Below are 122,129 nucleotides of genomic sequence, written 5' to 3' on the forward strand. Positions count from 1 at the left end.
AGTTTACTCACCTCCCCCCGCTGAGCTTCTGGAGATGGGCAGCCAATCCTGCAGACTGTCCGACGACCTCTCCACGTCACTAGTGATCTGGACAACACAGCCATCCCTGTCCTTCAAGAACTTCCCCCAGTCTACGTTACTCTACGAAACACTGCAGATTCCTCGGAAAGTCAAACTCTGTGTCCGTTGCCCTATACTCTGGTGAGTAAAATCAACTGCCGACAATTCATCTCTTTACCACCGCATTGCAAGAGATTTTTTTTGCCAAACCAATTAGTTATTAGTTTAGACTGATACAGCAATTTAATAATCAAAAAAATTATTCTACCATACCATAAGTGCTGATCCTATTCATTTTGCTTCCCCAGTATAAAATGGTTAGAAATAAGTCCTTGTTTTTATTTTGAATTCACGTCACCAGAGTTAATTTCCTTAACGTGATCAATATTCATTTCCACCACTGGATCCCTGGATTACAGAAGGGCTGAAATTAGACCCAAACAACACGGGACCCCTGTGGCTTTTCTCTGATGACACTCTCACCCAGATTCCAGCACTAAAACTCGCAGGTGACCTGCGGTGAGACCAGGTCAGCCAATCTGACGTCAGGAAAGTTACCATGGTGATCTGGACAATGAGTCGTGACGGAAAGGCCATGTTAAATAAAATAAAGATAAGAAGGCAGGCAGAAGTAGAAGTTTTTATTAGACATTTCTCCTCAGCGGATTGTTTTTCTTTTCTCTTCATAGATGAAAAAAAATGTATGAGTCATCACAGCTTTCTACAGCTTAGAGGCCGGACTCGCTGACCAAGCTCGCTAGACTGGTCCAAGCACCACAGACCAGGCTCCCGCAACACGTTCGGTCCCAGCACACCGTCCACAGGAATGACAAAGTAAACAAAAGCAGATAAAGCGGTCTTTCAACGCTCACAGCTCCTCAAGGTGAGTTACCTGTAACTTCACACCCCTCCCTCACCCCCTCAAATTTGAAGAAGTCTTTTTGCATCAACCGAACCACAGGTGTCACCAAAAAGCCTAACGTGGATGGCACCGTGCTCGAGATGAGAGAACGACAAAAATGTGAAAATCTACGGGCTTCCACCCAACTCCTTTTTTTTTCTTTTCTCCCCAAGAGGAGTGGATTTGAGGCTTCAGGACTGCAGGTGTTCTGCACTCAAACGGCTCTGACAGATTTAGCCAACTACACCAAACGCTACAGCTCTTCACTCCTGAGAGGGCCAGGGCACACCACTGCTGTCACTGTTCAGTCAGAGCGTGGCAGAGAAATCCAGCCGTTAGTTCAGGTTTCCCCGACATGCCGAAACCACACAGCCGGCGCAGCCACACCTGCCTGAAGCTCCAGAGGACTCTGAATGGCATTTCACGCTGTGCCGTGAAGTTCAGGAGCTATCAACACGTGCAGTAAAAAAAACACTCATACTAAAAGTAATACTAATGGTGGCGGAGAGCGCACTGATCATACTGTACACGCTTTTACCAGGAACAGAATCTGCTCCCTGCTTTTCTGCTCCCTGCTTTCAAAAATGAAAAGCGGAAAAAATAGTAAGTCAGAAAGAAGACAGTACAATTTCAACATAACTCACTCGTCTGAACAAACGAGGTTCAGATGCACATCCTGTCCTTCCCACCAAACGCCCAGCCTGTGCCAAGCCTGCCCACAATATAATCTCACAAACCACACGTACGCTGGGTCCCAACCTGCCTGCCAATCAACACTCACAACACAAGGATAAGGCAGAAATGATACTCAAATCGTACAGAACGACCTCCCCCAGCAACCTGCTGCAAACGACATGGCAAACCAAAAAGGAAGTGTTTAAAAATAAGAATGCTTCAGCAACGGCAAATGCGGAATATTATTATCAACCCCCCTGCACTCCTGTCATTGCATTTCACTCCGATGCCGCTCAAATGTGCGACGAGAAACGTCTGTCCCCTATCGCCAAAACCAACCCTTCTCAGCCGAACGCCGTGGTGCCACCCACCCGCGGGGGAGGGGGGGAGGGGGGGCGGCAGACTGAAGTACCACTGTACTCTGCAGACCCCATGGAATTATAAACACTAGACAAAAAAAGCAACCATGAACATGTAGCCAAACATACCGCGTGTTTATGGGAAAGGAGGAACAGAGTGATACGCATTGGAGCTTCAACAATGTTTTTCTTTTTAAATTCTTTTTTCCATTATATCCCCCCATTTTTAATTTTTTATTATTATTTAAACTGTAGTTTCAGTGCAATGCGTGGAACGATAAACTGGTCGCCCGGGTTTTTTTTCTCTTTTTTAGGATTATTGACGTTTGTTTGGAAGCGGTGGAGGCGGCGCCGTTTTAGCTGGTGTCCATGGACTCCATGTTGGCGGAGGTGGAGTCCTTCTGGATGCTGTCGAAGATGGCGGCCAGCTCGGGGTTGGAGCTGATCTGGGACTGGAACTCGCTCATCAGGGGCGACTTCTCTGCCTCGGGGATGGTGAGCAGCGCCACCACCGCACGCATGGCTGATCGCTTCAGCTCATCCTGCTTCTCAAACTCCTGCTTCACCGAGTTTGCCTTTACCTACGCGCGCACAGAGATACACACACACGCACGCACAGAGAAACACACACGCACAGAGATACACACACAGATACGCACAGAGATACACACACGCACAGAGATACACACACAGGCACGCACAGAGATACAGGCACGCACAGAGATACAGGCACGCACAGAGATACAGGCACGCACAGAGATACACACACGCACAGAGATACACACACAGGCACGCACAGAGATACACACACGCACAGAGATACAGGCACGCACAGAGATACACACACGCACAGAGATACAGGCACGCACAGAGATACACACACGCACAGAGATACACACACAGGCACGCACAGAGATACACACACGCACAGAGATACACACACAGGCACGCACAGAGATACAGGCACGCACAGAGATACAGGCACGCACAGAGATACACACACGCACAGAGATACACACACATGCACAGAGATACACACACAGGCACGCACAGAGATACACACACGCACAGAGATACACACACAGGCACGCACAGAGATACACACACAGGCACGCACAGAGATACACACACAGACACGCACAGAGATACAGACATGCACAGAGATACACACACAGGCACGCACAGAGATACAGGCACGCACAGAGATACACACACAGGCACGCACAGAGATACACACATGCACAGAGATACACACACAGGCACGCACAGAGATACAGACACGCACAGAGATACACACACGCACAGAGATACACACACAGGCACGCACAGAGATACACACACAGACACGCACAGAGATACAGGCACGCACAGAGATACACACACAGGCACGCACAGAGATACAGACACGCACAGAGATACACACACAGACACGCACAGAGATACAGGCACGCACAGAGATACACACACAGGCACGCACAGAGATACACACACGCACAGAGATACACACACAGGCACGCACAGAGATACAGGCACGCACAGAGATACACACACAGGCACGCACAGAGATACACACATGCACAGAGATACACACACAGGCACGCACAGAGATACAGACACGCACAGAGATACACACACGCACAGAGATACACACACAGACACGCACAGAGATACAGGCACGCACAGAGATACAGACACGCACAGAGATACACACACAGGCACGCACAGAGATACACACACAGACACGCACAGAGATACACATGCACAGAGAAACACACACACACACACACAAATACAAAAAAACACACACCATTCATTAAGTTAGTAACTTGTGTAAGCTTTAAACACAGGCAGGTCTCTTTTACACTGATGGCCTGGGGAGGAAGTCAATGTGGGCAGAGAATTCAAAAGGACTGGGCAGCCAATCAGGTGTACGTTGGCAATTACATAAAAGGTAAAGCAGGAAGTTAAAGGTATGGCAGCAGGTACAGGCAGGTTAAAGGTACAGGCGCAGGTGAGGGCAGGTTAAAGGTATAGGCCGCAGGTGAGGGCAGGTTAAAGGTATAGGCCGCAGGTGAGGGCAGGTTAAAGGTATAGGCCGCAGGTGAGGGCAGGTTAAAGGTATAGGCTGCAGGTACAGACAGGTTAAAGGTATAGGCTGCAGGTACAGGCAGGTTAAAGGTATAGGCCGCAGGTGAGGGCAGGTTAAAGGTATAGGCCGCAGGTGAGGGCAGGTTAAAGGTATAGGCCACAGGTGAGGGCAGGTTAAAGGTATAGGCTACAGGTACAGGCAGGTTAAAGGTATAGGCCGCAGGTGAGGGCAGGTTAAAGGTATAGGCCGCAGGTGAGGGCAGGTTAAAGGTATAGGCTGCAGGTACAGACAGGTTAAAGGTATAGGCTGCAGGTACAGGCAGGTTAAAGGTATAGGCTGCAGGTGAGGGCAGGTTAAAGGTATAGGCCGCAGGTGAGGGCAGGTTAAAGGTATAGACCGCAGGTGAGGGCAGGTTAAAGGTATAGGCCACAGGTGAGGGCAGGTACAGGCAGGTTAAAGGTACAGGCGCAGGTGAGGGCAGGTTAAAGGTATAGGCCGCAGGTGAGGGCAGGTTAAAGGTATAGGCCGCAGGTGAGGGCAGGTTAAAGGTATAGGCCGCAGGTGAGGGCAGGTTAAAGGTACAGGCCGCAGGTGAGGGCAGGTTAAAGGTATAGGCTGCAGGTACAGACAGGTTAAAGGTATAGGCTGCAGGTACAGGCAGGTTAAAGGTATAGGCTGCAGGTACAGGCAGGTTAAAGGTATAGGCCGCAGGTGAGGGCAGGTTAAAGGTATAGGCCGCAGGTGAGGGCAGGTTAAAGGTATAGGCTGCAGGTACAGACAGGTTAAAGGTATAGGCTGCAGGTACAGGCAGGTTAAAGGTATAGGCCGCAGGTGAGGGCAGGTTAAAGGTATAGGCCGCAGGTGAGGGCAGGTTAAAGGTATAGGCCGCAGGTGAGGGCAGGTACAGGCAGGTTAAAGGTATAGGCCGCAGGTGAGGGCAGGTTAAAGGTATAGGCTGCAGGTACAGACAGGTTAAAGGTATAGGCTGCAGGTACAGGCAGGTTAAAGGTATAGGCTGCAGGTACAGGCAGGTTAAAGGTATAGGCCGCAGGTGAGGGCAGGTTAAAGGTATAGGCCGCAGGTGAGGGCAGGTTAAAGGTATAGGCCGCAGGTGAGGGCAGGTTAAAGGTATAGGCCGCAGGTGAGGGCAGGTTAAAGGTATAGGCCACAGGTGAGGGCAGGTTAAAGGTATAGGCCGCAGGTGAGGGCAGGTTAAAGGTATAGGCTGCAGGTGAGGGCAGGTTAAAGGTATAGGCCACAGGTGAGGGCTGGTACCTTTGTGGTACAGGTGGCTCGTAGTGGCTCCACTAGCCGGTCCAGCCTCTGCAGCACAGCACTGGGGCACAGTGTGGACAACCGGGCCAGCATCAGGAACGTCAGCATCTGAGGGAAAACAGCACTGCTCAGTGTGTTCAGATCTCCTGATTAACACTGCTCAGTGTGTTCAGATCTCCTGATTAACACTGCTCAGTGTGTTCAGATCTCCTGATTAACACTGCTCAGTGTGTTCAGATCTGATTCTGTAGCAGCTGTAATGTGTACCTTGATGTCGTAATGGTCCTTCAGCCCGTCCTCCACATGGTTGAGGAACTCGAAGATGTCTAGTCTGTCCAAGCAGCTGTCCAGCAGTGTGTACATGCACTCGAACGCAGCCTTGCGAATGTCCAGCCCGTCGTCCACCGTGTGTTTGAATGGCCCCATCTCCACCTGCAGCACCAGGGCCCAGGACACACAACTGTCACCAAACACTACACATCACCAAACACAACCGTCACCAAACACTACATACATAACCAAACACACCCTGTGTTCAGGCAGTGTGTGTGTTCAGGCTGTGGTGTGTTCAGGCTGTGGTGTGTCCAGGCAGTGGGGTGTTCAGGCTGTGGTGTGTTCAGGCTGTGGTGTGTCCAGGCTGTGGTGTGTTCAGGCAGTGTGTGTGTTCAGGCTGTGGTGTGTCCAGGCAGTGGTGTGTCCAGGCAGTGGTGTGTTCAGGCTGTGGGGTGTTCAGGCTGTGGGGTGTTCAGGCTGTGGTGTGTTCAGGCAGTGTGTGTTCAGGCTGTGGTGTGTTCAGGCAGTGTGTGTGTTCAGGCTGTGGGGTGTTCAGGCAGTGTGCTGTGTTCAGGCTGTGGTGTGTTCAGGCAGTGTGTGTGTTCAGGCTGTGGGGTGTTCAGGCAGTGTGTGTGTTCAGGCTGTGGTGTGTTCAGGCAGTGTGTGTGTTCAGGCTGTGGTGTGTTCAGGCAGTGTGTGTGTTCAGGCTGTGGTGTGTTCAGGCTGTGGTGTGTTCAGGCAGTGTGTGTTCAGGCAGGGGTCTGTGGTGCTGGGGTCTGCGTGGTAAAGCCAGGTCACCCTGCGTTTAGCGCCATCATGGGACGGCATGCCGGCTGGAGTGACCCGTAAGAGGAAGAGGAGGATGAGGAAGACTCGCCTCGCGGATGAGCTCCTTGCGCACTTTGGTCTCGTTGTAAAGGTGCGGCAGAACGGTGTCCAGCAGGTCCCGGATCAGCGAAGGCTTATTGTGCGCTGCCGAATTGAACGTAACCAGGGCAACCCGTCGCACGTTGAGGTCTGGGTCTTCCAGCGTCTTCAGGAAGTCACCTAGAATGAACGACAGCTCATTGGTGGATTGGTGGATTACACCCAGTAGATTCTCTCCTGTGTGCATTAGCTGGATTACCCCAGTAGATTATCTCCTGTGTGCATTAGCTGGATTACCCCAGTAGATTCTCTCCTGTGTGTATTAGCTGGATTACCCCAGTAGATTCTCTCCTGTGTGCATTAGCTGGATTACCCCAGTAGATTCTCTCCTGTGTGCATTAGCTGGATTACCCCAGTAGATTCTCTCCTGTGTGTATTAGCTGGATTACCCCAGTAGATTCTCTCCTGTGTGTATTAGCTGGATTACCCCAGTAGATTCTCTCCTGTGTGATTAGCTGGATTACCCCAGTAGATTTCTCTCTGTGTGTATTAGCTGGATTACTCACAGTAGATTCTTTTGGCATTAGCTGATTACCCAGTAGTCTCCTGTGTGCATTAGCTGGATTACCCCAGTAGATTCTCTCGGTGGATTACTCAGTCTGTAAAGGGGCTCACCTATGCAGTTCTTGAGCAGAGGATCGATGGTCTGTGGATGGTCAGAAATGGTGAACTTTACTGCAGTCACTACTGAGCTTCTGGCATAGGAGGATCCTATAGGACAGAAACACTTTTGATTGAGCCAATGGCATTTAAGCACGTGATTAATCTCATTTTCAACAATACCTGCTAAAAATACCTCACACTGTTAATAGCCTAGCATACACAGAGCAGGAGGGGGGACGGGGACGGGGACGGGGACGGGGACGGGGGACGGGGAGGGGGGGGGGGAAACCCCAGGCCCTGTGTAAATCACTCACTGCAGTTAATATGCCTTCATTAATCTCCGGAGCGGAATGAATAGATACTATCTACACTCCCCATCCCGCTCTCCACGCTCTTTATCTGTGCTTCAATTAACTGCAGATATGCTGACTATGTCGACAGCGGTGACATCACTTCCTGTTTGACTGAAGTGCCCTTGGTCCTTTTTCCTGTTGCACCGCGGCTCTCGCCGAACCCGTCTCTCTGGCTAAGAGCTCCGCCAACATTTACACCATTTAAACCATCAGAGCTCAGCGTCACAGGCCTGCAGACGGCAACACAGCTTCAGACAGCTGGGGCTCAGAGACGAGGGCTGGCAGGAGAGCGGACACAGGGACGGACAGACGGACGGACACAGGGACGGGACGGACAGACGGACACAGGGACGGACAGACGGACGGACACAGGGACGGGACGGACAGACGCACACAGAGGGGGGACAGACGGACGGACGGATGCACACAGAGGGGGGACGGACGGACAGACGGACACAGAGCCGGACAGACGGACGGACACAGGGACGGGACGGACAGACACACAGAGAGGGGAGACAGACGGACGGACGGATGCACACAGAGGGGGGACGGACGGACGCACACAGAGGGGGGACAGACGGACGGACGGACGCACCTGACAGGAGGTAGCCTTTGAGGCGGGGCAGCAGCGTTTCGGGGTCGATGAGGGTCAGCTTGCCCAGGCACTCGGCCACCACGTTTCGGGTGCCCTCCTCGGTGCACTCGCAGTGCTTCAGCAGCAGCGTCCACACGCTCTCCACGTAGGGGCGGAGCCCCGTGACGGACGCCGAGCCGATGATCTCCTTCAGCGAGTGCAGCAGCAGGTACTGGCGCTTGGGCTGGCTCGAGATCTCCTGCAGCACGAAGGGCAGGTACTCCGGAAGGTTCCCCACGCTGATGCTGCCCAGCGCGTAGGACGCCGCCGACTTCACCTCCTCGCTGGCGGAGGAGAAGGCGTCCAGGATGACGGCCTGCAGCTCGGGCTGGCCGCTCAGGTCCACGTGGTGGCCCACCTCCCCCAGCGACAGCAGCGCCAGCAGCCGGATGGAGTCGGTGGAGCGCGAGTTCTTCACGTCCTGGATGAACTGGCCCACCACGGCCGGGCCCTCCTTGGGGCAGGCGCGGGTGAGCGCGGCCACGCACTTGGCGATGGAGGAGTAGGACTGCTTGTGCGCCAGCGTGGCGCTCTGGGCGTACACGGGCCCCGTCAGCATGCGCAGCAGGTCCATGTACCCCAGCCCCGCCGTCCCCGTGGAGACCAGCGCCTGGAAGAAGTCCAGCATGGCGCAGAGAGCGCCGCCCTGCAGGAGAGGGGAGCGCACCAGCGCCATGAGCTCGGGCAGGATGGCGGCGCTGATCTTGGACAGCGAGTCGGGGTGGGCGCTGGCCAGCGTGGTGAGGAAGCCGATGGCCATCTGGGACACGTGCATGTCGCTCTCGCTGATGAGCGGCGGCAGCTCCGCCAGCACGGCGTCGATCATGGCGGGCGTGGCCGCGTCGCCGTAGCTCTTCACCAGGATGTCCAGCGCCGCCAGCGTGCTCAGCTTCAGCGCCCGCTGGTTCTTGCGCAGGAAGGACGCCAGGATGGGCACGGCCTCGCCCAGGACGGGCCGCAGGTCGATGCCCAGCGGCGAGCCCGCGATCAGCGTCAGCGCCTTGACCGTGGTCAGCCGCGTGATCTCGTTCCGCAGACGCTCCAGGAAGATCTGCAGCGTGGGCGGGAGGTCCGCCCCCAGGCTGTCGCCCAGGTTACAGATCACCTGACCCATGCAGGAAATGGCGCGCTCCTTCACTTCCTGGTCGATGTCGGCGGCTTTGAGGCGGCGGGCGGTGCAGGAGAACAGGTCCTGGATGTAGGGCGTGGCGTCGAAGGCGTCGGGCTGGTCCAGCGGCCGGATCACCCGCACCAGCTGCTGCGTGACCAGCAGAGCCTCCGACGTGATCTTGTAGAAGGGGTCTCCCACGCAGGACACCACGGGCGGCACCAGCGCCTGCACGTGCGGGTGGAAGACCTGCGGCTGGTGGTTGCACAGGATGACGTACAGGCAGGACAGCGCGTCGATCTTCAGGTTGGACGAGCTGGACTTATCGTTCAGAGAGAAGATGATGCCTACAAACAGAGCAACAGACCAGAGAGAAGAATCGTTTTTTAAAATGTGTTTTGTGTTTACTCAGGTTCCCCAGCCCAGCCCAGCTCAGCCCAGCCCAGCCCAGCCCACGATGGTGGAATGACCTCCCCGTGGAGGTCAGAACAGCTGAGACACTGACCCATTTCAAACGACGACTGAAGACTCACCTCTTCAGGCTGCACCTCTCCCCATCCCTCCCTACCCCCCTGTAAATGACTGTAAGCTTAGGGTTGTAACTAGGCAGCTGTTTCGTAGGTGACTTAGGTGCATTAACTGTCTTAACTACTGCTTGTATTTTTTCCATAGACTGCGTTGTTGCCGTTCTCGTTGTGTTAATCAGTTTAACCTATAGGGTCCAAGTTGAACTATGCGGTTGTTCCCTGCACTTGGAGCGGTACTTCTCTCTAGGGTTTTCGTCATACCTGTTCCTGGTTATGGTTATACACTTTGTTGTACGTCGCTCTGGATAAGAGCGTCTGCCAAATGCCTGTAATGTAATGTAATGGAGCAGAACGCACAGCCCTGCTGGAGCAGATCGCACGTTTGGCCTGTGAGTCCTGCTCTGCTCAGCCTGAAGCACTTCTGTAATGCACCACAACGACTTCAGTTAAAAATGTTTTCAAAAAAAAAAAGAAAATACGGAAAGCCTCCCTTTGCTGAGTCTGCAGAGATGAATACATCTTAAATCATGCAAACAACCATCCCACAATTCCATCTGCCTTTCGTAGCAGGAGAGGTCCACTGGCCCGGGCCAGTCTTAGTGAAAGGAGGGGAGCTGTAAGAGTGTGAGGAGCGATGTGGGGGGGGGGGGGGCTCGTACCCGGGACCAGCACGGGGATGTGCTGAGTCAGCGCTCCAGGCAGCACGTTCACCAGCTCCGTCAGCATGTTGAAGCAGCACTGGCGGGTCTTCACACTCTTCTCCTTCATCTGCTTGTGCAGGGCCTTCACAGTCATGGGCACCTGCACAGACACCTCACCTGTCAATCACCGAGCCTTCTGAAGCTCTCCACAGCAAAGCACTGCTACTGTGTGTGCAGTACCTGGCTCTGCAGCATGGTCAGCAGTGTGTGTGTGTGTGCATGTGTGTGTGCAGTACCTGGCTCTGCAGCATGGTGTGTGTGCGTGTGTGCAGTACCTGGCTCTGCAGCATGGTGTGTGTGTGTGCAGTACCTGGCTCTACAGCATGGTGTGTGTGTGTGCAGTACCTGGCTCTGCAGCATGGTGAGTGTGTGTGTGTGTGCATGTGTGTGTGCAGTACCTGGCTCTGCAGCATGGTGTGTGTGCATGTGTGTGTGCAGTACCTGGCTCTGCAGCATGGTCAGCAGTGTGTGTGTGTGTGCATGTGTGTGGGCAGTACCTGGCTCTGCAACATGGTCAGCAGTGTGTGTGTGTGTGTGCATGTGTGTGTGCAGTACCTGGCTCTGCAGCATGGTCAGCAGTGTGTGTGTGTGTGCATGTGTGTGTGCAGTACCTGGCTCTGCAGCATGGTCAGCAGTGTGTGTGTGCATGTGTGTGTGCAGTACCTGGCTCTGCAGCATGGTCAGCAGTGTGTGTGTGTGTGCATGTGTGTGTGCAGTACCTGGCTCTGCAGCATGGTGTGTGTGTGTGCGTGTGCAGTACCTGGCTCTGCAGCATGGTGAGTGGCGTGTCCCCCTGCTCCATGGCGTCAGGGTCACACAGCCAGCTCTGGGCGGGGCGTGTCTGTTTGAGCAGGGACAGGTAGGCGTGGAACACGTCGGCCTTCACGTTCTCCTCGCGCTCTTTGAAGCGGCCAATCAGCGCGGGGGACACTGTGCGGTAGAACTCCGGCAGCATCTCGTGCCGCGTGCTCACCACCGCGTCCAGACACTTGGCCGCCGCGCGCCGCACCTTCCAGCTCATATCGTCATCGTCGCTGTACTCGTCATCACTCCCTGCGGCCAATCAGAACGGAGAGGGGCTTTTAATGATGGAACAGTGGTCATGTGGCAAAATATATTTAGCAAAATACAGCTTCAAAAAGAGGAAACTGTGTTAGACTGCTCCTAACGCAGTATCTACTGAAACTGTGTTAGACTGCTCCTAACGCAGTATCTACTGAAACTGTGTTAGAGTGCCCCTAACGCAGTATCTACTGGAACTGTGTTGGACTGCCCCTAACGCAGTATCTACTGAAACTGTGTTAGAGTGCCCCTAACACCGTATCTAAAGCAGACTCAGTTTTTAATATGAGAAAGCAGCAGTTTGCTTGGCTGGCAGATCGGTTTTCTGATATGAGCTCAGGTGTGTTTTAATGAGATTCGGGGGGGGGGGTTCCGTACCCTGGTAGTCCTCGTCCGCCCCGTCGGCGTCCATGGCGTTCTCGTCCTCGTCCTCGTCGTCGTAGTTGTAGTTGGGGTCGTAGGTCAGGTAGGTCAGGCAGATGCTGATGACTGTGGGGACGTGGGGGTACACCTCCTTGGGACACCTGTGGGTGGAGCGCAGGGGGGAGCTCACACAGGGGAGGGGCTTGGGCTGAGTTTAGGTCACCGAGGCGTCCCCAAACTCCCTCCCTCGCCCTCTTTACGTCTTTCACACTGATCGGAGTGCAGTCAGATCCGCTTACACAGCTCCACAGAGCAGAGTGTGCGTTCCGTTCACTGAACTGAGATCAGCGTACAGGACACTGAGACGAACCTTCGGACGAACGACTCAAAGGCCTGGATGCAGTACTCCCTCAGCTCATCGTCATCGATGTTGCAGAACTTCACCACCAGGGGGATGATCTTCTCCAAGTATTCACCTGGAGCAGGCAAGAAAATACATTTCAAATAATCTTCACACTGCACAAAGATGTGCGGCTCCCGGGTTCGAGGCCCTGGGCCCGGGTTCGAGGCCGTGGGCCTGGGTTCGAGGCCCTGGGCCCGAGGCTCTGGGCCCGGGTTCAAGGCTCTGGGCTCGGGTCCGAGGCCCTGGGCCCAGCTTCGAGGCTCTGGGCCTGGGTTCGAGGGCATGCTGGGCCTCACCGATGCGGTGGCCGGCCTGGCGGCTGATGGCGGCGATGCACTGGATGTAGGTGCGTGTGGTGGACATGGAGTCGTTCTTGGACAGCTCGGACAGCAGGTGCTCGATCAAGTCCACGAACACCAGGTTCCCGCAGCTCATGACTAGGTGGCCCAGCGCGATGATGGTCCTCTTCCTCACGGCCAGGCGCGGGCTGGTCAGCTGGGGCAGCAGGCAGCTCAGGATGGAGGGGTGGAAGTTCACCAGCAGGCCCCCCTGTCTGAGGAGGTGGGGCAGGGACACAGCACTGAGAGCAGCCCAGAAAATAATCTAATAATAACAAGCCTCTGCTACAGTCGGAGGCTGTGTTACAGTCAGAGCCTGTGCTAGGTAGCAGCCTGTGTTATAGTCAGTGCCTGCGTTACAGTAGCAGCCTGTGTTACAGTCAGAGCCTGCTTTACAGTAGCAGCCTGTGTGACAGTCAGAGCCTGTGCTACAGTAGCAGCCTGTGTTACAGTCAGAGCCTGTGCTACAGTAGCAGCCTGTGTTACAGTCAGAGCCTGTGCTACAGTAGCAGCCTGTGTTACAGTCAGAGCCTGTGCTACAGTAGCAGCCTGTGTTACAGTCAGAGCCTGTGCTACAGTAGCAGCCTGTGTTACAGTGAGAGCCTGTGCTACAGTAGCAGCCTGTGTTACAGTCAGAGCCTGTGCTACAGTAGCAGCCTGTGTTACAGTGAGAGCCTGTGCTACAGTAGCAGCCTGTGTTACAGTCAGAGCCTGTGCTACAGTAGCAGCCTGTGTTACAGTCAGAGCCTGTGCTACAGTAGCAGCCTGTGTTACAGTCAGAGCCTGCTTTACAGTAGCAGCCTGTGTTACAGTCAGAGCCTGTGCTACAGTAGCAGCCTGTGTTACAGTCAGAGCCTGTGCTACAGTAGCAGCCTGTGTTACAGTGAGAGCCTGTGCTACAGTAGCAGCCTGTGTTACAGTCAGAGCCTGTGCTACAGTAGCAGCCTGTGTTACAGTGAGAGCCTGTGCTACAGTAGCAGCCTGTGTTACAGTCAGAGCCTGTGCTACAGTAGCAGCCTGTGTTACAGTCAGAGCCTGTGCTACAGTAGCAGCCTGTGTTACAGTCAGAGCCTGTGCTACAGTAGCAGCCTGTGTTACAGTCAGAGCCTGTGCTACAGTAGCAGCCTGTGTTACAGTCAGAGCCTGTGCTACAGTAGCAGCCTGTGTTACAGTCAGAGCCTGTGCTACAGTAGCAGCCTGTGTTACAAATGGTCTTTCCCCACCTGCACAGCATGTCAGCCATGATGTCTAAGGCCTCGAGCTGCACAGACACGTCCTCTTGCTTGGCAATGGCACTGGTCAGGCGGCCCGTGATCTTTTTGCACACGCTGGCGGCGAGGGCGGAGCCTGGGAGAGGGGGGCGGGGACAGAACCAGATCAGCACGGACCACGCTGCAGAGTGCGTGTGATCATCATCATCATCATCCTCGTCAGAGTCTGGCATGCTCCAGAACGTAAGGAGAGGATGCGCAAGGTGGGAATTTGCTACACTGCTTTACTGTGAGCGCATAGCATTAGTAAAATCAGACAGAGAAACCTGAAACTCGCTGGTGGCACATACAGGAAGCTTCTACACCTTCCCCTAAGCTAGCTGATACGTCCATCACAGGACTAAATGCTAAAGAACCTAAAACTGTAGCGGTTGACTGCTGCTTCCATGATAACCACATAATGAATATTCATGTAATATTAATTAAACTCCAGAAGCGCTCTGTCTCTGTCTGGCTGGGTGCCAGGCCCATTCCCAGCGCTGAACCCAAACGCTCCTCGTTCCGCAGGCAGGGCTAACCGGCTCATCATAAGGGTCACTCAGCAGTCACTACGCACTCCGTTAATTACCTTATCCCGCTGATCTCAACCGCTAAACCTGCCCCCTGGTTCGGGGTGACTCGGTACCACCTTAAATACATTCCCAAAACTACAAAACTACATTTCACTAAACATTAGAACAGACTCCGTTACCCATGAGAGCTGTGGGTTGCTCGCACTCGGGTCCGCGGCAGGAGAGGGGCGGGACTCACCGCTGGAGGGAGCTCTCCAATCACAGTCAGGGGGGCGGGACTTACCGCTGGAGGGAGCTCTCCAATCACAGTCGGGGGGCGGGACTTACCGCTGGACGCTGGAGGAAGCTCTCCGATCACAGTCTTGAGGCCGATGCTGGAAATGTCGCGCAGCTGCTCCTTATCGGACAGCATGTTGGTGCAGAGCGTGTCCACGATGGTCTCCACCTGGTACTCCTTTACTTTACTGACCAGGGGGCCCAGACTGCAAAACACCACCACAGCACAGCCAGTGACCACACAGACCATCACTCACCATGGCAACAAAAACACCACCACAGCACAGCCAGTGACCACACAGACCACACAGAGCAAAGGAGTGGTGTGGGGGTGAGGAGGGGAGCGGGGGTGTGGGGGGAATATTAAAGTCACTCTGGGAAAGCGTCTGAATACAAGCCCACGGTGTCACAGGAATCTACAGAATCTACTGACTCATCACAATTTTACACTCCTAGCGTAACTCCTTTCAACAGAATGGATCAGTTAGTGAAATAAAAACATGGAAAAGCTTCAGAGTGGATTTGGCAGCAAGGTGTAGCTTCAATCACGTGTACACACACCCACAACCCAACACAGCAAAGACAGCTCCACTTCAATTCAGTTACATCAGGAAACTAATTCACTTCACTGACTGACACATTTTCATTTACTGAAGAGAATTTTGGGGGACGCACCATTTGACAGCCAGGTTCTGCACCTCCCCGTTCTTGTCCTCCAGCAGTTTGAGGATCATCTTCACCACCTTGCGCTCGCTGTCGTCGTCCAGCTTGATGGAGTCCTTCTGCAGCTCGGACATCAGGTCATTTGTGGCCATGAACCTGGAGGCAACAGAGCTTCCTGTCACTCAGAAGTGGGGAAACCCAATCACAGCGTGTTTTATTGGACTGCTCCAGCTGCACACGGTCAAGGTCAGAGGACAGCCATAAAAAGCACAGAGGAAAGGGCTGGATATCTGAAATAAGGGCCACAAAGCACTGGAGTAACACTGCCCTGCTCCCAGAGACCAGAGCTCCCCAAACTCAGCCCAGGGGGACCCCTGAGTACGCTTGTCATCCTTCCCACAAGAACCACAATCCCACTATTTTAACAAGCTCTTCCTTTTCCTAAAAAGACACCTACATGTTTTCAGGGAATATTTACCCTTTTAAGCCACATTATGTCAGAAATAGCTAGGCATGCCCAGAAGACTGAGTTTGAGGAGCACTTTAGGCCAGCGCGGTCTGCTTAGACCAGTGGTGGGCGAAGAGCACAGTGTCTGTTTCTAGCTTTCATGCCAACTTCTGGCCTCAATTGCTTAATTCACCCTAACATTTATGCCATCTGACATTTTAAGTACGTTTCTTGATAAGCGCGAGAATGACAGCCAAAGGCTGTTCCCATGCCCTTACATGAAACATTTTTCTGTGATCTAAGCTAAGAGTCCCACACCAGTGCTGGTGCACACAGCCAGTTAGCTCATTCAGCCTGGGTCACTGGGGGAATCAGAAACCTGCACAACACACCAGCCCTCCAGGACCGGGACTGCCCCTCTGGCCTGACACTGCTCAAGGGGAGCCCTAAAGGGTTAGGGTTCCCTCCACACTGGCACAGGGGGAATGAAGTGAAGAGGGTTAGGGTTCCCTCCACACTGGCACAGGGGGAATGGAGCTAAGAGGGTTAGGGTTCCCTCCACACTGGCACAGGGGGAATGGAGCTAAGAGGGTTAGGGTTCCCTCCACACTGGCACAGGGGGAATGGAGCTAAGAGGGTTAGGGTTCCCTCCACACTGGCACAGGGGGAATGGAGCTAAGAGGGTTAGGGTTCCCTCCACACTGTCATAGGGGGAATGGAGCTAAGAGGGTTAGGGTTCCCTCCACACTGTCACAGGGGGAATGGAGCTAAGAGGGTTAGGGTTCCCTCCACACTGGCACAGGGGGAATGGAGCTAAGAGGGTTAGGGTTCCCTCCACACTGTCACAGGGGGAATGGAGCTAAGAGGGTTAGGGTTCCCTCCCACACTGGCAAGGGGAATGGAGCTAAGAGGGTTAGGGTTCCCTCCACACTGGCACAGGGGGAATGGAGCTAAGAGGGTTAGGGTTCCCTCCACACTGTCACAGGGGGAATGGAGCTAAGAGGGTTAGGGTTCCCTCCACACTGTCACAGGGGGAATGGAGCTAAGAGGGTTAGGGTTCCCTCCACACTGTCACAGGGGGAATGGAGCTTTCCGGAAGAATATGGACCTGGCTACAGGTGGTGAGAGGGCTGGAGTAAGGGAATGGGAGGAACAAGGTTTCATCTGAATGAGCATTACTGGGTAACAGAGCATTCTAATGCACTAGTGAGAATGAGTTAGAATGTGCCTTAATATCCCATTAAAATAAAATTCACATGCCACTACCAAATTAAGCATCTGCAAAGATGAAGACTACGCCATGGTATCAGACGTGGCTGACAGCGCTGCGGTCCTAAGATCAGAGGCACTGTGCAGGTGAAGCCTCCTCAGGTGAAACTCACCGTAAGAAACGGCTACACCTCCAATATGCCACTTTAAAAATGTTCAACTATAAAATTTGGGGCATGGTGTAACTGTGTTTTGATATTAAATTTGGACTTCACATGTCTAATTAATTAAGCTAACTTCATTAACTTTAATATCTAATGCAATCACATTTCTTAACAGTTTACTTAATTTTTTTAAAAATGCACCACGTATTCAATATTCAAATGCAGCTAAAAAATGCAATGCATTCTTTTTTGTTTAACTTTTGACCTTTTGTGTATTATAGCAGCAAAAATTGTATGTGTATGACTGTACAAATATTGAACTGATTAAAATGTAAAATGTTATAGTTATTGCACAGTCATAAAACTAAAGTCATTACTCTGAATGACGTTCATTAAACCTATGCTGGAAGGAACAACATTGAACTTGAAGACAAGCAGCAGTTCAGTCAAAAACATGTGGCATTTGGCCCTTACAATATGCTGCAAAAAGCAATAGTGAAATAGATAACTTATGCTATTTCAAAATGTACTGTCTAAAATACTTTGACAGGTGCAGACAACCCTGGTCATGGACAGCCACAGTCTGCTGCGTTCCACTGCTGATCAGCATTAATTGATCAGTGAAAGCAACTGATTACAGTTAACTCTCTTCACCTGGTTTCTTGAGGCTGAACTGGTTCCTGATACAAAACTGAAAGAAAACACTAGCAGCATAGACTTACAGAACCACCTTTAATCACTCCACCAAAAAGATCCAGCATGCACACTAAAAACTGCATGGTGCCACATGGTAAAGCCCACATAACTGCATTACGCATGCAGTCTCATATCTACATTTGAATACAATATGTTCAGTCAATTTAAACATATGCTTCTGCAGTATGAAGCTGTAAGCCTTCATACCAACAATAAATTCATCAACCATTGACACATTTTTGAGTTGCCAAGTTTACAGTCCGTCCCAAAGCAGTGATTACTCACGCTTCACAACTTCTGACCAACAAGAGTGAATTAATGTTCAGTGATAATTCATAAACGCATTCACATACTCTACTGCTGACACTGCAAATAAGCAATGTCATAAACAATTACGGTATTAACTCGCATTGATCAGAGATGCCGGTTATTAATACGAAAGCATTGCAAAATTGATTTAAAGGACACTACAATAACGTGGAATCAGTATGATGCGAGTGTCACAATCACGACAGCCCAGAACTCCCGAAATCAAACGCCAACTTTAACAGTGCTAAGTAACGATACAAATTCAAGTTCAACCGACAGCTAACTCGCTAGCTATTCACATTCATTCTTTAATAGCCTTTTAAACTGGTTAGCTTGGCGGCTAGTAAAATAAAAATGAATAAACAAATAACTAGCTATTTAACTAAGTGAACATCACAGTACAGTTCCTATTTGGCCACTTCAACACAACTTTCTTTAATCTCATTCTTCATGGAAGCATACAATTTGGTTAGCCGGCTAACTGCAGTGCTACCGATGACTAGCCATGACTGTGACTTTAGGAAATGCCTGTTTATGTTTATCCTGCTGTCAGTAACAAAGCAGTCGTAAACATATACATCGCAACTAATGTGGAACTCACTATTAACAAACCGGAGAAAGATAGTTTAGCAATGTTACGAATGTTGTGTTTGAGAGTCAATATATAAACGGAGGAATGAGGCCTACTTATTCGGGCTTCCAGTGCTAGCCTGCTAACTGGCTACATAGTTAATCGTACTCAGTCGCGGCATAGCCCAACAATATAGGTCGAATAAACAACAACATTTACGAGAACACGGGTCTTCTGTTCAATGAACGCATTTCCCAAACCTCGTTCACCTGAAATCCTTGTCGCTGGACGTCATTTTCTCCAGCAGATTAGAGATGTGGTAGGAGGCGCTCGCCATGTTTGCAGTCTGTTGTAACTCAGCTAATAAGCTTGAAGTACAGTCAGTATTTGTGGGACAGTATTATTTCCACCCCACTCTCTCGCTCTGGGTTAAGTGTGCCTTCAATCTCCGCAGCCAGTTTTATTCTTCGGGGGAGAAACTCAGTTCAGATGCTGAATGGCGGAGACTTGAGTGTCATCACTCGGTACACAGCCGTGTTTGAATGGAGATCTGGGCGGTCTGCAGAGGGGCGCACGGGCAGTAATGTGGAGCTGCGCTGCGCTTCCGGGCAGGGGCGGGGGCCTACGCCTATACAAAGGGATGCGGTTCCGCTACTGGTTTCTGGCATTGTCAATCAGAAATCGCTGAAAACCAGCTTCCTGTTCTGTTGAATTTGAGGATAAAATTCTGAAACCTCCTGCTGATGACATTACTCGCCTTTGACTGATTTACCGATGAACTCGATGAGACTTCTGCATAGATCGATTTATTTCAAAAGAGGCTGGAAACGGAAAGTACAGTACCTCAATTGTTCTCAGACTGGATAGCAACAGGTACCAAAGAGGTGTTTTGTCTGTGAATTCTAGATTTTTCTGTATGTTCAGAAAAAATAGGCTGGTGGCCAAAGTGAAATAAACAAAAACTTGAGCCTTGATTTTGGACAAAGTGTTAAGAGAATAGCTTCAATAAAAGTTATCTCACTAGTCATCTATCTTGATATGTAAGGGTATGGGTGCACCTAAATCATGCCAGGAGAATGCAATGCACACTGATACAGAACCACCACCACAACCCTCCACCATTGAGAGTTAAATCCTCTGAGAACAGTTTTAAGGATGATTCAGCTGATCGTATCAGGTTTAACCACTGCTCTGTGGTCCAGAGGATGCCCTCTTTGCACCACTAGGTGTGAAGCCATGCATTGGCCAGTGTGAAGTGGGGTTTGCTTGCTGCAACCCCTCCACTGTACCCGACTTTCTGCAGTTCTGTGAAGTTCTTGGTTCTTAATTAGCTCTCACCACAGGTTTGACGTGCAGTGAAATTATCTGCATTTGCTCACTTTGCTTTTCAGTGATCCGAACCCTGGAGCATGCGCTCCTACTCGCTGTAGCCATTAGAGGATGATCCGTTCCCCCTGCGTATCCATGCTTAATCACCTTAGACACCACAGCCCATGGAAACAGAAAGTTTACCTGTCTCTGTCAATAAAGCCCCCCACCCCCATCCCCACCCCCACCACCAAAACAAACCCGAACAACCAGCCTTCTGTCAAAGTCACAGAGGACTCTCTCAGCCATGGCAGTGTAATAATTAGCTTTTACTGCCTGTTATACATGACCCATTTACATATCCACTGTCTTTACATAATATCATCACTCTTTCATGTTATTAATATTCCACACATGTTTAATCAAGATAATAATTCTGAGATCTAATTCACAGCAATGGAAATTAATTGGGGAGTGGGGAGATTGAGTAGCAAACGTATTTTCAGCTTTAATGGGAAATCAGGTTCTCTTAAAATCCATGGATAATCCCTGAATGTGGTGAATGTTCTGGAGCATAGTGATAAGCACTGTCTATATGATGCATTGAACATTGTTCATTTTGCTTCAGAATTACTAATGGGACTAACATGTGTGACAATTAGCAATGGATATAGCATCCGTTTGCTATTTATACAACAAGGATAAGATTCTAACAATGCCTACATGCTGAATAGTGAGTGTGGGTCCACACCCTGGAGCTTATGAAATCCAATTTCAGTCCGCTTTCTCAAAGCCTGTTAAGAAAGAAATTTCAGAAAACGGTGCTTCTTGCACAACATTCTTAAACTGAGAGTAGCTGTGCAGAACAACATGAGTTACACAAGAAATTGTAACACAAAAAAACACCCCCCCCCCTATAATATGACAATTATGAGCTCATATTCAGTGGAGACCGTGTACTGCCAGCACACACAAACCATAGTCAAAATCATCCCTAAAGACTAATGGGGAGATCAGTGAAATGGCGAGATCAGTGCTTGTCATATATTTTAGTTGCACAGTTTATGTTGTTGTCTGAGCGGTATTGTTGGAAAACTGTTTAATAGAATTGATTTACTTGGCCTGCTCTAACTAGTCCCTTCACTAGTCCCTGTTCTGCATCTTCCACAAGCACCATTTGGAGTTCCAGTACTGCAACACAATCAGGTAACCTGCAGGTGTGTCTTATGACTGCAGTACCACAGCCTGCCACAAGGTGTCAGGAGAGAAATGGCTTCCCAACCTTCTGGGGTCCTGGAGCAGTGCTGTGTCCAGCGAAACAGGTCTGGGCTGCAGCTGAAGTGCTTCGACTGGAGCGCAGTAACAAAATAAACAGGAACCTCATTGCACTGTGTTACCGGCCACAGCCCTTCTTGTCAGCCAATCATGCGTAAGATGCCCCAATTATGTTATCTGGAGAAGGTAGCCGTGTGTGACGGAATGGGACATAGCAATAGGAGCCCCTGGATGGTGCCAGTTGGATATCAAATCCACATTAATGATCACTTATTAAATAACTGCTGTTTTTGTGTGTGCATTCTACTGTAATTCATACCAGTCGCATGAAACTAAAACTTGTTTTGGTAGAAGCAATGTGTACAACAACAGAAACCAAGATGTCATCAGCTAGCTGAGTAACTCTACAGCTAGTAAAACAGCAAGACTCTCTACAGCAAGCCCCTAAAACAGCAACTGTGTTTTGTACTTCAGCGATGCTCAATTTGACCAATTCTGTGATTTCTTTTATGACCTTTCCAGTGTCTTAGGTATTGCAGTATTTTTTGGTGACACTGTGCTGTGTATATGATGAGTGTTATTGTTGTACACCCACCAAGGGACCTTTTTTTTGCTTTATCTGCAATGATGCATGAGATTTCAGCTGTAGAAATGTATGCTGTAATTGCACATGGTCCCTTACAGATAAATAAAAAGGGTAAATAAAGGAACGCATTCAGCTGCTCTCAGAGATGTGCATGAATTTGAATGCCTTGTAAATCATGATTACATGAAACCATCAGATTGATATCTCAGATTATCAGAGCACAGAGAAAATTTCAGTTCTAAAATTGTTAAGAACAAATGGGTCTTGGGTACTGTTCTTTAAAGGTGGTTTTACAAGGGCAGAGCCAATGGGAGCTCCCCAGTTTGAAGAGCCTAATTAGCAATACTTAGGATGCAGGTACCTATGATGCAAGATTTACATGGAAAAGCCTCTGTCTAAGGTTAATCCAGGGCTGATGAGCCCTTCAGACCCAGCTATAAATGCTACATTTAAACAGGATTCCTACTATCATAGGGCATAGACACAGGTCCATCAGATGCATTTGGACTGAATAGTTTGGCTTTTTTAGTTGGCAAAGATTTTGCAGCAGTTGACATACTGGCATCATCACCTTAATAATCCATTTTACTCACAAGCATAATAAAGACCAGCCTCTATAAGTGGATGTTTGATTGAAGTGCTTTACAGGATTTGCCTTTGGCTTCTGTAGCTCACAGCCCATGTCCGTTAACCTCGGATTTTCAACTTAGGAAACAAGGAAACCCTTATGCACACCGGGTCTAAAAGAAAAGTTAAGCATTTTTTACTATTTTATACAAATCAAATTAAAATATGCTACAAAGAATCCTTTACTTTGTATATAACTAGCTGACCACAGTGTTGGTATGGAATGGTTTTTATTTGTAAACTGTTAAAAAAGCTATTTCAAAGTGATGTGGCACATTTGAAATGGTCAGATTTAGTGAATATAAACGGCCAATACACCGTACACCCATTTATAAAATACACCACTGAGAGAAATAAAAACCCAGCTTCCACTGGGTACAGATATGCACCCCTTCCCCACTTATCTCTGCGATAAACGGGCACACTGGATCATACACACATTACACACCTGCACACAGACCCACACAGGACCACATTACACACCTGCACACATTACACACCTACACACAGACGCACATCATACACACATTACACACCTGCACACAGACACACAGTAGCGGATCATACACACATTACACACCTGGGAAAGACTGCATATTACATACAGTATCATGCGCATTACATATACAAACTGTACCACGCACAAACACACACACACACACAGGTTTCTTTGTATACAGACAGCAGATTCCAGTGTGTTTGATGTTTCCCACCTTTTTTCAGCACACAGAGAGCCAGGGGAATGTGGCCCTTCAGAGAGTCCTCCAGTCCCACCACCGCACAGTCCCCGACTGCAGGGTGCTGCAGGATGGCCTGCAACACAAATCACACCTGAAACACCTGCAGCACAAATCACATGTGTAACACCTGCAGCACAAATCACACCTGATATCACACCTGCAGCACAAATCACACCTGATATCACACCTGTAACACAAACATACACATGAGTATCACACTTGACATCACACCTGTAGCACAAACACACACCTGATTATCACACATGCAGCACAACTACACACCTGATATCACACCTGTACAAGCCCACAGCTAGCACACCCAGCCATTTAACCTCCACCCTCAGGTTTGGGGTGAGTTCAGAAGCGCACTTACTCTTCTCTGAATTGACACACGTCAAATAAAAATGACACATTTAAAATTTGAACAGGCACCTCCTCCAGAGCCCCTGCCGACAGCCTGTGGCCAGCCACGTTGATGACATCATCAGATCTGGACATAACATACAAATAACCTTCCTCATCCACAAAGCCCGCATCCATAGTGTCATAATATCCCTACGGAGAGATGACAAAGTGTGGATGTGGATTAAAACCAAACATACACTCCACTGAGTTCAGATAATACTGCGCACTGCATAAATACAACACATCAGTAACGTTCATGTTTCAAACAATGAATCGATAGCTTCTTTACTAACACCACTAGTGGACGCAGTATTACCACAAAACAGTTACTTCACAAACTTACTGTACTGACGTAAAAATACGGTTTAGGAAAAACCGTTGTAAATTTAAGCAATTACATTTTTATAACAAAAAAAAGAATAATCTCCTGACACAAAAAAACAAAACACTTTAACGCCCATACTTCCGAAATTAAATTTAGATTAGGAACAGAAAAGTGTTTTTCCATGAATAGACCGTAATAGTGTATTCTCACAACCATCCACAGGAGGGCGCTCATACAACTTGGCTAGAACTTGGTTATAATCGTGTCGCGTAAAACTTCATTTTACTGATGTTTATTCTTGTATGTATTATGGGTATAACTGGGTTAACAATATGACTGTTAACCCCTTAGTTTAGCCGATGGGGAAACTGACGTTCGGGGCACTGGACGCCATTTGGTCGCTGAAACTTCGGCAAGAGAAGCAAGCGGTTACGTCCGTTTCATATCATTCAGTTGCGTTCACCACCTATTCGCCTTTATAGTGTATTCTCACAATCCCCCACAGGAGGGCGCTCATATACCTAGTCACCATGTTTATAATGTATTCTCACAATCGCCCACAGGAGGGCGCAAATAGACTTGGTCACCGTGTTTATGGTGTATTCTCACAATCTCCCACAGGAGGGCGCAAATAGACTTAGTCGCCGCGTTTATTGTGTATTCTCACAATCTCCCACAGGAGGGCGCTCATACACCTAGTCACCATGTTTATAGTGTATTCTCACAATCGCCCACAGGAGGGCGCAAATAGACTTGGTCACCGTGTTTATGGTGTATTCTCACAATCTCCCACAGGAGGGCGCAAATAGACTTAGTCGCCGCGTTTATTTTGTATTCTCATAATCTCCCACAGGAGGGCGCAAATAGACTTGGTCACCGTGTTTATAGTGTATTCTCACAATCGTCCACAGGAGGGCGCAAATAGACTTAGTCGCCGCGTTTATTGTGTATTCTCACAATCGCCCACAGGAGGGCGTTAATAGAGTGTTACAGTGATTACGTATTTTTGTAGGCCAACTCGGGAGTTACTTCCGCTATGGGTTCCCTCGGCAAATTTCCAATTCATTTCTCATAAGCATTTCATTTTCTGTCGAAAATAAGGTCTGTGGTTAAAGTATGTCGCAGAAGGTTTCTCTATAAATAAAGTAGATATATTACACCCATTAACATCTCAACCGTGAATTTAGGCGTTAATAGCTTAGAACTACAGAAGCGGGAGGAGTTGCAGAAACCAATATGGCGTCCCATCAGTACAACTGGGCTAGAACTTGGTTATAAATCGTGCCGAGTAAAATCACACATTGATTTTTATTCGTATATGTATTATGGGTATAACTGGGTTAACAATATGACTGTTAACCCCTTAGTTTAGCCGATGGGGAAACTGACGTTCGGGCACTGGACGCCATTTAGTCGCTGAAACTTCGCAAGAGAAGCAGCGGTTACGTCCGTTTCATATCATCAGTGCGTCACCACCTATTCGCTTATAGTGTATTCTCCAATATCCACAGGAGGGCGCAAATAGACTTGGTCACCGTTTTATGGTGTATTCTCACAATCTCCCACAGGAGGGGCCATAACTGTCACCGTTTATGTGTATTCTCACAATCCCACAGGAGGCGCAAATAGACTTGGTCACCGGTTTATGTGTATTCTCACAATCTCCCACAGGAGGGCGCAAAAACTTAGTCCCCGTTTATTTGTATTCTCAAATCCCCACAGGAGGGCGCAAATAGACTTGGTCACCGTGTTTATGTGTATTCTCACAATCTCCACAGGAGGGCGCAAATAGACTTAGTCGCCGCGTTTATTGTGTATTCTCACATCGCCCACAGGAGGGCGTTAATAGAGGTTACAGGATTACGTATTTTGTAGGCCAACTCGGGAGTACTTCCGCTATGGGTTCCCTCGGCAAATTTCCATTCATTCTCATAGCATTTCATTTTCTGTCGAAATAGGTCTGTGGTTAAAGTATGTCGCAGAGGTTCTCTATAAATAAGTAGATATATACACCCATTAACATCTCAACCGTGAATTTAGGCGTTAATAGCTTAGAACTACAGAAGCGGGAGGAGTTGCAGAAACCAATATGGCGTCCCATCAGTACAACTGGGCTAGAACTTGGTTATAAATCGTGCCGAGTAAAATCACACATTGATTTTTATTCGTATATGTATTATGGGTATAACTGGGTTAACAAATGACTGTTAACCCTTAGTTAGCCGATGGGGAAATGACGTTCGGGCACGACGCCATTTAGTCGCTGAAACTTCGGCAAGAGAAGCAAGCGGTTACGTCCGTTTCATATCATTCAGTTGCGTTCACCACCTATCGCCTTATAGTGTATTCTCACAATATCCCACAGAGGCGCAAATAGACTTGGTCACCGTGTTTATGGTGTATTCTCACAATCTCCACAGGAGGGCGCAATAACTGGTCACCTGTTATGGTGTATTCTCACAATCCCCACAGGAGGGCGCAAATAGACTTGTCCCGTGTTTATGGTGTATTCTCACAATCTCCCACAGGAGGGCGCAATAACTAGTCCCGTTTATTTTGTATTCTCACAATCTCCCACAGGAGGGCGCAAATAGACTTGGTCACCGTGTTTATGGTGTATTCTCACAATCTCCCACAGGAGGGCGCAAATAGACTTAGTCGCCGCGTTTATTGTGTATTCTCACAATCGCCCACAGGAGGGCGTTAATAGAGTGTTACAGTGATTACGTATTTTTGTAGGCCAACTCGGGAGTTACTTCCGCTATGGGTTCCCTCGGCAAATTTCCAATTCATTTCTCATAAGCATTTCATTTTCTGTCGAAAATAAGGTCTGTGGTTAAAGTATGTCGCAGAAGGTTTCTCTATAAATAAAGTAGATATATTACACCCATTAACATCTCAACCGTGAATTTAGGCGTTAATAGCTTAGAACTACAGAAGCGGGAGGAGTTGCAGAAACCAATATGGCGTCCCATCAGTACAACTGGGCTAGAACTTGGTTATAAATCGTGCCGAGTAAAATCACACATTGATTTTTATTCGTATATGTATTATGGGTATAACTGGGTTAACAATATGACTGTTAACCCCTTAGTTTAGCCGATGGGGAAACTGACGTTCGGGGCACTGGACGCCATTTAGTCGCTGAAACTTCGGCAAGAGAAGCAAGCGGTTACGTCCGTTTCATATCATTCAGTTGCGTTCACCACCTATTCGCCTTTATAGTGTATTCTCACAATATCCCACAGGAGGGCGCAAATAGACTTGGTCACCGTGTTTATGGTGTATTCTCACAATCTCCCACAGGAGGGCGCTCATATACCTAGTCACCATGTTCATAATGTATTCTTACAATCGCCCACAGGAGGGCGTTAATAGAGTGTTACAGTGATTACGTATTTTTGTAGGCCAACTCGGGAGTTACTTCCGCTATGGGTTCCCTCGGCAAATTTCCAATTCATTCTTCTCATAGACATTTAGTTTTCTGTCGAAAATAAGGTCTGTGGTTAACGTATGCCAAAGACAGTTTCACGTTTTGTTCTACTAGATAAATTACATTCTTAAATATCTCAGACGTAAATTTCGAAGTCGTTATGTGCTTAAAAAAAAATAAGTTGCTAACAAATTGCTCTGTTGAAACTACAACGGTTGTCGCGTGCAGACGGGCTAGTATGGAAACTAGAGTGGCGGTTGCCAGATAGCGACTGTTGTTGTAGTTTCAATATAGCAGCTTATTTTTAAAAGCACATACCTGCTTCGAAATTCGCGGCGGTGGTAGTAATGGGTGCAATTTATCTCGTAGAAGCTCTCTTAGGCGTACGTTCACCACAGACCTCATTTTCGGCGAAATGTCAGGGGAAAATGCATTGGAAATCTGACAAGGGAACCCATTGCACAAAAATGCGAACTTACTTCCGGGTTTCAGGACTACAAACTGTAACACTCTTTGAGCTGCTTTCTCTGAAAACTCTGTGGCAGAACACATGAAAGTGGACTGGGCAGAATGGAGGGATGTACATACAGGGAACTTGGTGAAGTAGTTTCTCAAACAGCTGATGGTTCTGCTAGAGAAACAGAGCTGACCCCGGAGGCAGGGGGAGCCTGGTGAATCATGGGAAATAAAGAGAGAGATGATGATGAACTGTCCTCTTTCTGATGGCAAAGGTGCGCAGTCTCCCAGCAGTTTTCAAAATCTCCAGGATAACTCAATGGTTTGAAGACAGTTTATATATATATCATAGGTGGGGGCATGAAAATCACACATGCACACACACACACACACACACACACCATGATATTGTACCTTATGACAATATTTCCGAGTCCTCTAAAATTGTTAAGAACAAATGGGTCTTGGGTACTGTTCTTTAAAGGTGGTTTTACAAGGGCAGAGCCAATGGGAGCTCCCCAGTTTGAAGAGCCTAATTAGCAATACTTAGGATGCAGGTACCTATGATGCAAGATTTACATGGAAAAGCCTCTTTCTAAGGTTAATCCAGGGCTGATGAGCCCTTCAGACCCAGCTATAAATGCTACATTTAAACAGGATTCCTACTATCATAGGGCATAGACACAGGTCCATCAGATGCATTTGGACTGAATAGTTTGGCTTTTTTAGTTGGCACAGATTTTGCAGCAGTTGACGTACTGGCATCATCACCTTAATAATCCTTTTTAAGTTTAACATAAATGCACATTTTACTCACAAGCATAATAAAGACCAGCCTCTATAAGTGGATGTTTGATTGAAGTGCTTTAGAGGATTTGCCTTTGGCTTCTGTAGCTCACAGCCCATGTCCGTTAACCTGGGATTCTCAACTTAGGAAACAAGGAAACCCTTATGCACACCGGGTCTAAAAGAAAAGTTAAGCATTTTTTACTATTTTATACAAATCAAATTAAAATATGCTACAAAGAATCCTTTACTTTGTATATAACTAGCTGACCACAGTGTTGGTATGGAATGGTTTTTATTTGTAAACTGTTAAAAAAGCTATTTCAAAGTGATGTGGCACATTTGAAATGGTCAGATTTAGTGAATATAAACGGCCAATACACCGTACACCCATTTATAAAATACACCACTGAGAGAAATAAAAACCCAGCTTCCACTGGGTACAGATATGCACCCCTTCCCCACTTATCTCTGCGATAAACGGGCACACTGGATCTGAAAAAGTATCAGTAAGAGGCTTCAATGTCCAAAAATTCCAATACTAACAGGAAGTGTTTGGACACACACACACAATATAGCAGGGCTCACATTGGTCTTAATGAGGATTTCAGACTCAAGTGCTCTTCTTTCATTTATCATCATATTGCTTTTCATTCATCATCATATTGCTTTTCATTCATTGATATGATCGATAGTAAGCGATCATGCAAATTTAGTGTAATCGTACTGTAACCCACATCCCTTGCTGCACATTAGAGGCACACGGCTTCTGTGCCTTTACACGCCTCAGTCACGCCAGTCCAGTTTCACAGTCTGTAAAACCATGCCTTTCCCAATAAGATGTACTCCGTGTTTTGAATTTGATGCTTTCCCTCCACATTTCTGAATACACGTTCGGCCCTCTCGGTGGTGGGGCTAACCCTAACCCTCTCTGCAGATCTGGTCTCTCCGGGGGGGCTTGGGCTGGGCCAATCACAGCCTCTCCCTCACAGTCTTCTCGATGGCCTTGAACACCTCTGCATCCTCGATGGTGGGAGTGATCTGGGCGATCAGAGAGAGATGGAGAAGAAGTGCGTCAGCTTTAGCGCTAAAGGGAGCACACATTGCTTTCGGGGGGGGGGGTGATTGTGCTCTCCCCAGCTCCCCTGTACACCCCACCCTCATCTCAGGTCCCCCTTAGAAAAGAGATTTCCATCTCAGAGGGTTGTTCCTGGTTAAATGAAGGTTAAATAAAATAAAAGGATTCAGTAGGTGACTGTGACTCATCCTAAAGGTCAGTTGTTGCTTGGATACGAGCAGGAAGTTAACCTTATAGGGCTTCCTGTTCACCAGGTCGGAGAGGGTAGAACGGGGGATTTTTCCAGAGCGAGTTTTGGGGAGGCTCCCAATGAACAGCACCCTCCGGAACGCTGCCACCGGCCCGATGCTGTCTCTGACCAGCCTGACAACGCCCGCCACAATGTCCTCAGGGTCCTGCTGCACACCTGCACACAGACGCACATCATACACACATTACACACCTGCACACAGACGCACATCATACACACATTACACACCTACACACAGACGCACATCATACACACATTACACACCTACACACAGACGCACATCATACACACATTACACACCTACACACAGACACTCTACCATCACACCTCACACAACACACAGACATCTGCACACAGACCACACATGGACCACTCACACTGCACCACATTACACACATTGCACACCTGCACACAGACGCACATCATACACACATTACACACCTGCACACAGACGCACATCATACACACATTACACATTGCACACCTGCACACAGACACACAGTAGCGGATCATACACACATTACACACCTGGGAAACACTGCATATTACATACAGTATCATGCGCATTACATATACAAACTGTACCACGCACAAACACACACACACAGGTTTCTTTGTATACAGACAGCAGATTCCAGTGTGTTTGATGTTTCCCACCTTTTTTCAGCACACAGAGAGCCAGGGGAATGTGGCCCTTCAGAGAGTCCTCCAGTCCCACCACCGCACAGTCCCCGACTGCAGGGTGCTGCAGGATGGCCTGCAACACAAATCACACCTGAAACACCTGCAGCACAAATCACACGTGTAACACCTGCAGCACAAATCACACCTGATATCACACCTGCAGCACAAATCACACCTGATATCACACCTGTAACACAAACATACACATGAGTATCACACTTGACATCACACCTGTAGCACAAACACACACCTGATTATCACACATGCAGCACAACTACACACCTGATATCACACCTGTACAAGCCCACAGCTAGCACACCCAGCCATTTAACCTCCACCCTCAGGTTTGGGGTGAGTTCAGAAGCGCACTTACTCTTCTCTGAATTGACACACGTCAAATAAAAATGACACATTTAAAATTTGAACAGGCACCTCCTCCAGAGCCCCTGCCGACAGCCTGTGGCCAGCCACGTTGATGACATCATCAGATCTGGACATAACATACAAATAACCTTCCTCATCCACAAAGCCCGCATCCATAGTGTCATAATATCCCTACGGAGAGATGACAAAGTGTGGATGTGGATTAAAACCAAACATACACTCCACTGAGTTCAGATAATACTGCGCACTGCATAAATACAACACATCAGTAACGTTCATGTTTCAAACAATGAATCGATAGCTTCTTTACTAACACCACTAGTGGACGCAGTATTACCACAAAACAGTTACTTCACAAACTTACTGTACTGACGTAAAAATACGGTTTAGGAAAAACCATTGTAAATTTAAGCAATTACTTGTATATTTTTATAACAAAAAAAAGAATAATCTCCTGACACAAAAAAACAGAACATTTTAACGCCCATAATTCCGAAATTAAATTTAGATTAGGAACAGAAAAATGTTTTTTCCATGAATAGACCGTAATAGTGTATTCTCACAATCTCCCACAGGAGGGCGCTAATACACCTAGTCACCATGTTTATTGTGTATTCTCACAACCATCCACAGGAGGGCGCTCATACAACTGGGCTAGAACTTGGTTATAATCGTGTCGAGTAAAACTTCATTTTACTGATGTTTATTCTTATGTGTATTATGGGTATAACTGGGTTAACATAATGACTGTTAACCCCTTAGTTTAGCCGATGGGGAAACTGACGTTCGGGGCACTGGACGCCATTTGGTCGCTGAAACTTCGGCAAGAGAAGCAAGCGGTTACGTCCGTTTCATATCATTCAGTTGCGTTCACCACCTATTCGCCTGTATAGTGTATTCTCACAATCTCCCACAGGAGGGCGCAAATAGACTTGGTCACCGTGTTTATAGTGTATTCTCACAATCTCCCACAGGAGGGCGCTCATATACCTAGTCACCATGTTAATAATGTATTCTCACAATCGCCCACAGGAGGGCGTTAATAGAGTGTTACAGTGATTACGTATTTTTGTAGGCCAACTTGGGAGTTACTTCCGCTATGGGTTCCCTCGGCAAATTTCCAATTCATTTCTCATAAGCATTTCGTTTTCTGTCGAAAATAAGGTCTGTGGTTAAAGTATGTCGCAGAAGGTTTCTCTATAATAAAGTAGATATATTACACCTATTAAATCTCAACCCTGAATTTAGGCGTTATAGCTTAGAACTACAGAAGCGGAGAGTTGCAGAAACCCAAATGGCTCCTTCATACAACTGGCTATAACTTGGTTATAAACGTTCGAGTAAAATCACACGTGATTTTTTCTTATATGTATTATGGGATAAGGTAACAATGACTGTTAACCTAGTTAGCCGATGGGAATCTGAATGTTTCGGGGCACTGGACGCATTGGTCGCTGAAACTTCGGCAAGAGAAGCAAGCGGTTACGTCCGTTTCATATCATTCAGTTGCGTTCACCACCTATTCGCCTTTATAGTGTATTCTCACAATCGCCCACAGGAGGGCGTTAATAGAGTGTTACAGTGATTACGTATTTTTGTAGGCCAACTCGGGAGTTACTTCCGCTATGGGATCCCTCGGCAAATTTCCAATTCATTCTTCTCATAGACATTTAGTTTTCTGTCGAAAATAAGATCTGTGGTTAACGTATGCCAAAGACAGTTTCACGTTTTGTTCTACTAGATAAATTACATTCTTAAATATCTCAGACGTAAATTTCGAAGTCGTTATGTGCTTAAAAAAAGTAAGTTGCTAACAAATTGCTCTGTTGAAACTACAACGGTTGTCGCGTGCAGACGGGCTAGTATGGAAACTAGAGTGGCGGTTGCCAGAAAGCGACTGTTGTTGTAGTTTCAATATAGCAGCTTACTTTTAAAAGCACATACCTGCTTCGAAATTCGCGGCGGTGGTAGTAATGGGTGCAATTTATCTCGTAGAAGCTCTCTTAGGCGTACGTTCACCACAGACCTCATTTTCGGCGAAATGTCAGGGGAAAATGCATTGGAAATCTGACAAGGGACCCCATTGCACAAAAATGCGAACTTACTTCCGGGTTTCAGGACTACAAACTGTAACACTCTTTGAGCTGCTTTCTCTGAAAACTCTGTGGCAGAACACATGAAAGTGGACTGGGCAGAATGGAGGGATGTACATACAGGGAACTTGGTGAAGTAGAGTTTCTCAAACAGCTGATGGTTCTGCCAGAGAGACAGAGCTGACCCCGGAGGCAGGGGGAGCCTGGTGAATCATGGGAAATAAAGAGAGAGATGATGATGATCTGTCCTCTTTCTGATGGAAAAGGTGCGCAGTCTCCCAGCAGTTCAAAATCTCCAGGATAACTCAATGGTTTGAAGACAGTTTATATATATATCATAGGTGGGGGCATGAAAATCACACATGCACACACACACACACACACCATGATATTGTACCTTATGACAATATTTCCCAGAGTCCTCGGTTTCACTTCCTGCATGTCATCGTCGATCACAGTGACTGAAAGAGCAGGAGCAGCTCTGTAGGTTAACAGGTTCATAGAAGGCAGCGCGTCTGGCTGCAGCTCTTTTACGAGTGATGTCACCTTCCATAACACCATATGGCACCGGGATTTGCAACATTATAAAAACTATTCTTACACCAATGCCAAGTGACAAAAGGTAGACTGCAATGAATAATCATAAGTGAATAGTCATTAAAATGACTGATGACTGAATGCTTTTGTTTTTGCAGTGCTATAATCGTTGATTTGTAAGTCACTCCTGTATGTCATTCAGAGCTCACAGCTATAGCTCTGTTTTATCTACCTGCACTCACATACTGCTGACATACTCAGCTCCAACAGTCATTCCTTATGCAATAAACTGTTCCTGCAGATTAAGCTCTGTGCATTTTATGCAACCCTTTTAAAGTTCAACCCATCCTTGTTGTGTATTTGGATAAAAAAGATTATTCAAAATAAAAGATAATGTAAGTTGGATGTGGTTGCTTGCTAATTGTTTGTGGCAGGAAATGGCTGCCATAGTTCCTGTGAAGCACTGCACTCACCATTGTACCCTGGTACAGGCTTGCCTGCTTGCCCAGGAGGGGGCGACAGAGAGTTCCCAAGGCCAATACAGGTGGCCGTAATGGCAGATCCGGACTCTGTCAGCAGAGAACAGGAGAAACATGCAATGAGAAATACAGCCAGTCCCAGCCTGGGGAAGGTTAAAAACCCTAACCCTAATCCTGACTCGCTCACCAGTCTGCCACCAGTGGTCCAGCACAGGCACCCCAAAGCTCCTCTTAGCCCAGTCCAGAGTTTCCACGTCACAACGCTCGCCTGCCAGGAACAGGGTTCGCATCCTGGAGGACAGACCAATCAGAAACCAGAGGCTAAGTCACCTCTCAACCACACACCAATAAGCAGCCGGAGGCTTAGTCACCTGACAACCACACACCAGCAGCTGGTTGTGGGAGGCATTCAGGGACAGGTGTATCTGGGTTGTACGTGGGGGTTTAGGGGCAGGTGTATCTGGGTTGTAGGTGGGGGTTCAGGGTCAGGTGTACCTGGGGCGTGGATAGCGGGTCTGAGCGGAGGCCTGGGGGTCTATTTGGCGGATGGCCCGTATGGCAGTGGGAGCGGTGAACATGGCGGTCACGGCGTGCTCCGACAGCACGCGGAAAAACGCACCGGCATCGGGGGTGCCCACGGGCTTACCCTGTGGAGAATCACACAATGACTCACTGTCACTGAGCGAGAGACCGCCACAAGAGAAACCACACAACGACTCACTGTCACTGAGCGAGAGACCGCCACACCAGAAACCACACAACGACCCACTGTCACTGAGCGAGAGACCGCCACAAGAGAAACCACACAACGACTCACTGTCACTGAGCGAGAGACCGCCACAAGAGAAACCACACAACGACTCACTGTCACTGAGCGAGAGACCGCCACAAGAAAACCACACAATGACTCACTGTGACTGAGCGAGAGACCGCCTCAAGAGAAACCACACAACGACTCACTGTCACTGAGCGAGAGACCGCCACAAGAGAAACCACACAACGACTCACTGTCACTGAGCGAGAGACCGCCACAAGAGAAACCACACAATGACTCACTGTCACTGAGCGAGAGACCGCCACAAGAGAAACCACACAACGACTCACTGTCACTGAGCGAGAGACCGCCACAACAGAAACCACACAACGACTCACTGTCACTGAGCGAGAGACTGCCACAAGAGAAACCAGCGTAGGAAACACCTTCCTTCAGATGAGACACTGAACCAACCAGACCCCCCACACACACACACACACACACACACACACACACACCAGATCAGACCACATCACACCACAGAGTTAGGAGACTGGATCTTGGTGAGAAGACTATAAAAAACTAGAGCTGAGAAGGCAAGGCAAGACCAGACCACAGAATCATGACCAGAAAGATGACACCATGTAAATCCATACAGGAAATGAGGAGACGTGCTTACCTCATACAGAACTGTGGTGTTGCCATGGAGAAGGGGGGCGTAACAGATGTAAGAGTGACCAACCACCCAGCCCAGGTCTGATGCCGCCCACCACACCTGAGAAAGAGGGCGGGGGGGTGGGGGCAGGGGCCCAATAGGCAGTGTGTGAGCTAATGTCACCGCTCCTCACCGTACCAACCATGTGCTCAAACAGGAAGCTTAATGGCCCACCTCCCCAGGCCTCAGTCCATACACCCCCGACATGGTCCAGTTCAGCATCACTGTGTAGCCACCCGTGTCCCGCACAATGCCCTGGGGAGAACACACACACCAGAACACACACACTCACCCTGAGCTCACACTGCCCTGGAGAGAACACACACACCAGAACACACACACTCATCCTGAGCTCACACTGCCCTGGGGAGAACACACACACTTAACCTGAGCTCACACTGCCCTGGGGAGAACACACACACACACCAGAACACACACACTCACCCTGAGCTCACACTGCCCTGGGGGGAACACACACACTCACCCTGAGCTCACACTGCCCTGGGGAGAACACACTTAACCATGTTCTCTTTAACAGCTCAACCGCAACCCCACAGTGCAGTACAGAAGCACCCTGTGTTTTTCATAGGGGGGGCAGGGCTATCACCTTTGGGGTACCTGTGCTTTTCATAGGGGGGACAGGGCTATCACCTTTGGGGTACCTGTGCTTTTCATAGGGGTGACAGGGCTATCACCTTTGGGGTACCTGTGCTTTTCATAGGGGGGAGAGGGCTATCACCTTTGGGGTACCTGTGCTTTTCATAGGGGGGACAGGGCTATCACCTTTGGGGTACCTGTGCTTTTCATAGGGGGGAGAGGGCTATCACCTTTGGGGTACCTGTGCTTTTCATAGGGGGGAGAGGGCTATCACCTTTGGGGTACCTGTGCTTTTCATAGGGGGGACAGGGCTATCACCTTTGGGGTCCCCGTGGTGCCGGAGGTGTACAGGACATAAAGTGGGTGATCAACAGGAACAGGCACACAGTCATGAGGATGAGCACAGGCCAGCTCTTCCTCCCAGTCCAAAGTGAAGCCAGGATGCCTCCTCACCTTCTCCTGTTCAAAATGAGCCAATCAGCCGGTGCGTACTGAGCACAGGTCAACACTGTTCAAAATGAGCCAATCAGCCGGTGCGTACTGAGCACAGGTCAACACTGTTCAAAATGAGCCAATCAGCCGGTGCGTACCGAGCACAGGTCAACACTGATAAGAGTCTTACTGTGTTGGTGTGGTTATAGATTAGTCTTACTGTGTCGGTGTGGTTATAGCTTAGTCTTACTGTGTCGGTGTGGTTATAGATTAGTTTTACTGTGTCGGTGTGGTTATAGCTTAGTCTTACTGTGTCGGTGTGGTTATAGATTAGTCTTACTGTGTCGGTGTGGTTATAGATTAGTCTTACTGTGTCGGTGTGGTTATAGATTAGTCTTACTGTGTTGGTGTGGTTATAGATTAGTCTTACTGTGTCGGTGTGGTTATAGCTTAGTCTTACTGTGTCGGTGTGGTTATAGATTAGTCTTACTGTGTTGGTGTGGTTATAGATTAGTCTTACTGTGTTGGTGTGGTTATAGATTAGTCTTACTGTGTTGGTGTGGTTATAGATTAGTCTTACTGTGTTGGTGTGGTTATAGATTAGTCTTACTGTGTCGGTGTGGTTATAGATTAGTCTTACTGTGTTGGTGTGGTTATAGATTAGTCTTACTGTGTTGGTGTGGTTATAGATTAGTCTTACTGTGTTGGTGTGGTTATAGATTAGTCTTACTGTGTTGGTGTGGTTATAGATTAGTCTTACTGTGTTGGTGTGGTTATAGATTAGTCCTACCGTGTTGGTGTGGTTATAGATTAGTCTTACCGTGTTGTCGCGGTTATAGATGAGTACGTTTTGGGGTTTGTGTGTGCTGAGCTCCAGGGCTTTCTCCACCAGAGGGATGTACTCCACTCTTCTGCCTGGTTCGATGCCGAAGGTAGCAGTCACCAATATTTTAGGCTGAGAGGCAAAATGGCATTTACAACACCCTGCAAGGCTATGCCAACTCCACACCTCAACATGTACACAAACAGCACTATGCACAGCTTCATTACATGACCAATCAGCAGCAAGGCCTCACTACTCCATGTGTTTGACAAAAACACATCACATGATTACATGGTAGTACGACCTTGGTGCTGATTGGTGTCTTATCAACAACCAACAGATAACGGCGGTTACATTTTTCCCCTCAGAAGCATTTCATGCAGCCTCTTTAATTTTGCTGGTTACTAAACGCTTAGGTGTAATTAAAAAGAAAAAGATGAAAGGAAATATAGGAAATAGGAAATATAATGCACCATATGGTGGCCATGACTGTTATTGCATTCGATTATTATATTTGCGGTATTTCCCATTGCTGGTCTGTACACTGAGCACGGTAGGGGGCGCTGCAGACCGCACCTTGGCATGGTCGATGCGGACGGACAGCTCTTTCGAGGCGAAGCCTCCGAAGATGAGGCTGTGGGTCGCTCCTATCCTGGCACAGGCCAGCATGGCGAACATGGCCTGGGGCACCATGGGCATGTAGATCACCACCAGGTCTCCCTTCCTCACCCCCTGCCTGACCAAGACCCCTGCCAGCCGCGACACCTGTGGGCAGGGGCCAGGGGCATGGGGGCATTATCCTCTCATAAATAAACACATTAATCTCACTGTGAATCAGCTGCATTTATTTGTGCATCAGTAACATTTACTTATCTATTTATTTTCATGACTATAATACAGATGAAGGGAGGGGTGGGGGGGGGGTCCTCCCTGCTCCTCCCCGCTCCCCCCTCAGCCCAGCACCATTAACCAGGCCACCATCAGCATGCGGGACTGCAGACCCAACATCATCTTCATCATCACAGACCCTACACGCTCACCTGCTCCAGCGCTCCTCCCTCCCCTCTGCTTCTCAGGTACAGGGCAACTTTGTGCTCCACTACAGGAGAGAGCGCCCATTGCCACAGCGTTTTACTCAGTCACACCTTTAAATGAACAGAAGATGCATCCATTTGGGATGCCTAAGCTTCCGCAGTAGGGAGACTGGAAGAACATGGCGACTGGAATCCAGCGAGTCTAATGAATTTATGGTTGTGTTACTTGTGCACTGTGGACTGCAGAGGTCAAAGGTTAAAGGTGATTCTGCAGAATGTGATAGTCAGCACAGAACAACATTAACACTTTAAACAGACTCAGTTTCTCAGCCTGTACTCAGCTTTAGGCACAATTATATGTTTTCAGAAAAACTAAGTTGCAATATCAAAAAAAAACATTTTGACCGTTTTACAAAAAAGCTATATATATACAGTGGGGTCCAAAAGTCTGAGACCACATTGAAAATCTATAATATTTTCACGTAAACCTGGAAATAATCAGAAAGTTTGAGGATTCAGAAACATTTAAAATCACAAGAAGTTATTACATGTAAAATGAAGAAGAAATATTTAAGATTATGCACTATTTCTAGGTCAGCAATCAAATTTAAGCAAATTTATACTTATACTATTATACTACTATTTATACAAATACTTGTATAAAGTACAAAAGGTCAGATTTCCTTGAGTTGTATCCCTTCCATTGAAGCATGCCTTCAGATGACAGGTGGATTTGATCTACTCATCAGAGGCTCGTTCAAGTAACTCAACTTGCAGCCAGTGTTCACCTGTTATAAATATGGCTGTGCCTCAAGTTTCCAGCAAATCATTGCTTACACTAAGCAGCATTGTGATAGTGGGAAACATGGCATCAGAACTAAGTGAAAGTGTCAGAAGTCAAATTGTTATTCTAAGCAAAGAGGGGCTTTCTCAGCGTCAAATCATGGCTAGACTAAAGGTTTCTAAGAGGGCAGTGCATGGAACTCTAAAACGCTTTGCAGAAACTGGATCAGTTGTATCCAAAAAACGATCAGGAAGACCAAAAATGACCACACCATCAGAAGATCAATACATCAAGCTTAGTTCCCTGAGAGATAGAAAAGCAACTTCATCACAGATACAAAATTTGCTAAATAAAGAACGCAAGACTCCAATCAGCAAAAGTACTGTCAAAAGAAGGCTGTCTTGTAGTGGTCTCAGAGGACGAGTAGCAGTTTCTAAACCACTTCTCAGGAGGGGAAACAGGGCCAAACGCTTGGGGTGGGCTAATAAATACCAGCATTTCACAGTGGATGACTGGAAAAAAGTCCTATTTACTGATGAATCCAAGTTTGAGATTTATGGCAATAACAGAAGGGTGTATGTAAGGAGACGAACAGGAGAGAGAATGATACCGCAGTGTATCAAACTCACAGTGAAACATGGTGGTGGGAATATTCAAGTCTGGGGGTGTTTTGCCTACTCTGGAGTTGGACACCTGCACCAAATTGACTACACCCTGACCAAGGAGAAGTACCACTCCATTCTTCAGAGACATGCTATACCCTCTGGTTTGCATCTTTGTGGAGAAGGATTCATACTGCAGCAGGATAATGACCCCAAACACACCTCAAAGCTTTGCAAGAACTACTTGAAGACCAAAGAAGTCCAAGGAGTCCTGACTGTCATGGACTTTCCTCCACAGTCACCTGACCTCAACCCCATTGAACATTTATGGGGGCACTTAGAAAAGACTGAGAAAGCCATGCATTCTGTAACATCACAAGAAGCTCTTTGGAACATTGTCAAATCATGCTGGGATAACATGTGTCATCAGGTTATGCACAAACGTGTGGAGTCCATGCCAGCTCGAGTGCATGCTGTCATTAAAGCAAAAGGGGGACATACCAAATACGAAGATATTCTGAAGTTCATGTACATTTTTCAAAAAACCCTCAAATTGTTAAGCTGATATTATCATTTGTAATGAAAGAATTAGTATTACATTCAAAACAAATGCAAAATAGAAATATCTTGACTAGTGGTCTCAGACTTTTGGACCCCACTGTATATATATATATATATATATATATATATATATATATTATATATATATATATAGACAGGTGAATTGGTGTAGAATCTGCTGTAAATAAACTTGCTCAAGACAGGCCAAGGGGGAAAACAGGAGAAGAGTCTCTACCCTGGTGCTCTATCGCACAGAGCACTCAGGAGATTTAACGACCGGTTCCAGCAGCCCGCACTTTGTACCGCAGGCACCACCGCCTTTGTGTGCAGCACGGCTGGGCAATACAATCAGGCCTTGTGCTGGACTGCTGATTAAAATGCACAGCCTGTTTCCTACCAACTCACAGTTAATCAACACATTTGTGATTCGCTAAAAAAGGGTGAATTTAGACCCGTTCGTTTGTTTTCCCAAATGTACTTTTTACAATAAATCTATTTCTTAGGACAATAAATCTTTACCTTGAACAATAAATTTACCTTGAACAATTTACCTTGAACAACAGGTCTATTTCTTAGGAACTGATGGAGGAAGTATTGCGTTCTCTCACAGACAGAGAATAAACAAACATTCACATTAGGCCTCTTCCATACGGACACATTGGACGCCGGACACACAGCTAAACTACACGTCATTACCTGTTCCTTCAGCTTATTATACGAGATGAAGCACTTTGTCTCAGTAACTGGACTATCGTGAATAATAGCGGTCTGGTCCCCAAGTCCGTTCGCAACATGCCGGTCCACAGCATTGTAGCAAACATTTAGTTTTGCTCCGACAAACCTAGAGCACAAAAAATATAAGCCACATCACTTTCGCATCACGCTTGTGGTATATTAATTATGACAAATGTGTGAAAACCAGTTCCCTGTGACACTGTGTGTTTATCATATTTCTTTTAATTTACCTTATTGATAATCCTAGCAGTTTTTACTCACCAGCTTTAATTTAAAGAAGATTCTCTTTGTAAAACACGACCATCAAACACATAGGACAAACAGTTCAACCCTGTAGATTATAAACAAGACATGCATTTTCACCAATATTCATGCAGTGTTTGCACACCTGGTATCTATAGCAAGTGTGTTTTGGAGAGAAAATATAGCGCAAAGTTGACCCCGCGTCCATTGCCAACCCTCAATTTTATTCCGTTTAAGTTTTGGTCCAATCTTAGGGATCTGGATGAGTATTTAACATTTGAACTGCATCAGAACAGTTAGGGCATTAGACCAGCCGTCAATGTGACCTAAACCTAACGTGCCGTAATCTGCCAAAGAAGCCAAAACTTTGACACCTTTCAAAATTGCTTACGAATTACCGAAAAACTATTCGACGAGATAAAGGGGAAAATGAAAAGACGAAACTGCAAATCGGCAAAGGACCAAATAGACACAATTTCATTTTGGGAAAGAATAAAATTAATAAAATAGTATTTTATAGTTTTTTTTCCATAAAGCTGGAATTAAAGTTCGAAATAAGCGACTTAAATGTGCGGCATATTAGTGCATCTTATATTTTTGTCTCACCATTTCGGTGATACTGGATTACCGATATCCAGAGTTTGTCTCCAGGTCTCAAACCAGCTGATGTTTTCTGCGGCTTTGCTCCAGAAGACTTCAGGAGTGTCTCGTGCGCTACGGAAAGCCTGCTCATAGGCGTCCGCTACCGCAGCTGGTTTACGGCTTTGCGAAGAGACCTGCACACATCGACTGCTGACGGCAAATCCACTCTGCACCCCAAACACGCTCCTGCAATCTTTCCAGGAACCTACTAAGACTTTTGCCGTTCCCAGATCCCGACTTTTCCCGCAACAGTACCGCATGCTAACGATCAGTTTTGCATCCCTGATGGTAGCAATGTACTTTCCACGGCCGATAGTATTATTAAAAAATAAACTGTTTAACATCATTGGTTTAAAAACTTGCATGTCGATAGCGTGTTTTATTGTAAATAAAATAAAATAAAATAAAATAAAAAATCTTATTTAAAAAATCGCCCGTTCAGGGGGCGGTTAAAAAAAATCAGCACTGCTAAAAACGGACCCCAAGTTTCTCCATGTCTTTTACACGTTGGGAAAAGGAAACGAGGCTGCGAAAGACAGCGAAGCGAGCTGGCAATGAGTTACAATGAGGAAATTGTGCATGAAAGGCGAACTATGAACTGGATGTGAATGATGTAATGAGTTGGGTTGCACAAGACTGTCAGCAAGTGGCCGTTCTGACAGGAGTTATGTTAATCTACAAAGGGCTTTTTCAGAGTTAAACCGTGCCGAGAGATAAATTAGGACTCAAACACAAGATGCAAAATATTTTTCTATGTAGAGTGTAGTAGACTATAATGTAGATTTTTGTATTATGTATTTCTGTAATATTTGTATTTGGGAGTGCAGTAACTTCACATGACACCGAAGTTCTATTTCTGAAGGGTTTCTTTTATTTTCAAGTGTTTCAAGTGACATTTAGCACAACTTCTCTTGACAAGCCTTTCTCAACAATCACATACTGCCCTCTACTGGTTAGAACAATTATACCTCTTCAGCCTTTCTCTATTACGGGGGAAGTATTGTGGATGCATTTCGGGCATATTTTTTAATAATGTAATTTTAAATCATATGTTAGTCACATAACCGGGCAAGGCCGGTCAGTGTTTTCAGTTTAGCGCGATAACATTACATTTATTTATTACATTACATGTACATTACATAACATTCTGTTATCAAATTGTAAATGATTTAAAATAGCTGCCTTAAAGTTACTGTAACAAAGTGATACCTGCACAGCCCCTCCCTAACCCATACCTGCCCACCTGCACAGTCCCTCCCTAAACTGCTCACCAACCTGCTTGGCCTGCATCCAATAACAAGGTGAAAAATGCTTTCTTTAATTATTATTGTTATTCAAGATTTATCACTTAAGAAAAATATAGTTGGTTGCTAATTGTAAGGCGGCAAAAATAAAAAAATAATATAAAAGGCTCCGAACAGAGTTAAATCATCTTGTATCCATGTGCTTTGGCTGTAGGCTACATGTTGGAATACGGAACGTGAGTCAGTGAACGGACAAACTGAAGGGAAGACGAAGTCGATTCGCGATAAGAGCTTTTGATTTGTACTTAGGCGTTTAGTGAAAGATTGAGCCTCATTAAAGACACAATTTGCGATAGTGTTATACATGAATTCATCTGCCAATAATGATGCCAGAACAAAGCAGTCACCAGTGACAGACACATTGGTCACAAAACCATGAGCGGTCGATCTGAAATGGCTAATGGGTACCCTCTAGTGGTTGGAAAGTGTTACTGCGATATGACTTAATATAGTGGATAAAATGCTGAACTTTTTCCCCAAAACCAGAAAAGAATATTGTTGTAAAATGGCCAAGCGCTCATTTGAATTAATATTAACTGTGCCACTAATTGTAGAAAGTCTGAGTTTTAAGCTAAAATAAAAAAATTCACATTTGATAACTTATTTTGGCTATTAAACCACATTTACACAGGTTTCTTTAATGGTGTGAGTATTTCTAAATCAGACTACAGAAAGCACTGGATTATTGGATGTAAATTCCATATTGTTCATGGGTTGCCAAAGATAGATTTGAATTTTAAAATGTAGAGCAGATGATCTCTTCAAGATCATGATATCCTATATTACATTAATATGTAAAATTACCCATTCTTTGCCATTTTTAAATATAGAATTACAATTAAATCATGCGCCTTCATTTTTAGGACAGAAAGTAGTTAAGTGTCATTCTGGCTTCTTCTGGAAATGTTGACATTTAGCTGTCATCTGAATCTGTTCCTGCTTTTGTGTGGACTTGTCCTAAAAAAAAAATGACCTGAGACCATCAAATATCTTTATGGACTGAACAAAGCCTAAACTTATCTTTTATGCCTTTGGACATATGTATCAGGCAGTTCTATGAAAACATTCATATTGATTTTGTATTTCTTTATGGTCTCCGTTTTAATGCTGGAAAAAAAACATTCCCAAAATAGTCAAGTCGTTCAGCCCAAAAGTCACATTATAGATAGGCCTACAATTATTTTCCATGACACATGCATAAGTGATTTATGAACCTCATTTCCCAGGAGGCCATGGAAAATGAGCCTGCTTGGCTGCACAGTGAATTTCACAGGCAGTAGTTCGCTGTGGGCGGTATTAGTTACTGATATCCAAACCTTACACTCAGGTATGGCAGTTATTTTGCGTTACATTGTTGCAAATCGCCAATTGCAATCCCAGAATTCTTATAAGCTGTTTTTCATTTTTAAAAAATTATTAATCATGTTTAGAGGATTCTCAAACCTGTCCCACAACACCAGTAGTAGGCTAATGCTAGTTTTCATTTTTCCTCTCTAATCAGGGCAGATTTATATCCGGAAAAAGGTATTAAAGTATTTTTAAACTGGTTAGGCGAAGTAAAATGTAATATCTTTAATTCCTATGACATTCGATATTTCCATTAAAATGTAATTCTGCTGCATTTACAAACCCGATATGTAATTAAGGTTATGACTATGATGAAGGTCAAGACTTTGGGGAAAGAAACTGTTCTTGTTATATACTATTACCAAGTAAGTAAATACACAAACTGCATCTCAATTTCCATTCATGATTGAATTTATTGGAGAATTTGCGATTGACCTTACACAGTCTCTAAGAATGGAATAATATTCGTTAGCTTTAAAGGTCATATCAGTTTTTTTTATCAGTTTCAATGCCTATGTTGACTTGAGGTTTAGAGTCAGGTAAAGATTATCAAAAACAAACACTGGAGCCGGAAAACTGCTTGCATTCTCAAACTTGATCAGAAACCACTCATTTGAATCTCATTAAACACAACACTATGCTGCATTATATGAAGTATCAATCTAATTATATGAGTGCTGATGTAGCGGCCTGGAAATGAGATGGAGGAATAAGGTTGGTTTACAAAGCACAGTTAACAACAGGAATTAATTTAACAGACATCTCTTAAAGCCTATAAACCCTCTCAATATCCAGAGGATTAGGCTTGTGAGTCACTGTGATAATGTAATAATGTAGTGTGTGTCTGAGAATGCACACATGCGTGTGCACGCACGCACGCACGCACGCACACACACACACACATTTCAGGTTAATTTTGTGACATTGTGAGTAACTGTATTAATACCCACTTGTAGCTTGGCTTGTGGATGTGTGGAGGGGATGAGTGCAGTAATGGGTTTTTTTTTTTTTTTGGGGGGTGGGGGGGGGGGTGGTCGGGCTGGCAGAACAGGTTTGGCTGTAATCTAAGACCAGTTTACTCTCCCAGTATAGGGATCACACAACCACAATGCATTCTGGGAACCACAGAGTCACAGTGCTCTCCAAATGAACAGGGATGCATACATGTTCAAAACAAAGCCCAAAACACACCGCTAACATTCCAAACGAAATTACTACAGTATAACTACTCTAATGGAGGCACTGAAATTACTACAGTATATCTACTCTAATGGAGGCACTGAAATTACTACAGTATAACTACTCTAATGGAGGCACTGAAATTACTACAGTATATCTACTCTAATGGAGGCACTGAAATTACTACAGTATATCTACTCAAATGGAGGCACTTAAATTACTACAGTATAACTACTCTAATGGAGGCACTGAAATTACTACAGTATATCTACTGTAATGGAGGCACTTAAATTACTACAGTATAACTACTCTAATGGAGGCACTGAAATTACTACAGTATATCTACTGTAATGGAGGCACTGACTAGCTTATTGTCAGCTGGGGCAAAGAAACAGCCAAGGCTATTTTGGACTCAGTGTCATTTTACATCCTTTAAATAGCCAAAAAAACGAAGAGAAGGCCAGTCACTGCCAACCTTTTGGCCGACCTCAGCAGTTACGAGTCCCCTCAAAGCAGGATAACACAGAAAGCTGTGAATGGGGACAACAGCGGTCACCAAAGTCATCATGAAACACAAAATGGATACGAATGGCTTGGGGGTAGAAGCTCAAGGACAGCTTCTACCCCCAAACCATTCATATGCTGAGCTGAGACCCCTAACCACTGCCCAGCTCCACCAACAACTGAACTTCCCCCTCCCACCCCTTTCCCTCCTACCTCCTCCCACCCCACTGCCTCACTGAGCCACTTCAGCACTGTCAGGTGATCACTTTATACTGCCAATCCAAGTGTGATGTGCAATACTTTAGTTACTTCTATCTTTACTTATTACATTCTACTATTTATTACTAGCATTATCACTTAATTGTAAATACCTGCTAAAATATTATTGTTTTTATTTTATTTTATTGTGTTTACTGTGTTGTGAATTGAGAGAGATGCATATGAGAACAATGAATCTCACTGCCATGTACACCATGTGTATGTGATCAATAAAAAACAATTGTGATCAATTGATGTGAAAAACTGTAGATGTGCCTGAACTGTCCCAATAGCAGAGGAGCAATTGATTTTAGTAATCAGTTCAAGTAAATGTACAGTATAGTTTTCAGCAAAACATTACAGAGGTCTGAAAGATAAAGAAAGCTGGCAAGTTATCAATTGAGAGCTCACCATGAAGGTCAGACTTGGATGTATTTATGTAGAATACGTTATTCATCAAGCTTTATACCTTACATGATTGGACAGCACTGAGTTTTCAACAGCCATTGGTTTGTCCAAATGGTGCCAGAGGCAACAACTATTTTTTAGCTTCTTCCAAAGTAAGTATACCTTGCAGAAATTAAGCTTGTTTAATTTTTCTATTTAGCATTTTTCACTTTTACAATATTAATATAGCTTAGGTATGTCTTTGATGTATAATCAAGAGACAAAACAGAAAAATAAAATACATATATTAATATTTGGAATTTTTATTTAAAACTGTAAAATACAAAATAATTTAACTCAATTTAATTCATTATAAAATATTTACAACATTTCTATTTCTGGAAAATGTACATATATATCTTTTGTTTAAAAAAAGACAGTTGTACTTCGAGTCATTTGTGTCCTTTAGAAAATAAAAAGGTATGTAGAAAATCCAAACCACTTTGGAAAATAATTAATTTGGAAATTAGTAATTATATTGCTAATTGAAAAAATGATGCCCACGTCAATCACAGTGTCGGTTAATTAAATAAGACACAACTAAAACAGTCCTAAACAAGATACAACTACTGTAATACATTCCTAAAATAAAGAAATAGTTTGAAATGACATGGCGGAAATGTGAATGTTTTTGTGCTGCGTGTATAAAATTCTAGATTTAGCCAATTAATTTCATGTTTCTGACACTTCCTCACTGAAATTAGCTTTCTGTTCTTCACTCGAAATACTGTCCACAATGGAGGACAGCCGTCGAAGGCTGGAGGAGCCGGAGGACTCAACGGCAGTTCCTAAAAAAAGAACAACACATCTTCCAAGGCTCCTGGTTTCAACACGGCACACTTTTCAATGTAATTTCATTGGTTTAAATCAACTTGAGAAAAACAGAATTATTCAGGAAACTTTCTTGTAAGAAATTGAACCAACCCTCTCTTTGAATTGTCATCGGCACATTGGAATGATCAGCAATGTTTTGCCAGTTATGGCAAGACTTTCTCCCCTGGTACTCGGTATTGGAAACCTACAGCAAAAGCATAAATCGTTATCAAGACATGAATCAATAATATTTAAACATTACAGCAACAGTAATATAGATTAGGAATAGCTAATTTTCCAGACACTATGTAGCTGGACTGAACAGCAATAGCTTCTTTTTAAGAGAAAGAATAAGAGAAATTTAATTAGACATCTAGCTGCCTCCCAAATATGTTTTTTTCAGCCAATCATTAAATTTTAACATTCAGGAATTATACATTTTCCTCATTGTTACTATAGTTTTACTGCAGTTTGTGAACAGACCTATGTTACTGAGTGTCAGCGCTTTAGTACGGATGTGTAAATGCTTACATGGTGCTCTTTCATGCTATAGTGAAAGGAGTCTTTATCCGGAAGGCTCTCCTGCTGGTCGAGCGTGTGCAGCAGGTCCTGCAGCTTCTCGATGTAGCTGATGGCGCTGCGCAGGATCTCCACCTTGGGCAGCCGCTGGCTGGGGTTGGGCACGGTCTTCCTCTTCAGAGCCTCGAAGGCCTCGTTGATCTTCTTCAGGCGGCGCCGCTCGCGCAGGGTGGCGGCTTTGCGCCGGTCGGTGGGGGCTGACTTGCGCTTGCAGGTCTTGCAGGCCCAGATGAGGCACTGCCCCGGGCCGTGGGACTGCAGGCCGGGGGGGGGCAGCACGTGCTCCTCCCCGCTGCTGTCGCACCCCGTCTCGGACGGGGCGAGCTCGCGGCCCGGCGACAGGGGCCCGTCGCTCCCGTGGTATAGCGGGGAAACCCCCGCCATCTCCAGGTGCGGCAGCACCCCATTATCCCCGTCCAGGCAGCGCAGGTCGCTGAAGAAATAGGCGCTGGGCTCGAAAAGGTCCATCATGGTGCTGTGCCCCGAGCAGCCCGACTCTGCCAGTCCAGCAGTGCAGCTGCCTGGATGCCATTTAAATAGCCCAGTGACACAGGCCATGCCGCTTATATATAGCAGCTGAAACTCAATCCAACGGTTAGCTGTCGCAGTGCATCAAACTCCTGATTTCAATGGGCCTGCGCTGGTACTACTGCGCGTGCCAAACACAGGCATTATCATCTCCTCCTTCAAACGCACGACTGGTGCCTTAAATGCGTCCATTATCACCTTTCACCATATATACATGATATTAATAAAAACTGTCTTTAGTACTTATTTTGCAGCCAAACGATTACATGCTGTACATGACGGGATATCACGTTTTAATGTGTTACAGTCTGCTAGATAGACATGAACATTGAAACATTACCTACTGAGCAATTTCATGCTAATGGTTTAACCTGGTACTTCAATTGATCCATTTCAGTGTTGACAAAATAGCACACTTGAATAACACAAATTCATGTGCAGAGTTGCAACCAACAAACTCAATTGAGGTTCTGGGACTGGCTAAACACTGATTCATAAATAGCTTGGAATGTGCGTACTGAAAATGGCTTTCATAAACTCACGCATGTGCGGTAAAAATAGATTAAAGGCAAATTCCACATTTAATCCAAATAGATGAAAGACCGTTCTGTGGAAAGCTATACAGCCTTTGGCCTTTTTTATGTGACCTGCGGGAAGATTTACTGAGGTGCGATGTGTTGATGGGTCCTGTTCCTCACATCTCTAACTCAAAAAACCTTTGAAGGACAAACTTTAGTTGGCTTTTGCCTCAGCCTACAGTTGATAGTACAAACAGTAAAAACTTGCTATGAACCTGAAAGTTAAACTACAAGTGTAAATAAAATGACACGCAGCGAGTTGGTGAACATTGGCAGCTGGCTGGCTCAGTTAAATGTGGACCCTTGATCATACACTGTCCCCAGTGGTGTTTGTTTAGCCCTGAAGGACACTATATTTAAGGGGTTTTATACCTAAAGATGCTGCAAAAACCCCAAAAAACTGAAACATCTTTTCACCTAGAGAGGCCTGTTCTGCCACTAACCTGCAGGGCCCTTCCACACAGCTGAGCTCTCATAGCACAACCATGCATGTGGTCCACATGCCACCTCACTGCTTGATACTCAACACAGGAACTCTGCATTCACTCAACACAGGAACTCTCTACTCAACACAGGAACTCTGCATTCACTCAACACAGGAACTCTTTACTCAACACAGGAACTCTGTCTTTACTCAACACAGGAACTCTGTCTTTACTCACAGGAAGTGGACACTCATCCCAAATACACACACAGGAGAGAACAATAACACAGCACATATATAATAACGCAGAGACATTCTGACACATAGACTTCTTTGGCTTCATTTATCTTACAAAAACACAAGACATCAACAGCAACAAATCCAATAAGAATAATAATAATAATAATTATTATTAATAATAATAATAATAATAATAATAATAATAATAATAATATCAGAATTTTTTACAGGAAATACAAAGAGCTGAAGTTGTCATATTGTGTGCATATTTCACTGCTTTATATACGCCAAAGATTATGTACAAAACAGTTTATTTTTTGTTTGCAGCGTTGACAGGGCAGAGTACCATAAGCAAGCTTTTTAATAAAATCATATTTACAGTCTTTTTGGCCCCAAAGTCCAGGTGCATAGAATCTGTCCAGCGAACAGAAACAGAGTCTGTCCAGTTCAGCCAGAGAAACTGAAGCAAACAGAAACAGAGTCTGTCCAGTTCAGCCAGAGAAACTGAAGCAAACAGAAACAGTCTGTCCAGTTCAGCCAGAGAAATTGAAGCAAACAGAAACAGTCTGTCCAGTTCAGCCAGAGAAACTGAAGCAAACAGAAACAGTCTCACATGGTCGTTTCCTCCCATTCAAGCTCAACATCGCCTGGAAAAAAGAAAAACAGCGCAACATGAATAAGAGTAAGACTTCAGACTTCAGATTTAAACCCTCACAGAGTCTATGCTGCTTACATTTTACAACAGTCTGAAGATGGATTTTGCAATAATCTTTTCAACATGCTTAATAAATTACAAAGACAAAGTTTAAATACAGGCTTGCAGGGTAACTGGCAAATCAATAACTGGAACATGTGTAATGATAAAATTATATGAATGGCATTAAATGCTTTGTCTGAGGTAGACATTAATTTTATCAACCAGCCTAATTAAATTTTTAAGGATTTGATTTTTGCTGATGAATCAGGAAATGCTGAATTCCAGGCCGCTAAATATCTCAAACAGACGCAGGGGACTTGGGCACGTGAGAAGCACACACGTCAAGAGCTTCTGCACTCTCAGACATCCAAGAGCAGGACAGAATGTGCACCAATAAAGCAAGAATAACTGTGGCTCCCACAAACATCCACAAAATCTGTTATTTCCTGATTAATCAGTAAAAACCACATCTCTGTATTTACCATGCTTATGACATTCATTTTACTTATCAGGCACACGTGATCAGATTTAAACACGTTTATTGTGTCGATGCTCCTGCCATCCCATGTGCCGATGGGGACACATTTTCTCTGCACACGTGACCCACGCACGCACGCACGCACGCACGGACTGGAAGCAGCGATGGCAGGCCTGATTTAGGGGCTGGGTGCGTGCTGTAAGGAACCCGCACGCACGGACTGGAAGCAGCGATGGCAGGGGGATTTAGGGGCTTGGTGCGTGCTGTAAGGAACCCGCGGCCGCCCGGTTATTTTGGAAAGAGCACGCTCACCTTCCATGGCATCCAGGGAGTCCATCTTCTCCAGAGCGGAGTAGCTGACGAACCACACAGACTGGCTGTTGCCCTTGCTGTTCAGCAGGTCCAGAGTGCTCTGGTGCAGGAACATGTACTGCGCCTGAGGAGCAATGAGACAGAACAGGGCAGTCCAGAGACACGCTGCACACAGACTCCTCCTCCTGCTATCAGAGAAAAGCCTGGGGATCAGCTCCATCAAAGTGCATAGGCTTGCACAGGTTCGCTGTTCAAGTTTCATCAGCTGATGTTCCTTTAAGGTTTTAGTGAAATTATTTGTGGATTCTACATTCTTATTTTATATCCAAATCAGAGCAAAAAAACCAGAAAGGTGCTCAGTGCTTCTTGTGAAAACTTATTTGAATTTTGAATAGGAGTTCACCTTTCATCTCCTCTGTGAAGAGTTCCTTTGTTTTTGTGTGTTTCAGTGAGTTTGATTTTTCCCTCCTAGGGAATGCCAAGCAGGGTGAGAGTTGCACCTGACCTGACAGTACGACTGTGAGAACACACACATTTAACCCTTTAAGGTGTAAGACCACAAAAATGTGATTAGAGTTTTCTTACCTGAACATTCTAATGCTGATGTCACAGTCGCTATGGGTAATTGAAAGCAGTGGAGTTCTAGAACATTGACTTAGAATGTTGAAAATGCATTTGGAAAGCCCCTGCTCTTCAGAGTGTTAAAGGCTAGCGTTGCTGATGAATACAGAGCGTTGTGAGGGTGTTGCCACAGCGTTCTCACCAGGTTCTGCACCATGCACATCCTCTCGCTTCGAAGCTCTGCCACCAGGCCGTAAATGTCCACAAAGTCATGGTCGCTCACGTGCTGGACGAGGTGGTCCAGTGCAATGAACACGCCCGTCCGGCCCACACCCGCACTGCCACAAAACCACAGGAGAACCGCACGTCAGGAGAACCATAGATTGAGAGCAGGTCTGTGCTTTTTTAGTTCCTGAGACTGGTCACTTGGACAGACTGACCCGAAGAATCAAGGAAAAAAATATACAGATCATAGTAAAAAAAACACATCTCAGCATTTTCAAATCAGCTTTTGAGAAGATTTGGATGTGACTTTTTCAAAACTTGTCCCCTAATTGTGTGCAAATGGAATTATATGAAACATAAACTGATAATATAAAAAGCAATGGTGAGTTGCTGAATGTGACAAACTAGTGTGCAAACCCCCCTAACTGATGGAGAACACTGCAGTCATGAGACAGGTGCACAATCAATACTGACCCTCCCAAAGAAAGTAGAGTACGGAATTAAGGTAACAAGAGCTAGGCTACACATGCCAGCCAGCCTGGGCACCTGTTCTCAGCCCGATCCGCCATTTGGAGCCTGTTACAGAGGGCGGAGGCACAGGTAAGCTCACCTGCAGTGCACCACCATGGTGGTGTTGTCATGTCCCCTGTGGGCTCGGATGGTCCTGACGAACTGGATGAGGGTGGTGCTGGACTCCGGGACCCCGTGCTCCGGCCAGGATGTGAAGTTAAAGTGGTTCACTACCATGTAGTCGCCATGCTATGGAGAGAAGCCCAAATGCTGCGGTTAGTGTAATCACCCCCCCCCCAGGTCTTAGGGGCTAGGCCCCATCCTGCAGAAACAGACCCCCCCCACCTCCTGCCTCAGTAACACAACGCAGTTTTACCCTCTCCACTTTGAGGACCCGAACGGTCCAATCAGGAAACACATCCTCGCTCAGCTTGGTGATGACGATATCTCCAAACACGGTCACTGGTTTGTTGTCCTCGGGCCAGTACTGGTGACATCGAATCTGAGGGGGAAATAAGGAAAAGAGAGATGGAAGGAGATAGAGAGGTTTCAAGAGGTATGTTCGATGTTTAAGGTTACGTGTTACTGTTGGTAATATATACAATCTTTGTTACATGCCAATAAAGCATACTGAATTGAGAGAGGAGATAACCCTAACCCTAACCCTACCGAAAAAGACAGAGAGAGGGAGAGAGAGAAGGACAGACAGAGGGACAGAAAGAGGGAGAGAGAGGACAGACAGAGGGACAGACAGAGGGAGAGAGAGACAGACAGGGAGAGAGAGGGAGAGAGAGAAGGACAGACAGAGGGATAGGCATGAGGGAGAGAGAGGGAGAGAGAGAAGGACAGACAGAGGGATAGACATGAGGGAGAGAGAGGGAGAGAAAGAGGGAGAGAGGCACAGACAGACAGAGGGAGAGAGAGGGAGAGAAAGAGGGAGAGAGGCACAGACAGACAGAGGGAGAGAGAAGGACAGACAGAGGGACAGAGAGAGGGACAGACAGAGGGAGAGAGAGGGACAGACAGAGAGAGAGTGAGACAGAGCCAGGGTCTAGGAGGAGGTGGATCCGCTCGCTGGAACTCACCCTGCCTTTCTCGAAGCACTGTGTGAGCATGGCGATGGTGCGCGAGCGCGTTTCCCAGATCATCCGCCAGAAGTCCGCCACCGTACCTGGCAGCGGGCCCTGGGTGGCGATGAACTCATTTGGGCAAAGGTACCCCTGCAGCAGAGAGAGAGGGGTGAGGACAGGTACCCCTGCAGTACAGAGAGAGGAATTCACATCTGGAACCACACTGTGACTCAGGCTCAAATTAAGTACATTGCTCAAAATTATAAGAGCTACATCCCTCATGGATTTGAACCTGCGACCCCTCCAGTCCTTAGAGGGCAGTACAGGTATTGGCCTACCGAGACAAAGCTGGCGTTTATGTAGTCCGATCCAGGGACCCCAGGTTCCGACAGCAGCTTCACTCTGTTGTTGTTGTCTAGGAAACAAGCATGTGGCATTTCAGTGCATTTAGACATGAACATATCAGGTCATCTCAAACTTTAAAGCTGTGGCTGCCTGAATAAAATAATGAATTTCCTGTCTAGGTTTCCTATTTTCAGACACCCACTGGAATAAATATACTGGAAGACGTATGTATTGTACACAGTAAATATAACTACAGTGCATTTCTATGAATATGTATTTCATTCTAAATTGCTGAATATAGTTAGCTTTGCCCGGGGGGCTGGGGGCCATAGACAAGGCAGAGATCTCATTGGCTGCAGCTGATATCTAAACAAGGGGGAGAGTCTATACCCCCCACAATAATGTTAAAGTCAGACACGCATTCTAATGCGCCTTTGACTTACAAAAGCTGGGGTACTGTTTATAAAGCAACTGATACGCACAGGGATCGATGTTGCTTTAGCCCTGTGCTGATACGCACAGGGCTCGATGTTGCTTTAGCTCTGTGCTGATACGCACAGGGCTCGATGTTGCTTTAGCTCTGTGCTGATACGCACAGGGCTCGATGTTGCTTTAGCTCTGTGCTGATACGCACAGGGCTCGATGTTGCTTTAGCTCTCTGCTGATACGCACAGGGCTCGATGTTGCTTTAGCTCTGTGCTGATACGCACAGGGCTCGATGTTGCTTTAGCTGTGCTGATACGCACAGGGCTCGATTGCAGCTCGTGCTGTACCAGGCTGATGTTGCTTTAGCTCTGTGCTGATACGCACAGGGCTCGATGTTGCTTTAGCTGTGCTGATACGCACAGGGCTCGATGTTGCTTTAGCTCTGTGCTGATACGCACAGGGCTCGATGTTGCTTTAGCTCTGTGCTGATACGTACAGGGCTTGATGTTGGTGAAGCGGTTCTTCGAACGGTTCCAGGGCAGGTCGGCGTCTGAGGTGGCCAGGTCGTGCAGCAGCTTGGGAAGTTCCTGGCAGAAAGACAGAAGGATCTGCTGAAAAACCTTCAAGCTCACAGCAAGCTGCAAGGTCCTAAGGCCTGAAACTCAAACACGGTAACAGCTGCTCACACGGGAGAAGCACTGGGATGGCTGCAGCTAAGCAAACAGAACAAACGCAATTACAGATAAAAGCCACAGTGGCAGCAAACAGCCTCAAAACATGAGCTTTTCTTTAACCAATGGCATTCAATACAGAGCTTCTTCTGTAATCTGCAGTAGCCCAATGACTGAAAAACACCAAACATGATTTTAAATACCCACTAATAAGTTCCAAAAGAATATTGCTAGAAGGGGACACAGGCAGGGTTGTGGCATTAGCCCAGATTTGTGGATTGTCCGAGCACCTCTTTGTTTTTAAATTCAGTTATTATTTTTATGAATCCTTCTCAGCATTTTCAGTGGTAATAATGATGTATGGTGATATGCAGCAGCCAGGACTGTTAGGTATGTGGTCTCCTTGTGGTAACAGTATCCTAGGATACCAGGTCCTGACACCCGAGTGAATTATACTCAACAGGTTGCAGGCCTCAGAGGTGAATACAGCCTGGTGTTACTTTACTATCCAAACACTGCGCATGGTGACTGGGCACTGATGACCAGGGAGGGGCTGTGTTCTCACCTGGGGGGCTGGTGTGTGTGTGTGTGTGTGTGAGTGAGAGAGAGAGTATGTGTGTGAGAGAGAGAGTGTGTGTGTGTGTGTGAGAGTGTGTGTGTGCGCGTGTGTGTCTGTTTGTGTGTGTGAGAGAAAGAGTGTGTGCGTGTCACGTACAGAGAATTCCTCCTGGAACTTGATGTTGTCGTTGGCACACAGGTCCTCCACGTGCTGCAGAAACGACTTCTTATTAACAGGCCTGAGAACACAAAGGAAGAGAACAATCAGCCAGGCCTCCCAGTGCAGCACACACACACACACACACACACAAACACACACACACACACACACATACACATACACATACACACACACATCTCCTCCCTAGCCCCAGGCACTGTTCTCTGATTGGTGGAAGGGGCAGTGTGCTGACCTCACGGTGTAATTATGAGGATTTCCAGGCCCTGGGGGAGCAGGGGCTCCAGGTCTGTTACTGAGGTGTTAGTCACGCCTGTCCCATTTATAAGTCCAGGAATCAGCACTCCCCGACTCATCACACACACGCGAACACAAACGCATCACGCAACAGTCCAGACACTTACTTGAGAGATTTTCTATAACTGAGAAGCCTGGAATAGAATTCACAGAAAAACATGGAGTTTAAAAAACAGGAGCTGCATTATGACAATCAAACATGCATTTGTGGCCAAGCTGTCTGTCTGCTACCACTGCATGCACCTGAGAGCATGCGCCTGAACACTGCATGCACCTGAGAGCATGCGCCTGAACACTGCAGGACAGGAACAGAGGGCCTGGGCGTTACCCGTCACACCATCATCTTCACCTGTTCTACAGGAAGTTACCTCCATCACCTCCACCTGTTCTACAGGAAGTTACCTCCATCTTCACCTGTTCTACAGGAAGTTACATCCATCTTCACGTGTTCTACAGGATGTGTTTGACAATCATCTCAGTAAAGGCACGCTTATGTACTGATGGGCAGAAAAATAGATCCTAAAAAAGATATCTATAAACCAAAGAGGCAAGCAGCCTTTCTGAAATACAAAAATCATATTTCACATGCATGTGCAATACTGCCTATCCCTTCTAATGAGGATTGGACCAAGAGTGTCAGAACGCAGAAAGTCTGCACTACAAACAGAAGATCAAACTGCGCACATGACAATGCTGAAAAAGTACACCACAGATATGAGAGAGAGAGATAGTGAGAGAAATAGACACCGATATCACCAAGCAGAACCCGTGAACAATCAAAGCACTGCACAAGACACGCTGGGACAGCAGGTTGCACGTGGAGAAACTTACTGGATGACAAATATTTCCTTCCGTCTAAAGAAAAAGGAGGAGTACCTGGAAACACAAAGCCAAGGCCAGGTTAGTGAGCAGTGCCAGTTAATTAAGCAGGGTAGAGCAAGACAAAACCCCACCAGCACCCTAACAGAACCCAAACAGGCCCCAAACAGAACCCAAACAGAAACCTAACAGAGCCCAAGCAGAACCCAACAGAAACCAAACGGTGCCCAAACTAAAACCCAAAAGAACACAGAACCCAACAGAACTGAAACAGAGCCAACTGGAACCCAAACAGAACACAAGCAGAGCCCAACAGAACCCTCAGAAAGCCAGGATAAGAGAGGTCGGTGCTCAGTGTCAGTTCTGTAGCGTGCGGTTGAGTTATGAGAGTAAGCTCTGAAGCTAAGCGGTGAGTCACACACAGACACTCCAAATAATAATGTGGAAGAATGAGTTAAATACACTTTCTCATGCAGTAGCAGCTTCTCCACACCCAGCCCTCAAACCCCCAAATGACCCGCTGTCCTGCCAGGGCCAGCCCCCTCTGTGCCACCCACAGATCAACGCAGCATGGCTGCTGCAGTAAGGAGCACACTGACTGAGATTTTTACAGTGTCATTAACCTAGCCTAGCTTCACTGTGCATGGGTAATCCAGAACCGTTAGCCTAGCCTCGTGTGCGTGGGTAAACCAGGACTGTAAGCCTAGCCTCACTGTGTGTGGGTAAACCAAGACAGTTAGCCTAGCTTCACTGTGTGTAGTGTGTGTGGGTAAACCAGGACTGTTAGCCTAGCTTCACTGTGTGTGGTGTGTGTGGGTAAACCAGGACCATTTGCCTAGTTTCCCTGTGAGTAAATCAGAACCGTTAGCCTAGCCCCACTATGCGCATTCATTCTGGATAAGACAGTAACAGTTACTAACACACAGACTGCCAAGTGGAGGTAAGGAAATAAAAAAGGCCCTCAAACGCTAAACCAATCAGTGCAATCATCTTCTCTGAATTCCCAGGGAGACCCCCAGGGTGGACTCCAATGAGACGCAAACAAAAAACAGCGCAAACAGATTAGCCTGAACCCGAATCCCAGGGGGCCTTGGGAAGGGGCAGGGGTCACGGTGGGATCACGGTGGGGTCATGCCAGGGTCAAGAGACCCTCTCACCGGTTCAGCTTCTCCTCTTTGAGCTCCAGGTCGGCCACGGCGATCAGCTGGTCCAGCTTGAACTTGGTTTCGATGATCTCAGCCTCTCGAGGAGAGTAGGTGCCTCCTTCCTTCTGCTTCTGATGGATCCTGAGACAGGAGGAGAGCGGAGCACTTCAGCGCAACAACAGCTTTTTAAAATAATGCCCGATGATACAGCTGCGCATGATCACTGTGTCCTTACTGTACAGCTGCGCATGATCACTGTGTCCTTACTGTACAGCTGCGCATGATCACTGTGTCCTTACTGTACAGCTGTGCATGATCACTGTGTCCTTACTGTACAGCTGCGCATAATAACTGTGTCCTTACTGTAGAGCTGCGTATAATAACTGTGTCCTTACCTTACAGATGCGTAGATGATCAGGATGAGCAGCACAGCGAGGAAGAAGGACAGCAGCACACCCAGGATAATCTCCTCATCCCGAGTCAAATTCCGGCTGTCTGCAATACAAGAGCAAAAACACCTCTAATGCAGCTGTCTCTCTCTCTCACACACACACACACTCACACACACACACCTCTAATGCAGCCGTCTCTCACACACACATACACACACTCACACACACACACACACACACACACACAGACACACACACACCTCTAATGCAGCTGCCTCTCTCTCACACACACACACCTCTAATGCAGCTGTCTCTCTCTCTCACACGCGCACACACACACACCTCTAATGCAGCTGTCTCTCTCTCACACACACACCTCTAATGCAGCTGTCTCTCTCTCACACGCGCACACACACACACCTCTAATGCAGCTGTCTCTCTCTCACACGCGCACACACACACACCTCTAATGCAGCTGTCTCTCTCTCACACACACACACACACCTCTAATGCAGCTGTCTCTCTCACACACACACACCTCTAATGCAGCTGCCTCTCTCTCTCACACACACACACACACACCTCTAATGCAGCTGCCTCTCTCACACACACACACCTCTAATGCAGCTGTCTCTCTCTCTCTCTCTCACACACACACACACACACACCTCTAACGCAGCTGTCTCTCTCACACACACACCTCTAATGCAGCTGTCTCTCTCACACACACACACACACCTCTAATGCAGCTGTCTCTCTCTCTCACACACACACACACACACACACCTCTAACGCAGCTGTCTCTCTCACACACACACCTCTAATGCAGCTGTCTCTCTCACACACACACACACACCTCTAATGCAGCTGCCTCTCTCTCACACACACACACCTCTAATGCAGCTGTCTCTCTCTCTCACACGCGCACACACACACACACACCTCTAATGCAGCTGTCTCTCTCTCACACACAAACACACACCTCTAATGCAGCTGTCTCTCTCACACACACACACCTCTAATGCAGCTGCCTCTCTCTCTCACACACACACACACACACACACCTCTAATGCAGCTGCCTCTCTCACACACACACACCTCTAATGCAGCTGTCTCTCTCACACACACACCTCTAATGCAGCTGTCTCTCTCTCACACACACACACACCTCTAATGCAGCTGTCTCTCTCTCACACACACACACACACACACACACACACACCTCCAATGCAGCTGTCTCTCCCTCTCTCACACACAGACGCACACACACACACCTCTAATGCAGCTCAAACATAGTATGTCCTGCTGCACTAAAATCTCTTGCTGCTGCACAGTGAGCTCTACTGCCTGCTTATTAAAGACGAATATGGCATGTATCACAGACGGGCGCCTGTGCCTGTCATCAGAAAAGAGATGCCACTTTACCTGATGTTCTGATGCGCTCTGAGAAGTCCGAATCCGTGTACTGACCCTGGACGTTTACGGCTCGAAATTTGAATCTAGAAAATAAACAATCAATAATCAACTCAAAAGATGGTTCAATGTTAGGTAACTAATTATCTGTCCAACAATACCTGCTCTAGTTGAGGGAACCATATATTGACACGCCTTTCACTGCTTTTGAGATCAGACAGCAATAGACACACTGTCAGGTGACCCCAATACGTTATCAATTAGCTGCAAGTGCTCAAGTGAGCTAATTATTACATTTAGAGTTTAATTTACCAGGAAAATCCAACTGAGATTGACAACTCTTTTTACAGGGGGATCTGTCACATATACACAGGTATAATCACAATAAGAGCCAGAGCTGGGTGATGATATGTTGGCAGCTGATTATGTTAATGAGCTGGAATGTGATGAGAGGAGCAGAATGCACAGGGAGGGGAAGGCGGCAGCGCGCTACGCACACGTAGTGTGTTCTGGGCTTCAGGGGCCCGTTGCACAGCGCGCCGTCCTTCTCCTGTGCCATGCAGCTGTCGTCCTCTCCGATGACGTACGTGTCCACGTTAGGAACTCTGCGCGCCCCGCTCTCAAAGCACACAGGATTGGGGAAACCCTCGTCTGTGAAATAGGGTGCTGGTCTGTGGTTGAAGGCGTTTTTCCAGTTGGTCAAGTTCCCGTCATCCATGACTGAAAAATGAAGCAGTGCACTGAGAACAGGACAAGTTGAGCTCCCAGTCCAAACCAGCTCTCCCACTCTGTTTCTGGTGCGACTGCACATACCGATTTAGGATCAGCCTGGAGCCATGCAGTAGAGCTAAATAGCTCATCCCTACATCCTGCTTCACTGATCAGAGGTCAGGGTCACTGAGAAGACCCGTGAGTGTGAGAATGGTTTGGTATTCAAACACTGTTTAAAAACACATTTCTGTTCCCCAATTATGTTCCGAGAACAAATTTAAACAAATAAGAAGAAAACACTTTCATGCATTTAACACCACATATTGCAGCTAGGTATCTGTTCAATCCAACCACACTGCAGTTTGTCTGTATCAGGAGAAACAGGGTTGGGATGGCAGGTGAGTGTGCTTTACCCCATTCCTCTGCCACGATCACCTGCACCTTCTGGATGGGTCCGTTGGCATCGGAGAAGAAGCACATGGGCATCAGGATGGTGATGGTTCTGGAGGTTGCCATGACGACTCCATGCTTGTCTGTGGCGGCCTCCGGCGTTTGCGTGGGCTTTGGGGGTGCTGAAATGCCCAAACATGGCTGAGGTCATCGTAAAAAACGCAGATTTGTTCAAACAGAACAGAGAAAAAGAAAAATAAATAATCGACAGAAGGCAAACCTTTAATTCCCGTGGTGATGTGAACCTCTGAACTGGGGCCAGATCCAGCTCCATTTACAGCAGAAATCTGGGGACGGAGGGGTGAAATTTACAGGGTGAGCAGACGCTGTTCCACAGGGCATCCCCATACCTGCCCCAGCAGCAAAGTTTAAAAAATATATGTAAATAAACATGTAAATGACAGATAAATGGTCTGAGGGCCCCATACCAGTATTCTGTAGTTATAGCCCCCTTTCAGGCCCTTAATGATGCCGGTCATGGTCTGGTTCTGGGTGTGCACGATGGGCAGGTTGTGGATCTGGAAGTCCAGCTGGTCGTCTCTGTAGATCCTCACTTGGTAGCCGCTGATGTTCCCGTTGGGTTTGGTGGGGGGGGAGAAGGTTACGTACACCCTCGTCACCTCCTCAGGAATCACCTGCAGGGTCACGTTTTTGGGGGGGTCTCTCGGTTCTGGAGAAATAGAAAGACTTACTGCAGATGAGGGACAACAAATGTATCACACAAAATCCTTTCAGTCACAGTGCATACATGGTCACTGCTGAGGTGTGGAGCACGCTCAGTACTGAGATGTGTGTGGAGCACGCTCAGCGCTGAGATGTGTGGAGCACGCTCAGTGCTGAAATGTGTGTGGAGCACGCTCAGTACTGAGATGTGTGCGGAGCATGCTCAGTACTGAGATGTGTGTGGAGCACGCTCAGCGCTGAGATGTGTGGAGCACGCTCAGTGCTTACGTTCCTCCAGGGTTCTGATGAACACAGGTTCGCTGGCCTTGCCTCTCTGCCAGGCTGTGTCCTCAGGGCCTCGGAAGGCGACCACGGTCACCTGGTACAGGGTGTAGGCAGTGAGGTTGGACATCACCACCACCCGCTTCTCCTCAGGGGCTGTCACCAGGGTCTGGTTAAAGTCTGGACCATCCACCTAGATCACCAATCAGACATGGACATACAAAAGTGTGAGTATGACCTTCAGCTGTGTGAGTATGACCTTCAGGGGTGTGAGTATGACCTTCAGCTGTGTGAGTATGACCTTCAGGGGTGTGAGTGTGACCTTCAGGGCTGTGAGTATGACCTTCAGCTGTGTGAGTATGACCTTCAGCTGTGTGAGTATGACCTTCAGGGGTGTGAGTGTGACCTTCAGGTGTGTGAGTGTGACCTTCAGGTGTGAGTGACCTTCAGGCTGTGGTATGACCTTCAGCTGTGTGAGTATGACCTTCAGCTGTGTGAGTATGACCTTCAGGGGTGTGAGTGTGACCTTCAGGTGTGTGAGTGTGACCTTCAGGTGTGTGAGTATGATCTTCAGGGAGCAGGGGAGAGAGGGGGAAGGGGAGAGAGAGAACAGAAGAGAGAGGGAGCGGGGGAGAGAGAACAGAAGAGAGAGGGAGCGAGGGACTCACAGAGACAATGTAGATGAGATAAGAGGTGGGGCCTGCAAGCTGCTCAGGCTCCTCCCACTCAATCTTCATCCCGCTGGATGAGGTCATCACCGAGACGGAGCGAGGAGGGTCATCAGGATCTGGGAATGCATACATGTGCATGCACTTTAAGAAGTTTTAGTCTGTCATATTTCTTAGCGTGAGCTCTGCTGATGTGCGGCCCACAGACTGTCAGGAGGGATTGGCCAGGGGCCTAATGAATCGGGGCAGTTTACAGGGCAGGCCATGAAGGCCCCTGGTTACACACCACTCACACATCACACACACATCACTCACACACCACAGACATCACTCACACATCACTCACACATCACACACACCACTCACACACCACTCACACACACACCACTCACACACCACTCACATCACAGACATCACTCACACATCACACACACATCACTCACACATCACACACACATCACTCACACATCACTCACACACACACTCACACACCACCACTCACACACACATCACTCACACATCACTCACACATCACTCACACATCACTCACACATCACACACACATCACACACACACACACACACCACTCACACACACACCACTCACATCACAGACATCACTCACACATCACTCACACACCACTCACACATCACTCACACACCACTCACACATCACACACACACCACTCACACATCACTCATCACTCACACATCACTCACACACCACTCAAACATCACTCACACACCACTCACACATCACTCATCACTCACACACCACTCAAACATCACTCACACATCACACACACATCACTCATCACTCACACATCACTCACACACCACTCAAACATCACTCACACAGCACTCACACACCACTCACACATCACTCACACATCACTCATCACACACACACCACTCACACACCACTCACACACCACTCACACACCACTCACACACCACTCACACACCACTCACACACCACTCAGACAGTTTGGTGGTTCCGGAGCGCTCTTACCGCCAGGCAGGGTGCGGGTGGTGACCCAGCGGGAGGCGTTGCCGTACCCAGCGTTGGTGCGAGCCGAAATGCTGAAGCGGTATTGGCGGTATTTGCGCAGAGGCTCCAGGGTGATCTCTGTCTCCGTGGACGTGTTGGCGTACACCAGCACCTCCATCTCCACACAGGCCGGGAGCCCCCAGGCCCCACAGCGCAATGACAGGAGCTGCACCCGGATTCGGTACCCCTGCAGCTGGCCCGGGACGCTCTCCGGGGGGTCCCAGCTCAGGCTCACGCTGGTGGGCTGCACCTGGGTCACGTTAAAGTAGCCCGGAGGACCTGGTACTGTGCAAGAGAAAAATCTAATTCAGAACCGCCTTAAGATGCCATTTTGATGCTGAAGGAAGTGTGCTGGTTAGTTCAGTGTGTTTCCCACAGACACACACACATTCATTACGCAAAGTGCTCCATGTTCAGGAACTACTACGACAGAAAATTATTGCTAAAGCAGAATGTTGCTATATTATATATTTTTGTATAATTCTTAAATTATTATAACATGTTGAAAGTATAGCATGCCGGTATCAGGTGGGGGCTGGCATTACAGGACAGCCTGTCCCCTGGCCCTGCAGAGTTGAAGGCCATCACCAGGAAGGTGTAGTGTGTGTGTGTGTGTGTGTGTGTGTGTATGTGTGTGAGAGAGAGTGTGTGTGTGTGTGTGTGTGTGTGTTTGAGTGTGTGTGTGTGTGTGTGACATACCGGATTCCGGCGGTGTGCTGGCATTGCAGGACAGCCTGTCCCCTGGCCCAGCAGAGTTGACGGCCATCACCAGGAAGGTGTAGTGTGTGTGGGGCTGCAGTCCGCTGAGTGTGTGCCACAGAGTGTGCGGTCCGAGCTCCTCCTCTTCCTCTCCATACCGGATCAGGTAGTGGGTCAGCTCGCCGTTAGACTGGGCGGGAGCCTCCCATTCCAGAAACACCGAGTCCCAGCTCCACCCACTGCACGACAGATTCCTAACTGCCTCGGACACTGCCATGGCAACAAAACCCAGGATGAGAGAACAGGACTGGCCGTGAACCTGTGACCAGCAGCCAATCACATCACAGTATTTCAATCATTCATTCTCTCACATGCGCCTACTCATAGCAGCTATATAAGTTCCTCAATTACAATGCATGAAGGGAAAGGTAACCGGATTGCTCAGTTGTAAAGGGAACACTAGCTAACCTGATTGGTTAGTTGTAAAGGTGACAGGGTTGCTGGCTAACCTGATTGGTTGGTTGTAAAGGTGACAGAGTCGCTGTACTGGTCCCCATTCCCCGCCCTGGTGAAGGTGCAGACGCTGATCTGGTACACGCTGTGGGGCCGGAAGCCAGTGAGCTGGGCCCAGGTGGAGGGTCCCGAGGAGTTCTGGGAGGGAGGAACAGACATTAACCCCCACAAACACACTCACATTCATCAAAGCTTTCTGGGTCACCCCTAAACTGGGAAAGGGGGGCACCCATTCCTTGGCTAAATTTGTCTCTGGTTTTGGTTTCCACAAATTACCGCTGGGCTCAATCAGCTATTCAGCAGTGTACACCAGCACCAGGAGACTCACAGAGCAGACCTCCATGTCCTCAGCAGAATATGAGATACTGTCCCTGGAATGAGATACTGTCCCTGGAAGGTGAGATACTGTCCCTGGAAGGTGAGATACTGTCCCTGGAATGAGATACTGTCCCTGGAAGGTGAGATACTGTCCCTGGAAGGTGAGATACTGTCCCTGGAAGGTGAGATACTGTCCCTGGAATGAGATACTGTACCTGGAAGGTGAGATACTGTTCCTGGAATGAGATACTGTCCCTGGAAGGTGAGATACTGTCCCTGGAATGGGATACTGTCCCTGGAATGAGATACTGTCCCTGGAAGGTGAGATACTGTCCCTGGAAGGAGAGATACTGTCCCTGGAATGAGATATTGTACCTGGAAGGTGAGATACTGTCCCTGGAATTAGATACTGTCCCTGGAAGGTGAGATACTGTCCCTGGAATGGGATACTGTCCCTGGAATGAGATACTGTCCCTGGAAGGTGAGATACTGTCCCTGGAAGGTGAGACACTGTACCTGGAAGGTGAGGGTCTGCCTGCGCAGCTCCAGGATCCTGAATCCATAGAACTTAACCAGGCCGTTGGGCTCCAGGCTGGCCTCCCAGGTCAGCCACACTGAGGCAGCAGTGTGGTTATACACAGTCAGGTTCCTGGGCGGAGAGGCGGGGCCTGCAGGGGGAACATAACATCACAATCATACATCATACTACAGGAAGACCACAGCAGCAATGTGGGCAGCAATGGCCAGTTAATAGCTACTGATGGTCAGTGATGATCAATGCTGGTAAGTAATGATCAATGACAGTCAGTAATGGTAAATGACGGTCATGTGACCTGCTTCATCAGTGTGCAGCAGCAGGATGAGGGAGGGGCCGAGGCCCCGGCGGTTGCCGGCGGCGATGGAGACGTTGTAGGGGGAGAAGGGGAGCAGGCCGGTGAGAGTCAGGCTGGTGTCGGGGGTGAGGGTGGTGTTGGCCCCCCCGGGCCCCTGCAGCACCAGGCTGTACTCAGTCAGGACCCCATTGGGCTCCAGAGGAGGGAGCCAGGACAGGTGGATGGAGGAGGAAGAGACGTTTCTGCTAGAGCTAAAGAGCGGAGGAGAGCTGGGCACTGGGGAGACACACAGAGAGGAGAACTGTCATCTGGCAATATCTACAAATGCGCTGTGTAACAGACTGAGAATACCTCCCTACAGGCTCACATCCTCAACATCAACATTCCCCACAACACACAGCACCTCTTTCTGCTCCCAAAAGTTCTTCCCCTCAGCAAACTTGCATCAAATAATTAATCTGTACTTTCAGAATATTAGCTGAAATAGATATTTCTTTTTCACCCAGATTTTTTACCCAGGGCTGTTGAACACTTGAACAATGCATATTTTAACATTGTGACGATGCTAACCGTATTACATTGACAATGAATACAATTTTGATTACAAATAAAACTGAGCCCCACCATTCTGCTCTCACTGAGCATATGCAAGAATGAGAGCCACCTCACCGAGCATGTGCAAGAAAAAGCCACCTCACTGTGCATGTGCAAGAAAAAGCCACCTCACTGAGCATGTGCAAGAATGAGAGCCACCTCACCGAGCATGTGCAAGAAAAAGCCACCTCACCGAGCATATGCAAGAATGAGAGCCACCTCACTGAGCATGTGCAAGAAAAAGCCACCTCACTGAGCATGAGCAAGAACGCTCACCGTCATCCTCAGTCCGCAGGTACAACACGCTGGTGCTATTCTCAGAGGAGCCAGCAGAGGTCGCGGGGGTGACCTTCAGGATGTAGTCAGTGTACTTGCGCAGCTTGGTGAAGAGGAAGACCAGGTCGTTGGTGGTCTTCCGGATGGTCTGGTTGGAGCTGAGCAGAGTCTTGTGCTCCTCCTCCAGGCTGAGGTGGTAGAACACCCTGCCGTTGGGGGCCAGGGGCGGATCCCAGCTCACAATGAGGGCAGTGGAGGTGAAGTTCTGCGCCGTCAGGTTGTGGATGGGCCCCTCAGGCACTGTGGGAAAGGTCAGAACAGCCATCAGACCCCAAACACCATCTATAATTCATATACCATCACATCATATCACATCACATCATATCATACCACATCATATCACTCAGCACTGCAATAATAATAATAACAACAACTTTACACAACACTGCCCATACAGGAGTTTAAAGCACTGTTCAGATAAAAGGTGGCAGTACCACATAACATAAGGATGAATTAGAACAAAGCAAGCACTGTGAGCAATGGAAATAAAACAAAGCAGGCCATACAATAAAACACTGGGAGAGAAATGAACAGGATAAGTGAGAGAAAACATGAAAACATGTAAGAGAGGCGGTACGGAGTCAGTCAGATACACAAAGCAAGTTTAAAGGGAGAAGGTTTCGCTCCCATGGAAAGGCAGACGACCCAAAGAGCAGGCCTCCCTTTCCCATACAGAACACATACACACACATTCAGCTCTCCTACACACCGCCTCCACCTCACACTCTTCTACACACAGCCACCACCCCAACCAATCACAAAGCAGTATTCCACATTCTCCGACACACAACCAATCCCCCTCCACCTCCAACCAATCATAGAGCAGGATTCCCAACTCTTCACACAGCCGCTCCTCCTCCACCTCCCACCAATCACAGAGGGGTATCACTGTGTGACGGACAGAGAGGCTCACAGGGTCTGCCCCCCCATCCCCCACGCGACCCCTGAATGACAATTGGGCACAAGCATAGGGGGTGTGGTCGGAGTGGGGTAGGGGCGGGGTATAAGGGCAGAGGGCGGGGTGGGAGGGCATGAGTGGCGCAGGCAGGGTGGAAGGTCGGTCCTCATCGGCAGGATTACTCTCTGCTCTCTGGCACAGCACAGAGACATACGTTATTATCACATCACAGTGAAACACCCTACAGCACTGCTTCAAATAAACAATCGTTTATGACACCTGCACCATTTTCCCCAAATCACGTAAAAACCAAGAGACGGTCAGAGCATTTACACACTGGGTACTGTTTTCAACATTCACAGAATGGCTTAAAACAATCACTGTAAAGCATTATGTAATATTACTACATTTATCTTCCCCTCACTGCAGTGGAGTCTGACAAAAATGTATCACAACATGATCCCTGCGCACTGAAGCTATTAGCATTTAAAAAGCCTGCAGCCTGCCTGCACTCGAGTGTTTCAGCCTGAGAGGGGCAAAGTTTCAGCATGTTCTGTGAAAGGAGAAGCAAACGGGGGTCTTCAGTGGGCCCAGAGAGGAAGCAGGGAGGCCTGGGAGTGGAGACGGAAGAGCCCAGTTTGCCAGACAGATTTTTCTCCTTTCACAAAAACGCTGAAAATTAAAACCACCTTTTTTTCTGCCCGATGTGATTCTCTTGAATTTTTACCTGATTTTTTTTTCAAAAAGACAATGGGAAAAAACAGTGCAGGCATCACCAAGCAACAGCTGTTGTGGCAATTGCCCACCGTCTTCCATGGTGTAGAGGCGGATGACGTCACTGCGGGCGTGTCCCTCGCCCTGGGCCGTGCTGGAGCTGAGCCACAGGCTGTATTCAGTGCCTTTGGACAGGCCCTCGAGCACAGAGGAGAACTGGGAGCCAGCGCCCCCTGGTGGCTCATCCACCACGTTGACTCTCTGCAGGAAAACACAGTGTAATGTCCTTTACGAGTGTGTGTGTGTGTGTATAGCTGTGTGTTTGTACATCTCTAACTGTCTCTCTCGCTCTCTTCCCCCATCTCACTCTAGACCACTGCACATTAAAACTGCAATTTTCCCATCGCATGCACAACCCTTGCAGCATAACTGCACATTCCCCACTGTGCAGCAGCTCCTGTCAGTCAGTATAAAGCATTACTCCGCGTATATTTCAAATGTCCCTGCACAAGCGCACAGGAAAAGGTCACAATGTGCACGTTCAGTATAAACCCTGTACAGGTGTGAATCTCACCTGAGAGAACATGCTGGAATTGTCACTGTAGTAAATGGTGTAAAACTGGATGACCCCATTCGGCTGGGTGGGGGGGGACCACAGCACTTGTATGGAGGTTGGAGTCAGACTCACATAGGACACATTCTGGGGGGGATCAGCTGGGACTTCAAGAGAGAAAGCAACATACCGCCTGTCACTCAGGGGACTCAAAGTCTTCAGGCTTCACAAGCTTCACTCATCCCGATCTGCACACATGAATCCCAGAGCAGGACTAAGACCGGTCTGCTGTATTCCTACAGTACCAAGGTCATCACCAACGTAATAACTAAATAGCATAGCAATAGCAATAGACTGTTTGAGCAGAGTCCTTCACAATGTTTTAAATTGTACTAATAAATCAAGCTACTGTATATGTGTTTAGATTACTTTCATAATGCAACATCAACACGGATTGAACTGAACACTGAATTTTTCCTTTAAAAGGGAGTGACATGACTCTGATATAAAACCTGACTAAAACATTAACAGGTATTAATGAATGCAGGCACCCAATTAGATAAAAGTATGCTAGTCTCAACTAGTCTTTTTCTCTAGAAATCCATGATGTGCAGTCAAACTCCAAAGCCCCCCATGTTAGCTGTGCAGGCTGCCACACCTGCGTCAGACGCAGAGAAGAAGATGGAGAGGAAGACTCCCCCGTCGCCCAGCCTGGTCCAGCTGGACACCGAGGCGTTGTACTGACTGTCCCTGTCCACCTCCACGATCACAGACGTGACCGTCACGTTCTGAGTGCGCATAGCGGTCCGGTTCCTGAGAGGCCATAGAGGGGGAAACACACCGGATAACCCACCTGATAACCCACCTGGTAACCCACCTGATAACACCGTTAGCATCTGCCGTTAGCCATACTGTTAGACACATTCTCTCAATTACTGCAATGAGAGCAGTTCAGGACCAAATTATAATACCAATGTTAAGCTATGTATGCCAGTTGCATAACATACATAGAACAATATCTAACATCTGGCTGAACATTCGGTAAGATATTGTTCATATAGGCTTTAAAAGGGAAAAGGAAAACACCATACCACACAGAGACGATGTAGTACAGGATTTTGGAATTGGCCTCAAGCGGGGGTTCCCACGACAGCTCTACTTGGGTGTCAGACACCTTCCTGGCATGCAGGGATCGTGGGGGAGAACTTGGTACTGTTTTATATATACACATAAGAAACACAATCGCTGTGAGCAAAGAGGCCTTCACCAAAGCATCTAAGAGAATACAGTGAAAATACAGTGAATGACAGGTTAAAATGAATCAGATGCAACCGATGAGGGACCCTGCTGACTACAGCCCTGTCACCTGGGGAGCCAACTGCACACTCACCTGCAGTCCCCACAATGGAGGTGTGAACACACTCACCTGCAGTCCCCACAATGGAGGTGTGAACACACTCACCTGCAGTCCCCACAATGTAAGTGTGAACACACTCACCTGCAGTTCCCACAATGCAGATTTAAAGACACTCACCTACAGTCTCAACAATGCAGGCATGAGCACACCTACCTGGAAAACATTTGGCACACTGTACATGTGTGTACACACTCATCTGGAGTCCCCACAGTGCAGGTGTGTACACACTCAACAAGAGTCCACACGTTGCACCTGCACAAACACTCACCTATGAAATAGTTCACACACAATACATGCGTAAACAGCCACCTGTAAAAAACATTTCAGCTGTTGGGCCTGTAAAATATGTTTTCTTCCTTTTGTTTTGTATTTTCCCCATCGCTGGAGAGCACAGACTCAAACCTGCACCAGGTATGAGCATGACTGTGAAAGACAGCACTGCTGGAACAATAACAGAGAAGCAGAAAGCTGTTAGGAAGAGATCTGGCCGAAGTCTCAGCGGAAAAAAGCAAAAGCCCAGAGCTGCTGAAACCTGGGGTCCCACACACACACAGAGGGAGGAGCAGACAGGGTTCAGGGGGAGGAGCTAGCGTGCTAACAGAGCCACTCACCGTCCTCCAGCGTGGTGATGTTGAGGATGTCGCTGGTGTGGTTGCCGCTGCCCAGCCGGGTGGAGGCCCTCACGGAGGCGCGGTAGCGGGCGTACTTGCGCAGGTTGGAGAGCCGGACGTAGGTGGTGGGCGTGGTGGTGTTCAGGGCGTGGGTGGAGTTCCAGTACTCCACGCTGTAAAACAAGATGGCGCCATTGGGCACCAGCGGGGCCTGCCAGGACACGTTCACCTCACTGGAGCTCAGACTCTCGTACATCAGGTCAAAGGGGGGGCTCCCTGGGACTGCAGGGGGACAGTTAGGGGAACAGGACTGGTTTTACTTACACAGTGCTTTAAATGGATTAGCGCCATCTTATTTATCCAAACTTATCAGACTTTATATCCCTGTGTGCCCTCTCCAATCCATACACAAAGGCCATTTGGTTACTCCAAGGGTTAGTAAGAAGTCAGATTTGGAAACAGAGCATCTGTCACAGCGGCAATGCTCAGAGGACAGGAACAGCAGAACAAACCAGAGTGGACCACTAGAACTCACCGTCACACACACACACACACACACACACACACACACACACCGCTAGAACTCACCGTCCTCCCCGCTCAGCAGATCGAGAACCTCAGACGACTGGTTCCCGTGACCGTACTTGGTGAACGCTCGCACGGTCACGTTGTAGAAGGAGAACGGTTTCAAACCCTCCAGAGAGACGCTGGGGGACGTGGAGTTGACCACCAGGCTCATGGTGGAATTCTGGTACAGAATCTGGTAGAACCGGATGACGCCGTTGGCCAGGACTGGAGGAGACCATGTGACTGTGGCAGAGGAGGTGCTGACGTTGTACACAGACAGGTTCACGGGGGGAGAGTCCGGCTCTAGAGCACCAGGAGAAACGGTTCATTTAAAAAAGCGAGTCTGATGATAGGTTCACAGGACTAGGTGTCACACCCCTGACTGGAAGAAAACCCGATCTTAATATCTAATGTCACCATGCAGCAGTGTTAGGGATGGGAACACCAGCATGTGGAAGCAGGTTCTGGAGATGGAAAGGGTGTCCGTACCGTCCTCCAGCGTGACGGCGAAGACGTCGTCTGCCTCAGAGAGAGCGCTCTCGCCCACGGCTGTGGAGGCCGCCACACGCAGCTTGTAGCTGCTGTACTTCTTCAGTCCTGCAGGGGGAGAGAAAGCAGCTCAAACAGCGCCCTCCTGTGGCCAACCAGCTTACAGCAGCCGCAATAAGCAGCGCCCTCCTGTGGTCAACACAGCTTACAGCAGCCGCAATAAGCAGCATCACAACTGCTGACAATGAAAAGCAAGTAACCTAGGTGACTGACAGGAGGCTGAAAATAATTCTGGTAGTTCAGAAATTTTAAAAAATCTCTGAAATGACCGTAAATACTTATGATATTTCTGATCGTGTTTTAAACCAGACGTCCCCAGCCCTGGTCCTGGAGAGGTACAGGTCTACAGGAGTCCTCCACCTGGGGCCTGGAGAACTGTATTCTGGATCTAAATAGATTACTTAATTTAAGGTGAAAACACAATCCAAGAGACTGCAGCTCTCCAAGACCAGAGCTGTAAGAGACTTGTGTACCCACACACCCTTGGATTTAACATCGTAAATACCATTCCCATGGTGACAGGTTGAGGGTGTGGCCAGGGTTACCTAAGAGGATTATGCTGGTGCTGTTGGTCACTCTTTGGAAGGCCTCCTTGGTGTCAAGGTCCAGCACATAGGCAGTGTAGTGTGTGATCTTGCCGTTGGGATTCAGTGGCGGTTCCCATGACAGCAGGATGGAGGAGGAGCTTATGTTCAGGTAGGAGACACTCTGCACTGAGCTTGGCACTGAATAAAGACAAATACAGAACCTCAGCCATGTTCTCCTCTTTCAAAAGGTTACCAGTGTGATGGTGATTGTGATATCAGTGTTATGGTGATTGTGATGTCAGTGTGATAGTTATTATGATATCAGTGTGATAGTGATTGTGACAGCAGTGTGATGGTCATGCAGTGTAACAGGGGTTGACATGGTTACCTTGCTCTCTGGTTTTCGCCTTGGTCTGGACCAGAGGGCCCTCCCCCACAGTGGTGAAAGCTGACACACTGAAGGTGTACTCGGTGAAGGGGCTGAGATTGGTCACCACGTACGAGATGCGATCTGCAGAGAAGTCGATCACCTGTGTGCTGGACACCATCGCTGCCGAGACACACAGGAAGCAAAGCTGCAGGCTCAACACATCCATCAGACCCAAGTTCTCCACACTACTCCCTGCTCTGCATGACATTCTCAGTTCAAATGCAATTGGGTTCTTTCTTTCCTGGATTCTGATTGACTGAGACTGCATTCCAGTTATTGTAAATCTAAGGCAGTAACAGTCATTCAAACAGCCTGTCTATAAAAAGGATCACTTCATGCACAACCCGTTAGTTAAGATTAGGGTACTCTGGGTAAGGGGAAACATACTTGAATCTTATTACGAACTAGCCCTTAAACACTGTAGCCATGGAAACGGTGATCTATTGTCTGCATGTAATAAATAAATGGATAAAAATAAAGACAATTGCTCCTCTCCTAAAACGCTCCAGTAAGCAGAGCACTGGAGCAGTTTAAATATTTAATTTGGCCACTGAGGTGTCCAATGGCCAGGCCAGAAGGAAACAGGACACCTCCTTCCTTTGAGCCAACACAAACTCATCTTCCTTTACAGGGGTGCGGGGCGGGGCCAACAGATTTAGGGACACCTGAGCCCAAGGAAGTGACCCGCAGGTAGACCAGGTGCACACCTGTGGAGGTTGTGACATCAGCAGTGACAGCTGCACGGGTGGAGAGGCGTGGCTGGGCGGGGCTGGAGCTGAGAGGGGGTGGGTCTTTGTCTCCACCAGTGGGGGAGGGGTCAGAGGGGAGGGTGAGGGCGGCGGAGCCCGGAGTCTGGAGATCGAGAGTAGTGTGAGGCGTCGGGGGGGCGGAGTCAGTCAGCCAGGGGAGGGATGTGCTTTCAGGGGCGGGGCTTGGCAAGAGGGCAGAGGTGAAGGGGGAAGCAGCGGTGGGGTGGGCGGAGCGTTCTGTTGCCGTGCCAGGCTGGTTAGCGATGCGGGAGGCAAACAGGAAGTAGGCAGAGGTGACCACAGGTGGGGGCGCAGAGGTGGGGAACAGGGCAGCTCTTTGGTAACGGTGCAGCAGGAGGGCGGTAGCGTCTCGAACGCGGCGATTCAACACACCGTCATCATCAGAGTGCGTCTGGTTCAGACCCTGAAACGAGAACAAACACCACAGTGCTCAGCCACACACTCTCCCGTCTCTTCACACACAGCATGTGACCTATGACACATCTAACCTGCACTTCAGGTCTTATCCTCTATCACAGTATGCACTGAAACTGCAGAAAGTCACAGGAACGTGAGCACACACAGTTTCAGGCCAGCTGAAGAGTTTATTTTTTATTTTGCCATTAACAAAGGCACTTAAAACACCTGAACTGACCTGACCAGACACCCCTGTGGGAGCTGCATGATTAAGGAAATGCTGTGCGCTGACAGCTTAACAAGGGGCTTAGGAAGTCCTGTGAATGGTGGAACTACAGGGAAAATTCAGACAGACTGGAACAGAATATTGATCTTCATATATGCATCCATATACCACAAAAAACCCTACCCCTATAAAATCTGATTTAAGGAAGAAGAAATGATTGTGATGATTACTTCCTTCTGTTCGATGAGGGTGATGTTCCGAATCACCGCGCCCTTGACCAGCACCAGGAGCTTGTACTGGGTGATGAGGCCGTTGGGCTGACTGGGGCTTCTCCAGGACACCTGCACTGAGGTGGCATCTACAGCTCTGGCAACCAGCTCTGTGACTGCACTGGGAGCTGCACCAAAGCACACAACCAACCAACAAACACAATCAGCCACATAACGCTCAACCGCTCTCACCTTATAACCACACAACCAACACAATCAGCCACGCTCTTACCTTACACACACACACACACACACACACACACATATATATATACATATATATCAGACAAGGAATAAACCAATTGAATACAGCAAAGCATCGCCACCCACAAGCTTCCAAACTAGTTAGCTTAGTTAGTTAGTTATTGCTATCTATAGGTGACACCTTGCTTTTTTTTCGGAAAGAGGCAGTTCACCCAAAAATGAAATTAAGGTATGTTTCCAACCAGAGTACTCTCTGCCCATACTCAAGATTTGACGAGTGTTTGACAATCCACTGCAGCTCACCATGATACAACGTACCTCAACAGACCCATATTTCTGTGGCGCTCAACGCTCAGTACTCTGGATAAGTGGAAACATACGCTAATTTGCTAGGGTGAACTTCCCCTTTCACACACACATAAGATCACAAACCCAGCCATAAGGGCTCTACTGGTCATGTGCAGCACTAACCTTCAGCAGGAGTGAGCATGACGGCCTCTGCTTCCGGGCCTAAGGCCCCAGCAGACTTGGCTCGAGCCAGAACCCGGTAGTGCGTGTATGGGTTCAGACCAGAGTACACCAGTTTCAGATCAGTGGTGCTGTTTTCATACAAGTAACCTACACACAAAGCACACAGAACGCCTATTAATGAAATGGTACACATCAATGCATGCTAAAACTCTGAGGCAATTATAGACAAATATCAAACATCAGCAGGTAAAGGTGTTAGGAGTCAAACTGTGCAAACAATGAAAATATTAACTAAAAATCAAACAGTGATACTTGTTATGATGCATTGTGTTGTGTCAGGCAACCAGTCCTCAAACTGATTTATGATAATGACACTGTATGACCCTGTCAATACAATCCTCCTTCACTGTATTCAGCAAAAAGCTACAGATTAGCAACAGCACTGGCTCAGAGATCAGCAGTGCTAGATTCAGATCAGCACTGACTCAGAGATCAGCAGCTCTGGATTCAGATCAGCACTGACTCAGAGATCAGCAGTGCTGGATTCAGATCAGCACTGACTCAGAGATCAGCAGCTCTGGATTCAGATCAGCATTGACTCAGAGATCAGCAGTGCTGGATACAGATCAGCACTGACTCAGAGGTCAGCAGTGCTGGATTCAGATAAGCACTGACTCAGAGATCAGCAGCTCTGGATTCAGATCAGCACTGACTCAGAGGTAGGCAGCTCTGGATTCAGATCCGCACTGACTCAGAGGTCAGCAGCTCTGGATTCAGATCAGCACTGACTCAGAGGTCAGCAGCTCTGGATTCAGATCAGCACTGACTCAGATGGCGGTCCCCTGGCTCACCGGTGGGTCCGTGCAGCTCGATGACGTAGCTGAAACGTCCTGTGACGATGGTGGGGGGGTCCCAGGACAGGGAGAAGGATTTGGAGGTGATGTTCCATGCAGACAGGTTTTGTGGTGGATCCTCAGGAGCTGTAATGTAACAGGATGTCTTTAGATCTCATCTGACTGTCCAAGAAACACAACCCTGTTACACAAGGAACTGTCCAGAATGGTTATGATACTAATAAACCCTACTCTAGAGACTGCAGAATGGTTATGATACTAATAAACCCTACTCTAGAAACTGCAGAATGGTTATGATATTAACAAACCCTACTCTAGAGACTCCAGAATGGTTATGATATTAACAAACCCTACTCTAGAGACTCCAGAATGGTTATGATACTAATAAAACCTACTCTAGAAACTGCAGAATGGTTATGATCCTGATAATTTTGTATGTTATTCAATAAATCTGCATATATTAACTGCATTCTTCTCTTTGGGTTTTTTCTCATAAAGATCCATCATCAACAAAGAAATAAATTCCAGAACAGAATCCAGTCATGGAAATGCTAAAATAAAAAGGTTTATAAAAGAGATTTCCAGGAAAAAACATGAACTCAGAAAATTTAATTAAGAACATTTCATTTGGTTCCTGGAAAAGCTCAGGTTTTCCTATCAGGCAACAGAGCCTTCAGAAAAAGAAGAACCTGGCAGATCCTGCACACCCTTACATAAAGCCCTGCATTATGCATTCAGTTACAGAAGCATTACCCACAGCTACCTGAGACACAGTGTCTCCAGGTTCCTTAAAATGGAGGACAGGAGGTCAGAGGTCAAACTCAAAGAGAGAGAGAGACTTAATCAATGTGTCTGCTTTTCTCTACTGGGTTACACCTTGAGGTTGCTGATATGTCTGGCGGTGTTCCCGCTCGCCCTTTCAGGAGAAAACAATCCTTCGCTTACTTCATCCAGGAAATAAATCAGGAGTGTGAAAGAAAAGCTGAAATGCTGACTCACTGTCAACAGCCATTTGTCAAAAGGCAACAGGCCTGATCCACAGCAATGCCATTCGAGTGTAACGCACGTTGTGTAAAGGCTGACTGTGTTCCAGCAAATGCTACACTTGCTTAGCCAAGCTACTCCGCAGTAGAATCCTACAGACGCCCAGGCTGTAATACTGGGGAAGGTGCATCTGCTCAAGGATAGCATGCGATTAGCATGAAGCTAACAGAGACGAGGGGTCTGACAAACCCTCCCAACACAAAGTCTCCACTCCACCTGGCAACACCTGACCTGCTTCCAGGCCGGTCTCGCCTCACCGCCCCAGAACAACCCAGCCGCAGAGAAACAAAATGGATAAACTGAGCTTTCGGGCTCTGATGGCACAAGGAGCATCTGACGACAGAGCGCTCTGAGCCTAAAACTGAGATCAGAAACACAACCCCAGTGACCTACCAACAGGCACAGCCAATGTCACCAGCTGGAACATTCTAGAGAAAGAGAATTCATTTAAGGATACGTGCTAAAACTACCCGCCAACACTGCTGGCCAACACTGCCCCCTTATGCTACCCACTAACACTGCCCGCTAAGACATATTAGCCCATTTCACTGCATAAACGAAACCCAACTGTAAGCCAAAGCTGCTGATTTTGGCCGCAGGTACAAAATAGCTGGGAGTTCAAGCCCAAAGCGCTGATCACATGCCTGTCAGGGGCCTACCAGTAAAGGCGAGGGGTCTGCAGGTACCTGACTCTGCCAGTAAAGGTGAGGGGTCTGCAGGTACCTGACTCTGCCAGTGAAGGTGAGGGGTCTGCAGGTAAAGGTGAGGGTGTGCCAGTACCTGACTCCGGCATGCGGACCATGTAGCTGGCGATCTGGCCCTCGCCGTCGCTGGTGAAGGCGGAGACCTCGAAGACGTAGGCGGTGTAGGAGCGCAGCTGGTCCACCACTGCACTGATGGGGATGTTCCAGGAGGCAGCGGGGGGGACTGCCGACAGCGTGACCGGGGGAGAGGAGGCCGACGTCTGCATGGACATCTCTGAGGGGCTGGGGGTCCCCCGAGAGAGGATCTCTGCAGCATCCTGCAGGACCCCACATACACACACACACACACACACACACACACATGCATGCAGATTACACTTTTATCACATTCCAGTGAGTCAGACACACACTGCATTAGACTGGGTTACAGTGCACTAGACTGGGCTACAGTGCACTAGACTGGGTTGTAGTGCACTAGACTGGGCTACAGTGTACTAGACTGGGTTACAGTGCATTAGACTGGGCTACAGTGTAAAACCACTGTAAACCAGTCTAGTGCACTGTAGCACTAGTCCCGGGCTCGATTCCTGGCAGTCAAACCCACGTTGCAGTGCACTAGACTGGTTTACAGTGCACTAGACTGGGTTACAGTGCACTAGACTGGGTTATAGTGTGCTAGACTGGTTTACAGTGCACTAGACTGGTTTACAGTGCACTAGACTGGTTTACAGTGCACTAGACTGGATTACAGTGCACTAGACTGGTTTGCAGTGCACTGGACTGGATTACAGTGCACTAGACTGGTTTACAGCACACTAGACTGGGTTACAGTGTACTAGTCCCAGGTTGGATTCCTGGCAGTCAAACCCACGTTGCAGTGCGGCAGTGCTCCATTCATGATGTCCTCGGCGTTGACCTCCAGCTTCCGGACCGTCACGCCGGTGCGTGCGTACTTGGCCTTGACGGAGAACTTGGTGATGAGGCCATTGATGAGTTTGGGGAGGAACCATGTGACCTTCACCACGGAGTGATTGGCAGCGAAGGCTGTGAGGTTGGTGACCAGGCCAGGGGCTGCATAGGACACAGGAGACAGATATGTGCTGATTGAGGGCTCAAAGAAGCACGCTGATTGGCTACATGCTGGCCAATAGCAGTGAAAAACAGGGGTACTCACGCGCCTCAGCGGTTTTGAAGAACAGGGACTTGCTGAAGAGCCCAAATCCAGCACCGTTTTTCGCAGCCACCTGAACATAGAGAACCAGAGATACTTCAGCCCAGCCAAGATGGAGTCACATACAGTACACTAATGAAGCATACATACACTAAATAAGCATATTGCACACCTACCAATTAAATCAATGCTCATATACCAATGAGATCTATGCAAGATATAGCAATAAAACAACACAGATGAGTTCAAGTTTGCAGTTACATTTTTATAAAGGAGGTAATTAGATCTGTGTTAAAACAAAACAGTTTTTCTGTAAAGCACAGTACAATTTGTCATATCGGTCATGTGCACAGTTTGGTCATACTTGTGTGGTGATGCATTGTGGAACAATGGAAGATTGCTCAGTCATGGTTTACAAATGACACGACAGCCATTCAGACAGCTGAGAGTCATTCAGAAACTCGATATGCTCCCCTTTTAACCAATCAAAAGCAACAGCCTTCAGCTGAAAGGTGAAACATTGTGCTCAGGGGACGTACGGGAACAAATGGGCAGAGTTCACCCAATCCATGACCTCCGTCCTCCTGATCAATAATTAAACACTGTTCAACTGCTGAAAATGATCAGTTTAATCCAGATATGGAGCAGGACCAGTTCCACAGGCACAATCGCTGTCCCTAAAACCCCCCAGTGAGGCAAACACTGCCCAGCAGGAGGAAAAACACTCAGCGCTTGCGTAAATGATGAAGACGAGCGAGGTCTGTGTACCTTGATGTTGTAGGTGGAGCCTGGGGTGAGGGTGTTGAGCAGATACTCGGGGATCTCCGAGGGCGTAACGATCTGGTTGAAGGAGGATTCTGGGTAAGGACACACCTCTTTGTACTTGATTGCGTAGTCGCGGATCTTGCCGTTGCTTTTGATGGGTGCGGTCCAGGACAGCAGGATGCCCGTAGAGCCCACTCTCTCCCCGATCAGGCTGGTTGGGGACTCCGGTGCTTGAGGGAATCCAGAAACACTTAGGGCCTGATTTACTGAGGCCTCTAGAACATGCAAAACTAACAACACAACCACTGATTGGTGCAAAACAAATACCAATCATTGGCCCGAGGGTGCACTGCACTGGGGCAGCAGTGTTGTGTAATGGTAAGGAACTGATATTGTAACCTAAAGGTCCCGGGTTCGATTCCTGGATAGGACACTGTGGTTGTACACCTGAGCAAGGTACTTAAACTGCATTGCTTCAGTATATAACCAGCTGTATAAATGGATGCAATATAAATGCCCAGCAAAGCAGCTGGTGACACCACGTGTTTCCTAGGCTCGCAGACACACAGACACTGTGCTGCCATGACAACGGCCCATGACAGGAGCTGTCAGCGTCCAATAGGAATTTATGAAAGTTCCAAAGGAGGCCTCCAACTGAAACTTGTCATCAAACTTTGAATTCACTCTTGAGAATACTTAGACACCCAAATAAGAAAATAAGACTAGACACCCAAATAAGCATTTATCAAATGCATGTGAGATAATGACCTAGGGTTCCCCACAATGGCCCATACAACAGCTAACTTGTGGTGACATCATCGTGTCCTCGCGGGGGGGCAGGGCTTACTGGACTCGTTTGTGGTGACGGTCCGGCTGACCGGGGAGCTGAACACCGACGCGGCAACCGCGGTGACCGTGGTGCTATATGATATCCCTGGGGTTACCGCCAAAACAACTGCCTGCAAACACATACACGCACGCGCACGCACACGCGCACACACACACACACACACACACAAACATGCAAATGCATAAACATAAATACAAGCACAAATAAGAACACATACAGTACTCACACAGAAACACAAACACGGTTTCTACCAGGGACCAGGTACGTTTACCTCAAACCCAACCTCCGCTCAACCCTGCATTGGCCTCCTGTAGCACATAGGAGTGCACAGCAGGACATAACAGCACAGAGCAGCACACAGAGCAGCAAACAGAGCAGCACACAGAGCAGCAGACAGAGCAGCACACAGAGCAGCACACAGAGCACCACACAGAGCAGCACACAGAGCAGCAGCACACAGAGCAGCAGCACACAGAGCAGCAAACAGAGCAGCACACAGAGCACCAAACAGAGCAGCACACAGAGCAGCAGCACACAGAGCAGCAAACAGAGCAGCACACAGAGCAGCACACAGAGCACCAAACAGAGCAGCACACAGAGCGCAGCACACAGAGCACCAAACAGAGCAGCACACAGAGCAGCAGCACGCAGAGCAGCATCACACAGAGCAGCACACAGAGCAGCAGCACGCAGAGCAGCAGCACGCAGAGCAGCATCACACAGAGCAGCACACCGAGCAACATAGAGCAGCAGCACACAGAGCAGCACACAGAGCAGCAGCACACAGAGCAGCAGCACACAGAGCAACATAGAGCAGCAGCACACAGAGCAGCATACAGAGCAGCACTCCAGGACCCCAAACCTCACATCGGAGGACAGAAAGATGGGGAGAGCGGCGGGAGAGCGGCAGAACAGGGGCAGGCGTACCTGGACGGGCCGCAGGTGCGGAGCGGTGAGCAGGCTGAGCAGGGTGAGCAGGGTGAGGAGGGTGAGCCGCAGCTCCAGCGTGGTGGTGGAGAGCATGGCTGGTCTGACCGAGAGGCTGAGCGGGCTGGAGGCACAGTCCCAGGAGGAGGGCCACATTAAAGATTTAAGAGGGGCTCAGCCACAGACCCGCAACATTAATAATGAGCCCAGAGCACAGCGGGTCCAACCCCGTCTCGCTGCGGACACCTGACACCTGCACACGCCCTTTAAAGGCACCTGCAGCGCATTCAGACGCACAGGTGTACCCAGAGCTGCACCTCTCTACCCCCAACACTCTCCCACAATGCTGCAGCAACGTAACAACACTGTTACAGCGTTACACAGGGGCTGCCATTACCTCTCCTAACTAAGAGACCCGTACCTGTATCTGTGCACTGCAGCTCTACAGTACCTGTATCTGTGCAGTACCTGTATCTCTGCAGCAGTATCTGTATGTGTGCAGTACCAGTATCTCTTCAGCAGTACCTGTATGTGTGCAGTACCTGTAGCAGTGCAGTACCTGTATGTGTGCAGTACTAGTATCTCTGCAGTAGTACCTGTATCTGTACAGCAGTACCTGTATGTGTGCAGCACCTGTATCTCTGCAGCAGTATCTGTATGTGTGCAGTACCAGTATCTCTTCAGCAGTACCTGTATGTGTGCAGTACCTGTAGCAGTGCAGTACCTGTATGTGTGCAGTACTAGTATCTCTGCAGCAGTACCTGTATGTGTGCAGTACCTGTAGCTGTGCAGTACCTGTAGCTGTGCAGTACCTGTATGTGTGCAGTACTTGTAGCTGTGCAGTACCTGTATGTGTGCAGTACCTGTAGCTGTGCAGTACCTGTATGTGTGCAGTACCTGTAGCTGTGCAGTACCTGTATGTGTGCAGTACCTGTATGTGTGCAGTACCTGTAGCCGTGCAGTACCTGTATGTGTGCAGTACCTGTAGCTATGCAGTACCTGTAGCTATGCAGTACCTGTATGTGTGCAGTACCTGTAGCTGTGCAGTACCTGTAGCTGTGCAGTACCTGTATGTGTGCAGTACCTGTAGCTATGCAGTACCTGTATGTGTGCAGTACCTGTATCTCTCCGTTCTCCGCGCGGCGCACGGTGACCAGGCCGTGGGCGGGGTTCAGGTGCACATGGTACCGGTCCACGCAGCCCGACGGGCCGTCCCAACGCAGAGAGAAGCCATGAGAGGAAACGCTAGAGACGCGCAGACCCTGAGGCCTGGCAGGTACTGCACGCACACACACACACACACACGCACACGCACACGCACACGCACACGCACACGCACACGCACACGCACACGCACACGCACACGCACACGCACACACACGCATGTATACACACAGACACACCCACAGTAAGTCTTACATTTGCAGTCCTCACTCAAGTCAAACAGGCATTACTGAACACATGAATTCCTGATACATTTTAGTCACACTAAAATTGACTGTTCACCTGTGGTCACGGTCAGTATGTAATGAACACACAGACTGTTCACCTGTGGTCACGGTGCGGACTGCAGTGGCCCCTGTGACTGTGCTCCGGACGCGGTACATGGTCAGGTTGTACGTGCAGCCGTCCTGCAGGCTGGACACGGTGTGGGACAGGCTCTCTCTGGGCAGGAGCAGCTCCTGCACTGTGGAGCCGTTGGCCACAGTCAGCCGGTACTGATCAAACAGGCCAAGTGCTGGCTCCCACGCCAAGCCAACGGACGAGGAGTTAACGTGTGTCAGAGACAGGAAGCAGACACGGGCGGGAGCTGGGGAGGGGTTACACGCACAGACACACACACACGCACACCAGCGCACACACACAGCCCCATTAATACTGTCCACAATGACACAACCCAAACACCGTCCCTTTAGCACAGCCCCAGGAAGACATTTAGGAAGATGTTTAACTGTACAACTGGATGAGTGACAGTGCTGGTCCAGTGCAGTCCCCCATGCTTACGGATGAGGATGCGGGTGGAGACCGGCTCGCTGGTCTCTGTTCCTCTGAAGGACTGCAGAGTGAGCTGGTACTCTGCTCCGGGGGTCAGCTGCTCTAAGCGGACGCTGCAGTCGGTGGTGCTGAGTTTGCGCTGGGTTATCTGCGCAGCTGAAGCTCCGTAGCTCAACTGGAGGTGTGTGAGAAACACAGTGTGAGAAATCACGCTGAAAACACCAAGCACATAGCATGTAATTCAGTCCTCCACCAGCTAGATGGCGATAAAGCCACCGCATCAAAGCATCGATTTAGTTAGTGCAAATCACCTCAATCAGTAATTCTGTTCCTCATAGCATTGTACAAACACAAAATGAACATGAGTTTGTCTGTTGACAAGCCTGTTGACATTCACAGTTTAATCTGGTATAATGCATTGTGTTTACGTAGTAATTTGGTTCATATGCGCTCTGAATTAATCGCAGTTGCATCACAGCCAAAGCATTCTGACAGTAAGGCTGTGGAGATAAGCTGGATGTCTGCTGAGCTGCAAGGCCTCAGTCATAAATCAAACACAGTAAACAGCAATGCACCCCTCTTCCCCATTCCCTTCTTCCCCTCCTCCCCTCTTCCCCTCTTCCATCACACTTCACGAGCCAAGCCTCGCTGGTATCATAATATCAGCCGTATGGGGAAAGCAATGCATGCTGCAAGCTCCCATCATGCATTTTTAAGTGCTGCAGGAACACTATCTGACCCAGGCAAGGCCGGTTGGCTAGGCAACCTCGCAGGGTGAAGAGCAGGCCATGCAACTTTAAACAGGCTGGCCGCTCCCTCATAAAGGCCTTTCTGAAGCAAGCGAGCGGGCATAAGCTGTGCCAAACTCTTCTGAGATCTCTGTTCTGTCACACTGCTGATGTTAAAGGAGAAGTTCTCATCTTCAGACCAAAGCTCAGACTCCTGATGTGTCACATGCCTTTATACACATTTATACCCGCGTGCGTTTAATGTGACTCCTTTCTGCTCCCCTCTTGTGTGAGACACACACCTGGTATCCCTCTACCTGTCCCTGGGGGGGTCTCCAGGTGAGAAGCATGGAGTCTTCATTGTGCTGGATGAGGGTCAGGTCTTCAGGTACGGCTGGGACTGCAACACACACTGCACATTAACCCACATTTACACACAACATCCATCCAAGCTGGTGAAGACTGCAGGACAGGTAACCTCCCAGCAGAGGGCGCTGTTAAACGCTTGGGGGGTCGCTTCCTCTGCAAGAACAGATGTAGCTGCCACTCACCCTGGCCATGTGATACATGAGCAATATAGCTGTTTGCTAACTTTTTCATTAAATAAATGAAATAATTTTTAAATAAATATGTTTTCTGTTTACACAAGTTCCCTTTGTCTAATATTAGATTTTCTTTAAAGATCTGTAACCATTCAGGCAAATATACAATAATAGAGGAAATCAGAAAGGGGGCAAATACTTCTTCATGGCACTGTACCTGTGCTCAGGTCCCTGTGACTCACCTGTGCTCAGGTCCCTGTGACTGACCTATACTCAGGTACCTGTGACTCACCTGTGCTCAGGTCCCTGTGACTCACCTGTGCTCAGGTACCTGTGACACCCACACACACATACACACAGATACATACAGACACACATACACACACAGCTAAGCAAGACCCAAGTAAAAGATCAATGTACAGTAAGGGCTATTTAAGTTTTACATTATTCTGAGCAAACACCATGCTGTGTGCTAGTTAAGACCCTGTACTGGGGGGCAGTTAACGTCTCTATTTCGTAACACACATTCCACACATTCTAAACCCAAGCGTATCTCCACAGGTCAGGTGTCCCGAACTGTGACCCAGGGTAGGAATGTCCTCAGAGGGCTTTAATAAGTAAACCCGCACATGAAGAGCCCTTACTTGTGAGGACCCGGAGCACAGAGCCCAGGGTCTGGACCGCTCCACTCAAGTGCTTGGCTCTGAGGGAGAACAGGTAGACTCGTCCCGGAGACAGGTCCCGCACAGCCGCACTCCGGCTGTTAGACAGCACTGTCCTGCGATGGGGCTGGTCTACGAACGCATCCTCCTGATACTGGAGGAACAGCTCCAGAGCGCCCCCTGCCTGCCTCCAGTCTTCCACATCACTCCAGCCAATCAGTGCCTCCGTCTCCCACACCCTCTCAAGCACTAAGGCGAAGTGCGGTGGGGCAGGGGGGACTAAAAACACAAGAACATTGCTGTACCATCTACACCGTAACACAACACTGTGAAACAAAACGTGTGTGCTATAACAATAGCACACTGTACAACACACTGTCCAAGGTACACAGTCTAAATGTAGCATTCTAAAAGCATCTTCCAAGTGTATATTACATTGTAATCACTTAGAAGATGCTCTTTATCCAGAAGTGGAAAACATCGACATTAGTCATAAGAACAGGCCACTGAATTGCAGATAAACCTGATCGCCTAAAAAGAAACCAATACAACGGGCAGAGCTTTAAGAGGCCACTCCTCACAGACAGAATGATGTGTGTGTTATAGCACTAGTTAAACACAAAGCTCACATGTGTACTGGCACATGTATGGCAGGGGCATATAGCAGAAGAACCCGGTGAAAAAGTAACTGGGACTCGTGGCGTTCATGTGCAGGGCAAAGCAGTCTGTCTGATTGGCTGGCAGTGATGATGTCACAGTGCTGCTCAAGCTATAGGCAGCTCCATTGGACCACTGCAGCTGTCCTTCCTGCTGAGGAGAGAACACAGATACAGAAAGTGAAAAACACGTCATTATGAAATGCAGAACTATAAACAGACCATTATTAAAAGGGGAAAGGTGGTCTCTGTTTCACTGGGGTTCATCGTTGTCAATTTTTGGGCCCCTGCTGTAATTTACCTGCAGGTCATTGAGACCTGTCCACACCAGCATCATGTTGTTGAGCGTACTCAGGTAAGAGGAGATAAACAGGAAGTCCTCCTCTGTCTCTATGTCGGCCAGGTGTGACCCCGAAGCGTTGCAGGCTAGCCCCGCCTCCACCCATGGCCGGCCCCGCCTCCAGGCTCTCCAGCAGCTGCTCTCTGAGGGCACCCAGCCCACCGGGCAGAGAGCTGGGGAGGGGGGAGCCAGTCAGCGCTCACACTATACACTACACACTGCTACACACTACACTACACACTGCACACTAGACACTACACACTGCTACACACTACACACTACTGCTACACACTACACTACACACTGCACACTGCTACACACTGCTACACACTACACTACACACTGCTAGACACTACACACTACACACTACACTACACACTGCAAACTGCTACACACTACACTACACACTGCTACACACTACTGCTACACACTACACACACACATACACACTACACTACACACTGCAGATTGCATTGAAAATCCCCATACAACTAAAAATAGAAAATCTGGCAAAATCTTGAAGAGCTTTCATTAAACATTAATCCAGTCCTGAGACAGGATGAACAGAATCAACATGTAATATAACAGCACCCACCTCCTGGGCGCGCACAGAGGGAAGAGTTTCGGGAGAAAGGATGCACCTGTCTGGAGCAGCACGCTCAGCCTGCGTGTGAGCGTGACATTGAGGCTTCGGACTCCAGTCTTAAACTCCACAGTGAAGTTGTGGAGAGAGGCGGGCTGCAGGCCCGTCACGCGGTATGAGGTTCGATCAGGAGGCACGTCCCACACACGACCCCTGAGCCTCAGAGAGCTGGTGCTGGGCTCCCCCGCCCCGCTCCCCCAGCTGAAATACGCACTCGACACCATCGCCCCAACACTGAGGGAGGAACTGGGCTTCGGGTCTGCAGAGCAGAGACATGAACACACACACATGGCATGTGTGCTGCATCAGTTCAGAAATCCTAATGGGGTTAAACTGTAAAAAAACAAGGATGAGATTGCCTTAAAACCAATACACTCACCTACTCGAAAGGACTTTGTTTCCAGAATGACATTGTTTTTGATGGCTTTTATATCAACATTATACATTTCAGCCTCCAGAGGTTCGTGGAGGACCACTCTGCAATCCGGAACACATCCAGAACTGTCAGTAGCATTTAGCCAGAGCTGCGGGGAGTCAAAGAGTTAAACATAAATATCATTTCATCAGACAGAGAGCTCTAATGGTCCACTGAAGGGCAATTCAGACAGACATATTTGAACCCTGACACACAAACAATCAACTGCTTAAACAGATGAATACATAAATGCACTGGGCTGGTCCTTTACAGAACACACATTTATTCCCAAACAGGTTGGAGTTAGGGATGTGTGATTGACACTGTGACAGGAAGTGAACATGGGACAGGCCTTACGGTTTGACTTCCTGTGCTTGAACAGGTCAGTGAGTAGAGCTCTGCTTCCTGTGCATGAGGGAAACGGCCAAATTCCACCTGCACCTCCACAGACCCCCGCTCTCTGGAGCAAGACAGGCTCAGCACCTGTACATTCACATGCAGTCTTTACCACTCAACACAGCTTACCACTCAACACATCACTGCACCACTCAACTCATCACTTCACCAATTCCAAAAAAAGCCATTAAACTCAGAACAATGGCCTAAAACTGAAACTTTTTGCAAGAAAACTAGAGAGACATGAACTGAAGGTGCCACATTTTAGGTAACATTATTCAACTCCACACATGGTCTTCTTACCTTAAGTAAATAATCTGATATTAGCCACAGAAGAACTGTTTTGTCCATGAGGGAATTTTGGTTCATTTGATAGGCACATGCCACAGCAACCCTAACATTCAAAGTGAATTAAAACTGTGTCAGAATAAGAAAATCAACCCAGACTGCAATTACCAAATCAGAAAGTTAGTAATACTGAGCCAGCATTTCTATAAATCCTTTCTTATACTAGGAAACAATATATAAACAATGAATTAAATAACTGGGAGGGAGCTAGCGTCAGCAGTTCTCTCCCTGAACTAACATTGGCAAAATAATAAACACATCGATGAGCACGACATTACACGTTTGATTAAACTCTACTGAAAAAGTTACCTGCAAAATACACTACACATGCTACTACACTACTGTGTACTTAAAGCACTCACTCGCATGCGCACTTCAACCGCAACCACTGCAACATTTGGCTACTTTGTCTAAAACCGTCCATCACACCTGCTGGCTATATTTACACGTGAAGCAATTACACACACACACACACACACTCCGAGTAAAATGATTTAAAGATTTTTGCAGTACCTGCTATAGTTTGTTCAACTTCTTGAAGCCAACGCGACTTTGAATTTAGCGCGCTCTTCGCCCCGTCCGCCACTGGAGACCAGTGATTTCTGAAAAGCCGACTGTGGGAACAGCTCCTTCCTCTCGCCCATTTCTGCGCTTCTCTCTTTGTTGAACCGAGCAGGTTGCCATGACGACTGAGACAGCCAGCCACTCCACAACTGGACTGCAGAAAAGTGTAGGAGTGTCCGTGGTGTGGGCAATAAGAATTCAGCCCATTCAGCCACTTCAGGAACGAAGCGTCCCATTCCACCATCGGCCAAAATAGAGGATTTATCAATACAAGTTTTAACAAGGGATTAATGACAGTTAGATTCCAACGCTTTTGTGGCGTATTCTTGCGGTGATGTAATTTCCGCTATCGAACGCTGGCAGAACTACGCTCTTCGGAATGCTTTTCAGTCTATGAATTCTCGCAGTTGAGCATAACCTTCGTAGGTTATGCATTAGTATGTTAATGGAGTTCATCGCCGCTGTTTGTTTTCTCTGCTTGTAGATTCAAGCACATCCATGCATTTGTGCAATACTTCTGAGTAAATAAACTCTGCCGGAGTGGGTTCTTTACCGCTGGGTGCACACGGGTATATATAAATAGGAGATCGTGACTATTTAACTTAGCTCCCGCATGCCAGTGGCGCTATGGTGTGAATGCGTGCGTCTGAGCTGCAGAAAAGGCTTTTCAGCTTCATGTCAGATACATGCATTTTCACACAAAATGCGTATTGCCAACGTTATATATAGTAAGTGAAATTGCGACACAAAACTCCTTACAAATTTGAAGACAATGAGCCGCAGTCACGTTTTTGCTGACACTACAAGATTTCAAATTACAGCAATGTAATAAAAGAAAGAAAACATTTACGATAATGAGACGGTAATCCAAATGGCATGTACATCAGGCACCTACAGTACGAGTGCAGTATTTCAGTAGCCGAATACTGATGGATCAGTGGATGTGTCAGAGTTTTGTCCATCTCAGCAGAGTGGCAGTGGGGAGGTGGAGGACGCTCCTGTCCTTTTAATTACATGCTGTGAAAGCACAACAGCAGTCAGCAGGAAACGGGGTGTGCAGCCAGTGACCTGTGTGGGAGCGGGAGAGAGCGGCAGCCAACAGCTGCTCCATTCTGCACTGATGTACTCAGAAGCACTCAATCTCGTATAGGTACTGAACAGCAGGGAAACAGATTTAAACAATGGGGACTGTGCTTTTCCTTCATTTTGTCAAGAGAAACACCCATTCTAGAATGCAGGTCCATCCCTGCGAGATCCACCTACTGATTTAGGAGAGCAGAGGCCTGCATGCACATACCTCTACAACACCTGCTGCACCCTCAGCACCCACAGAACCCGCAGCCAGACTTTACTCGTCTCACTCCACACCCGCAGCCAGTCTCTACTCGTCTCACTCCACACCCGCAGCCAGTCTCTACTCGTCTCACTCCACACCCGCAGCCAGTCTCTACTCGTCTCACTCCACACCCGCAGCCAGTCTCTACTCGTCTCACTCCACACCCGCAGCCAGTCTCTACTCGTCTCACTCCACACCCGCAGCCAGTCTCTACTCGTCTCACTCCACACCCGCAGCCAGTCTCTACTCGTCTCACTCCACACCCGCCAGCGCAGTCTCTACTCATCTCACTCCACACCCGCAGCCAGTCTCTACTCGTCTCACTCCACACCCGCAGCCAGTCTCTACTCGTCTCACTCCACACCCGCAGCCAGTCTCTACTCGTCTCACTCCACACCCGCAGCCAGTCTCTACTCGTCTCACTCCACACCCGCAGCCAGTCTCTACTCGTCTCACTCCACACCCGCAGCCAGTCTCTACTCGTCTCACTCCACACCCGCAGCCAGTCTCTACTCGTCTCACTCCACACCCTCAGCACCCGCAGCCAGTCTCTACTCGTCTCACTCCACACCCGCAGCCAGTCTCTACTCGTCTCACTCCACACCCTCAGCCAGTCTCTACTCGTCTCACTCCACACCCGCAGCCAGTCTCTACTCGTCTCACTCCACACCTCAGCACAGTCTCTACTCGTCTCACTCCACACCCGCAGCCAGTCTCTACTGTCTCACTCCACACCCGCAGCCAGTCTCTACTCGTCTCACTCCACACCCGCAGCCAGTCTCTACTCGTCTCACTCCACACCCGCAGCCAGTCTCTACTCGTCTCACTCCACACCGCAGCCAGTCTCTACTGTCTCACCCACACCCGCAGCCAGTCTCTACTCGTCTCATTCCACACCCTCAGCACCCGCAGCCAGTCTCTACTCGTCTCACTCCACACCGCAGCCAGTCTCTACGTCTCACTCCACACCCGCAGCCAGTCTCTACTTGTCTCACTCCACACCCGCAGCCAGTCTCTACTCGTCTCACTCCACACCCGCAGCCAGTCTCTACTCGTCTCACTCCACACCTGCAGCCAGTCTCTACTCGTCTCACTCCACACCCTCAGCCAGTCTCTACTCGTCTCACTCCACACCCGCAGCCAGTCTCTACTCGTCTCATTCCACACCCGCAGCCAGTCTCTACTCGTCTCACTCCACACCCGCAGCCAGTCTCTACTCATCTCACTCCACACCCTCAGCACCCGCAGCCAGTCTCTACTCGTCTCACTCCACACCCGCAGCCAGTCTCTACTTGTCTCACTCCACACCCGCAGCCAGTCTCTACTCGTCTCACTCCACACCCGCAGCCAGTCTCTACTCGTCTCACTCCACACCCGCAGCCAGTCTCTACTCGTCTCACTCCACACCCGCAGCCAGTCTCTACTCGTCTCACTCCACACCTGCAGCCAGTCTCTACTCGTCTCACCCCACACCCGCAGCCAGTCTCTACTCGTCTCACCCCACACCCGCAGCCAGTCTCTACTCGTCTCACTCCACACCCGCAGCCAGTCTGTACTCGTCTCACTCCACACCCGCAGCCAGTCTCTACTCGTCTCACTCCACACCCGCAGCCAGTCTCTACTCGTCTCACTCCACACCCGCAGCCAGTCTCTACTCGTCTCACTCCACACCCTCAGCACCCGCAGCCAGTCTCTACTCGTCTCACTCCACACCCGCAGCCAGTCTCTACTCGTCTCACTCCACACCCTCAGCACCCGCAGCCAGTCTCTACTCGTCTCACTCCACACCCTCAGCCAGTCTCTACTCGTCTCACTCCACACCCGCAGCCAGTCTGTACTCGTCTCACTCCACACCCGCAGCCAGTCTCTACTCGTCTCACTCCACACCCGCAGCCAGTCTGTACTCGTCTCACTCCACACCCGCAGCCAGTCTCTACTCGTCTCACCCCACACCTGCAGCCAGTCTCTACTCGTCTCACTCCACACCCTCAGAACCACGCAGTCACTTTGCCAGAGCCCTGTACTACTCAGGCAGCTGGTGCACAGACCACAGCTGCTCAACTAAGCAGGGGACTGCAGGTGCTTATTCCTGTTTAATCAGGAAATACTGATTCAGATAAAAATGAACTATCATGGGACCAACTAGTTTATCCTTGTATTACTGAGCGCACTCTCCTGCTTACAGGCTTCACAGAACAAATTCCCGCTTATGTCAAACTCAAGGGAGAGACATCTGGGGCCTGAAAATCAGTATTCAGTTACTGATTAACCAGGAAAAATCCTGTGAGACAACTACCCTATGGCCAATGATGACAGAAATGCACTGTAATGCAATGTAATTGGCTGCCCATTACTGACCATAAGTGAACTGGTTCTTAATGCTAATTGCTCCAATCAATCTTAAACTGCAACTACCATAACCTCTTGATTTGGGATGAGGGATTTGGTTACTTAGCTGACTTCTAATTGATCCAGTCCTGTGATAAGACAGATAATCAGTAGACAACAAGAAGAAAATGTATATAAAACTGATGAAATCGTCCACTTTATTGTTGTGCTTTGACTCTGACATTGATTTAGATTACTTGTATAGAAGAAACTAATAAGGTAAAAATATCAAAGGAAGTAATTTCTACTGAGAAAAGGTCCAGGATAATGATGTCCAAAGGACACTCACATTTATTCAAAGGTTATCAGTCTATAGATTATACCATTAAAGGGTATAGTAATAAAGAAGCTGCAGGTTTGACCAGTAGCATGGGATTGTCATTTTACGAGGAATCCATTTTAAAAAGTGTCTAATAGCTCAGTTAAATAATCACTTTTAAATATTTTGGCAATCAAAATGAAATTATTCATAAAACCTACAGTAAAATACAAAATCCATCATCACTCATGTAAGTGTCACTGTGAGTGGCAGAAAAATGATTATCAATTAAAAGAGAAGCAAATTACAAAAGAATGAATCTATTCTGCAATATGAAGCAATGTAATCAAAGTCTCCTGGCCGGCTAAAAATAATTTGTGAGAGAAACTAGAGAAATTACAGTGGCACTTCCTGCAAGATCAGCCTGCTCCTCCCCTCCAGGCAGGCCCTACCCCTCCCAGCAGGCTCCGCCCCCCTGCTCTAACTCCATTGGCAGGAGCAGTCCACGGGCTCCTGGAAGGTGTAGTCCACAGCGGTGCTGTTGCGTGTGCAGTACAGCTGCACTGTGCGCGTCTCCAGGCCACTCTCTCGACAGCACTTACAGAAACGGGCGTGGCTGTTAATGTTGAAGTTAAAGATGGTGGCGGAGGGGCACTTCCCATCACAGGAGTAGACCATCACCTGGCAACCAGACCGGGGGGGAAGGGGGGTCACCTCAGAGTTTGCAGAGGGGGAGTCACCTCACAGTGCACAGTGCTCTCTACACTGGCAGATTGATCACTGATCAGGGTTCGGGTTGGGGAGTGTTGGGGTGGGGTGGGGTGGGGTGGGGGTCCTATAGAGGGACGGGGGAAGCACTTACAGGTGCATTGCTCCTGCAGTCGTCCTTCCTGATAGTGGTTCTGATGGCCACTCTTTTACAGGTCTTTCCATCCTCCTTACCTGATGGCAAACAGACAGACCCAGTCACAGGTGCACTGAATACCAGCCCTTATGGATATGGAGTATGAGTATGATACAGGAAAACATATGAGCAGATATGCCACACATTACTGCAGTCATTTCCATCTCTGTAAGGGATTCATGTTTCAGAAACAATGGTGCCTTATAAAACTTTTGCATTTCCAACCAAAGTTATAGCTTCAAAAATACAGCAAAATAACATAGTCACTCAGATGACCACAATATGAACAAATATAAACCAAACACACAATTTTACTTCACAATTACATCACATTCCAATCTGGAGCCAGTCAGTCCCTGTGGACACACTGAGTCTAGCTGCATGCACGTACACTGGATCTGAGCAAAATGAAGGCATCACACCCATCGCATGAGCCACTGTTTGACTGCCCCTGGAATTACCCCCAAAGCCCACTCTGCCCCTGGAATTACCCCCAAAGCCCACTCTGCCCCTGGAATTACCCCCAAAGCCCACTCTGCCCCTGGAATTACCCCCAAGCCCCACTCTGCCCCTGGAATTACCCCCAAACCCCACTCCGCCCCCCGGAATTACCCCCATGCCACACTCTGCCCCCCGGAATTACCCCCAAGCCCCACTCTGCACCTGGAATTACCCCCAAAGCCCCACTCTGCCCCCCGGAATTACCCCCAAGCCCCACTCTGCCCCTGGAATTACCCCCAAAGCCCCACTCTGCACAGACACACACACAGAAGCACAGAAACACAGAGAAACACAGACACATACACAGAAGCACAGAGAAACACAGACACGTACACAGAAACACAGACACATACACAGAAGCACAGAAGCACAGACACAGGTCACTCAAACACTGCATCAGAAACACAGAGCACAAGGGTCAGGAAAATCACATACCTGGACAAAGAGTCTGACCAAGGCATTCAAGAACAAATTTAAGAAACAATGCGCACGCGCATGCACACACACACACACACGCACACACACGCGCACGCGCACATGCACACTCACGCACACACACACACACACTCGTGCACACTAAACACAAAAATAGATAATAGTACCTGTATCACAGTTAGTACTACCAGTTGGGGTTACTGGGCTAAAAGGTAAAATACCAGGTCCAGAACCTGGCAGGATTGTCAGGAACAGCAGTATTTTAGTCAAAGACACAGTGGCTGGTTTATTAAGGCAATCAGCTCATTCCAACATGCATTTGCATTGATTGCTGAGGCAGTGGCTGTGCTGGAGATCGGGTCTTTTTGGGAAGTTTAAAAACGGGAGAGGGGAGCACATGCTTCAGGACTGCCAGGCCATCCTATAACAGACCGCACCCCAGGCCATCCTATAACAGACTGCACCCCAGGCCATCCTATAACAGACTGCACCCCAGGCCATCCTATAACAGACTGTACCCCAGGCCATCCTATAACAGACTGCACCCCAGGCCATCCACAGCTAGCTTTTAACCTACAGAACATGAGCTCTGCAACAGGACCAGCGGTCACACAGCTAAGAGACTGCGAGTTCCTGCCACTGATAAACATGCGTTTACTGCACAGCCACACAGGACTGCCTCCACAGGTCCGTATGGCACTTTGATACACAGTGATCTTAACGGCACTGCTCCAGTGCTTTATGCAGAAAACACATATATGATTATGGATCCATTTTAGTAGCTGTTAGAAACTCCTTCAAAACACTATTATCGACATCAAAGTTAAGGCTGTAGTTGTCGGATATTTTCTCAATAATAATTATAGTATGATTACCAGTCACTTGAATCATGCTATAATCATAATAATTGTTATAAATTAATCTATCATTTATTTAGTGTCTGATAGGGTGTGAACCATTTTTACTCTGCACTACAATCAGTCAATTAACTGCAAAATGTTTTGGAGTTCAACAAAATGTGAAAATTACGCTCCAATTTAAATTTCCTGTCAGTAATGGTAACAAACTGAATGTCACTGCTTTAAAATCAGTTAATTGAAATAGTTTAAAATTCTTGGTTATGGGTTTTAATTTCTTATTATCTCTAAGAAATATAATTGTACTTTTAAATGTTGCATTTCATCACAAGTGCCAATTTTTTTTTAAATCTTAAATTTTTATTGACTAATGACCAAGAATTTTACACCATCGTGTCACTACCCATACAAGCCAACAACCCACAGAGGCTGGCCCCAAACAGAGGCAGTGGCGATTACTGTGGCAATTACACTCCAGGGCACAAGGGGGCGGACTAACAGCAGCAGTTTACCAGCAGCCAAAAGAAAGCCAAACCGCTGCAAGTAGGCCAGCTGCCGCCCTTGATTGGGGGCACAACATGCTCAGTCAACCAACTCCAGCCCACAGCGCTTGAGCCAGGAAGCCATTCAAAGCAGGAGGCCAGAGCGCCCCCCAGAGGAACTTACAGGTCCTACAGCAGCCATCGATGTAGTTCTGCACCACCCCACCATTCTGGAACGAGAGGACAAGGCCCTGTGTCAGGAGAGGCTGCACTCAGCCCAGTGAGCTACAGTCGCTATGGTTACACCCCTCACCTTCAGCAAGACCAATACTACCTAATGTCAGCTCACATTCACAAACTTCCCAACATTAGCGTATTTCTCGTAACAGACCTGAAGGCACTCAGAGTCGTTGAAGGGGGGGCAGACCACAGCAGACCCCAGGACCACTGCTCCTACCGCCGTCTCCACACAGTCATACCGTGTGCAGTTAGCCAGCCATGAGCTGCCCGCCTACAGAGACACACACACAGATCATGCTGTTACACAGCTAACAGAGGGAGTACTCAGGCTAGGCAGTCAGGCTGTAAGGCTGCAGGTCACTCACCAGGTAGAGCAGGACGGTGCCGTTCTCACTGGGGTAAGAGCAGGACACGTTCTTGCAGGACCCACAGCACACGTGAGGGTCTTTGGAGGGGACATAGATCTGATGCTGCACACAGGACATACAGCCACTGCTGCATCAACACATGAAGCCACAAGCCATATACACAAATACAAACACTTACAGAGGCTGAGGGAGCAAGTCAAACTGCTACACAGTGAGTGAGTGGGTGAGTGAGTGAATGAGGGAGTGAGTGAGTGAGTGAAAGAGGGAGTGAATTAGTGAGTGAATGAATGAGTGAATGAAAGGTTGAGGCGTGTAAAGGGCAGCTGTGTGAACCTACAGGCCCACACTTCTCTGAGCAGTTCACACTGGACACCTCCATGGCAAAGAAACCGGTGTCCGGGTCCCTCTCCTGCAGGCACTGCACAGTGAAGCACAGGTCTCCCTCCACATACTGCACCATGGACTGGCCTGGGCTCAGCACAGTCACCCCCTGAAACAGGCACACCTCCGCCTTCTCTGCAGAGAGCACAGGCCAGGCATTAAACACAGGGAGCACAGGCCAGGCATTTAAAACAGGGACACAGACCAGGCATTAAACACAGGGAGCACAAGCCAGGCATTTAAAACAGGGACACAGGCCAGGCATTAAACACAGGGAGCACAAGCCAGGCATTTAAAACAGGGACACAGGCCAGGCATTAAACACAGGGACACAGGCCAGGCATTCAACACAGGGAGCACAAGCCAGGCATTCAACACAGGGACACAGGCCAGGCATTAAACACAGGGACACAGGCCAGGCATTCAACACAGGGAGCACAAGCCAGGCATTCAACACAGGGACACAGGCCAGGCATTAAACACAGGGAGCACAGACCAGGCATCCAACACAGGGACACAGGCCAGGCATCCAACACAGGGACTTAGGCCAGGCATTAAACACAGGGAGCACAGGCCAGCAGTGTGAACTTACTGCAGATGAACTGAGCACAGTCACAGGGGCTGCTGGAGTCAGGGATCTCTATCTGCACTTCACCCTGCAGGAGGAGAGGAAGGGAGGGGGTCTCACGCTTTCCCACATTGCACCACTCACACTCCCAGCTCCATTTTCACACTACAAACCCATGGAAGAACCTATTGTCAAAGTGAAAAAAATTATTAACCAAAAGCCAGCACAAAACATAAAAAACAAATAAATGTATGAATAAAAAAAGGAAGCCCCAGAAAGCTGGGACACAGTGAGACTTACCACCTGACAGGAAGGGGCAGAGTTATTCTGACAGCTGCACTCTGTTGGGAGACAGGAGAACAGTGGCATTTCAACACCAGGGGACCGCACTCCACCAATCACACTCCCCATACGGCCCCTTTCGACCAATCACATTTCCCAAAACGCTCTTTCCACCAATAACATTCCACAAACCGCCCCTTTCCACCAATCACATTCCCCAAAACCACCAATTTCCCATAATGCCGAACAGGAAACTCCCGCCACCAACAAGAACCTCCTGAACTTCTGAAGAAAAAAAGTTGACCATCTGTGATTAGTTTGTACAATCTTTGCTGTCAGCCATTTTTAAGCTAAATGACACCTGCATACAGAAGTACTGCATGAGGAGAGTTTGTGTGCAAAATGGCAGCTGTGTGTCACCCAGATGAGACAGGCATGAAAGCGGTTATATAAATATGGTCCTTTTATTGGCGGCTTAGGATATGTAATTGTATTGGACATTCTGAACAGGGGGGGGGGGGTACTGTACCACACTGCCAGTCTGGACAGCACTGTCCCGGGACACTCTCCTGCACCAGGGCTGTTCCAGGGGTGCACTCCACTGAGGCCTCGGGGCACAGGTTCGAATCACACACTGTGAGAGGAGCAGCCCACAATCGGGTTTTAGAGTGTGTAACAGTGCACACAGGTGTGCTACTGCAGTGGTAATGGAGTTATAGAGTGTGTAACAGTGCACACAGGTGTGTTACTGCAGCGTTAATGGGGTTATAGAGTGTGTAACAGTGCACACAGGTGTGTTACTGCAACGGTAATGGGGTTATAGAGTGTGTAACAGTGCACACAGGTGTGTTACTGCAGCGTTAATGGGGTTATAGAGTGTGCAACAGTGCACACAGGTGTGCTACTGCAGTGGTAATGGAGTTATAGAGTGTGTAACAGTGCACACAGGTGTGTTACTGCAGCGTTAATGGGGTTATAGAGTGTGTAACAGTGCACACAGGTGTGTTACTGCAGCGGTAATGGGGTTATAGAGTGTGTAACAGTGCACACAGGTGTGTTACTGCAGCGTTAATGGGGTTATAGAGTGTGCAACAGTGCACACAGGTGTGTTACTGCAGCGTTAATGGGGTTATAGAGTGTGTAACAGTGCACACAGGTGTGTTACCGCAGTGATACTGAGGGCAGCAACGCCGGCTCGTGTTCAGGTGCACAGCCAGAATTTGGCCATCGCTGCAGGACGGGACTGGATCAATGCAGGACTCGCAAACTGGCAGAGAAGAGCACAGCAACGGTCTACATCACCACACCAACACACTACATCAGCACAGCAGCACAGCAACACGCTACATCAGCACAGCAACACACTACAGTAGCAGAGCAAAATTGATGATGATAAGGAGCAGGAGTGATGAAGAAGAGGAGTGAGAGGAGGAGTGATGGTGACAAGGACCAGAAGTAATGAAGAGGAGGAGTGATGGTGACAAGGACCAGAAGTGATGAAGAGGAGGAGTGATGAGATAAGGACCATAAGTGATGAAGAGGAGGAGTGAGGGGGACTCACCACAGAGGAAGGAGTAGCAGCAGGATGTATCCTCTCTGACCTCCACCAGGAACTGGTCATCCCTGCAGTCAGGAGGCGGGGCTACAGGGCAGGCCAGGGGGTCACACTCTGAGCACAGAGCAAAGGCCTGTTAGGCTGCGCTTCACCTCAAATACAGACCCCTCATCCACAATCACTACAGCTCCCAGAAAGCACCTACCACATCTGTACTCTGGGCAGCAGGACAGGGCACTGTAGCCAATCACAAGCTTGTTCCAGTTTTCACAGGTAGGAGCCTCAGTGTCACAGATGGTTAGGTTGCACTCTGCAAGAGAGAGGGCAAAACCCTTCAGCACAGCTCTGCATTTAGCAGAGTGGAGAGGTGGGCGTGTGGCCAGGACATACCGCAGATCTTTTTGGGGCAGCAGGCCCCCTCCTCCAGCACAGCAATGGCATACTCTCCCTCCCTCTCACAGAGTGGGGTGGGCACGTCGCTGCAGTCGGGCTCCACCGCCACCACACTGCCATTCTCCATACAACGGTACAGACAGCAGCTCTTCCCTGAGCTGTTCCACACCTCTCCTGGAGCACGTGGCAGCCCCTCGTTATCTGTGCACACTGGAAATCAATCAAGCAATTAATCAATCAATCCATCCATTTAATAGATGAAGATTTAGATCCATTTAATCAACTGATAAAGTGGGTGAAGCAGGTGGCTCAGTGAGGGGTGGTGCACTCTGGGTAAAGTGGGTGGAGCAGGCGCCTCAGTGAGGGGTGGTGCACTCTGGGTAAAGTGGGTGGAGCAGGCAGCTCAGTGAGGGGTGGTGCACTCTGGGTAAAGTGGGCGGAGCAGTGCCTCACCACAGCGATCCTCAGTGACGCAGAAGGCAGAGTCAGCCCGGTGCAGGATGGTCCCCCGCTTGCATACACACTCCTCGCGGATGTAGGAGCAGGTGGACTCCTCGTAGTACTCTCTGTTCTGGCAGGTCTTGGTCTTACAGGTGTTCACACACGGCTGGTACTCCTTCCCGGGAGGGCACTTTAAGGCTTTAAAAACAACATTTCCCATAGTAGCGCACTGCTCATCTCTACCACAGCACATCACTGATAAAGACTAGCAGAATGATGTCACTCACGGCAGAAGTCCTGCTTTCTCCAGTTGATGCAGACATTGTGTGTGTAGCAGATGGCAACATACGCAGCCAGGAAGTCACACTGGTGGTCTTTGTAGTGCAGGTCCCCAGCCCAGATCTTATCACAGAACTGCTCTGGGGACACCTGGGGAGGCAGACAACATACCGCTCTCACTCAGCACACACACAGAACACCATGCTTTCAGTTATGGCCAGACAGCCACAGAGCTGAAAAACCAAGAACTGCACTCTAAATCCACCTGTCACAACAGTGCTTTCCAAATGGGCTCTGCTTCAGTATGTTTGGGGCAGTAGAGTGATGTGTGGGGCAGTAGAGCACGTGTGGGGTAGTCGTGCAGTCCCTACCTTGTGGTGGCACTCAGAGAAGGGGCTCTGGTTCAGCATGTGGGGCAGTAGAGTGATGTGTGGGGCAGTAGAGTGATGTGTGGGGCAGTAGAGCGCGTGTGGGGTAGTCGTGCAGTCCCTACCTTGTGGTGGCACTCAGAGAAGGGGCTCTGGTTCAGCATGTGGGGCAGTAGAGTGATGTGTGGGGCAGTAGAGCGCGTGTGGGGTAGTCGTGCAGTCCCTACCTTGTGGTGGCACTCAGAGAAGGGGCTCTGGTTCAGCATGTGGGGCAGTAGAGTGATGTGTGGGGCAGTAGAGCGCGTGTGGGGTAGTCGTGCAGTCCCTACCTTGTGGTGGCACTCAGAGAAGGGGCTCTGGTTCAGCATGTGGAAACACTTGCTGCAGTTGCCGGTGGTGCAGTTGTCCCCGACACGGCGGAAGTAGTCGGTCTCCTCGGACGTGTCCACCATCCAGCTGTGCAGGAAGAGGGGGATGTCCTCCACGTCCCGCACCACCGTGCCGTTCGGCAGCTTCAGGTCATCTGCAGGGTTCCCATCACAGCAGCCTGGGGAGGCCACACAGCCGCCGTTAGGTCTCCACACCACCAGGGGGCAGCACAATAAAAACAAACATGTGCAAAAGTGCATGTCCTAAAGGGGAAATACAGTATGTACCACAGAGCCCCCGGGTTCGGGCGGCCGAGGCATTGGTGGAGCTGTACTGAAGCACGATGATACCAGTGCTGTGGTACCACTGGATGCTGATGCCCCCCGGCGTGTGGATGATGTACATGGTGCCCGTGTCGTCGATGTGCAGACTCTGCCGCGTGAATGGCAGGCGTGCGCTGATCTGGTTCACGGATACCTGGGTGCCAAGGAAACACGCTGAATACACACCTGTACTGTGCATGTCCAATGAGACACACACAGTACACCAGTACTCTGCACCTCTATGTCAAACTACAAAACCATCTGCCCTGTGACTGGGTATGCACTAGATAAGTCCAACACCCTGCGGGGTTCACCTTCTAAAACCCTTTTCACTTCTGTCAGATAACCTGAGAATTAATTATTTTCCATTTCGATGTAAATTTTGAAAAATATGCAAGGTGAGGTACAACTCTCCTTCTTTACGTATATACAACATTCACTGCCAATTAAACCGAATTTAAAAAAAAGATGAATTCAGACGGCAGTCAGGGGCGTGTCAGGGCAGCTGGAGGAGGGGGCGGAGCTACAGGCACCTTCCTCTCCAGCCGGTTGATCATTATCCTGTAGGAATGGGTGGTGATGTTCAGCTTCTTAAAGCACAGCCCCGAGGTCCCGCCTGTGGGCGTCTGAGGGCGAGAGGGGCATGTCTGCGTGAGTGACGGCACCATTGGCCAATACCAGACTGCTCTTATTACCAATGACAGCGTGTGCCACTTACAGGACGCCTGATAGAGTTGACGCTCTGGAAAGCAAAGGGAAAAGGGAGTTAGGACATGGAGCTCCACCTGTGAGAGCATCACGCCATATGACAGTTCAGCTCTGAGGACGGAGATGGGTCTCTGTGTGGGTGCCTGTACCTCGCTGGTGGGGCATTTCTCAATGTGGCCCACAATGTTCTCTCTGGGAAGGTGAACCAGGATGTAGGAGCCCTTGTCATAAAGGGCCACGTTGTTCCCGTCAAAGGTGATGACACGCAGGTCTGAAATGATGGAGCATCGACCTGCCATGCAAGAACACACACACCACGCACACACACACCATGCACGTAGGCGCGCACACACACCATGCACGCACGAGCACACACACCATGCACGCACGCGCACACACCACGCACCATGAGTTACACCACCGGCCAATCAGTGCCATTGATGTACGCTGTTTTTAATGAGGGGCGAGGGGCGAGGGGCGGGGGTCACTCACATGGGCACTGCCACTGGGGGCAGCAGTAGTCACGGTTGGTCTGCACAGGCATTCCCAGAAGGCCGCAGCGGGGCTGGCTGACGTTGTAGCGGCAGTGCAGGGAGGCGTTGTGGAACATCAGCTGGCCGTTGAAGCAGATGTACTCGCTGCAATCGTCCACGCGGTACGAGTACGGGGGCTGAGGGGGGACAAAAAGAGAAGAGTGACACGTCAGCGACTGCATGCGCAGTGAAGGCAGATCCAGTTCATTCGCTCTGATGCTTAATTTTCTCTCCACATCACATTTCTTTCACAAGCTGCGTTTGGGAACCACTCTGCTGTTTAGTTGGACGTGCTGCATCTGCATCTTCGCTGATATTATTCTGCACACAAAAGCACACAGTTTCAAAAAGTCAGGTGGTTAGGTGATATCTTGAAAGTGGTCAATGTGAGCAGAATATTTCTAAGCCACTATTAAGGTAACATCTCATACACATTTGAATGATAAACGACTAAGTCCAATAATCTACATGCTCCTTGTAGGAGGCAGATATCACAGATAAAGCCTGTCAGGTGATATAGTCATGGCAACATAGAGCTAAACGCATCTGGCACCAGCTCTATGAGCACACCTGCACTCCAGATGTTTACACTGTTACCGCACCGTTAAGGAGGAAGTGCCCAGCCGGAATGCTGCTCCCACCTTATTCCAGTTCTGAAACACTGAGAGCATTCCAGCCTTATCTCCCGAGCAGGATTTATGAATGCCTGGAGCTCTTCAACAGGCCCTCAGTCCCACAGATTTACACACACGGCCAGATGTGTCTAAAACTCACTTTGAAACAACGCTGCGTGATGTCAGAGTTTGTGGAGATAAGGCCCCCTTTACCCTGCATCACTGGAACACAGTAGCTGTTAGCACATCCCAAAATTAAAGATCTATGTTGGTATTCCAAGTGGTTCTGGAAAATTCCTTTATTGAGTATATATGAATGCTCTGGTTGTGTTGTGATAATGGAGGGCTAGCAGCTAATGAATGCTCTGGTTCTGTTGTGATAATGGAGGGCTAGCAGCTAATGAATGCTCTGGTTGTGGTGTGATAATGGAGGGCTAGCAGCTAATGAATGCTCTGGTTGTGGTGTGATAATGGAGGGCTAGCAGCTAATGAATGCACTGGTAGTGCCATGCTAACGGCGGAGAAGCTGCGCATACCGTACAAGGCGCCGTGGGCAGAAGGAATGGCGGCAGCACAGTAGCCACCTCAGTCTCAGGTGTAGGGGAGGGCTTCGGGGGGGTGAGAGCAGGAGTCACCGTGACGACCTCCGTCTCGGTGCTGGGGCTGGGCGGGGCTGCCGTAGACTTCAGGTGTGTGGGAGATGGGCTGGTGGCGGGAGAGGGTGTGGCCTCAGTGGTGGGAGGTTGTGTTGGGGGGAGGGAGGGTTGGGCGGTGGTGAGAGATGGGGGTTGGGTGGTTGATGGAGGTGGCGCTGTTGTGGCAGTTGTGGTGGTGAGCAGGGCCTCGGTAGTAGTGGTGGTGGGAGCTGCTGTTGTCATGGGGACAGTGGAGGAGGTGGATGTAGGCATGGTGCTGGGGAAGGTGGAGGTGGTGGCCTCTGTAGTCACAGTGAGGAGTGTTTGGGTGGTGGCAGGGGGGGTCGGGGTGGGTGGGGCACTGGTGGTGAGGGGGGGAGGGGTGGAGGTGGCAGGACTAGGCGTGGTGGCAGGTGTGGTAACAAGTGGGACAGGACTAGAAGGTACGAGAGTAGCAGCCTGTGTGGGCTCAGGGGCAGGGGGCAGAGTGATGCGTACAGTGGCCACGGGGCTGGTGGGTGCAGTTACAGCCACTGTGGAGGTTCTGCGGGTGGTGCTAGAGCTGGTGGTGGGAGTGGTGGTGGTGGTGGTGCGAGGGGTAATGGTGGTGGTGGGGGGGGTGGTGGTGGTGCTGGGAGTAGTGGTGGTTGGTGGGGTGGTGGTGGTGGTGGTGGTGCTTGTTGGAGAGGTGGTGGGGGTGGTGCTGGTTGGTCCTGCTGTGGTTCTGTTGGACCTTGTCACAAACATGTAAGGAGCTGGTGTTGGAGGAAGGATAATACCTGCAGTGAAAGAACAGACATAGCTCAAAAATAGTGTTTATTTCATCCATATTAAAAACACAGGCGTTCCAGCCATCATGCCTTCAACAGAATTACCCAAAAGAATGACATGCATGGGTAAAGCCAATCAGTGCCACGAAACAGAGGTTAGCTGAGATATGTTTTAGGATGTGGGTCATGTTATACTGCACAGGTAGCAGTAGCTCGCAGGCCTCAGCTGGACTGACAGATGAAACTGGGTGCTGCTAATGCTGGTGTCTTCACTAGTTAGCTGGCAGCAGTGGCAGTACTCACAGTCCTCCTTGTAAACACATCTCCTGGTGACTTCATCCAAGATCATGTTCCTGGGGCATCGCGGGAAACAGCCCTCCACCCTGTAGAGAGGGCATCAGTGTGGCCAACACCTCTGCAGCTCAGAGATGACCTGTGATTTAAAACCCCCCACATCTGCACTGCCGGGAACTGCCCTTCTGACCCCACAACCTCAGCTGTGTGACAAACAGCTCTGGAGAAAGGCTGATTTAATGTCATTAACTCTGCAAGCTGAACTACATCTCCCATGAACACCAGATGTTCAGAACAGCAGAGGGGGGTCTGTTGTGAGCCTTAAGAGGGTTTTTTAAGTATTAAAATGGCAAACCCAGATCAGTCTAAATATATAATTATAGCATTTTCCCAATGAAAGAAAACAGAGTGAGTAGCAATGAGAGCTCTTAGTTAAACCCATGATTCAATGCAACCACAACACAGAGATAAGCAGGGGTCCGCCCGTTCTTTTAACATTAATACTATTTGCTAATACATGTATGGTTGTGCGTGTGTGGCGGGGGGGTCACATGATCTCACGGGGGCAGGAAGTGGCAGAGCGTGGCTTCCGGGTCGCTGCAGGTCCTCACACACGGGCTGGCACAGGCCTGGTACTTCCACTCACACATGATCCGATACGGGATGAGCAAACTGCTCTCTGAAACACGCAGGAGTGCTTCAGACAGCACGCCTTCACTCCACCACTGCCACTCACACGCACTTTACTGCCACTGGTCATCACAAATAAGGGCCGGGGTGAGGCGGGCGGGGCGGGGCGGGGCGGGGCAGGGCGGGGCAGGGCAGGGGTGTGGTGTGGCGAGGTGAGGTGAGGCAGGCGGGGCGGAGCGGGGCAGGGCAGGACAGGGGTGTGGTGAGGTGAGGCGGGCGGGGCAGGGCAGGGTAGGGCAGGGCAGGGCAGGGGTGTGGCGAGGTGAGGCGGGTGAGACGAGGCAGGGCGGGGCAGGGCAGGGCAGGGCAGGGGTGTGGTGAGGTGAGGTGGGCGGGGCGGGGCAGGGCAGGGCAGGGGTGTGGTGAGGTGAGGTGGGCGGGGCGGGGCAGAGCAGGGCGAGGCAGGGGTGGGGCAGGTACCTTGGATGGAGAAGCTGCTGACCCGTCTGAAGGCCCGGGAGTGGTCGTAGGCCTTGGCACGTGCGGCAGCGCGGGTCAGTGTGAGGAAGAAGCCCTTCTGGCTGTACAGCTCAAAGGAGGACAGGCCTGGCAGCCACAGCCCCCGGTGGTGGATGAAGGTAGCGCGCTGTCGAAACTCCTCCCCCGCGCTCCAGCGCTCCACCCGCAGCCGACGCCCCGCCCACACACACAGGAAGTAGTTGGGTCGCTCAGCAGACTCCAGGGAGATGATGGGGAGACCTACAGACACACAGGGAACACCACTCTCACACTGGTTTCTGATTCCCCAGATTCTGAGCCACCTCTCCAGCCAGTTCAGCGCATTGCCCCTACAGTATGCCTGCACATCATCTTCCGTAGAACAGCTGTACCACAGCCTAGCAAAGAAAACTGAACAAAACCCCTTTTGCAAGCACAAAATACATATGCTTGCATAACCAAAAATACTTTGTAGCCCACATAATCAATGATGATACAGCCCTTTTCAAACAGGGCAAAGCACTCAGTCAGTAGCACGACAACAACAAAAATATCTGAATGGTCCGTTACTCATGTGGATAATAGGACCTCATTCACAAGCGAAACTCGACTCTAAATCAATGTGACTCACCATAGCCCCCAAACTTAAAGCAGGTGCTTCTGTTACTCCTCTGAACAAGTGACTGAGGTATTTTAATGAGCTGACCAGGAAAGGAGATAAGGTCTGTGTGCTTTCAGTATCAGTATGAATCTGCATTAATAAGAGAGCTGTGTGCTTTTAGTATCAGTATGAATCTGCATTAATAAGAGAGCTGTGTGCTTTCAGTATCAGTATGAATCTGCATTAATAAGAGAGCTGTGTGCTTTCAGTATCAGTATGAATCTGCATTCATAAGAGAGCTGTGTGTTTTCATTGCCACAGCTTAAACGAAGCAAACTTAATTAGCTTCTGGACAAGGAACAGCCGCGAGGCGGGGCTTGGGGTAATATTCTCCCAGTGACCGGCTGACCCTGCCTCCGACACACAGCATGTTGTATGTGAGAGAAGGGCAGGGGGGGGGAGTCAGGGCAGGGTTAAAAACAGCAGCAGCATTTGTGTCACTGTATACGCTCACATCTGAAGTACAGAGATACAGAGGGGAGGTATGAGAGGGAAGGAAAGAGAGATACAGAGGGAAGGAGAGAGGGATAGAGGGAGAGAGAGAGGTATGGAGTGACAGCACTGGGACTCACGGGAGAAGCGGTCCTTGTGAAGCCCAGCGGTGATCATGAAGTTGAAGAGCAGCTCGCCTGGCCCCCCCGAGTGGCTGATTTTGGGCAGGGGGAAGACCTCCCCGCTGCTCAGGTTGGCAGCCAGCACCGTGTCGTTGAAGGCCACACTGGACAGTGTGTATGGCCCCTCTCCAAGCTCTGAGTAGGAGATCACACTTTATTAATGAAAGAAAAACAAACATTTTTCTCCTTATCTGGAACCTTGCTAGCTATGAGCAAGCCTCTATGGCTCTCCTCAACACTCTGCAGCATCTGCAGCCAGTCTGACGATATCTGACCAATCAGAGGAGCATGACCAAGCCTCTCCGCAATCCCAGCATATTGGCCTCTGCTGGGATTGAGGACCCATGGAGACTGAAAGTATGGAGACTGAAAGTGCAGACCAATGCTTTCACACGGCCCAGGTCCACACACAGGAAGCTTGTAGCTCTGTAGATCGGTATCTGCAGCAGGGTACTGTACCTTGATTGTAGTATTCGCAGTCATAAGCTGAAAAGAAGACAAAAGGTTTTATTTGCATCTGGCAGTTTCTGTGTGCATTCAAAGAATGTTTATATTTGTGGACAAGCAGTCTTCCCCACACTGCCCCCGCATCTCTGCAGTGTAGACAAGAAAATGCCCATCTTTGGTAAACACAGCCAGCGTTGGGTAAGGCCAGCTAGCTATGCCATGAATATTAGTGTTAGTCTTATAGCACCCATACGTGCTAATGAAATGTAAAGTAACTTAGCAGGAGCATGTGGGGCGGGGCGTACTCACGGCAGACAGTAGGGCTCCTCCACTGGATGGTGACGCCGTGTTGGCAGCACTTATGGGCGTAGGCCCCAACGCTGGTGCACAGACACTCACAATCCCCGCCCCGGTTGCAGTTACAGGTGTCAGTTAGGCAGTTCTTGTAGAACCAGGTCACATCCACCTGGGGAGACCGCAGCCATCAGGGCAGACAGTAAAACTTGGGGGGGGGGTGATTCTACTATTAGTGATTCTCAGGGGCAGTGTGGGCCGAATTGGAGGTGCCGTAATGGGATGAGCCGCCCAGGAGCCACATGTAATCTGCTGTAACAGTAATATGCTGGTGAGGTACCTGCAGGGATTGTACAAAGGCTTTCTAGAATTCTCCATGTCTGATGTCTAAAATGTTTGAAAGTCTTCTATTTTCAGGATGAAACAGCAGTCAAACAGAGCTGAGAGTGTCTGAAACTGGGCCCATTCCCAACGGGGCCAAACCTGAGCTGACAGCACCACCAAGTGGTGATATGAGGGAATGACTACCAGGGGGTGTGTGGGTCTGAAGTCTTATTCAGCCGAGTCAGTTCTCCCATCCCTCCTGTGACTCACTCCTTTCTCCAGGGCCTCACCGCTCCAGACGGCTGCCCCCCCACCCCCCATTCAGGGGATAAAGGGGTGGGTGTACCTACCACATTGTGACAGGGCGCGAAGATGTCGCTGTACAGCAGGGCACACTCTCTCTTAGCGTACGGCTGTCTTCCCAAATCTCCCTCACAGGGTCGTTTCACCACAAAATCACTTTCACACTGAGGGGGAACAAAGGGGGGGGGGTGTTATGCCAGGCTTCTGAAGCTCAGCTGGGGGGCACACTGATGTGAAAAACAGAACCCTAACAGACAGATTTTAATCAGCTGGTGACAATCCTGTCCTATCCTAACTAAAAAACTAAAATATATAAATCATTTCAGTTCGAAGGTGACTAACATTCATCATGCTCACTGACTGGCTGCCTTTGTGCACGAGGGTCAAACCAAACTATCGCCTGATTTATACTTGTGTTCCCCTGGAACTCTAATGCACAGGGCTAGTTGTAGGAAAGGATGAGAGTGACATGACATATACATTTGAAAGAGAAATGGCAGTACATGAGCAATCAGGTAATTTACTCATTAAAACTCATTAAAGTCCTGGTATCTAATTCAGAACCAATCAGCATGTCTTGAGGCAGGGCTGGTAATGGACGGCCCTTTAATGACCGTACTCCTGACAGCACTGTCCCTGTCCTGTTATCTAGGCGACTGACCTGGCCCAGGGCCCAGCTGTCCCCAAAGGCCTGGGGGTTGCTGACCTCCAGGTGGCCGGCGGTGGTCATGTCGTTGGCCGTCACTGTGTCGAAGTTCCCGCACATGCCTGTGAGCCGCCCCTGCGGAGGGGGAGACAAAAACCATAACAATATACTGCATTATGAAACACACAATAACAAAAAACCCCAACAATATACTGCGTTATGAAACACACAATAACAAAAAACCCCAACAATATACTGCGTTACGAAACACACAATAACAAAAAACCCCAACAATATACTGCGTTACGAAACACACAATAACAAAAAACCCCAACAATATACTGCGTTACGAAACACACAATAACAAAAAACCCCAACACTATACTGCGTTATGAAACACACAATAACAAAAAACCCCCAACACTATACTGCGTTATGAAACACACAATAACAAAAAACCCCAACACTATACTGCGTTATGAAACACACAATAACAAAAAACCCCAACATATACTGCGTTATGAAACACACAATAACAAAAACCCCAACACATATACTGCGTTATGAAAACACACAAAAACCCACATCCCTGCGTAAAATGCAAACGATAACCACATCAAAACTGGTGGGACGAGAACGATTTGCAGGAGCATAAAGGTCACAAGTGTCACAAATTATGTAAGAATTAAATACATACAGATCCATATTTCAAACGCATACACATGAAATACTACGGTTTCCATCCCACAGCCCCTGAGCACCCTGTGACTGGGAGGGGGGGTGCGTTCATTGCCAATAAAAAACCAGAGAAATAAGCAGTTATTTATTTACAGCACAGGAACCCCTTCAACGCACTCCATAACCCCCCCCCCCCCCCCAAAAAAAAAGGACCACAATGGAAATAAGCCTTTGGGCTTTATTGTGTTTTTTCCTTTTGATGATTTCTGTATCTGGGGCATCTCTGGCCACTTGTATTTTAATGATCAATAAAGAATTTCAATCAATTAATCAAGCCTGTGGTTAGCCGCTTTCCGGCTTCTTTCTCCAGGGCAGCAGAGGGCGCTCACCTTCCACTGGGGGCCAGCACGGATGTGCACGGTGGTCTTCTTGTCCCACAGAATTGTGATCTCTTGCTTGGGGAAGTGGACCACAGTGTAGTACCCAGCCCCCAGCAACTGGAACTCAAAACCCTTCCCAACCACAGTGGAGACACTCTGGAACAGCAACAAGGACCTGCCTATTAATAACAACTGATAATAATAACAAATCAGAGGTATACTCACTCACTAATCCCTGCTATACACAGGTACACTGACACACTAATCCCTGCTATACACAGGTACACAGACTCACTAATCCCTGCTATACACAGGTACACTGACTCACTAATCCTTGCTATACACAGGTACACTGACTCACTAATCCCTGCTATGCACAGGTACACAGACTCACTAATCCCTGCTATACACAGGTACATTGACTCACTAATCCTGCCCTGTAGAGGTACACTGACCGGTTTGCCAGAGTTGTCACTGAAGTAGATTTTTGTGAGTCCCACGTAGATCACCAGGTACTTCATACAGACGATGCCACTCTCATAGCAGTCTTTGTTTTGGGTGGTGATGGAGATCTCGGTGTCATTGATGCTCTGAAATTATTCATTTATTTTTATTATCAGTGACATTCTGATGCCTGGTATTCTGCATTTCCTGCTAATACAGAATTAACTGTAAATGACAATTTTGAGCCATCGAGGCAGTTTCCATGAGAAAATAAAAGCCAGGTAAACCTCTTTCTCTTGGGCTCCCTCCTCAGCTCTCAGTTTTTAAAAACTAGTTTAAAAACTCAGAGTACCATGATCCACCGAGGTACTTGGTTGCCATCCACGTAATTTTCATCGATTAGCAACCGAAAGTACCGAGTGAGCGGTTAAACACCACAAGCCTTTCACAGGCCTGAACCAGCTGCATTAATAAGGAGCCGAACCGCCACAATCCCCACAGAGAGCGACACGCACAGCCATGTCTCCCACACGCTCACACAAACGCGAGTGCGCAAAGCGCGCACGACCCACGTGACTGCTCCCAGTGCTTAACAAGCTTTTATTTTTTAAAAGGTACCCTTGCAGGGTGGTGAAAGGTCTGGGAATAGCAGAGCCTTCAGACTGGCCGAACAGAGTTTCCCTTTGTGTGGTGTGTGGACTCTGTTTGTCCAGTGGATTTGACATTTGCTGGGGTTGCGTTACAGCAATCCTGTTCTAATTAAAAAAGCCTCTGATTTTCCCAAGATTAGGAGCTTTGAGAACAGGGCCAGATCTTTTTTCAAGTGATTCAATCTGCCCCAGTGCCTCTGAGGGAAGGGCTTCTGAATCATTCTGTCAGGTCCAAGTCCCCCCCCCCCCCGCAGTTATCCCCACTGCATTCTAACGTCAGTAACATCATGAAGGAAACCAACGCAGCCACAGAACAGCACAGAGCCTTTTTCACCAGGGAAACACGTTGAGCAGGGTAACGGATTGGCAGTTTGAGTTACCGGTCGACTCATACCTTGACTAGATAGACCTGGCAGTCGCTGACATAGTCGTACTCCAGGCCGTCAAAGGTGTGGTAGTGGCGGTCGCTGTAGGCGGTGCAGACGGCAGGGCAGGGGAAGTGGGTGCAGTTAAAAAAGCCGCGATGGCAAACACTGGGGGGACAGGTCAAGGTTCAGGTCAGCGCTGGCTACTTGTGTGTCACCCTGCAGGGCTGTTAGCACAGGCACAGTCTGGACTCCACAATGCTCATTCACACACTGGAACAGGACCCTAATGGCGGGTCAATGAGCAACCCCAAGTGGTTAACGCTAACCCCATACTATACCATCTGTACCAGAATGATGCTAACGCTAACCACATAACTGTACCATCTGTAGCAGGGCGTGGCCACAGTCTCTCCAGGCAGGTAGTCCAGGCCCAGCCAGGCACAGGGGCAGTTCTCTGGGAAGTAGCACTCTCCATTGTGCCGAACCAGCCTGTGGAAACCGCACAGAAACGTCAGCGTCCCACGGCAGGACAGGGAGCGTCAAGGAGCCTCATTACACTCAATATCATCACCTCTCAAATGGCCAAAGCACTTCTTGCCCTGTAATGCAGTTATTCACGTCTTCATTATCTGCACTGGGGTGCTGATTTGTACACCATTCATGTGAAAGGACAGTCTGGCATTAAGCAGTGTCTTTGTGCCACATCAGAGTGCTTCTTCACAAAAGGAGAGCTGAGAAGGGCCCTTTTCAGAACCTGTCCTGGTCCTCTCTGTGTTTGGGGGGGGGGGTGGCTTTTCAGAACCTGTCCTGTATGGAGGGGGGGGGGCTTTTCAGAACCTGTCCTGTATGGAGGGGGGGGGCTTTTCAGAACCTGTCCCGTATGGAGGGGGGGGCTTTTCAGAACCTGTCCTGTATGGAGAGGGGGGCTTTTCAGAACCTGTCCCGTATGGAGGGGGGGGGCTGGGACAAGGCACTTGTGGTCTTCCTAACCAGGTGGCATCTGGCCAGCAGCCCAGCCCGTTTGGATGCCAGGGGCCTGGGCAGTATGCCAGGCTGGGCCCTTTCAGTTGCTGGCTGTGGAAGTAACCCCGCGGGACCGCTGCAACTTCGGTAAACACCTTTTGTTTAACCCCCCCCCCCCCCCCGGTGTGCACAGGAATACACCGCCGCTTTCCCAGAATTTTTATAATGTACTGCCTCTTTCACAGAATTATAATAATGTACCACCTCTTTACTGGCATTTTGCTCAGGTCTACCTGCCCCACCAAAGTTCTTCCCTCATCTGCTCCCTCTAGAGGCAGCTGGGGGGAACTGCAGGCTACAGAGTTTCTGTCAAGCCCTGTATTTTGACTAAATCATCCTGCAGGATTTTTCCCAGGACTAAGGGAGGTTAAACTGGTAAATGCTGTTGGCGCAGTGTATTTTTGCTCTTATCCACCAGGTGTCACTGTAGGCACTGTAACTGCAGTGGTGAAGGGACCATGGAAGCGCTCGGTGTCTGAACCAGGCCAGGCACATGAGTAAGAACTAATCGGCTGTGTGCGAGTGCAGGTTTGTGCAGCACCCCAGCACTGCCATGTTACAGGCTAATACAGGAGAGACAGAAAAACAGACAAAGGGACAAACTCTTCAGGAGAGACAGAGGGACAGACAGACGGACTCTGCAAGAGAGACAAAGGGACACACCGGCAGACAGGCAGACAGATGGACAGGCAGACACACAGACAGGCAGACGGACTCTGCAGGAGAGAGAGGGACACACAGACAGACAGGCAGATGGACAGACACACACAGAGACAGACAGACAAACTCTGCAGGAGAGACAGAGGGACACACAGGCAAATGGACAGACAGACGAACTCTGCAGGAGAGACAGAGGGACAAACGGACAGACACACAAACAGACTCCTACCCTTCAGGGCAGCCGCAGCCAGGCACGCAGGGCGTCATGGGAGGGCAGGTGAGATTCATCATCAGGTTTCGACATGTGAGCTCACAGGCGATGCCCAGACGGGGCGCCCCCCCCTGCTGCTCCCTGCAGCTGTAGTATACCTTTCCTGGGGGGCACTCTCCATGCTCTGGCTCTGCCACACACACGCAGCTAGCATTAGCCACGCTACCGCACACACCTAGGGCCCGGGGGCGGTCTCTGAACCAGTCATTATAAAAGGCTGCTACACGTGTGAGGAACATTTACCTCTCTCCTCAGGCACACACTCCATTTGGCCGTTTCTGCAAAGGCTGTTGGGTAAAAAGAGACATCACTGTGTGAGCAGAAACAGCATAATGTCCCTGAATACCAGTGGGATGTGCTGCATGAGGCGTTTTATGCGATACTAAAATGTGACAGTGCCAGGATGTGACAGTGTGGGGATGTGAGAGTACCAGGATGTGACAGCGTGGGAATGTAACTGTGTGGATGTGACAGTCAGGCAATGTGACAGTGAGGGGATGTGAGATAGAGGGCTGACCATGGTCCAGAGGAGCTGAAGGACACCTCTCCGGGCTGGAACACTGAGCCCATGAAGTAACAGTGGCACTGGGACCTGCAGGCACAAGAGGACAAAACAGCACAGCTGTCATGCATCAGAGCTGCCCCCCCCAGAGCGGGAGGCCCAGGGGCAGTGCTAGCCGCTAACTCAGAGAGGAGATCCCTGTCCAGGGTTTGGCGGATATTCAGACACAGGGAGCGGCAGGGTGCGGTGCTCACGCCTGGATGCATCGCTGGCGCATATCGTCATAGAAACTCCCGTCTGCGCAGCTGCAGCCCTCTGCGCAGTCCTCCTCCCGCTCGGGGCAGACCTCTCCACGGGACAGCGACTGGCACGTCCGCCCGCAGGTGGAGGTGCAGGGGTCGTACATCATCCCGCCCAGGCACACCATCCCTGCACACAGAGCGCCATCCTTACCTAGCACCCCCCGCTCACAAATTCATCAGTCATCAATAACCAAAAGGCATGGTGCTGCTCAGACACTGTCACTGAGAGTTCAAGGCACTGTTGTGCTTACATACACTAGGGCAGTGGCAACCAGCCCTGTTCCTGGAGATCTACCATCCTGTAGGTTTTCATTCCAACCATAATTTGGCACACCTGACTCTACTAATTAGCAGCTCAAAGAGATCTGTGGCTGCTGAATGAGGGATGCGCTGCTAGGGTTGGGGTAAAAACCTGCAGGACGGTAGATCTCCAGGAACAGGGCTGGTCACCACTGCACTAAGGGATGTGTCTGTGGGACATTCCGACAGCTGTCAGAACACGGAACGTGGCTTTCACTCCCGAGACGACTTCATAATGACACAGCAGCGCCCCCTGCGATCAGAGCTGGGAGCGCGGGCACCCACCGCACTCGGACACGTGGGCCCTGAAGTTGACGGGGGCGCGGTGTTTGGCACAGACACGGGCGTAGTGTGCCAGAGCGGTGCAGAGACAGGCCTTCCCGCACCGGCACGCCTGGAAGCGGCACTGCTGGTGGTACACGCCCGGGCTGACGTAGGCGTGGCAGGGTCCAAACAGCTCCTCCGAGATGACGTCACATATGGAGGCATAGAACACTGTAACACAGGCCATCACCATGGCAGCATGTCAGAATACTGCGGTCACCTTTAATGAACACACCTGTCCATGATCACACACTGCTGAGATGCTGGATGTATATGGGCTCTGACTCCTGACCAGCACTGCTGCTCAGATGCTGGATGTATATGGGCCAGGCTGTCCGTGGTTCCTATAGGCCAGTACAGCTGGATGACCTGCTATGAAGCAGGGCACTGTGGGTACAGGGGGTGGGGCTCGCGTGGGGTGCAGGCGGGGTGGGGCTCACTGTGGGGTCGGACAGGCAGGGCTCACTGGGTGTACAGGCGGGCTGGGGGCTCACTGTGGGTAAGGGTGGGGGCGGGGAGCTCACTGTGGGGTAAGGGTGGGGTGGGGGCTCACTGTGGGGTACAGGGGGGGGGGGGGCTCACTGTGGGGTACAGGGTGGGGCGGGGGCTCACTGTCGGGTACAGGGCGAGGGCGGGGGGCTCACTGTGGTGTACAGGGCGAGGGCGGGGGCTCACAGTGGGGTACAGGGTGGGGGCGGGGGGCTCACTGTGGTGTACAGGGCGAGGGCGGGGAGCTCACAGTGGGGTACAGGGCGAGGGCGGGGGGCTCACTGTGGGGTACAGGGCGAGGGCGGGGGGCTCACTGTGGGGTACAGGGCGAGGGCGGGGGGCGGTACCGTTCTGCTGGTTCATTTCGCAGGGGTCGATGATGGGCACGTTGATGGGCGTGTTGCAGGCGGAGGAAACCTTCCAGGCGTTGGCGTGGAGCTGGGGCGTGCCCTCGATCATTCCTGAGGGAGACCTGCAGGGAGAGAGAGAGAGAGAGAGAGAGACGGGGGGGGAGGGAGAGAGAGAGAGGGAGAGAGAGAGAGCCAGCGTGGCGGGACTGAGTTCTGTGTTCAGGACAAACGCACCCAAACTGAGCAGCTGCCCAGGTGTAAACTCTCTAGTAGCTGCCCAGGTGTAAACTCTCTAGTAGCTGCCCAGGTGTAAACTCTCTAGTAGCTACTAAGCCTGCAGTGTGAGCTTCACCCTCCAGCTTAAGAACTTATGAAAGGCTGGTGCAGCCCTGCCCTTGAGAAAAGACATTAAACGCTTTTGTGGCGGATAATGTCCAAAGCGCTGCGGCGGGACGCCCTAGTCCAAATCCCACCCGAAACCCACCCTGACCCACCCAACCCGCCACGCCCCTCCCTGCCCACTGTGTGCACATGCAGCGGAGACAGGAAGCGGCTCACAGGAAGTCGTCGCGCAGGTTGCCGTTGAAGGTGCCGCAGAGCCCGAGCGTGAGCCCCTTCCAACTGCTGTCCAGCTGCAGGTAGAGCCGCCCCCCACTGCGGTCGAACTGCAGCCGCAGACCAAAGCTGGTCTTCAGCAGCGTGAACACGGTGCTCAGCCTGCGCACCTCCACCGTGTCTGTCAAACGCCACAAACACAACTGCTAAAAACTGCTATCTACACCCATAGCACATTTAAAACAGGAAGATTATATAATAACAAACATATATAAAGATATTACACAGAGAGGCTGTACGGAGAACCTGTGGGCCTCTCAGATCAGAGCCTAAGAGCTCTAAATCTGGCTCTGCTTTATTCTGAGCAGGCTCTCCGGCCCTGCTGCTGCAGAGCCACAGGGCTTGCTGGGTCTTCACATGAGGAGCAGCATGGGGTTCAGACCCCCCAGGATGGGACAGGGCCTGGATTGGGACAGGGCTGGGCGTACCGTCGCTGTAGGGCAGGTTGGCGGCCTGGTTGATGCCGATCAGGACCTCTCCCTCCCTGGTGAGCGTCACTTGCCGACTGACATCCTCTTCCACCACTAGCGTGACTGAGTGCATGCAGGCATACTCCTGACCCTGCAGGAACAAGAGCAACCACTGACACTGCTCTGCCATTGGCTCTTCACCTACTCTCTGTGGGCAGGGCGGGGCTCTGGGGTAGGGCTTTACCTCTCCGCAGGGAACATACTGCAGTGTCAGCGTGAAGCGACTACTCCCCCGGCTCTTCGCCAAAACGTACTGGCAGGCGCCACTGTGCAGGAACATCCGCCCGTCAAATGTGCTCACATGGGAGTCGCCGGTCACTGAGCACTCCGCTGAAACACACACCGTTGACACCCCGAGCGCACTACTCGTGTGACACACCCCCGAGCTGCCACTCACTCTGTGTGACACACCCCCGAGCCGCCACTCACTCCGTATGACACACCCCCCGAGCCGCCACTCACTCTGTGTGACACCCCCCGAGCCGCCACTCACTCTGTGTGACACCCCCCCCGAGCCGCCACTCACTCTGTGTGACACCCCCCGAGCCGCCACTCACTCTGTATGACACCCCCCCGAGCCGCCACTCACTCTGTGTGACACCCCCCGAGCCGCCACTCACTCCGTTGACACCCCGACCGCCCCTGTGACCCCGAGCTGCCACTCACTCTGTGTGACACACCCCCGAGCCGCCACTCACTTGTGTGACACACCCCCCGAGCGCCACTCACTCTGTGTGACACACCCCCGAGCCGCCACTCACTCTGTGTGACACCCCCCGAGCCGCCACTCACTCTGTGTGACACCCCCCGAGCCGCCACTCACTCTGTGTGCACACCCCCGAGCCGCCACTCACTCTGTGTGACACCCCCCGAGCCGCCACTCACTCTGTGTGACACACCCCCGAGCTGCCACTCACTCTGTGTGACACCCCCCGAGCCGCCACTCACTCTGTGTGACACACCCCCCGAGCTGCCACTCACTCTTGTGACACCCCCGAGCCGCCACTCACTCTGTGTGACACCCCCGAGCCGCCACTCACTCTGTGTGACACCCCCCGAGCCGCCACTCACTCTGTGTGACACACCCCCGAGCCGCCATTCACTCCGTATGACACACCCCCGAGCCGCCACTCACTCCGTGTGACACCCCCCGAGCTGCCACTCACTCCGTATGACACACCCCCCGAGCTGCCACTCACTCTGTGTGACACACCCCGAGCTGCCACTCACTCTGTGTGACACACACCCCGAGCCGCCACTCACTCTGTGTGACACACCCCGAGCTGCCACTCACTCTGTGACACCCCCCGAGCCGCCACTCACTCTGTGTGACACCCGACCCACACCCCCGAGCCGCCACTCACTCTGTGTGACACACCCCGCCCACTCACTCTGTGACCCACTCCCACTGTGACCCCCGCCACTCCCTGTGTGACACCCCAAGCCGCCACTCACTCTGTGTGACACACCCCCTGAGCCACCACTCACTCATTCACGTGGGTAAAAGATTGGATTACCTGTGCAGTTGTTTTCTGTGCAGTTCCATATTCCTCCCGTGCAGACACTAAAAACAGTAAATCATAACATAAATACATATAAAATACATCACATACGGATGGAACATCAAGGACCACGATGAAAATAAGTCCAGGATTTTTTTGGGTGTTATCCTTGACAATTTCTTCACATGCAAGTCTTTTGATACATGTGTTTTAATTTTGTCAAATAAACTAAACTAAACTAAACATACAACATATCAAATAGAACATATTAATTACACAACAAATACGTCAAATACAACATATGCAAAATTGCATGTACGTACGGTAAGTGTAACGGTGTGTCAGTGTGGTTAGTAATGGTAAGTGCACTAATGTGTCAGTATGGCTGGTAATGGTAAGTGCACTAATGTGTCAGTGTGGCTGGTAATGGTAAGTGCACTAATGTGTCAGTGCGGTTAGTAATGGTAAGTGCACTAATGTGTCAGTGCGGTTGGTAATGGTAAGTGCACTAATGTGTCAGTGCGGTTAGTAATGGTAAGTGCACTAATGTGTCAGTATGGCTGGTAATGGTAAGTGCACTAATGTGTCAGTGTGGCTGGTAATGGTAAGTGCACTAATGTGTCAGTGCGGTTAGTAATGGTAAGTGCACTAATGTGTCAGTATGGTTGGTAATGGTAAGTGCACTAATGTGTCAGTATGGTTAGTAAGTAAGTGTATAAGTGCATATGCGTAATGTAAGTGCACTATGTGTCGGCGGTTAGTAATGGTAAGTGCACTAATGTGTCGGTGCGGTTGGTAATGGAAAGTGCACTAATGTGTCAGTGCGGTTAGTAATGGTAAGTGCACTAATGTGTCAGTATGGTTGGTAATGGAAAGTGCACTAATGTGTCAGTGTGGCTGGTAATGGTAAGTGCACTAATGTGTCGGTGCGGTTGGTAATGGAAAGTGCACTAATGTGTCAGTGTGGCTGGTAATGGTAAGTGCACTAATGTGTCGGTGCGGTTGGTAATGGAAAGTGCACTAATGTGTCAGTATGGCTGGTAATGGTAAGGGCACTAATGTGTCAGTATGGTAGGTAAATGTATAAAAGTGTATGTAGTGTTTGGTAACGGGACTCTCACCACACACTGCATCCCTGCTCCAGCACGTGACCCAGAGGGAAGGCAGAGCCATGGTACACACAGGGGCACTGAGACACTGAGATACAGCTCCCATTCTGCAGGATCATCCCTGAGACACACACACGCATGCACACACATACACACACCACCATACACACACGCTCGCGCGCGCGCACCGACCCATACAGACACACCACCATACACACACACACACACACACACACGCACGCGCGCACCGACCCATACAAACACATCACCATACACACACACACGCGTGCGCGCACCGACCCATACAAACACATCATCATACACACACACACACACACGCACCAACCCATACAAACACACCACCATATACACACACACACAAACACATACACACACACCACCATACACACATGCACAAAATTGGTAATGGGATTAAAATGATCCATCAAAATGCTGAACTGCCGATTTATTAGTTAAAGTAATACATTCACAAACACACACATTCATGCGCATGCAAGCACTCTCTCACACACACACACACACACACACACACTGTTTCTCACCATCGGGGCAGTAGCAGCCATCCAGGCAGTGCAGGTTGCTCCCCAGGCATTCCTTCTCAAAGGTGCAGGTGGGAGGACAGCAGCTGATGCAGTCTCTGTGCACGAAGCTGTCCTCACAACCGTCAGCTAGGAAACACAGTACAGCGTAACTCTCCTCACAACCGTCAGCTAGGAAACACAGTACAGCGTAACTCTCCTCACAACCGTAAGCTAGGAAACACAGTACAGCGTAACTCTCCTCACAACCGTCAGCTAGGAAACACAGTACAGCGTAACTCTCCTCACAACCGTCAGCTAGGAAACGCACTACAGCGTAACTCTCCTCACAACCGTCAGCTAGGAAACACAGTACAGCGTAACTCTCCTCACAACCGTCAGCTAGGAAACGCACTACAGCGTAACTCTCCTCACAACCGTCAGCTAGGAAACGCACTACAGCGTAACTCTCCTCACAACCGTCAGCTAGGAAACGCACTACAGCGTAACTCTCCTCACAACCGTCAGCTAGGAAACACAGTACAGCGTAACTCTCCTCACAACCGTCAGCTAGGAAACGCACTACAGCGTAACTCTCCTCACAACCGTCAGCTAGGAAACACACTATAGCATAACTCTCCTCACAACCGTCAGCTAGGAAACGCACTACAGCGTACTCTCCTACAACCGTCAG

General features: G+C 48.9%; 6 protein-coding genes across 10 annotated transcripts; all 6 read right to left on the reverse strand.

Annotated features, from left to right (window-relative positions):
* Positions 1 to 681: 681 nt before the first annotated feature.
* On the reverse strand, positions 682 to 19,354 carry LOC135245489 (cullin-associated NEDD8-dissociated protein 1). The gene is made up of 15 exons (XM_064318548.1): positions 19,040 to 19,354; positions 15,386 to 15,529; positions 14,762 to 14,916; positions 13,875 to 13,998; positions 12,610 to 12,866; positions 12,281 to 12,386; positions 11,926 to 12,071; positions 11,246 to 11,538; positions 10,444 to 10,585; positions 8,111 to 9,604; positions 7,175 to 7,270; positions 6,510 to 6,679; positions 5,627 to 5,791; positions 5,360 to 5,467; positions 682 to 2,576 (listed from the first exon to the last, which is right to left on the reverse strand). Exons 1-15 carry the CDS (start codon positions 19,105 to 19,107, stop codon positions 2,352 to 2,354), a joined length of 3,693 nt encoding a protein of 1,230 aa, XP_064174618.1. The 5' UTR covers positions 19,108 to 19,354; the 3' UTR covers positions 682 to 2,351.
* Positions 19,355 to 28,989: 9,635 nt separating this feature from the next.
* Positions 28,990 to 42,714, reverse strand: acss3 (acyl-CoA synthetase short chain family member 3). 2 transcript variants are annotated; one of them, XM_064318549.1, is made up of 16 exons: positions 42,103 to 42,713; positions 41,215 to 41,359; positions 38,114 to 38,302; positions 37,535 to 37,669; positions 36,601 to 36,741; positions 35,860 to 35,940; positions 35,650 to 35,745; positions 34,712 to 34,863; positions 34,404 to 34,507; positions 34,211 to 34,306; positions 33,598 to 33,661; positions 33,322 to 33,403; positions 31,156 to 31,278; positions 30,697 to 30,796; positions 30,020 to 30,195; positions 28,990 to 29,752 (listed from the first exon to the last, which is right to left on the reverse strand). In XM_064318549.1, the coding sequence occupies exons 1-16, from the start codon at positions 42,501 to 42,503 to the stop codon at positions 29,684 to 29,686; spliced, it is 2,154 nt and encodes a 717-aa protein (XP_064174619.1). In that variant the 5' UTR covers positions 42,504 to 42,713; the 3' UTR covers positions 28,990 to 29,683. The 2 variants fall into 2 exon arrangements, 1 of the variants encoding a protein (XP_064174619.1); XR_010327279.1 differs by lacking the exon at positions 28,990 to 29,752 and having other exon boundaries at positions 30,146 to 30,195; positions 30,697 to 30,850; positions 30,881 to 31,278; positions 42,103 to 42,714.
* Positions 42,715 to 47,416: 4,702 nt separating this feature from the next.
* Positions 47,417 to 50,159, reverse strand: LOC135245697 (myogenic factor 6-like). Its single transcript, XM_064318936.1, has 3 exons — positions 48,522 to 50,159; positions 48,102 to 48,195; positions 47,417 to 47,965 (listed from the first exon to the last, which is right to left on the reverse strand). The coding sequence occupies exons 1-3, from the start codon at positions 49,125 to 49,127 to the stop codon at positions 47,850 to 47,852; spliced, it is 816 nt and encodes a 271-aa protein (XP_064175006.1). The 5' UTR covers positions 49,128 to 50,159; the 3' UTR covers positions 47,417 to 47,849.
* A 474-nt stretch (positions 50,160 to 50,633) lies between these two features.
* Positions 50,634 to 90,554, reverse strand: LOC135245696 (phosphatidylinositol phosphatase PTPRQ-like). 4 transcript variants are annotated; one of them, XM_064318931.1, is made up of 52 exons: positions 89,709 to 90,552; positions 89,151 to 89,241; positions 88,809 to 88,934; positions 88,416 to 88,560; positions 88,035 to 88,295; positions 87,355 to 87,566; positions 87,027 to 87,207; positions 86,380 to 86,676; positions 85,496 to 85,593; positions 84,475 to 84,640; positions 84,020 to 84,280; positions 83,589 to 83,749; positions 81,541 to 81,652; positions 80,697 to 80,923; positions 79,932 to 80,001; positions 79,629 to 79,828; positions 78,834 to 79,074; positions 77,007 to 77,135; positions 76,156 to 76,302; positions 75,442 to 75,608; positions 74,527 to 74,992; positions 73,778 to 73,939; positions 73,408 to 73,587; positions 72,803 to 72,910; positions 72,335 to 72,616; positions 71,747 to 72,028; positions 67,494 to 67,793; positions 66,624 to 66,899; positions 66,307 to 66,458; positions 65,469 to 65,610; positions 64,960 to 65,229; positions 64,222 to 64,545; positions 63,211 to 63,329; positions 62,549 to 62,735; positions 62,026 to 62,267; positions 61,818 to 61,884; positions 61,561 to 61,719; positions 60,934 to 61,156; positions 60,449 to 60,522; positions 59,027 to 59,126; positions 58,644 to 58,772; positions 57,499 to 57,543; positions 56,775 to 56,801; positions 56,350 to 56,431; positions 55,460 to 55,550; positions 54,531 to 54,607; positions 54,208 to 54,342; positions 53,499 to 53,624; positions 53,223 to 53,371; positions 52,590 to 52,725; positions 51,827 to 51,950; positions 50,634 to 50,986 (listed from the first exon to the last, which is right to left on the reverse strand). In XM_064318931.1, exons 2-52 carry the CDS (start codon positions 89,214 to 89,216, stop codon positions 50,949 to 50,951), a joined length of 8,541 nt encoding a protein of 2,846 aa, XP_064175001.1. In that variant the 5' UTR covers positions 89,217 to 89,241; positions 89,709 to 90,552; the 3' UTR covers positions 50,634 to 50,948. The 4 variants fall into 4 exon arrangements, with proteins under 4 accessions (XP_064175001.1, XP_064175003.1, XP_064175004.1 ...); XM_064318933.1 differs by lacking the exon at positions 56,775 to 56,801 and having other exon boundaries at positions 89,709 to 90,554; XM_064318934.1 differs by lacking the exons at positions 56,775 to 56,801; positions 57,499 to 57,543 and having other exon boundaries at positions 89,709 to 90,553.
* On the reverse strand, positions 67,819 to 71,731 carry LOC135245698 (phosphatidylinositol phosphatase PTPRQ-like). Its single transcript, XM_064318937.1, has 4 exons — positions 70,810 to 71,731; positions 70,377 to 70,531; positions 69,740 to 69,885; positions 67,819 to 69,426 (listed from the first exon to the last, which is right to left on the reverse strand). The coding sequence occupies exons 1-4, from the start codon at positions 70,947 to 70,949 to the stop codon at positions 69,175 to 69,177; spliced, it is 693 nt and encodes a 230-aa protein (XP_064175007.1). The 5' UTR covers positions 70,950 to 71,731; the 3' UTR covers positions 67,819 to 69,174.
* A 3,062-nt stretch (positions 90,555 to 93,616) lies between the features above and the next one.
* Positions 93,617 to 121,585, reverse strand: otogl (otogelin-like; the record flags this gene model as incomplete). Its single annotated transcript, XM_064319554.1, has 46 exons — positions 93,617 to 94,423; positions 94,605 to 94,684; positions 97,106 to 97,151; positions 97,313 to 97,432; positions 97,527 to 97,631; positions 97,867 to 98,045; positions 98,503 to 98,566; positions 98,779 to 98,819; positions 99,290 to 99,394; positions 99,926 to 100,027; positions 100,322 to 100,429; positions 100,521 to 100,625; positions 100,706 to 100,918; positions 101,162 to 101,347; positions 101,437 to 101,578; positions 102,126 to 102,343; positions 102,453 to 102,642; positions 103,022 to 103,114; positions 103,207 to 103,230; positions 103,346 to 103,488; positions 103,689 to 103,866; positions 104,880 to 105,757; positions 106,052 to 106,131; positions 106,604 to 106,721; positions 107,153 to 107,431; positions 108,404 to 108,580; positions 108,905 to 108,931; positions 109,202 to 109,358; positions 109,861 to 109,977; positions 110,475 to 110,594; positions 111,527 to 111,673; positions 111,973 to 112,107; positions 113,006 to 113,144; positions 113,361 to 113,468; positions 114,892 to 115,063; positions 115,177 to 115,220; positions 115,451 to 115,525; positions 115,690 to 115,864; positions 116,323 to 116,532; positions 117,198 to 117,322; positions 117,759 to 117,936; positions 118,244 to 118,376; positions 118,470 to 118,615; positions 119,803 to 119,849; positions 120,909 to 121,017; positions 121,460 to 121,585. Coding segments are annotated over 46 exons (6,665 nt in total), but the record flags the coding sequence as incomplete, so codon positions are not given.
* Positions 121,586 to 122,129: the final 544 nt, after the last annotated feature.

Source organism: Anguilla rostrata, chromosome 19, assembly GCF_018555375.3.
Source record: "Anguilla rostrata isolate EN2019 chromosome 19, ASM1855537v3, whole genome shotgun sequence".
Classification (NCBI taxonomy): domain Eukaryota; kingdom Metazoa; phylum Chordata; class Actinopteri; order Anguilliformes; family Anguillidae; genus Anguilla; species Anguilla rostrata.

Bases quoted from the DNA above. Each gene is read 5' to 3' on its own strand.
- LOC135245489 (XM_064318548.1), bottom strand. From the start codon at position 19,107: ATGGCGAGCGCCTCCTACCACATCTCTAATCTGCTGGAGAAAATGACG. The intron at 15,530-19,039 runs GTGAACGAGGTT...TGTTGCCTCCAG, and splicing joins TCCAGCGACAAGGATTTCAG to GTTCATGGCCACAAATGACC. The intron at 7,271-8,110 runs GTGCGTCCGTCC...TCTGTCCTATAG, and splicing joins CAAAGGCTACCTCCTGTCAG to GATCCTCCTATGCCAGAAGC.
- acss3 (XM_064318549.1), bottom strand. From the start codon at position 42,503: ATGCAAGTTTTTAAACCAATGATGTTAAACAGTTTATTTTTTAATAAT. The intron at 38,303-41,214 runs GTAATGACGTGT...CCCTGCCCACAG, and splicing joins ATAATAAGCTGAAGGAACAG to GTGTCGCGGCTGGCAGGGGT. The intron at 33,662-34,210 runs GTGAGTGCAGTG...CTGCTCTTTCAG, and splicing joins GCCTGTACCAGGGTACAATG to TCACTGTGATCGACGATGAC.
- LOC135245697 (XM_064318936.1), bottom strand. From the start codon at position 49,127: ATGGCCTGTGTCACTGGGCTATTTAAATGGCATCCAGGCAGCTGCACT. The intron at 48,196-48,521 runs GTAAGCATTTAC...CTTTTGCTGTAG, and splicing joins ATAGCATGAAAGAGCACCAT to GTTTCCAATACCGAGTACCA. The intron at 47,966-48,101 runs GTTGGTTCAATT...TTCTTTTTTTAG, and splicing joins GATGACAATTCAAAGAGAGG to GAACTGCCGTTGAGTCCTCC.
- LOC135245698 (XM_064318937.1), bottom strand. From the start codon at position 70,949: ATGTGTATATATAAAACAGTACCAAGTTCTCCCCCACGATCCCTGCAT. The intron at 70,532-70,809 runs GTATGGTGTTTT...ATGGCCTCTCAG, and splicing joins TACTACATCGTCTCTGTGTG to GAACCGGACCGCTATGCGCA. The intron at 69,886-70,376 runs GTGTGGCAGCCT...TCTCTCTTGAAG, and splicing joins CTTCTCTGCGTCTGACGCAG to TCCCAGCTGATCCCCCCCAG.
- LOC135245696 (XM_064318931.1), bottom strand. From the start codon at position 89,216: ATGAACCAAAATTCCCTCATGGACAAAACAGTTCTTCTGTGGCTAATA. The intron at 88,935-89,150 runs GTAAGAAGACCA...GTGAATGTACAG, and splicing joins TATCAGATTATTTACTTAAG to GTGCTGAGCCTGTCTTGCTC. The intron at 72,029-72,334 runs GTGAGTTCTAGC...GTCCCCCTGCAG, and splicing joins TCTGCTGAGCGGGGAGGACG to TCCCAGGGAGCCCCCCCTTT.